At 44.9% G+C, this 144,179-nt stretch overlaps 3 protein-coding genes across 5 annotated transcripts; 2 read left to right on the top strand and 1 right to left on the bottom strand.

Annotated features, from left to right (window-relative positions):
- Positions 1–5,492: 5,492 nt before the first annotated feature.
- On the top strand, positions 5,493–11,961 carry CYP1B1 (cytochrome P450 family 1 subfamily B member 1). The gene is made up of 3 exons (XM_016218922.2): positions 5,493–5,763; positions 6,180–7,223; positions 10,276–11,961. Exons 2-3 carry the CDS (start codon positions 6,181–6,183, stop codon positions 10,862–10,864), a joined length of 1,632 nt encoding a protein of 543 aa, XP_016074408.2. The 5' UTR covers positions 5,493–5,763; position 6,180; the 3' UTR covers positions 10,865–11,961.
- Positions 11,962–40,070: 28,109 nt separating this feature from the next.
- RMDN2 (regulator of microtubule dynamics 2) lies at positions 40,071–75,459 on the bottom strand. Of its 3 annotated transcripts, XM_087823482.1 has the most exons (10): positions 73,856–74,388; positions 63,565–63,739; positions 61,831–61,933; positions 57,693–57,753; positions 53,852–53,927; positions 52,569–52,646; positions 49,892–49,990; positions 48,601–48,654; positions 48,171–48,251; positions 40,071–40,484 (listed from the first exon to the last, which is right to left on the bottom strand). In XM_087823482.1, the coding sequence occupies exons 1-10, from the start codon at positions 74,326–74,328 to the stop codon at positions 40,431–40,433; spliced, it is 1,254 nt and encodes a 417-aa protein (XP_087679608.1). In that variant the 5' UTR covers positions 74,329–74,388; the 3' UTR covers positions 40,071–40,430. The 3 variants fall into 3 exon arrangements, with proteins under 3 accessions (XP_087679608.1, XP_087679607.1, XP_087679606.1); XM_087823481.1 differs by lacking the exons at positions 40,071–40,484; positions 48,171–48,251 and adding an exon at positions 75,408–75,459 and having other exon boundaries at positions 48,562–48,654; positions 73,856–74,311; XM_087823480.1 differs by lacking the exons at positions 40,071–40,484; positions 48,171–48,251; positions 73,856–74,388 and adding an exon at positions 66,661–67,271 and having other exon boundaries at positions 48,562–48,654.
- Positions 75,460–100,709: 25,250 nt separating this feature from the next.
- On the top strand, positions 100,710–104,542 carry PFN4 (profilin family member 4). Its single transcript, XM_016218956.2, has 4 exons — positions 100,710–100,826; positions 101,219–101,356; positions 102,365–102,470; positions 104,514–104,542. The coding sequence occupies exons 1-4, from the start codon at positions 100,710–100,712 to the stop codon at positions 104,540–104,542; spliced, it is 390 nt and encodes a 129-aa protein (XP_016074442.2).
- Positions 104,543–144,179: the final 39,637 nt, after the last annotated feature.

The raw sequence follows: 144,179 nt of genomic DNA, 5'->3' as shown, positions 1-144,179 counted from the left end.
CCTTGGATATTTGGCTCATTTTTCTTCCCTTGGCTGTTCTAGCTCCCTGACCCCTTCTCTTACTTTCTTCACTCCCACTTCTCTTTTCGCCTGGGCCCCTACTCTTTGCTCTTGCGTAAGAGAGGAAGGTAAGCAGGGGACTGTGGGGAGAAAGGGAGAGACAGGCTAGAGGGGTGCTGGCAGCTGGAGAGAAGAATGGTGGTCGCCCAGGGTGGGGACCAGATGAGAATGGACCCAAGGAGAGGGGCGGTGAAGGGGGGGGGAGAAGGAAAGACGAAGGGAGAGCCAGGGAAGAGAAAAGGCAGAGAAGGGAGGAAACCAAAGGGAGCAGAGAGAAGCCATTAGAGGCCTGCTCTGTCTACTTAGGAAGCAGGGGAAACTAAGAGGATTATCTCCTTAAAAGAACCCACTGAAACAGAGGCTGTACTCTTCACATATTATATTCCTTCTATTTTCAAAAGGAATTGAAGGCAGCTTACAATAAAAGACATAGATACATTCAAGCCTTTCCCCAGACAGTGCTGGGGAAAACTACTGCAGTTGAGCACAAGCTTTTTCTTAGCCCTGAACTCAAATAGCAACGAAGCACATGGAAGACATTAAGCAATATATTAATCGGGTTCTTTTCATGGTCCTTTCTAATAAGAGACTTAATAAAAGCTGAGAGGACAATGTGAGATCAAAATGTTATGAAAGTGTTTCTCTATTATGTTCTCATATTTTATTTTATTTTTAGTAACGTTTCACTTTGATATGATTTCAAGCTTACAGACAAGTTGCAAGAACATCACGAAGAACTCATTTACCCAAGTTCTCCAGTTATGAACATTTTATCATGTTTGCTTTATCACTTTCCTCTCTCTCGTTTCCTCCCTCTCCCCCTCTCTTTTTTTTCCTTGAAACACTGGAGAGTAAGTTGCAGGCATTGATGCCTTTTTTACTTCTCAATATGTATGAAAGCATTTGATGGGAAATTAGAATAATGGAGTATTGCTCTGTGGCTTTCACAAATACCAGACTATATAGAAAGGGCCTGGTGGGCAATCAAGTTGGAAGGGGAGGAAGGTTAAGAAACTTGTCTTATGCTGCATTGGTTTAGCAAGCGACTGTCTTTTTCTTCGATTTATTTAGGTTGATAAAATTAGCGAAATCTTCCAAAGCAGCTTCTACCCACACTTTACACAGGATTGGAAAAACATCATATAATATTAATGGAAGAGGAGATGGCCTAGGAGGTAACATTCCTGACCCCAATTGCTCCGTCTATGAAACCTCAGGACCACCACTGCTTAATACAAAGGCAGAAGATCTTTGTTAGCATGCATAAGGCTTCATTCTAAACACACTTAAAAACATCTTAACACCTTTGAAATTAGAATACGTCTTACTATCCATGGCATAATTACAGTTGGCAGCCCCCTGCTTTTATATTAATCAGTACATAAAATAATGATGCGTCCTACAAATGATGGTTTCTTAGATTAGATGAAATAAGATCTACTTTGAGCTCTGTGGCTCTCAGCCCGTTTATTTCCAGTGGGAAGGAAGCAGCAGCACGTCAGGTGGGGCACAGGGTTTTGCTACCAGCTCTTAAGAATCCTCTCATTTCCCAGCATGTGATGTGCAGGATCTTACAGTTGCTCTCTGTCCATACTCTCGGTCACCTTGGACACTTGGTGTGTCTTCTTAGTCCTATTTTGCCTGCCTACCAGCAGGTGTCTGTTTACTGATTCTTGCACCTCACGCACCAAGGCCTTGCCAGGGATTATGCTTGCACTACACGGTCTCCTCAGTGCACGTGCGGATGTGTGTTTGGAGGAGGTTGGAAGAGCAGTGTTTACCCATAAAATCAACACAGAGATTATCCTAGACAGAAAGTCCAGGAAGAAAACCAACTTCTAGCCTGATGACATAAGGGCTGAGTTTTCTTGGCTATTGACGCCAGGCGCACTTATCTCACTTGCTGATTTAAACTAGTAAAACTAATAATAGGTTCGGGCAATCCTCCAACCCAAAAAAGAGCGATGAACAGAAGTGGGATACGTGCAGACTAATGGAGCTGTTGTCTTTGGCTTCCTAGCATGTTCCACCCATCCCATCCCTCTTTTTCTGATAACAGCCCTAGCCCCTTGGCCACAGGAGTGGCCTGATGCAGCCTGGCATGTCGGAGTTCTTCCAAAGGCCTGTATAACGACTTTGGAAGAAAGATTTTCCCTTGTTTTTGTGGTGGTTCATTTGAAACAGCGTTCCCACCATGTGGAGAGTCTGCAGAACGAAGCCCAAGCAGAGACCAACGCAGAGGTCAGGGAAAGCAGCCCAGGTCTCTCCATCCTGTGAGATACCACTGTTATCATTCCCTGCACATGAGCCAGTGCATTCCTGTCCTGCTTAAACAAGCTGAAGCTGGATGTCTGTTCTTTGTAATCAATACAATACACAGTATTCTAAACCTCTACTTTAAATTCTCCTTAGCTTAGCTGTTCTTTTGAAAGTTATTTGCAGCAAACAACTAAAGTTTCAGATTTGGGAGGGTGAAATCCCCAAAGGAGATCCCTGGGCCTTAAATACTGACTGGTTGAGAAGTTGTGATGATAATTAAAGAGCCCAGTGGAATTCTCACTAGAAGGAGGGGACCCACCTTGAGCTGGATCAGAAGTGCCCACAGGCCACTTTGGATTTACCCTATATCTTCATCAGGTACCAGATGGGCCCTGCAACAGAGGCCTACACCACAAAGCCTGGGAGAACCCAAAGCCTACGGTAGAATCCAAAGAAGGTGTTACCATAGCCAGTCATTTCAGTTTGTCATAATTGAGAAGGGCTTATATTTCTGATGGCATTTGCTCAACTGCCACATCCTAGAACAAGAGCTACACTCAATGCAATACCATAGCTTGGAGGACACGCTTGAACTGTTTTCTGTGGCAGGAAGGCATGCACTGCATTTATCTAAAAACTATATGACACTATTTAGGAATTAAACAGGAGGTCTTAGGAACAGCCTTGCTTTATACTTTTTAAGATAGGAATTTACTTGGTTTAAAGGAAATCTCCATCTACTCTGATTCTGGAGGAGATACTGTGGCTTTCAGGAATGTTGATAGCTCAGAATTGGCATTAGCCCACAGACAATTCCCATCCACCAAATTAAAGTCTAATAAGAGATTGCATGCAGAAGACTTGAATTATTAGGCAAGGATCTCACTAAAGCTGGACATTGTGAGGTTGTTAGGAAACTCATTTCAAAGGATATGTAGATGAACACAGCTCTGGGAAACCAATGCTTATTTAACCAGTTCTCAAAAACTAACTTCATCGTGGCTGCGAGGGCTCCATAGTGGTGTGTGAAATCATTTATAGAGAACCTCTCAAAACTACCAAATGGAGACTTTTACAAAAAGGCATTTTTTTATCAGGTCAGATATTTCATTGTTGCTTTCAGTCTCTCAAGAAGTGAGACTCTTTTTCAGACACCCCTTTATTTTTCTTTAAATTTAACCATATTCCAGCATCTAGTGGAGGCACAGTCCATAGACTCCCTTCATTCAAAACCACTTTAATTGCAAAAGGCGAGCATACTGTTTCTTCTGTGTGATCCTCAGAACCTTCAATTCTGCCAAACAAAAACAACTATAAAAAATTCTTCCAGGGTGATCATTTTCTATGGTATATAAATGTCTAATCCCTGTGTTGTACACCTGAAACTAATATTTCATGTCAGCTGTAATTGAAAAATAAAAAATTAAAAAATTCTTCCAGCTGATTTATTTTTAAGGCATAGAGGTGGGGAGAGCAGACAGGCAAGAAGGCATTTGTGCCTTTTATCTGAGGATTTCCTTCCGAATAAACTTGTATGACGGATCTGGAGGGAGATTTCGTGGGTTCAGATCCTGGTTCCACCTCTTGATTAATAGCTGTGTTGTCTTGAGTAAGTCACATAACCTCTCTGAATCCCAGTTTCCTCCTCTGTAAACGGGAAACAGATATTCAAAGCTCGAGTAACATTCAAAACACGGGGTTGTCACATGGGAAACGCACAACTTTTCTATTTACACTTGACCTCCCCGGAGGCCCAGAGGTTACAATTCCTACCTCGTTAACTAAGACACATCCCACCTTTCCCACGGGCTTGCCCTTTCCCAGCCCTGAAGACCTCTTCTCGCAAAAATACTGTGCACCAGCCGGTAGGAATGAGCGCAGCCAGCCAGAGGCCAACGCCGCCCCGGCACCCCCGCCTCCCCTCTGAAAGCAGCGCCCCACTTCCAGGGCGCGCGCCCAGCCTGGCCGGCGGGTGGTGCCCGGCCTCGCGGACCCGCGGGCGCGGCTGTGCGTGCGCCGCGGAGGGTGGTGGCCGCCGGCACCCCGCCCTCGGCCGCCGCCCCCGTCGCCGCCCCAGCGTGTCAGGTGCCGTGAGAATCGCCGAGGGATACGACTGGCTTTCCAGAAGCGACGCACGCAAGGCCCAGCTCCGCACGCAAGGGGGAGGCGACAGCGAAAGAACTTTTCAACCCGATCAGGTTCTCCGGAGCGCGGCAGTTTGCCCCCCCCCCTCCGGGAACTTTCAGAACGACCCCCTCCCTCCCTCCCCTCGGCCCCCCCGTGCGCCCGAGCTTGGCTCCCGGCCCAGCGCCGCGGGCCCGGGACTCGGCCTGCGCGGCCCCGCGCGCTCCAGGGGGCGGCGCCGGCTGGAGGAGTTTCCACGCGGGAAACCGCGTGGCCAGCTGCGCCCCGCCAGTGCTGGCCTTTGTGTGCCAAGGACAGTTGGGGCCCCGGGGCAAGGTAGCGGCGTCTCTCGGGGGTTCTTGATATCGCTGCACAAGGAGAACTTTGCGCGCAACAGGGCCTCATTTGGGGGCCTTTTGTTGACGAGAACGTTAGGATAAAATAACTAGGGAGGCTGTCGGGCAAACCGAACTTTCCTAGTTTCCAAACTGACAGGTTTCCTTCTCCGGCTAGGGCGCCAAAGGACCCTGAGCAGTGCTCTCTTGGGGACCTAAGTCGAAGTCACTGGGAGGGAAGGGAGTTTCGGGGCGCGCTCCCACGGACAGCTCCCGGGCGCGGGCAGCTCCCGTTCGCAGCGCGCCTCCGCGGCGGCCGTTTGCCCAGGATTGCGGGCGACGGCGATCAAGAGCGGTTTTCGGGCAGACGAAAAGTTCAGGCCGCCGCTGCTAATCAAGTCACCAGCTGCCTCGCCAAGGCCGTCGGGGCGCACGGGAGCCGCCTCGCGTGACCACCTGCGTGCGGAGCCGCAGGCTTGCGGACAGTCCAGGAGCGCCCCGCCCCCAGCGCGCCCCGCCCCGCCCCGCCAGGTCCGGCTGCCTCCTCCCTCCGCACAGACCTTAAAAACGGGATGGCGCGTTTTCACTCCGGAGTGGCTGCGTGCAAACCGGCCACGCCTCTGCGACTCCCGCCGTCAGAGCCCATCGGGGGTCGTGAGAGCGGGGGATTGCCTCCACGCACCCAACCCCAACCTAAATCCCCACGCCGTTAGGAAACCCCGACTTTGCCGAGGCGTCACGTGCAACGGGGCTCTGCAAAAAAGAGTCACCTTTCTCCGTCCCCATGCCATCCAAGCGCCCCTAGCTCTGGCAACGCCTCCAGACTGCAGAGTGAGCTCTAAGGCTCGCAGAGCTCGCGGCAGGTGTCCGGGGCGGGCGTCCAACTTTCTGGAGACGCTCGGGTTGACGTCTGGCCTTCCCTAAAGGCCCTGCCCCTTCTCGGAGCCCGCTGTCCCTCGCCGCTGGAAGCCGTGCCTCTTCGCAGGTCAGTCTGCCCGCGGCGCCGCCTTCCCGTGGCCTCTTCCGTTGGGTTCCCGTAGATCCGGGGTGAGGTAGGGCGCAGGGCTGGGGTGACAGTCCCTAGAGGGAACTGCGCGCCCATGCCTCGATGCCCGCCGTGTTGTCCCCGAATCTCAGGAACCGTTACGCGGCTGCGGGGGGGGGGGGGGGGGGGAGGCTGAATCACATAGGAGCCGAAACACTCACCCTCCCCTTTCCTTTGGGGATTGGGTTTGGGATGGGAAAGGACGTCCTCAGCTGCTTCTCGAGCGAGGCAGCCCTGCCCTAACTACCCACGACCCCCTCACCCAGCAGCGCGCGGCGGCCCGAGGCTGGGACGGGGCGTGGGGCGCCCGCTCCTTCCTGCTCGCACCCGAGCGTCCTTTGCCCTCCTCTCTGCAGCATGGCCACCGGGCTTGGCCTCGACGGTCCTCCGCTGCCGCTCGCGCTGTCCACGCAGCAGACCACGCTCCTGCTGCTCTTCTCGGTGCTGGCCGCCGTGCACGTGGGCCAGTGGCTGCTGAGGCAGCGGCGGCGGCAGCCGGGGTCTGCGCCCCCCGGGCCCTTCGCGTGGCCGCTGATCGGCAACGCCGCGGCCGTGGGCCCCGCGCCGCACCTCTCGTTCGCGCGCCTGGCGCGGCGCTACGGCGACGTCTTCCAGATCCGCCTGGGCAGCTGCCGCGTGGTGGTGCTGAACGGCGAGCGCGCCATTCGCCAGGCGCTGGTGCAGCAGGGCGCCGACTTCGCCGACCGGCCGCCCTTCGCGTCCTTCCGCGTGGTGTCCGAAGGCCGCAGCCTGGCCTTCAGCCAGTACTCGGAGCGCTGGAAGGCGCAGCGGCGCGCCGCGCACGGCACCATGCGGGCCTTCTCCACGCTGCAGCCGCCCCGCCGCCGCGCGCTCGAGGGCCACGTGCTCGGCGAGATGCGCGAGCTGGTGACGCTGCTGGCGCGCGGCAGCGCGGGCGGCGCCTTCCTGGACCCGCGGCCGCTCACCGTGGTGGCGGTGGCCAACGTCATGAGCGCCGTGTGCTTCGGCTGTCGCTACCACCACGAGGACGCCGAGTTCCGCGAGCTGCTCAGCCACAACGAGAGGTTCGGCAGCACGGTGGGCGCGGGCAGCCTGGTGGACGTGATGCCCTGGCTGCAGCGCTTCCCCAACCCCGTGCGCACCGCCTTCCGGGAGTTCCAGCAGATCAACCGCAACTTCAGCAGCTTCGTCCTCGACAAGTTCCTGCGGCACCGCGAGAGCTTCCGGCCCGGCGCCGCCCCCCGCGACATGATGGACGCCTGCATCCTGTCCGTGCGCAAGGAGGCGGCCGAGGGCTCGCGCGACGGCGGCGCGCGGCTGGACGAAGGCTACGTGCCGTCTACGGTCACCGACATCTTCGGCGCCAGCCAGGACACGCTCTCCACCGCGCTGCAGTGGCTGCTGATCCTCCTCACCAGGTAAAGCCTCCGGGAGGCGTGGGTCGGGCCCTCCTTCCCTCCGGTAAAAGGCGGAGTGAGAGTAGAGAACGCGGAGTTCGAGGCCAGCGCGTGGGGAGGGTTTGGGGTGTCGCTCCAGGACCCCACCTCCCAGGTCTGATTCGGCGTCCCCGAGCCGCAGCTGTGCACAGGCAGGACCCGGGCAGGGGGACACGTGCGCCCGCGCGCCCCACCCCCGGGACCTCTCCGCGTCTCCAGCTTGTCCCTCGCCGCCTCTCCGAGTAGGGACAGATTTGCGAGAACCCCCCTGGAAAAACAAGATTTTTAAAGTGCCCGCAGATCAGTGCAGATCTCTCCCTCCCTGGCACGGGAGGAGCATAATTGGAACGGCTCCGAGAGAAAGGGTAACGCGGTAAATACGTTAAATAAACACAGCAGCCTAGTGGGCGCCGCCAGCCGGCCGTCCGCGCGGAGCCGAGCCCCCGCCAGGCGCTCCCCGCCGGTCCCCCCAGCCGGCCGTCCGCGCGGAGCCGAGCCCCCGCCAGGCGCTCCCCGCCGGTCCCCCCAGCCGGCCGGCCGCGCGGAGCCGAGCCCCCGCCAGGCGCTCCCCGCCGGTCCCCCCAGCCGGCCGTCCGCGCGGGGCCGAGCCCCCCGCCAGGCGCTCCCCGCCGGTCCCCCCAGCCGGCCGTCCGCGCGGAGCCGAGCCCCCGCCAGGCGCTCCCCGCCGGTCCCGTCGGGGCGTTGCTCCGGGCGCAGGCAGCCCTCGGAGGGCGGCCTGGAGCCCTGCGGCTGGTTAACCCGCGCCGAAGTTTTGGGAAGGAGGCCGGGAACCAGAAAGTTGTGCTGGATTTTGTAAAGCCGCCGCGCTAGGAGTAAGAGAAGCGCCTTTCGGGTAAAGAGCCGGAGAAGGAGTCGCTTTCACCCGGCACAGAACAGCACCCCGAAAGGCAGCCTGGGTCCCCGGGAAGCCTCTGCGGCCCTCTCTGGCCCCGGGGCGGCTCGGTTGGTTAGCTGGCCCGCGGAGCCCACCTTGGGTAAAGTCGTGGACCATTATGAGGCTCTGTGAACGCACGAATCAGACAAGTTCCGGGTATCTCTTGTTGCCAGATTTAGAAAATAAAAAATAAATTTTACCTAGGACATACTTATTCTAAAAGATTAGCCATTGTTTATCTGAACTTCAGATTTAACTGGGTGGCCTGTATTTTGTCTGGCAACGCTACCCCTGGGGCAGATGCCTGGCTCAGGGCAGATCGGGACCGCCGGGAGCGACCAGAAGGCCCGGTTGTGACCCTCCTGGCGCCCAGGGGGACACCCGCGGGGAAGGCGGACTTCGCAGGCGCCCGACGCCGGAGGCAGAGGCCGCGTCCTGTTAAGCCCCTAGGTCCTGTGCGCTCCTTTCACAAACGGCCTATTTTGTGTATTTAAAATCGCTTCTCAGTATCATGGTCGTAGAAACACACAGTGGGGGAGGGTAGGTCAGAAAGAGGGCATCCCAAAATGGGATGGTAGGTCCTTAGCATCCCCAGATAAACGTCCTTTTTTTGAAACCGACTTTCGTCTTCATTAGAAACAGATTGGGCAGAGAGCGGTAATAAAACAATTTTGGGGTCACTTTCAATTCAATATGGCTGATGAGTAGGTTTTTCTTCTTTTTGGTAAAAAAGACAATATGATGGATTGGCACATACACTATCCATTTCTGTATGTAAGTTTTATCAAAATAGATAAAATATATTTATGTATTGTCTATGGCTGCCTTCACACTAGAGTGCAGGCAGAGTTGAGAAATTGGGATAGAGAGGGTTTGGTCTGCAAAGCCCAAGATATTTACTATCTGGCCCTTTATGAAAAAGCTTGCAGACCCCTGAAGTGGGCTGCTAACCAAGCAATTTTTCAAATCACCCCTGATTTCATCACATACATGGTTATATTTTTTTCAGGGTTGCAATAATTATTTACTTTTTTTTTTTTACTTCTGACATTTCCACTTATTGTAATGGACATTTCCCCATCCCTTTAAACTTTATTTTGGCAACTTAAAAAAATGTTGTCATTTTATCGATAGATTGCTAACGTGTCCACTTTAGTAATTTTTGATAGTATCGTAGTATTTTGCCATAATAATGTAATCATTATATATAACCATTGCTTGAGCTTTAATATTGTTGTTTACATTTTCAAATTTTCAGCCATTGCTGTGGTTATATATTTTCGTACCTGTTACTTCCTGAAAATACATTCCTAGGCGTGGATTACCAGGTTTACAGAGAGTGGGAAGAGGTTACCTTTTGGATCTTGCTTTTGTTTTCCAAAAGGATTGTGCTAGTTTATATCATCAGCGGTGAATACGTATTACAATTTGTACCATAACCTCATGAATATTGGAGTCTGCCTTCACGTTTAGCAGATACGTTGCTTTACCTATCAGCACACCAGTTATCTTTGGACAAATGAGAGCAGCACAGGGAGATGAGGGGCAAAGAGGATCTGCTTTCAGAGCTGCGTTTTAACTTTTGTGGGCCCTGGGTGCTTTTGCCTTTCTAGACGCCTTATTCCATAAAAAAGAAAATTATATTTTATGACCACATTGGTATAAAGATAAATATATTAAAATTATACATTAAGACATTTTCCTTGACCTAAAAGTTCATTTTTTCCTTCTGATTTGAAAGAAGAAAAAGACAAGAAAGCATTTTTTTGTGGGCTTCTGGAAAGTATTGTTGGTCCTAAGCATTGTGCGTGTTTCGTCCAATGGAGACATTGGCCGTGTGCATTATGATGTTTTTTTTCAGGCTGAGAAAACTTAGACATTTTTTGACTTTTGATAGGAAAGAGATCATTAGCCAGATGAGGCTTATTAGAGGAAATGTAACTATGAATGTGCCCGTCTTCTAATTTGGTGAGAGATTAGGAAGTTGCTTTAGATTTTCAGGGGTGGGCGGTTGGAAAAGCTGATCCAGTCACTGATTCAGATAAAGTGGAATTAAAATAAACTGTAATGTGCTTTGTACATGAAAGAAGGATGGCTTTCCCTCACGCCTTCTCTTCCTCTGCATTAACAACGAAACAGGTACCCTGACGTGCAGGCTCGGGTGCAGGCGGAGCTGGATCAGGTCGTGGGCAGAGACCGGCTGCCCGGCCTGGACGACCAGCGCCAGCTGCCCTACGTCATGGCCTTCCTTTACGAGGCCATGCGCTTCTCCAGCTTCGTGCCCGTCACCATCCCTCACGCCACCACTGCCAACACGTCTGTTCTGGGCTTCCACATCCCCAAGGACACGGTGGTGTTTGTTAACCAGTGGTCGGTGAATCATGACCCGCAGAAGTGGCCGGACCCGGAGACCTTCGAGCCCGCCCGCTTCTTGGGCCCGGACGGGCTCATCAACAAGGACCTGGCGAGCAGCGTGATGATCTTCTCGGTGGGCAAGCGGCGCTGCATCGGGGAGGAGCTCTCCAAGGCGCAGCTCTTCCTCTTCACCGCCATCCTGGCGCACCAGTGCCACTTCAGGGCCGATCCCGACGAGCCCTCGGAAATGGATTTCAGTTACGGCCTGACCATTAAGCCCAAGGCATTTAAAATCAACGTCACTCTCCGAGAGTCCATGGAGCTCCTGGACCGGGCTGTCCAAACGCTGCAAGCCGAGGAGGAGTGCCAGTGAGAAGCCAGAGCAGGCTGGAATTCCGGAAGGACTCGGTTTTGAGGGCTGGGGAGGAAAAATGTCCAGCTCCTCTGAGCTGCTTTCTCAGTTAGCGTCCCAAGTGGGCCCAGGTCAGGACTGGACTGTGCGGGAGCTCTGGGAAGATTTTTTTGTTTTTCAGTCAGAGTTAAAAGGCCCAAAGAATTTTTATACATACATCGAGTGCTGGTAATTTCTCGAGGGAGCATTCTTTGGAGATAAAACGCGCATGTGCACGCCCGGAGAACTACCTGATGAAGAGGTACTTCCAATACCAGGCTCTCGTGGGTGGGATCTGAGATTTGTGTTCTGCGTGCTGAGCGTCAGTTGGAAACTGTATTAAGCAAAGCTTCAGAATATATTGCTGAATATGCAAAGGCAAATAATTTCAGTGTAAGACGTGACTTGAGGGTGAGAGGGAAAAAATTCCAACCAGAAATTTCCTTCTCACCTTATCAATACGGTTGCTTAGTTGGGCTCTGGTACCTGTGGATGGATTTATCGTTTGGCCTACTGATGAGCTTTCTCTTACTTTTTTGGATAGGTCATAAAGTCATTTGCTGAAAAAGAAATTAATAGTAGTTGGTTTAGCGATTATAGTGGGTTTCAGTGATTTATCATGATTTTTAAAGTGAAAGTTGTTAAACTGTAAAATATTCTGCTCTGTGTTGGTTGCTGAAGTACAGAATTTCAGTTATGAGCAACATCCCCCAAGCCCCCCAAAAAGATTTACCTGCCCAGCTAAGCTTTAAATGATGTGATTGCAATGCACTGATTTCAATACTTCACATAGATTTTAAAAAATCACCAAATAGTATTCAATATGTATACATATATAATGATTCATAAGCAATATGTATTAGTTATTTTATTATTAAATAGTATTAATTATTTTGGTCAAGAAAAGGTTGAATAATGTATGTCTTTTATAATGCCATAGAAAATTGAAAAGTACAAGCCATTCAACTAATGTTGGCTCAAGTCATGAAATGAGTTAGATTAAATCAGCTACCTATTTTTGACATGGAAACCAAGTTGAAGCAAAATCTCGTCTTTCATCTGAAACTCTAATAGACAACTGAAAAATCTAAACATTGGGCCAGCAAAGATGTCTCCCTTATTACTTTACAGTAGATTTATTAAAATTATATTCATAATATAGAATCTCTTTTGAAAATTGATCAAGTTAATATGTTATAATTACAAACTCTTGGCATGCTTTGATTTTAATTTAATTTAAAAGACATTCTGATTATGGAGTTGCAGTTAAAGTTACTGGAAATCTGACCATTAGCAATTGGAAGGCAGAGAAATTTCACCTGTGCTTCCTGATGAGTAGTGAGCAATGCAACAAATTACCAGAATGCTCTCTTTATTAAGAGAGAAGAGGGACATTTTCCATTATAACAGACCTAGTTTTCCTTTTAAAAGATTTTTTTAAAAAAATAGCATTAACGTCAGTGTTTCGGAAAGTCAGAACCAGAAGGTAGTCTTGGAGGCTGTACTGAGGCTTGCATTGCGTGCCACTGACGCTGACTGGATCAGCTGTGCGGTTTAAGACGGGCAACCCAGTGAGCCGATGCTTTGGTAACTGAAAACATAAAGCTTGAACGAAATGTGTACATTCAGTTTATGCAAATAACCTGAAAACCTTAATGAAAGTGATGGAAGACTGCAAGAGTGCAAAGTGAAGTTTAACTTTCATTGCATGTCAGTGTCCAAAGGAAGTTGTACAGTATCCTACAAGCTTATAAGCTCTTGGACTCCTATCAAAATTACAAAGGAAGGTATATCATGGCTGTGTGTGGGGCGGAAAGAGAAAAGTGAAAAAGTGAAAGGAAGAAAGATGGTTAAGCATTTCCCCACTCATTCCAAATTAATTCATTTGAAATGTGAATATTTAGAAAAAAGGTATTTTTTGTGTGTCAGCATTAAATCCCAAGTAGACTTTTAAAAATCTACAATATATTAGATCTCTTTTGTAACTTGAAATTTTTTTAAATCCTCACCCAAGGATACGTTTTTATGGATTTTATTTTTAGAAAGAGAGAAGGGGGGGCAGAGAAAACATCAATCAGTTGCCTCCTGTACGTGCCCTGACTGGGACTGAACTCACAACCTTTTGGTGTAGAGGACAGTGCTCCAACCAACTGAGCCACCCAGCCAGGGCTGTAATTTGAAATTCTTTATTAGTAAAAATCTCACATAATTTTAATTATAAAATATCATAGCTGTACCTCTTGAATATGAAAAACTGTTTGTGCCAGTATTTTCAAAGGCACTAAAGTCAGCTATAGAAATGAAGTTTACCAACACATTTACATTTTTTTGGCACTGGCAATTCCAAAATATTATTACGCCTGCCCCCATCCCTCCAGCGGGGCTGAGACAGTGACTTTGGGCTGCCTTAGCCTGCTTACTCTGGGAAATGTGTAGCAGCAAAGTAATCATGTACTAATCTGGATGCCTCATTAAGTCAACTAGATCCAGATGTGCTATAATCTGTTTTTATGTAGTTTTTATGTATGTGGGCTCAGTTAATCTGGAGCTTTCAGCAATAGGAAAGCTGTGCTTATATAGAAGAAAGTAAGGTGGGAGCTTAGAGGTTAGCTGGTTTATTTAATATGTTCCTAACCTAATTAAAGGAAGAAAAGCAAAACCAAAAACAAAAATAACCAAATTTGGGGCCTACAGTAATTGTGTTACTGGCCAATCAGAAAACCTCATTTTATTTCTGCCAGAGCAAAAATGCATTTGCTGGTCACCATTATAGTCAGAACATCTACTCCAGGTTACTGCAATAAAGTATATTGTTTATTAAGTGCTTCACTTATATATTAAACTTTGACTTTGTAAGAAAATTGCTTTTTTCCCAAAACAAAAAGGTGTCTCAGGTTTGTTTTGTGGGTTATCTTAAAGCCTTCGTGTCTCAGAACTTAGCCTTTACCTGTGAAATATTATTACAGCCTTAATATTTTCATATTAGATCTACATTAGATCAAATAGTTGCATAGCATTATATATTCATTTGTGTGTTTTTAGCTATGACACAAATATGTGATAAAAAGGTACACTTTATTAGATGTTTATAACTCAAGGATTACTTCTTATTTAACCTTTTCTTATTTTTGTACTTTATCATGTATGCTTTTAATCTGTACATAGTGACTATAATGCATAGTTGTACCTGAAATAGATTTTGGGGACACAGCATTAATATGTTGTAGCTTTTACTGTGTGATATACCAAGTAAAAAATTCTGTATCTGCAATTACCCATAATAGGACACCATTACCAAAATAATAAAAATCACTTTCATAATCTTGTTATGAAGTTTTACTTTACGTTGTAGCAAATATAGTCTAATGCATCTACTCATTTTCAACTACTATTTTTAAGTGCTTGAATTAAAATGTTGCATTGTAAACATTTTATTTGGTCATTCTACATTTTAGGCTGCTTTCTTTTCTTTTTAAAATAGGCTTTCATCATTCAGTTTCCTGCCAAATTCCTGACCTCTGTATTTGAATTTGTGAGAACCAACACAGACATTAAATTTGAATGGCAAACAACAACCAAGGTCAAAATTAATTTTAATTTTGAAATATTGAGTAGATTGAGACTTTAAGACTCTGGCCTTATATTTCTGCTTTATCTAAAAAGTGCAGGATGCATTTTTTCCCCCTTCCACACATCAGTCTTTTCCTTGAGTATCTCATTCATTCATTCCTTTTTTTTTTTTTTTTTTAACACGGAAGCCTTCGTTTTTAATTTGGTTGATACAAATTCATTTATTCATTTTTTTAAAGGTGCAATTAATGTCCAATAAAACAGAGTGGATGAGAGTATTCTGTAATATACTATATGGAAATATTTTTCTGCTGACTTATTTACCTGGTGAAAGCCTTGGCCTCGCAGGGGCGTCCCCTCTGTGATCTCCAGGCCGTCAGTGCCCCACCCTCCCAGATGGCAGCGCTGTGCAGTGCCAAGGGCCCTGATTTCTTCCAGACTTTAGCTCCCGTTACTGTGAAAACAAGAAGAGAAACTGTGAAGTAAAATTGCACGCCATGCTTTTGATACACTGGCTCGAGAACATGACTTTAGCAGCCAAAGCTATGGCTATGAATTGGTTTAACAGAATACTCACTTGTTTTCCAGATGTACTAACCTAGGACCTTGGAAATGGTCATCGAGTTTCAGGACAACTGAAGTAAATCTTTTCAAAGGAAAAAATTTCTTTAACGAAATCATAAGTGGGGTCAAATGTTCGCAAAAACGTCAAGCAGAGTTGGGTTCTACCCAAAGAATGCACTAGAACAGCAGCCCGGAGCATGGGCTGGGGAATGAATGCAGCTTGGTTCAGAAGACAGGCGTGGTTGTTGCAAACTCACCAAGGTCATTTCCATAACCTCAAAGCCAGTCAATCTGTCTGCACAAGGGCTACCGAAGTTTTGGATGTTAACTCTCCCTTATTTTGGTTCAATGACTCACATATTCTCTGCTCTCCAGTTTTGACCTATAAGTTATAATTCTTAGAAAAGGGAAGAGAAAGAAAGGAAATTAATACACTCAAATACATTCAGAAGCAATTATTTTTGATGCAAAAGCTTGGAGGAAAATCCAATTTAAATAGGTATGGGCAAGCTAGAGGCTAACAGCAGCCTCCTTATTTACTCACAGGCTGTGTGGGCTTCGTGACCGCTTTTCAGTATGTGGCAGGTGTGAAAGAAGTGGAGCTAAACTGTTGAGCACTAACTATGTCTGAACCGCCACGCTGACCACCTGGATGCATATGACACAACAGTCCTGTGGGGGGGCAATAACGCAACATGCCCAAGCGTACATTTGGAAATGGCGTGTCTGACTTTTCCCGAGAGATGGACTGACTGCAACACTGCTGTTTTCTGCGATGTAGCTGTCGCTCCTCAGCCTGCCTGTGTTGGGTATACAGTCTAGTCGGTCCATATTTTAATCCCCGTGATCCTTGGAGATTCACAAGCAAAGTACCTCCTCTGTCCAGGGTGCATTCCACACCCATCAGGGAGTAGGAGACTTTGTGAAGTGCCAGCCAGAGTCCTAACACTCCTCTCTTCTGAGAATAGCATCATCAAGTTGTTCCTTATGCTGAAAGAAAAAGAAAAAAAGCTCATGCTTTATGTTACAGTCCCAAAGTCTTTGTCCTATAATCCATCTGGGCCAGGGATCCTTGCCGGAGCCAAAGGCCTTCCATAGGTCGGACGAGTTGCCTGTGAAGTGGCCTGGTTCGAGAACTCTCTCTGACAGGGCCACGCTGGGTACTGGCTCATGTGGCCAGTCAGAGCCTCTTCTGCTCTCAGAGACCTTGAGTAGGATAAACGCGGGGAGCACTGGCCAGACACAGAACCAAGGCACGAATGAAACAAGCGTGTTGACCGGAAGCCTGCCTCTGAAAACAGCACAACCGGAGCACCTGGACCTGGTGTTGGACCAATTGTGACCCACCTAGGTGACTGAGAGGCCAAATAAACTAAGTAAATATTATACTAAACAAACACAGATCACAAATTACGCAGTATCACAGCACAGACCTAACAGCCACTGAGATCCCGTCGGGTCAGGGCTAAGAGTCTCTCCACAACCCAGAAAAATCTTCCAGCCTCTTTTTACCATTTTTAATTCTGTTTTTTCTTTCTTCCTAAAAATTAAATTCTATTTTGTTCCTCTTTTTCTCTTAGTTTCTGTCCCTCTCAATAGTGCTTAATGTGCATTTATTGTTTATGTCCCAGAAGAATTCATATTATTGTCTTATATACATGTTTTTAATTTGTGCAAATCTGCAATAGCCCATCCTGTCGCTTCATCTCCCCTTCACACCATATTTGGGAGTTCCATATCTTTAAATCTCATGGCTTCTAACTGTGCCTCGTGCCCCATGGTGTTCAACTATCACATTTTCTCCATCCACTTTGTTGGGAATGGGCATCCAAATGGCCTCCAATTGTTTGCATCCCTAAATTAATGCTGCTAGGAGCATCCTTGTACATGTTATTTATAATCACCCCAAACTGGAAACAACCTAACTGTCCTTCGATAAGAGATTGGCTGAACAACTGTGGTACATCCATCCAAGGAAACAACACTCAGCAATAAAAAAATAAACAAGCTATTGATCAATGCAACCGCTTGGATGAGTCCCATGGGAATAGCGTTGAGTAAAAGAAGCCAGCCTTGAAAAGTTATATGGTACATGAATTCAGTTGTATGGTAATCTCTAAAAATCAAAACTAAAGTGATAGAGAGCAGATCACTGGTTGCTAAGGGTTAGGGGTGGAGGGAGGGTGTGACTACAAAGCATGATGGAGTTTTTTTGGATTTTCTGATTGTGGTAATGGTTACATGGACCTAGATGTGTGCTAAAATTCATAAAACCATACATTAAAATAGATTTAAAGATACTTTTTAAAGGAGAGTTGGTGCAAATGAGCTTAACTAAAGCCGAGTTGAGGTTGGCAGATAGCACAGCAACTGCTGGCAGATATAGAAACACTGAACAAAGGAGGTCAAGCCCAGATGTGTGAACCGGGGTCATGGCCTGTGTTGAGTCCTTGCAGACTAAGGGAAAGGGTGGTACCAGGTCCTCAGAGCAGAACAGAAAAGTAGAACACCAGCTTTTGGGATGAACAACAGCAGCTATAGCCATGGGCTGGAACCTGCCACTCAGGGCAATTATAATTCAGTGCCATAAGTGTTAATTGAGCACCTACTAGTGGCAGGCACTCCTCTGGACACTGGGAATATAACAATGGACAAGACAGCCAGGCCCTGAGCTCTTAGAGCTGATATTCTGGTGGGGTGGGTGGAGGGAGAAAAAAAATAAATAAGATTTTAGTTCATTGTAAGCGTGCTGTCTGAGAAGACAATAAAACAGAGGGGTGTGTGTGTGTGTGTGTGTGCGTGTTGGGGACACCAGGGCTCAGGTCACACACACACACACACACACACACACACACACACACACTAGAAGGAGTGGTCAGGCAAGGCTTTCTGAAGGAGGTGACATGAAGGGGTGGGATTAAGGACAAGCATTCTCTTCCTCCCTCCCTATATGAAGGAAATACCAGCACTGTTATCAGGCAATAAATTAATTACATGAAGAAAAACAAAGCTGGTTATAACTCATTACATTGATTTTATGGTCACTAATGAGCCACAGACCACAGTCTGAAATAAAATAACCTCAGCACACCCAATGACAGATGTCCTAGGCAGGCGCTTAATCAGACTTCTGGTTCTGCCAAATGGCACTGGCATGGTCCAGATCGTTTCCTGCCTTAGACTCTCAAGTTCATTCCAGATCATGTTCCCCTGGGAGCGCGGAAACCATTCCTGAAGAATTACGAGAAGGCGGCCTCTCTGTGTCCGAAAGAATGCTGGATACAAGTGAAAATAGCCCGCTGATTCTTAAATTTTATGTGCACTAAAGGATTTCAAATGGATTCTTTGAAACACATAACGGATCTTCCGTCATCTTTCATTCACTCTGCCTCTTGCCCTTCGGTGAAACTTCCATTATGTCTGATTGAGGAGGGTCCGCCCTAATCTCGGGGCTGCAGAGCAGCCGCGGGCCACCGGGCCACCGGGCCACCGGCCGCCGTTGCCAGGGTCCCCCTCCCAGGTGCTGTCCTGCCGCCCAGAAGCACTTCCCTGCTGTGCCTTGCTTTACCACATTTAAGGCAGCTGTGGCTGCTGTCCAGGCTTTGGGACAGCAGGGCTCACGTCACCCCCGGCTTTGGGAGAGCCACGCAGTTCCGTCCCACGCTTGGAGAAGCTGCCGTGTCGCCCGGGGCCTGGCGGGCTCCGCACTGGCCCTTCCCACGGCGTTGACGCCCTGCTCACACCTCACCGCTGCCCTGCTCCCGGCCAGAGGGCACCTTGGTTCTCTCCCTGCCCTGCCCTGCCCTTCCCAGCAACCACCGTTTTAATTCAAGACTCTGCAGTTTCCAGTTGGCACCCTGCTTTCCTGGCGCATGGCCCCGACCGTGAGGAAAGGAGCGGGGAGACACAAGCTGGACGAAGGGGTGGAAGAATAAAGCCGCTTCTTTACTGTTGTGTTTTCCGACGTGGTTTCCAGAACCTCACTGCAGTAAAAAGTAGAACGAGCCCGCCTGCCACTTAGTGTTAATTTCTAACTCCAAGAGATGGTTCTGGAAACACCTAGCGTGCCTTTGTTAACAAAATCAACCAAGCTGGCCTCCTTCCTCAGCGTCCCACCAGGCTCCTTTTCTTTGTGACGGCCTGGCGGTGAATTCGGTTAGTGATACAGGCCTGCCACTTGGCTCTGCAGAGCTGGCACCTTTCTCACTTTCTTTGCCCTCCCCGGCCTCCCTCCAGCCTGAGCTCAGATCCTGCCTATTAGTGCCGCCCAGCTTGACCACCCCGTTTCATGTTGGGTCTGCCCAGCACCCCACCCCCTCCAGGCACTCTCACCTCGCCTTCCCTTGCTCTACTTTTTCTGTTTTTCTTTTTTTTCCTTTTTCAGAGCAGTATCTTCTTTTAATCTCACATAAATTTAACTTTTTAATCTTGTTGATTGTCTGTCCATACCAGACCTAGCTCCCAGAATGTAAATGCCACAGGGGTGGGTATCTTTCTGTTACTTGAAAAGAGGACAATCCGATCATCTGCCGGATTTTCTACACAATATCCAACAACTGGTTTGCATTATATTTTCAAGTCACATGGTTTGAATCCACTCACAAAAGAAATTAATTATTGTCCTATAGACCTGTGCTATCCAACAAGGTAGTCATTTATTACACATGGCTATTTAAATTTAAAGTATTGAAGATTAAATAAAATTAAAAGCACAGTTCCTTAGCTACACTAGCCATATTCCAGTGGCTACTATTGTGGACAGCACAGATCTAATTCACTTTCACTAGAGCAGGAAATTCTGCTGGACTGGACAGTGTTGCTATAGATGAATCAGTTTGTCAGCTTATTGGATTTTTTGGTCAATTTATTGATTTTTTAATTCAATTGGTAACTATATATTTAGTATCTACTTTGAGTAATAAGAAATATGAGCTGCACAGGGAGGATTCAGGGACCTCGCCTCTTTCAACAAGTGGATCTGAAGATAAATATAATATGAAGACATGGATCAAGTGCTGGAGAAATTCAAAGGAAGGACAAATTTGTATTTTCCAGTTCAAGGTAGGAAATCAAGGAAGGCTTCTTGAAGGAAGTGGGTCTGAAATAGAAAGCTGCCATTACCTCAGTTCTGAAGCAGAGGACACTCAACACCTGATAACTAAAGGAGAGAACCTGTATAAACTAATAATCTGGTGGGAAAGTTAACCAGAAGATTCAAAGTTGTGGTTCCCAAGGCTTTGGAGTTCTGATTTTATTTCTCTGCCCCGGGTGCATTTACCCCTTTCCCTGAGCCCATAGGGGCTGACTCGTATGGTCTTCACCCAGAGTTGAAGAACCCAATACTCCCAGCGGAAAATAAATTCATGTCAAAGAAACAAGGCATGTGAGGAACACAATTATTCTCAAAGAAAAAAAATTAAATATCCAAGAACCAGTGTGGCTCTCTAATATCCCTAATACAAGTTAACTATTTCCTGAGTGTTTATTCTGATACTGTTCAGACAGACTCAATGAGCTCCATTGCCACCAACCATCTATCTCTGCAGATGAATTTTCTATGGTTTACGCCAGAGGTCCACGGGCCATGGGCCAAATCTGGGCCGCCTGTTTTTGTACAGCTTATGAGCTATGAATGATTTCTGCATTTTTTTAATGGTTGGCAAAATCAATAGAAGAATGGTATTTTGTGACACGTGGACATTTTATGAAATATAAGTTTCAGTATCCATAAATAAAGTTACGTCGGAACACAACCATACTTACTATTGTCCATGACTGCTTTCTTGCTACAGAGGCAGAGTTGAATAATTGTGACAGAGACCACATGGCCTGCAAGCCTGAAATGTTTGCTAACTAGTCCTTTACAGAACAAGTTTATCAATCTGGTCTATGCCATCAACTTCTCAAGGCACCAACTCATAATCCTCCTGCTTCTCAAGCCCTTTACGATTAAAAAAGCACTTCCACACACATCATTTCCACCTCTGCCTTGAATCATCCTGGGCTGTGCCAGGGCCCTGGCAGCTGATGCTGCTTCACAGAGAGACATGAGCCCCCAAAGCCAAGACCCCAACTGAGGTCACTAGGAATCAGGAGGTCAAAAGCATTTTCACGAAGGACATATTCCAGATTGTTTGAAAATGTAAGCATCTTATCACAGACTAGAGACCACAGCAGTTAAATTCTGACAAAATTCAGATCCATGCAGTATAATAACATCACTAAAATAAAACTGAAAAACAGATTATGGCTTCAGGACGTGAAGTCCTTGTTCAATTATTTTCTTCTTTCTGAACTATTTGGCCTCTGTAATTTTATATCATTTGAGAATGTGCCACAGTTTCACAATTAGTACACACAACCTAAGATAATGTAACGATCAAATAAACTAAGTTATTCCTCATAGAGTCACGGGGGACACTCTGAAATGTGTTTTTGAAGAATTCTCATATGTTCTTCTTACATGCAGAGCACAGTAAAATCAAGTATAATTTTATATACATTCAGATCAGTCAAGCCAGAATTGATTCAGCTTCTAGTTTATGTTTTTAAACATTAAGTTCTCTTAGATATTGTTTTAAAATAAACCTGTTATACCGACAAGCACATTTCCTGATTCAGAAGTGTTCGTGTCTATTCCAGGAGACACACTCATCAAACGCCCCTAGCACAGTGTGATGGATGGAGTAATAGAGATATGTCTGAAGTGCTATGGGAAGAAAGGTTAGAAATTCTCCTAGGGAATGTTGAGAGACGGGGTCAGGAAAGGCTCCACAAGGATATGCTATGTGAGTTGGACCAAGAAAGATTCTTCGGGGTTGATCAGAGAGATGCAAAACTGAGGAAGGGGGATGAAAAGATCCCAGACAAGTCCCTGAGGCATGGAAGGCCATGGTCATCTGTTGTGTTCCTGCTGAATCCCCAGGGCCTGGAACAGTGCTGGCGTCTCATATGTGCTCAGTAACTCTGTTGAATGAATGAGTATGTTGTGCTTGTAGGGTGGCAATAACCCACGTGGAGTAAGGGAGTGTGTGCATGTATGCTTGGTAACATACTACTTGGGAACCATGTTAGGGACTAGATGAGACTGACTTTTAATTTAATATTTCAAGTGTCTGTGGACAAATAAATGGTACTTCTTGGAGACTTTAGATAGAGCTTGTTCTGTCCTCAGCAGCATTTCTGAACCTCTCTCTTGCTCTGGTACATACGGTCAACAACATGTACATGTTTGACATTCCCATGAAATCCCCAAACCTTCCCAGGACATTTAAGGTAATAGTACTGAGATACTCAACTCTTGATACGTCAGTAATGGTCACTTGTCAGAGAATGTTCAGTCTTAGGTGAGACAGCCTGTGGCTCTTTGGCTACTGTATTTGGAAGGCACTAGTTTTTCACTCAGAAAAGCTTATCACAATTCAAGGGAAACATGTTATTATAGGAATAATCTTAAATCAACCACTATCACTCTTGTTTTTAAGGGACATTATTTGCACTAGTTGGTACTTTATTTTTAGTAACACAATACTATCAATCTCACAATGAATTACGATATATTAACTGGGATTAAGAATCACTGCTTTGAATGACAACAGTCTTGACATTTGTGGATTGGGCAGCCATGAAGTTAGTGGCTGAGGATCTATCCTGCACGGTGATGTTGCTGAGAGCTAAATCCCACAAACAGCAAGGCCAGAGTATGGGAGTGAATCCATTAGCCAGTGAGCGCAGCCCTGCCAGCCTCTTGTGTCAAAGTAGCATGAATGTTTTTCTACTTGACTGCGGAGTCCCTGTAATTCTTGGAAACTGATTTTTAAAAAGTTTGTAGAAAAACAGCCCCAGAAAAAAATAGCAACTGCTGGCGATGGCAGTAAAAAGAAAGAGGAGCAGTCCTTAGGAAGAGGGCTCCTTAGGCAGGTTCATAAATGTCTACGAAGAATCATTAGGAGTATGACGGTCACTCAACATTTTCATTTCCACTTCACTGTGCTGTACAAAGGGAATTAAAAGTCCCATCACCATTCACAAATGCCTCCAGATGTACTATCCCAATTGAATGTGAAGGGTCCACTGTATCTTAACATCCCCCTCAAAATTCTGTTTTCACTGTGTATTTGCATGACCCTGAAGAAAGGACTGGCAAATCAGAGATAAACATCAAACCAGACTCCATCTAATTGCATGCATTCCAGATTAATGAAGCCTGAGCTAACGAGGTTTCATGCCCTAGAGGAAATCTGAATCCTTGTCACTGGAGCTGGTGAGGTCTTCCCTGAAGAGGCTCTTTCCCCCAGGGCAAGGCCAGCCTCACAGGCCACGTTACAACTTGTTTTTTCCCTCTCGGCAGCTCTGATTCCAGTGCTTAGAAACAATGTGCCCTTTGTGATACTTTTCAGGTAATTTTTCCACATGGAAGGTTCACAGAAGCGAAGGATTACCCATGAGCCTTCTCTGTACGCCGATTCTTCTGTCTCATTTCCTTCTGATTCTTAGGCATCGACCATTAGGGAGAAGCAAAACTTGAGTTCTAAAGGTCAGTGAATCGCTTTTGTAGCCAGGAAGCTAGATTCAGAGTAAGAATTACTATTCAATTTCAAATCATGATGCTCCTGTTAGAGCACATTGGGAGGAAACCACAAATAAAAATGATAGGAATAATCACCTCAAGTTAAATAAGAACCCATTCCAACTTCTTAAATTCATGTCTTTCAAGTAGTGTCTTGTTTTACAGAGTGCTTACCTTTTTAAGATCTTTATATATTGGCCTAGCCGGGCTTGGCTCAGCAGTTGAGCATCGACCTAGGATCCAGGCGATCGGGGTTCGATTCCTGGTCAGGGCACATGCCCGGGTTGTGGGCTGCAGCCAATCAATGACTCTCTCATCATTGATGTTTCTATTTCTCTTTCTCCCTCTCCTTTCCTCTATCTGAAATAAATAAAGATATATTTAAAAAAAAAAAAATCTTTATATATTTATTGCCTAATTTCCTGTTTACATAGATCCTATAGGTCCTATAGATCCTATAGATAAGTCTATGTAAATTTAATAACACATGTTATTACGCAAATTCAATAGATGAGGAATGAAAGTAATTACTTGGAGCCATATAGTGAAATAGTCCTTTGTTCTTACTTTAAAAAATATTTGTGGAGTTCACACAAAATCATATTTTCTCTCGATACCAAGTTCTTAATGAGGTGACCAGGAATTCTATTAGAAATGGAGGCATCGTAGGATATCGAGGCCAGCTTTCCTGTCCAACTGAAAACGAGATTGCATCCAGTCAGGCAGGGCACAGGCCCTATGAACTTCTTAAGGCTCCACAAACACGCCTGAGATGTGAAGACAGTGTGATGGGCTGGTCACATGGCTTGCTTTTTCAGGAACAGGAGGGGAGAACCAGATATATCTGTGCTGTGTGTGGGGATATATGGAAGGAGATATATGGTCAAGAAAGGCATTTTTTACGGGAGGTGGTGCTTAGGCATGTGCGTATGCTGACCACAGTGGTCCGACAGGGAGAGAAAGCTGAGGCAGAACCAGGCTCAGACACAGAACAGACTGACAGGTGTCAGACGGGAGGGGGCTGGAGAGCTGGGTGAAACAGGTGAAGGGATTCAACAAACAGGAAAACCAGCAACTCACAGACAACAGTATGATGATTACCGAGGGAGGGGGGGTGGAGGCAAGTAGAAGAGGGTACAGGGGAGGGAAGGAGGCTTGACTTTGGGTGGTGAACACACAATACAATCTATGAGCCTGGTTCTGTGTGTTTGTTTTGTTCACTAGGTTCCAGATATAAGTGAAACCATATGGTGTTTTTCTTTCTCTAAGTGGCTTATTTCACTTAGCATAATACTCTCCGTGTCCATCAATGCTGTTGTGAAAGGTGAGATTTCCTTCTTTTTTTCACAGCAGCTAGTAGTCCATTGCGTAGAGGATTGTGTGGAGTATTGTGGTCACCAGTGTGGTCACATTGGTGGTCAATACATTCAATAAAAATATAAAAAAAGAAAATAAAATCATTGGGGGGCTTCAAATGAATCTCAGGACTGCCAACTCATAGCTTTATACTTCTCTCTGAATTTAAGTGACAGTGAGTTTGGTGCTCATAAAGCCTCCTTTTCCCATCAGCTATGTGGCTTGGCCAGGGCGTAGTCTAGATATTTCTACAACTTGCTTCTTCTTCAGATGAGCCCCAGAGGAAGCACCTTTCACTCAGAAGGATTTATAGCTACCTGGTACCTGGTAGTTCTATCATTTGTTAGAGATTCTTTTCTAGATGTCTTGACTGCAACTTTGAGTTATCAGCTTTCTTTTAGCAGAGGGAGCTCAGCTGTAGGCTTTTACAAATCAGCTGTGTCTTCTCAGTAGTTAATTCCTTTTCACTGCTAAATAGTACTCCATTATATGGATATACCGATTTTGTTTATCCCTTCACCAATTGATGGACATCTGGATTGTTTCCACGGTTGGGCTATTATAGATATTGCTGCTATGAAGATTCACATACAAGTTTTGTGTGGACATATTTATATAAACTGATTTTTACTTACAAACCGATATTTGCCTTTTCCAGTGCACTTTGTTTCTTCATGTGGATTTAAGTTTCCATCTGATGTCATTTTCTTTCTGCCACAAAGATTTATTTTAGTATTTCTTGCAAGAAAGCTCAGTTTGCAATGAATCCTTTTAGTCTTTGTTTATCTCGGAATATCTTTATGTGTGAAGGATAGTTTTGCTGAATATTGACTTCTTGGTTGACAATTTTTCCACCTCAGACTTTGATTATGTCATCCTATTTCCTTTTAGCCTGTAATTTTTTCATATGCAAAGTTAGCTATTAATCGTTCCTCTCTATATAATGAGACTTTTTTCTCTTGCTGCTTTCAAGATTTTTCTTTTTGTTTTTGGTTCTTAACACTTTGACCATGATGAACTTAGGTGTTACTAATTTCCTTGAGTTTACCTTGAGCTTCTAAGAGGTATATATCAATGTTTTTCATTAGATTTTTGGAAGTTTCTGGCCATTATTTCTCAAATGTTTTTTTCTGTTCCTTTCTCTATTGCTGATATTTCTGTTTAGTTTTTTGTTGTTGTTGTTTGTTTTTTTAACCACACTATTATTCTTATTCTTAAGACTAGTTCCCTTAGGGTTTTCCCTGTGACAGCTTAGCCTAGTGGTCAGCCAATGACAGGTTAGAGTTTATGCTCAAATACTTTGAGTCAGATAGTTTTATATCCTTTGCCAATGAACCTTTGTGTAGGTTGGAGAATGCACTCAAAGTTCAGACAGTTTACAAGTCTACCCCAGACTTTTACTTTTTTTAAGCTCTTCTGTGTTTCCATGTGCAAGGACTCATGTTCAGCCAAGGATGTGTGAATAATGGGGGCCCTCTCTGGTCTCTTCTCAGTGGGTATGTGGCCATGGGTATGTGTGCAACCTTTCAGACTACCAGAATATGTGAGAACTCACTACTTCTACCTCAATCCCTGCATTGTACTGTTAAATTTAAACTAGTCTCTCTGTTGCTTGCCTCAACCAGGATCACAACTTCAGGCTAGCTGTGATGTTGGCCTTCCCTATTTGTTTCTCACGGAGACTGCTACTGTTCATTGCAACACCCAGACTGCTACTGTTCATGGCATTGGGTTTTTCCATCCTTTGTTCCAATCAAGTCAGCAGCCCTGGCAGAGAAGCTACAAGATTTCATTGCTTGCCCCACCCTGGTATAACTACCATATAAACTGAGTTAGGGGTGGGGAGGAATAGGAGCAACTCCAGGCAAAAATGCTACTAGCTAAGGTTTAGTTTTCTTTTCTTCAATTAATGCTCTTAATTTGTTATATGCCTTTGATCAATTTCCAGAGTCCCAAAATAGTTATTTTTTAAACAATTTTGTCTAGTTTTACCATAATTTTGGAGGGAGAGAATTTCCAAGCTTCTTGCCCCACCATTGCAGAAGCCCTGCCTCTGCGGAATCTGCTGTCCTCCCCCCTTTTAAAAATCAGGGAAGATGAGAAGCAAAAGCATCCACCTGAAACATGCGTGTCTCGAATCTGTGAGTCTAGCAGGCATTGAATGTAATGCACATAACAGCAGCCAGCACTGTCTATTTGCCAGTCCTGTTGCTGAGTGTGCTACAGGTATCATTTATTCTCATCCTCACAGAAATACAGAACCTGGTTCAATTCTTGAAACCCCCTTGCTAACTTCCTTCCCAAGAGATACAAATAAAAGAAAAACAATGACCACAAATTTGATAACTTAAATGAAATGGACTAACTTCTCAAAAGATGCAAACTACCAAACATCACACAAGAAATCATCTAAGTAAGCCTATATCTACTAAAGAATTGGAATAAGCAGTGAATAACCTTCCAAAAAAGAAAGCACCAGGCTCAGGTGGTTTCTCTGGTGAATTCTATCACATGTTTATGGAAGAAATGATACTAATTTTCGATAATCTCTCTTAGAAACCAGAAAGGGCACTTCTTAACTCATTCTATAAGGCCAACCTTAATTACTCTAACATCAAAATCAGATAAAGAGAGTATAAGAAAGGAGAGCTACAGGTCAATACCGCTCATAAACATAGATGCAAAAATATGATTAACAAGTCAAATCATAAATGTATAAACAGAATTATACACCACGACCAAGTGGGATTTATTCCAGGTTTGCAAGGCTGGTCTCACATCTAAAAATCAATTAATGTAATCCGCCACATCAACATGTTAAAGAATAAAAATCATATGATCATATTAATTGATGCAGAAAAAGCATTTGACAAAATCCAACACTGACTCATGATTTAAAAAAACACTCATAAAAGTAGGAATAGAGGGAAATTTTCTTAACTTGATAAAGAATATTTACAAAAACCCTACAGTTAACATTCTAGTTAATGGTAAGAAACTGAACACTTTCTTCCAAAGAATAAAGCATGCATGTCTCCTTTCACTAGACCTATTCAACATTGTACTGGACGTCCTAGTTAATGCAGTAAGATTTTAAAAAGGAAATAAAGGCATACAGATTATAAAGATGTAAATAAAACTGTCTTTGTTTGCAAATGACATGATAGTCTATGTAGAAAATCCCAAAGAATTGACAAAAACTCCTTAAATTATTAAACAATTAGAGCAGGATTGCACCAGAGGGCAGAGGTCTTCCTCCTACCTGGGACATGATTCTGCAGTGAAGGGAGGGTAGGTAGCTCCGATGAGAACGACAACAGAGCCACCCAGGGGAGAGGAGGAGATGCTAAGGAGTGGGAGGAGCAGCAAGTAGGGATGTCAGTGTGTTTTCTCAGACACTGTGCTGGGCACCTGTATGTGCCTTGTGTCATTTAAGCCTCATGGTAAGGCCTGGTCCTTAGCATCCTGGGGCAGATGGTGAAACTGGAGACATTAGCGTGGTGGAGGACAAGGCCCTCAAGCATCTTACCCTGCTGTCCTGACCCCTCAGGGAACCCATGGTTCAGCCTCAGACACTGGATGGTTTTCTGGCAAAGGAAGGAGAGGGGTCTTCCCTCACTGTGCTCTGAGTGGAGGCAGGGCCTTTAAGTTAACACAGGAGTGAGCGGGGGGGGTGAATGTTCCCATCAAAACAGAAGTGGCATGTTAGAGAGACAGGGAATGTGGGTAGGAGGGACTGTGCCCCTCCAGTAAAGGAAGTCACAGCTTCCGAGGCAGAAGGGAGGAAAGGGAGCACCTGGGGTGTTCACAAAAAACTGATGCCACCCGTGGCCCACCTGTGGACATTGAAACCAGACAGGCCTGAGTTAGAATCACATTTCTGTGACTCGCTAGGTATGTGACCTTAGGCAATTACATAGCGGCTCTGGGCAATAGTTTTCTCATCTGTGAAATGAATGCAGAGAAGAGACCATTCCATGATGTGACTCAGCCCTGTGACCTGGACCTGAGCCAAAGGGGGAGAATACTTCCCCCAGACCCCCTAAAAAGGGTCTGATTGAAATGGATGGTTTCCTGTGACAAATCAGCACCCTTCCCCTGCCTCTCATTGTGTGCTGGTTGCCAGGACAGGCGGTGGCCGTGACCTGGTCAAGTGTGTAAAGTGATTTCCTGTACCTGGTATCATTCACGTAATAGTACCCATGGCATTCCCTGCTTTTGCCCTATTTAATTGTTCGGTGCCTGTTCTGTGGCACAGAGCCATTCACTTAGTCTTACCTCTTTAAGTTTCCCGTAATAAACTCTGTTAATTGCCGGGCTGGAGTGGGCAGCTGCTTTCTTGCATCTTCCCCTGGCCTCCTCTTAGGTTCAGCCTTGGGGCTCTCTCCTGGCCTGTGTGTCCTCACAATGAAAACAATCCCAAATGATAAAAATCCTAAAGGCCAATCCTAAAATGAAGATTGTCCTTTTTAGGACAAGCACATGGATTAAAATGAGTGTCAAATAGTACCTGCCTCTTTAATCCTTGCTCAAAACATCTCATTATTTTCATCGTCACTTACAAAACTCAAGTCAAAGCAGGGCCAAAGGAGCTCCAGGCTTGTTTGGCTTCTGGGGTGGGGGCGCTACCTCCACGAGAACCACATGGACTCCAGAGCCAGGTCTCTGCCTCCATCTGCCCACAGTACATCTGTCAGTACCAACCCTGTGGGCTTGTGAGGAGCACCCAGTGTAACCCACCCTCCTTCTGTTCTGATTCCAGAGGACTTCTACGGGGCGCCTGCTACATGGCAGGTTTTATTCCAGATGCTGGGGACACAAAGACTGAAGCTGTGTGGTTTCTGTTTGGCTGGACCCTGGCTCAGGAAGACGAAAGGAAGACACAGACCATGACCCCAAATGCTGAGGCTCTTTCACCAAAGGAAGGTGCAGATGGTTCCCGGGTGAGGGACGCAGACAGTGGTCACCAGCCCTGAGCCACCAGAAGACAAACTTCCCAGGAAACAGGTTACACAACCCCGGGGCTTATCATCGCTCTCCTTGGCTCTTAGCCTCAGGTACCGAGATAACTGACCCAGTAACACAGAAGGCAGCTCATCTGATTGTTGGGAAAAAGCGAAAGCCCCCAAAGGAAGGAAGGGTAAAGGAAAGACTCACAGCTAGTGGTCAGCCCCGCCTGGCCCGGCTTCTGCTCGCCCGGGGACGGGCCGCTGGACTCCGCGAGGGCTCCGGACACCAAGGCAGACGCCGGCCCGTGGGAAGTCCCGAGTCCTCCTGGGCTTGGAGATTTCTGCAGGCTGAGGAGGGGCCAGAACGTGCCTTTCTGTGGCCACATGGCCAAGGAAACGGACAAAGGAAAGAAGGGGACAAGGCAGCCAGAGGGGGAGAGGGAAGAGCACAGCAAGGGTCCCGGACATCAGGCTTGCAAGTCAGGTCCACAGCTACCAGGCTCTGGACGCTTCTACGGGCTTCCAAGGCACCTGACAGTGTGGCATTTTTATCTTTTCCTAAAATTCCCATCCTCTCGCCATCTCATTGTGAAAGGGCTGGTGCTACTCTCAGCTTGGGCGTCAGTGGCTCTGTCTCGCTGAGAGTTATTGATCCTCAGGGAGCGTGTGTTTCAGCTCCTGATGGGCACAGTGACCCTGGGGGCAGCATTAAAGGAGCCCATGTGTGCCAAGCGTGTGAAACAGTGAGGTCTACGAGCAGTTTGTGTGATTCCTTCTCTGGGTTTCTTTCGAGGTCTCAGGAGCCAATGGGAAATAGAAAACACCAACCGAAAAATGTGAATTCAGCAATGTCTTGCCAGGATTTTGAACTATGCTTTGGGAGCCAGTTAAGTCAAGAAAATCAGCACAACCCACCATCTAGTGTGTCTGGAGCACAGAGTCTTGCTCTGTGATGCATGAAACGCACAGCTTCTCTCCCACGATTTGCACCAAGTTCTGTTGCTGCAATCAGTCTGTCCAGTGAGCTCATTGCCGAGCCTGTTTCTGCAGAAATTTGTTAAACAGCCAGAATTAGGGGACTAGTCAAAAAGCACCAAAGTCTTATATGTGGACCCCTTTAGTGGCACTGCAGGGGGCTGGGGATTAAAAGCAATGTGGGACCATCTAGGGAAGACATAAACAGCCAGGAGAGAAGTCTCTGTCCCTCCAGGAGGGAAGCTGAGAAGTACTCTCCATTTCCATGTGCCAATTATTTTATGCACATTATTTAACCTTCCTACAAAATTCTGCACAGTAGGAATTTTTATTACTGTTTTACAGATCAGGAAACTAAAGCTGGGAGAGCATAAATCACTTGCCCAGGTTCATACATGCAGCAAGTGCCAGGTCTGGATTTGAACCCACTGAATCTAGTAGTTTTTTCTCTTTTATATTATGCCACCTCTCTCTAGAAGCCAACGTTTCTGGGAAATCAATGAACTCCAGTGATAAAGCAGCACATTTCCCCAGGGTCTTTGCCCTGGAGCCCTCCTTCTGTCTCCCTCTTTCTCTGGAGATGGGTAATAAGGCGCCGGGATGCCTGAGGCAGCCCTGGTCACCCTGGCACTGTAGTGCGCACAGTGGGTTTCTGGCCTAGTCGCTTTCCCATCAGGCTTTTGCAGAAAGAACACTATACCTGCCAGCTCAGGTCAGCACTTCTCTCGCTCTGCCCCCCCCTCCCCCCAGGAACCTGAGATGAATTCGGGACCGTCTCAGCATACAGATAACATCTGCATGTGCTATCAGATCGGCTAAGGAGTTCCAGATGTCAGCACGGAAGAGGAGAGCTTTGATGTGAGCTCGGCATCTAGGAAAGCCCTCGCTTGAGCCCTGGGTCTTTCATCAGGTTCCACAGGACGCCTCACTGCCTGCAGGATGAGGCGAGTGAAGCGGGAGGCCCGCAGGGCAACCGCTCCTTCCTGGGACCAGCATTTGGACAGGGCAGCAAGCCACGCTGACTATTCCACGGCTCTCACCCTTGACTTCCTTTGACGCTGACTATTCCACGGCTCTCACCCTTGACTTCCTTTGACGCTGACTATTCCACGGCTCTCACCCTTGACTTCCTCTGGGGGAGGGCGCCCGGATTCTTCTTGCTGGGTCTACACAGTCCGTGTAAACCATGGCTCCTTTGGAAATAAGAGGCAATCACAGTGAGGGCAGGGCATGTTACCAGCAAGGCTCGATTTAAGCGAACAATTACCGAAAATCATAGTTTTTGCAAAGTATACTCACGTTTGTCATGCCACGTCCTTTGTATGTGAACCCTATGAGCTGGACACAGCAGGAAGAAGTGTCCCCAACAATGGGTGCTTGGCTTGCTCAAGATCACACAGAGCCACGCCTCTGGGCTCCTGGCATGGATGGCACCCCGGTGATGGAGGTTTCCAGATGACGCGTCAGGCCGATGATGACATCTCCACGGTTCTCTGTCATAGGCGCCACTTGATCTCTAAGTTGGGCCCATCAGCAGGGGTCCCCTGAGTGTGTGCCCAGCTAGGCTATTCTCTCCCTGCCTTTTCCTCTTTTTCTTCTTGTCCTCTTTAATTCTGAGGCTTGATTTCCTTCCTGGTTGGCATGTGTCCCCTGCTGTGGTAGTCCAGGCTGAAGAGCGTGTGGCTCTGAGCTGCTCCAGACACAGTTGTGTGTGCTTGGAACGCAACGGTCCACGTAACACGGCTGGTGTCTTTAGGAGGATCTGCCACCAGCACGGGGCGGTGGAGGGCGGAGCTCAGGCTCTGCTGCCTCCTGCTGGTTAAACTAGACCTAAGCCTGTTGCTTAATTTTACAGCCTGTCCCATCTTCTTTCTCGATCCTTTGTTTCCACTTATTGAAGAAGGCTCATTTATTGAATGATCCATTTTACGTGTCCCTTTTATCCATTTTTTAAAATTTGCATGTGTATTTGGGTGTATTTATGGCCTTTCTGCTCGGTTTCTGTTCATCTCTTCATTCTGAATATTGCTCTAAATATTACAGGCTTATCATACATTTTTTCATATCTAGTAGGTATGGGCTCTCTTCATTACTCAACTTTTTCAGAATTTTTATAAGTGCTCTTATTGCTTGTTTTCTACTTGAATCTTAGAACACACAAAGAAATTTTGTTGGTGTTTTAATTGAAATTGCACTAAATTTATAGATTAAATGAGGAATTCTTTATAACTTTAGAATGCTGTCTACTTAGTTGAAATATAGTATGTCTTTCTCTTTGTTCAAACCTTTGGGTTGTTAGATTTCTGCTTACCTATCAGGCATGAATCTTAGGTTTATTTCTAGCTATTTGATTTTGTTATGTGGTTACGGTAAATGGGGTATTGCCTTTTATTACATCTAACTGGCTGTTACTTGGATTTGTAATTTTTAAAATTTCTACACATTAATTTTTTATTGCATTACCTCAGTAAATTCTCTTATCATTGACAATAGTTTTGAAGTTAATTCTCTCAGGTTTTTATGCATATAAGTTTATTTACCTATGTACATAATAATATTTATTATACTCCATTAATATGTTACTTTCAAATGTTATACTGTAATTTACTTGTCTTTTCTAGTTAGAACCAGTACTTCCAAAACAATATTAAATAATAATAGTGATAATGTCATCCTTGTCCCGTCCCTGACTTTAGTACAAATGCCTCTAAATTCTGTGTTAATAAACATGATAGGTTCAGATAAATATATTTTATTATGTTAAGAAAGTGTCCCATTGTTTCTACTTTGCTAAGAATTTCTTTTAATCAAGAAAGGAGATAATCTTACCATTTAAAATGTTCTCTGTGTGTATGCTTTATCAGGAACATTTTAATAGAATATTAATATGTATAATTTATAAATAAACATAAGTATTTGGGGGGGTGCCAATTTTAAAAAATGAATTCAAGTGTGCTATCAAAAAAATCAGAGGCCCATGGGTTTAGATTATAGTAAAATTACTTACATTAAAATATGAACATTGACACTTTAATCTTTCTTTTTTTAATGTGGAAGGCACCTGAGGATCTTGACTGCTTTAGGACCATCGTTGGGGATACTGGTTATCTTAGCAGTTGATGGAAGACTAGTTAATGAGGATCAGTCGTTGGAAGGCCTTAGTTCTCGTGTGAAAAAGTCCGATTTTGTGGCCCTCAGAATGTCTTCCTTTACATCAGACAGCTCCAGTGAAGCAGCCATGCCCTGGTCTCCCCCGGCCCCTCACCCCATCACGTAGGCACCTCACCGTGAGGGAGGTGGGGACACAGGGCAGCAGTGTGGCTGGGCCTGGCCTTCCGGATGACGGAGGTCCGGCCGAAAGAGGCACTTTCCGGCAGAGGAGGGTAGGAGTGGACACACCTATGGGCGGACCAGCCAGAGGGTGGGAAGGAGCCGGACTCATACAGACCCCTTGCCTCTGCACAGTGGAGCCGCCGCCAGAAGCCTTCCTGAGGAGAGGATCCTAAAAACTGAAGAAACACGGGTATTCTTCGTAGTCACAAAAAGGGGAAAGATAGCTGGAGGGGTAAACATCTCAACCAACAAATTCTTTTTATGGGATGTCTGGCTTTCTGCAAATTTTACTGAACCAAGACATGTGTCCTTTTAAAATTAATACATGCAGTGCAAAAACTCAAAACAGTATGTTGATGTACTCCATAAAGATAACTTCCAGGCTAGCTGTGGATTGTTTTGTATTTTCAACAAGAGTAGTGTGTGTGTCTGTGTGTGTGCACACGCTGGATGGGGGATAGATCTCAAAGTGTTGGAGACGAAAAGTTTGGGTTCACATCTAGAATAAAACTCAGCCTTTCTCTGTGTGTGTGTGTGTGTGTGTGTGTGTGTGTGAAATTGCAAATTTAATTCAGTTTTTAAAATATTCTTTGAGCATCACCAGAACACAAAAGCAAGATAAGATGCAGTGTCTTTTAATCTATTCAGGGAACGAATACGTGCGCCTATGGAGTAGGTAACAGTTCAAAGAAACATAGAATTGAGCAACAAAATTTGAAGCATGGACGGTGTTGTAAAAGGTGAGAGGAGTCAGGACTGGCTGTTGGGAGGCAGGGGTTCCCATCATTACCGGAGAGCAGGGGAGAAGAGGCACATACTATTGACCGCTCCCTTCTCCCAGCACCGTTCCAGCGCCGCAGGCTCGAGGTAACTGTTGGACTTTCCATACAGGGATTTCGGAAGGTCTGTTTGATGCTCTCACCCTGGGACAGGAGAGAAATCACAGCTTCTGTCAGCTTTTTATCTACTGCCGGTGTTAAGGCAAGAAAGAAAAAGTAGCGACTGACAAGGATGCTTCGGGCTGCAGGATTATTGGTGTTAGTGTCACTGAGCTAGTTCGAGCAATCAGTCACGGAAGGCGTATCGGCGAGCCCGTGAAAAGGTGCTCAGACGACGTGCCGGGGAAGTGCAAATTAAAACCTAAAATTAGACCGAGACCGGCCATGCCAAGTGTTGGGGAGACTGTGGACCTGGAAGTCTCATGCATTTCTGATGCGAATGCAAAATGCTACAACCCCCCGAAAGGCAGTAGGGCAGTTTCCTGTAAAGGTAAATACACTTCCCAAGTGACACAACTCCATGTCTACTATTTCCCCTCTCCATGTGCTCAGAAAGACCTGTACATGCATGTTCATCTCAGCTAAATTCATAACAGCCTCAAACAGTAAAGGACCCGAAACAGGTGAATTGATAAACAATTTATGGTAAGTTGTGCAACGTTACAGAGCAACAAAATGGGACAAAGGCTCGATATATCCAATAACACAGATCAATCTCAAAACTGTTCTCAGCGAGAGAATACCATTTATATGGTATTCTACATAAAATTAAACCACAGTGACAGAAAGCAGATCTGTGGTTGCCTGACACTGGGGTGCAGGTGGGAGACTGAGTGGGAAGGGACACAAGGGAACTTTCTGGAATGATGCACATATTTTATATCTTGATTGCAGTAGGGGTTACACTGCTGCATAAATCTGTCTAAACTCACCAAACTGTACACTTAAAACGATTGTATGTTGTTAAATGTAATTTATACGTCAATAAAGCTGATGCAAAAAGGAGGAGGCACACCTTCTAATAAACAGGCTTCAAGGCCAAGTAAACCAGTGAGAGAGCACTCACTTCTGGGAGAATCCCTTGCGGGTGATGGAACCGTGAGCAGCTCATCCCCAGACCTGCAGAACCGCTGTGCCAGGGCTGAGGCCGAGTCACAGGCTGGCAGCCGTGGTGGTTGGACGATCCTTTTGATCACTGGCTTCTCTCTTGAACAAGAAACTGAAGTTGGGGTCTAGCTAACTGTGTTCAGAAGAGCATTCCTGGGGAGACAGACTCGTGGATACGGGACGGACTGACAGCTGTCAGAGGGGAGGGGTGGGTGGCTGGGTGAGAAGGGTGAAGGGATTAAGCAAAGGAAAAACGACTCATGGGCCAGACAACAGTGTGGTGGTGGCCAGAGGAAAGGGAGGGCGGGGGAGGTGGAACAGGGGAAAGGGATAAATGGTGATGGAAGGGGACCTAACTTGGGGTGGTGAACACACAGTACAATGTACAGATGATGTGTTGTAGAATTGTACTCCTACAACCTATATAATTTTATTAAGCAATGCCACCCCAGTAAACTTAATAATAATTGAAAGGAAAAAAGAGAAGAGCGCGCCTCGCAGGCCCAGTGCATCGTGGGAGGAGGGCTCCTGCCCTGAGAGCACGTCCAGCCCGAGACCCAACGTGGGAGGCCGGGAGGGCGCGCAGCTCTGACTCCCACAGCCCCAGCAAGCCGGCCTCTTTGTAAAGAAACCGGCCGCTGGTAATACATAGCTGGGTTTGGGAAAATCCACATGAGCTTTTCCCTCACCCCCAAATTTCTGTGGCCAACTCAGTGAGCCAAATGGAACAGTCCTGATTGGGGGCATCTGAAACTGTGAGAGAGATGATAATCTCAACTAAGTATGTTATGAAACCTAAATTACAGTTATGGAACAGTGAAAATTCACATAATTACACCAAAATGACAAGGGAAACAAAGTATGACTCTGAGCAGCATCTTGAGGGGAAGTTCCCACAACCAGATGGGAGTAAATTGCTCCCTGAGTGGAACAGGGCACCTATCCAGGGAGCCCCATGAATTTATCTCATGTGGACACTAAGCCCCCGATCCAAAGCCCATCTTAAATTACTGTTTTCTCTCCAATGAACCATTTCCCCCACTGCGGGAGATACTGGTGTGCTCTTGGCTAAGTTCACAATTACACAAATTCCAACAAGTCCTCTTTGTTTTTAGAAGTCTATCTTTTTTTGCAGCCCTAAGCATTTTTTCTAGGTACATGGCAACAAAGGAAACAGAGTAGTCCCTAAGGACATGAAATCTTAAATGGTGTAAGAATGATTGCGCGGCTCTGTCACTTCTTTGCTCCCTGTACAGGCCCCGGTGGGGAGTCAGGACAGCTGGGCCTAGTTCCTGTTCTCTCATGAACTTGGTATGTGACCTCCAGCAGATCTAACCTCTGGTCCAGCTTCCTCCACGGGCAAATGATAATGACATCACTTTCTTAACCTACCTCAGCGTGTAAAAAGCTTTCATTGAAATATTAGATATAACACTTGAAAGCTTAATATAAATATAAAGCAGGGTTCATTTTCATTTAAGAAAACTTTTTACATGTTATACGCATAATATATGTGCCATCAGTGTGTGTGTGTGTGTGTGTGTGTGTTTCTGTGTGTGTGTGTGTGTTGGAGGACCCGGTCTCTAAAGCCATAAACATCCTCTGTCATCTTTTGCTTTTCCAATCTGTTAGCAAGGAGCACAGGGGCTAAGTAACCTCTAAGAACAGCACTCACTCTTCGGTTGTCAGGAAGCGTCCTTTGACTGCTCTAAACAGTTTTAGGTTCCACACTGGGGTATGCAGGCATTACTTTATCACTAAAACAATAAACTGGAAACCGAAGCCTAGAAATGGAGTAAAATTTCAGAGAGAAAGAAGGCAATTGGGTCATAGATGCCACAGTGACTAACCCTAGTATGTGGTCTGTATTCTGTTTAATGAAGGGTGCAGCAAAGAAATAAAAATAATAAAAAAGGAACGTACACAGGCCTGTATTGTTTCTAGGGGAGTAAGACAGTATCGTGAATTTTAAGTCTTAAGGGCTGGCCTTGGCATTCCTCAGACTTACTGTCTCTTGTCTGGTCCCTGATCTACGGGGCTTCTCCATTTCCTGGCCACCTTTTCCTCTGCTCTCTCCCTGTCACATCACATCTGAGGGTAGAAATGACTCTGTTTTCTCTTTTAGGACCCTTGGGAACAAGTGAGACTTTTTCTTTTTCTTGAGTGGCTCTGCTTAGTTGAACGCATGTTGGTTGAGCGTATACTGCTGGGCAGGAGATACAAAGACGACCAACAGATGGCCTTGTCCTCAACTTGCTGAAGACCTAAGGCTGGCTGGGCTAAAACGGACACCGAGAAGTGTCAGCTGTTTTGAGGAGGGCGAGAGCATGTCTAGTCTTGTGCCTCAGGAAGGTTTTGTGCCGAGTTCTGTCACTTGAGCCAGGCCTAGAGTGGGCAGGGAGATTTCCACGGGAGGTCCAGGGGAGGGCAGCCCTATAGCACGAGAGCGCCCAAGCCAGAGGGCAGAGCACCAGGCAGGCTGTGGGCAACCACCGCTCCGGCCTGTCAGGAAACGGGGTGTGTGTGTGTGTAAGGGGAAGGTGGCGGGAGCTACTGTGGAAAGACACCTGGGTAGGGGCACAGGAGCATGGGGCGTCCTGTATGCTGCAGCCAGCGGAAGATGGCGAGATGCCAGAAGAGGTCTACTCTTCCTCGGGGGACCTCACTTGCACGGGTTTGTCCCCTCCCCACACAAGAACACCTCTAGCCCCAGGAAGAAGGCTTGGGGAGCCGTCAGCTTGAGGGTCCCCTATGGTGGACTCAGCAGGTGGCTTCTAACCTCCTCACCCACCGGCCACTGACAGCTCGCTTCTGGGCCTGCATCGAGCTCCTGACCCTGACTTTGACCCCAAGGAGGATATGAACAAGCCATTGCTTGGCTCCCTGCTCAGGGCCCGCTGTGACCCAGGCTTCAAGGCTGGGCAGGTGCCGAGGCTGGGCAGACGGAACTTTACAGAAACTTGTTTAAAAAAGAAAGTCAGTATGTTTGAGTTTGCTGTCTGTATATGAAATGATTTATCAGACTGAAAAGTGCCAGAGTTACAACCCCCCAAAGTTACAATTTCTGTCTTTCAAAATCCAAAACATGGAAAAAATACATGAATCAATGGTTTTCAAGATACTGGACAGCAAGAAAGGAAGGACAGTGGTCCCTGAGAGACGGGTAACAAACAAGGTGAGCCCTCCAGTTGCCCCAGGTTACTGCCTTGAGCGAGTTTCCAGGCTGCTGTGCACAGAGGGGGACCTCAGAGGAGTCCCACAATCTCTTTGAGTTGAGGAAACAAATTGATCAACACAATATCAATCAAAATCCCAGCTGGGTGGGGTTTTTTTGGTAGAAATTTAAAAAAACCCCAACTGATTCTAAAATTCATATGGAAACTCAAAGAACAGCAATAGCCAAAACGAGTTTACGAAGAACAAAGCTGGAGTGACCCAGGCGGATACACGGAGCATCATACGTGCGAGAACAAGACAAAACAGTACGGACACGTGATCTGTGTCATTTCTGTAATTATTTTTAACGTCAAAATAATATTCTACTATAGTTATATTCTTATAGGGTTAATTGCTTTCTTATTATGGGACATAGTGTTTTGCTACAATAAATAATACTGTTATGAACATTTGTGTATAATTATACTTTTTCTCTTTAGGGTTATTTCTATGAAATGAAATTACAGGATTAAAGAGTTAATATACTTTTAAGGCTCTGGATACATTTTACCAAATGTTTGTGTCAAAATACCCCCCTACCAGCAGCACTTGAGAAAATTCCACCTCGTGGCCTCATTGCCAGCACTGTTTCTTGAAAGATAAAAAAAAAAAATCCTTGCTAACTTCATGGTAAAACAGTATTTTCTCCATTTCTTCACATTTCTGTGATTACCAGGTACATTATATTCCCCCTTTTGTATTTCCTCTTTTACCAGTGACTGGTTCACATCCTTTGCCCATTTTTCCATTTTCATCCATATTAATGAAATGATTTTTTATAAAGTTTCCATTGAATCGACAATAAATCACTCACTAGAGCTCCCTTTATTGGACTGACTTAAGTATTTTAGTTAAAGAAACATTTAAAGACATATTCTGAAGATCACAGTTTATTGATAGGAAAAACAGGAAGCATACACGTTAAAGATCACCCTGTACCGCCATCAGGGGACGCGGGCTTCTCCGAGTAACACGCTGAGTGCTGCAGGGCCGCCGAGCCCGCATTCTAGACCCGCGAGCCCGCGACTGAGCACGCACCCTCACCCCAAGACAAGGAGAGCGAGAAACAGCGCTTACACAAGTTTAATGTTTAGCAGGCACGTCTGGCTCGTGAAGAGTGAGTTCTGTTATTACCTCTTCAAGGTGGAGCTAAGTTTTTTCACCTCCTCATGTGCATCTTTATCCTACAAAGAAAACACAGACACACAGTGAAAGTCCACACTGGCTCCGGCTCCGGGAGGCCGCGCGGCAAGGCCGCTGCAGAGCAGGGACCTCCTGCGACCCGGTGGCGCGGGTCTGAGCGCCAGCGACGTGGAGGCCAGGCCGGGGAGGGCTGGCGGCGACCGGCCGGGGGGGTGTTGATGACACTTGTTTTCTTCTGCTGCTGTGAGGTGTGGAAGGAGTCCTGGCCTTAGCAGCAGGATTTGGAAAAATCTGAGATTCCGCTGTAAGGCCCAGACAGGCAAATCCACATTTCATTATTGACTTTACCAGGGACTTTATAGTTAAGATTAAAAATCATATATGTTTACGATATTTTAATCCTATCCTTTTAGCCATATCATGTTTTATAGCCTCCACATGTACTGTTATTTCTTAAAACAAGTGTGTAAGTTAGAAAGAGTGGCAATAGATTCAAGAGAAAGGGCACTCTTATGCATGTTTGCATTTAACATTTATTGAGCACCTATCAGGAAGAACTTAAGGACTGTAATAAATTTAGAGAGATGGGGAAAACTGGACAAAATAGATATTTGAAGGAGCTGCTATATTTTTTTAAAACGGAAAGTTCTTTAATATCTTTGTTCACATTAATATACTGACTCAATTATAGTGTCTGATCAACTAGAAGTTTACTTTCTATCAAATCAGTTTTGAAGGTTGTGAGAAAATATGAATGAATCTAGGGTATTAATGTATTATTTAAAAGAACTTATTTTTAAAAAACATAATTCATGTTTATCTTTGTTGTTTTAAGGCTAGCTCTGTGCCTGGCATCTAGAAGCCCTAAATAAATGTCTGCTAAATTAGTGGCTAGATGCTGGAACACAGGAACACTAGGGAACAAACAAAGGCTAACCCTCTCCCTACCACCCCTACCTCCACCCCTACTCCTACCCACAACAGCATTACCTGGGATATTTGGATCACTTAGAAAGCGTGTCTTATTTGTCCATGTTTCCATTCAGCCTTGCCATGTAGATATGTATTTCAAAAGTAATATAGTAATTAGAAAAAATTATGTGTTCTGCATTTCTTCAGTTACAGTAAATGCTGTTTTCTAATTGAACAAAGTCTTTTTAAATATGTTTACAGTTGCATAAAAATAGAATAGTGATATAATAAAGGAAAAATGAATAGTGATATAATAAAGGAAAAATGCCCTTATTACTCAGCATAATTTTTTTCATGGTATTAAAGACAAATACCAATGTATTAAGAGTTTTAATCAACAACTTTTATTAGTCTACCAAAGAGGTTATCCCATTGCTTATTACCTCTCACCAAATTCCGATTCAACATTTCCAAGAATGCATCACAGTTCTGTATCTTTACACTGTTTACAGTAATATGTCATTTGGCAAAAGTCTAAATCATATGTTGAACTGTGCACTAAAGGGTTCCTGATACAGTACTTTTTCCAGTATGAGTCTTCCTGCATAAATTACAGATGAGGACATTTTTATGTTGACTTGCGGCCTGTGGAACTCACAAGTGTGAGAGCTTGCAGGTTGACTATGGTGTGAGTGATCACTGAAGACTTTCCTTCATTCGTGACACTGAGAGAGTTCTATACGGTGAAAATCCTCATGTGTCCTGGAGAGCTGCTCTATGAGTAAAGGGATCCCCATGCTTATTTCATTGAATTGCTTCTCCAACATGCATCATCTGGTATTTCCCAAAAGGCTTCCTCCACCTGGTAAAGACTTGCTGCTTTCCTTCCTGGTTTACCCTAAGTTTTCTGTGCACATCAAGGCTTGAGCTTTGGTTGCAGGCTGCAGGGTTTCCTGTGTGTACAATTCGGTGCCTATAAAGGTTAGATGGGAGGCTGAGGTTCTTCTGCACATGTTACATGTACACGGTTTCTCTCCAGTGAGCTTTGTTTCATGGTGGCTAAGCCTAGAGCACCACTGAGGGCTTTACCACAGAGATGACCTTCATATGGTTTCCCTGCAGTGAATTCACTCATGTCATTTGAAGGATGAATTGTTACTGGAGCCATTTCCAAACTGATCACAAAGGGTTCCTCTCCTGCATGAGTTCCCTGGAATAAACAAAGAGGTAGTAGCTCTCTGGCTGAAGCGTTTCCCATGTTCATTACACTTGTAGGGTGGGTTTCTCTCCAGCGGGAGTTAACACAGGTTGAGTCAACGTTGAGCTGTGAGTAAATATTTCCCCGTTATCAATACAGTCAAAGAACTCCTCTCCAGGGTGAAATCTCTGCTACTGAGAGGCTGATAAGGTTTCCCCACATCTATGCACCTTTCTACGTGTGAATTCTACGATGATCATTCAGTGGTGCTCTCTAGTTAAAGTCTTCGCCACAGTGCTTGCACCCCAAGGTGTGTTACACTCACCATGCACAGACGTTTTCTCCTGTGCATCACACCAACTGTAGCGCTGAGTAACTCTGAGGCCTTCATTATGTTTCAACACTTCACATAGCAACCACATTTAGGCAAATGTCCTCTTGTAAGAACTCAGGGTATGGCTTTGAGCTCAGGTTATCCCTTTCTTCCCCAGATTCAAACTCCAGAAACCTTTCTGCTGAGACAGCACACCTTCTCTCTCCTCAAACTGAAATCAGGGGATTTTGCTACCTGCTTAACGCGTCCCATTCACTGCCAACCCCAACGTGGAGGATCAGGGTTCACCCTCATGGATCTTATTGTGACACTAGATGGCTCCCTCCTGCGCAGATTCTGCAGGGAAGTTAGGTCTTGGTTTTTGGACTTTCCTGCCTGGACTCCAGCCTTGGGGAAATCCTCTCCCTCCTCTCACAGCTCTCCCCCTTGCACCAGCTGGGAAGTCACATCTGATTTTCAGAGCTTATGCCCCTACGTAGACCAGTTGGCTGGTGTTTAATGGCACAACTCCATGCATCTTCCAGGTAGGGCCAGAAGGCCACTCTTACTCAGTGAAGTCCACAGCCACGTCCCCAAAGGTCATCACTTCCTATGGCCACCATGACAAGAACTCAACCACCAGCTGTCTTCCTCTGTTTTCTCACCCAGGGACAGTCTGAGCACTAAGCTGAGAGAGCAGACCCCGAGTTCATGAAAACTTGAGTGAGAGCTCCTTGATATTGAGGTTGGTGTCACCACATTCTGCAGAGCTTCTTTTTCTCTCTAGAAAAAGGCCAGGAATCTGTATTTTTAAACAAGCCCTCCAACCCCAAGCAAATCTTAATGATGTAAACCACTGGGCTAAAATTCTAATTTCCTTAGAATCTCAGGTTACCTGTCAACGCTTCAAGAAGGCCTTTCCCAGCCCCTGGTCCAGGCTGTAGTCCATTATATTCTCATAAATCTCTGTGCTTTCACTTCCATACACTCATCACGCTTTATTGCTATTACGTGTTCAGTGCCTGCCTTCCCCCAGAGGAAGTATTTTTCTCTCATTGTATCCCAAACCCCTAGCAGAGCACCCCCATGTTTGTAATAGAAAAAAGATAATCTTTTTCACTCATTTGAACACACATTAAAAACACAGATTTATTTGATCTAGAAGTGTTGGGAGATATATTTTTTGGAAAATACATCAGTGCTCTCTGCTAAAGACTGGACATTTATATTAAATTGCTCTACTAGCATTTGGGTAATGATTATCAGCTATCAGCTTTACTAGATGGGGTACTGATTAAGAATGACTGATCTGAAACTGATGCTATATCACCAGTTATTTTAAGAAAATTAATTAAAAGAAGGTCCACAAAACTTCTTTAAGGTGTTTTTAAGATCAACTTAAAGAATACAATCAAGGCCATTATATATTGAGAAAGCTTAGGAACTAATATATTTTGAATGTAAATGAAAAGAAGAGCCAAAAGAGTAGAAATGAGAGGCTTTAAACAAAGTTACCCTCCTTTCTCCCCAACTCATGAAAATGCCTGTTCAATGGGGAAAGTCTGTCTACCCTAGAATGGTCTTATTAATTTTTTTAAATGTACAAGGAAGGATAAATTTTCCAGGCATGGATAGCACAGATAAATTAGTCTATAAGAAATACGTTCAAACCAGAAAGAAATAGGCAACTAAGAACTTCTAACCAATGAGCCCCTGGACCACATTGCGGGGTTTCTATAAGTGACCCACTCGTGACTCTGAGCTTGGCATTCCTGCAACGGGAAAGCAGTGAGCATCTGTGGGCTAACTGGACTGCTAAACCTCTTTGAAAACCAATGTCTTAATTAAGACAATCAAACATGAGGTCTTGATTAAGATAGGACCTTTAAAACAGGATTAGGGTTTTAGTACTAGAGAGGTTCCTAATGACAAGGATGGTTCTCAATCTAAGTAGGAGGCAGGAGATGCAGCCCAGGACTTTACACAACAGGTACCTTCGAAGACAATGCCATTGCTTGCTAATGTGAACAAGTATTCTTTACTTTTAGTGCTCCCAGAGTCCGCTGCTTCTGGAACATTGATGTACTATCTGTCCTCTAAGGGCTGATCTTAGAAGAGCGATTAACGTCACTTCAAAATATTACAACTTTTAGTTTTTTCTTTACCTGTTAGCACATCCCTCACTGTAAGCATATGTGTATACGACATGCTCTTTATAGTTGAGCTTGCTTAGTACATTCCAAGTCAATAACCTGACTGCTTCCTCCAAGCAAGCAGTTTTCAGCTGCCAGTGTAGTCATTATTTCATTTAGCAATCACTCCACACTGCCTTACACACAGGAATCCTTTTCAATTTAAGAAAAGGAATGTTTCCCAGGACCTGAGATTACCTTCCGAGGGTCAGGAAAAGTCCACATGAGTAACAATGCTGAAGTTTCACGTATGAGAATGTGAAGCTGCTCACACACTCGAGTCTGGATGCTAGAGCCCAAGGGCTGACACTCCCAGCTCCCAGTGCAGGGCGGTGAGCTCCCTGACAGGGACAGGCGACATGCTCACAAATGACTACGGCGAGAGGAAGAGCTGCAAGCGCCACACGAGAGAAGCAAATACGTTCCGCATTTCACGTGAGGAGAGAGAATGAACGGCTGTTCCCTCATGTACTACCAGACACTCTGGAAAGGAACACACTGGTCGGCCAAGTCACTAAGGGTGTACATTTCAATCTGGAAACGCTTTATACAGACAGGGGTACTACAGATAACTCGCCTGATCCTATTTTTAATTGAGAAAGGAACTGAGATACTCCTGGCAGTACATTTACTACTTGGGGAAAAAAATTGCTAGGAGTACAAATGGAAACATCACTGGAAAAAAAATGAATGCGAGAAATATCTGCTAATGTTATGTTGCGTATTACACAAATATTCCCACAGTGCCCAGCTTTCTTAGTCACCTTTATTACCAGTCCTATTTATTCTTACTATTAGCACTATTATATCTGTTCGCATGGTATTAGTCTTTTGATTTTTTCTACCAATACTTACTGAGTCTTCATTACATCCCAGGCACCACACCTGGCGCTTGAAATAGAGTGGTGGGTGAAGCACACCTGCTGTTCCTTTCATGGAACAATCACAAGAATAACTAACTGTATAATCCCAACTGTGCTAAATGAAGGAAAAGCACAAGGTACTTTCTTGCCTGGGCGTGTCAAAGAAGTCTTTCCTGAAGAAATGACACTTCTGGCGAGGTTTGAGAGGTGAGTAGGAATAAAGCTTAAGAAGGAAGCAGAACACTCAGGCGGGAGAGTGTCGGGAGGAGGGAGCAGTGCGTCCTACGGGTGGAAGGCAGGGAAGGAGGGAAGAGAGGACAGACGAAGCCTGAGAGATTGGTCGGAGCCAGAGCAGAGCCTTGAAGGGCATGCTAGAAATTTTGAACTTCATCCTAAAAGCAAAAGATCTTAAAGCAGGAAGTGACATGTTGAGAGGTGAATGTTTATCCCATTGCCTTGGCTGTTATCGAAAACCAAGAACGGAGCAGGAGGCAAGAAGCTGCGAGGAGACCAACCGGGGGCTCGATGCGGTGCACTGCTCAGGAGAGATGCAGAAAGATATAAATTTGAGGACCCCTGGCAGGTACATGGCATCTGAAGCCTTGGAGGTATAGGGAGGAGGAAAGGGGAGAGAAAAGCCTCAGGTACCAAGGTCATCAATCTCGCCCCCTCCTGTGAGAACTCTAATTTCGTGCATAAACATTCGCACGTCAAACCAAGTATGTTACCTATTGTCATAGTGAATTCTAGTCTCGTGTTCTAATAGGAATGCAGGCACTCAGTTTCAAATCACTGCACATAGCCCATACTGACATCATTCAGAAGGGACGTAAAAGACAGCAGGGTCCCCGTCACCAGCACGGAACAAGCAACCAGCAGGACGGAAATCTGTGTTTTGCTGAAACAATTACACAACTTGCCTTCTGGAGGAGTGTTGCTGCTGAGATGCTGCTGTGCACTATTAATCAACAGAAGCAACTGAGGGATTCCAGTCAGCAGGACAGTCAGCCCTGCAGGAAATCCCAAATCTAAGCTGTCCAAGGCCTTGCCGAGGTGGCTGCTGAAGAGGCCACAAGCATCCCTGAACCCCAACGTCCTGGGCAGGCCTGGCTGCACCCCCCTTCCAGCCTTATTTCCAGCACCGCCCTCAGCACTCCTTAAACAAATCTTTGCCCTTCCACCCGGGCCTCTGTCTGTGCTCCGAGGACCTGCATTGCTTCCCTAACCCGCCACATGATCTCCATCTTCCAAGGTCCACCTCTAATGCTAACTGATCTCTTCCAGGTGAAACTGATTTCTCCCTTTTCCATGTTTCCATAACCACCTGTCTGTATCTCTCCAGGCACTTATGCCTTATCCCGTGAGCTGTTATTTGGATAAGTGTCTCATTTTCTCTGCTAGGCTATGCGCTCCTAGAGGGCGATGGGCATGTCTCACACGTTTATATTCCAGGTCCCAACAAAAGTCAGAACCTGCATCGCTCCAACAGAGAAGAGGGATGCTGCTTTCTGTGGCATTCCTTCTCAGTTGTGGCTTGGAGGACGGCAATGTCTGGAGGTCTGAGGAGGGAGCAGGCAAACACTGATGTATTTCCTTTTGTTCCCACTATACCAGTAAATGGCTCACAGAACATGGACTGAGCTGTTAACTCTGTGAAATTCTTAAAACTTAAGGCACATCCGGAGTCCTGAATTAGTGAAAAGGGTAAGAATCAAGGCAATCGTTTCTTTTTCACTAATGGTGGGTGTTCCAAGAAAATGTTAACACGAATTTTAATCTTCTTCATGCTGTGGGCAGCCACACCTGCTGCAGCTGGGGACTGATGCCGGAAGCACGGGTGCTCCTCTTGTTCTCGGGTGGGCGGCCGCCTGCCGTGGCCTAATCACCAGCTCCCCACCCACCTCGTGGGGCTCGTCTAGCACCTAATGAGCATCAGGGTGTTTTAACTGTTAGCCCAGGATCTGAGAGTCCCTTAGAGATACAACGGGTTGCGGGGGTAGAGGAGCATGGGCGGAGGTGAGAGGGCACAGAGGGGATAAATGGTGACGGAAAAAAATAAAACAAAAATTTAAAAAAAAGATATAAGGGTCTCCTGGTAAAGGGTTACCTACAGCAGTTATCACATGAAATCCAAGTCCAGATGTTTCCGTATACAAGAGAACTCCAGATGTATGTGAGCCACTGTTCACATCTGGAGCTGGAATCATACTGGTAAAATAACAGTGCTCTTTGGCACGGCCTCGACTTACCTCTCTGGTAACACAAGGAAGCTGCACTGCCAAATTATAGAACTTCAAGGCATTATCTTTTTGCTTAAGATCGGTGTAACACTAGAAATGGAAAAGAACCAATATTAAAGGTAATCTCTTTTTTTTTTAGTTTTTTTTTAAAATCCTCACCTAAGGATATTTTTTCCATTGCTTTGCAGAGGGAGTGGAAGGGAGAGAGAGAAACCTCAATGTGAGAGAAACACATCAATTGGTTGCCTCCTGTATGCACCCCGATCGGAGCCAAGGATCAAGCCTGCAACCAAGGCACATGCCCTTGACCGGAATCGAACCCGGGACCCTTCAGTCCGAGGGCCGACACTCTAACCATGGAGCTGAACTGACCAGGGCAAAGGTAATCACATTTTATGTAATGGATTTAAAGTGATCTTAAAACAGCTGTCTTCATTACCTTGGCAAGGAACATGTAATTGGACTTGGAAAAACCAGGGTATAGTTCTTCAACCTGATTTTAAGGGGAAACAGAAAAGAGAAAAACAGGGTGACATTAAAGCAACAATACCAACCAGTGACGAGGGCATATTTCAATAAATCAAGTGTTAACCAAACTGCCCTAAGAATTTAGGTTGGCTGTGTCTCATCTGAGTCCTTTTATCAGTTTCAAAGTATCCACTGGATGCAATTACAGCTTTTTAGCTTATCCATTAAAATGAAATTATTATTATGGTCATAAAGCTTACAAAGCAATGGAATACTGTTAAGGTTTTCGGATTCCCCTGTATAACCATCTCCTCACCTCCTCTCTGTCCTGTTTTTTTCCTTTAGAGAAGAGAAACAACTGGTGATACACTCCCAACCACCTGAGCCACCCGGCAGGGCTCAGAACACTTACTTTTGCACCAAGCATTCCAGGCAGCCACCTGCCACTGTTCAGAGGTGGAAAGTGCAATGAAACCCAGTCCTCATTTTAGACTATATGATCTCTAAATTCCCTCTCAGTTCTACAAAACTGATCCTTAAAATACAACCAAAAAAATCAGCATGTACAGTATGTTGGACAATACAGTTCAAAGCCTGCATTTGTCTATATTGTTACAAATCTGAAACCATATGTGGGGGAAAAAATACCTTATATCTATTAAAGTCTATAATGGGTTTCAGACATAGGTAAAGGGGTTAACACAACAGGAAGTTGGTTATATATGTGGGTATATTACACATGTACATGTGTGCACACACTCATATTACTGCTTAAGTTTTATTAGTATAGCAATTATACATTTTAAGACACAAATGAAAATAATGACTTGGTCTGATGCCTCAAGAATGTTTCATAGACCTGCCTGCAACTTATAGAGTGGCTTTTAAAATAACTCTTCCTTTTGGCATCTTTTAGTTAAGATTAAACTGTTTCTATATTGGGCTAATCAGGAGTATTTGGGACCATGTCAAATAATCAGGGCATGAATTCTTTAAAACATACTCACATGACCTGGAGAGCTGCTCTTGGATTTGGTAGTAAGGGCTGTTGTACCTGGGACCTAGAGCATAACTAGCTGCTCTAGGAAGTAGTTTGGATTAAAAATATAACTCATATTCTGAGAGGCTTAAAACAGAAGTAGGATTCAAACCGTTAAAAGATCTACACGTGGAGGAGAGAAACATTTCCTTGACAAATGTAGGAAAGACTGATCCAGATAGTAGCTAGTTTGACTCTAAAATAATGGAGAGACAAAATATACCTTAAGGAAATTTTGCAAAGCTTCTTGTACAGTTGAGGATGGTATTTTTCCAAACAGAGTAGCAGCCATCTTTTTCTCAATCCAGCTCAGTTTTGAGACCTGCAAATATAGAGCAACATCACTCTTAGAAAGTGTTTGCCTTTGGAATGAATGCTCTCTCCTCAGATGTGTGTATATATCTATATATGTATATGCATATAATACTATATAAATACATATCCATAAATAATATATATGATATCAGTTTTGTGGTATTAATATTTTACCTTCCTTTTTCATAATTCAAAAACCTATGATCTCTGAAAACATTGGCTACAAAACCAATTTGAAACACTTGTAAGAAGATTTTAAATTGGGGTGGGGGTGGGGAATAATGTTAATCTTGTCTGTTCATCTGATTCATGACTCTCAGATGACTGCCAAGCATTTCTTGGCACAGAGTGTACTAGCTCCAAGACCCCGCCTTTGCTTTCTTCCTGCCTACTCTGTGCTGCCAACCTGACCCAGAGGGCAGTGTCTCAGAAACTTAAACAGAATGAAGATTCTCAGCCTGAAGGGAATGTACAATGGGGGCCCAATATACATAGTTACAATCCAGGAGAAAATTTTTTAACCAATAATCATCAACATTAAATTCCATATTACCAGTTATTTTTTGTTTTATTTAAAAAGTTTTTCATTTCCCCCAAATATGAATATTAGATGCTTATCATAAAATATTAAAGGATTCAGAAGGGAATTCTTAAAAAGGGTAGTGATGTGCTTCCCAACCCTAGTAAGTGCCTTCCTTCCCAATTCCATCTTCTAGGTTTCTAGGTGGCCATTAACTACTGTGTTAAAAAAATTATTCCCTTGCTTTTATACATAGTTACTGATTGCTATGCCTAGTTTTGCTTTTTTAAAACACTTTACAAAAATGTTGTATTATTTCCTTTGATGAGTTTTTTAATACTAAATATTAAAAAAAATTTTATACTTCAATTACAGTTGACATACAATATTATACAAGTTTCAGTTGTACAAATTTTTCACTTAAATATTATCGTTTCAAGGTTTCAACCTGGTTGGGTGTAACTGAAGTTCAGTCATTTAAGTAACTGAAATATTCTATCATTTAAACATACATCCAAGACTTTTCATCCACTCTTTTGTGAATGGGCATTTGGGTCTTTCCCATATTTTGCTCTTAGGAACAAGGCTGCTACAGGCATTCTTGTGCATGCCTTTGAGAACATTTGCAAGAGTTTCTCTAGGGTATTCCATGTTTCCAAAATCTAAAGTCCTTTTAGAACTATTTCTGTTGATTGTCATGCCTGATGGCTTACTTCTTGTATATTGCATTATTTTTGACGGTGAGTTCAATATTGTTGGTTAACTCTGCAAGAATTTTATAAGGCCTGTGTGAAGGAACATTCCTCCAGGAAGGATTAGCATTAGCTTCAGCCATTTGTCTATAACATGAAGATCAGATTCCATTTTGCATTAAAATTTCCTTCTTGAGTTTTTGAAGCCCAAACAAGTAACATACATTTAAGTTCCAAACTCATGTGACATTGGGTCATTGATTTTCACACCTTAGGGGAGTCCCCTACCTTCATGAAGACTCAGATTCTTATTGATTTTTTTAATATATCTTTATTGATTTCAGAGAGAGGAAAGGAGAGGGAGAGAGAGAGATAAAAACATCAATGATGAGAGAGTCATTGATCGGCTGCTTCCTGCACGCCCCTGACTGGGGATCATGCCCGCAACTGGGCATGTGCCCTGACCGGGAATCGAACCCTGATCGCCTGGATCCTAGGTCGATGCTCAACCGCTGAGCCACGCCAGCCGGGAAGGACTCAGATTCTTAACACTTAAAACTAGCATCATAAAAACTGCTTATAAGAGATTTGAGAAAATTATAATTACTAGAGCTGTTGTAGTAGGAATATTTGAGATAAGAAATATAAAGCATAAAATGCATAGTTGGTGCGTAGCAGGTGTTCAGTGAAAGGAAGCTGCTTTCTTCATCCTAATCCTCTTCAAGCCTCATTTTAAAAGTTTTCTTTTTTCCTCCCTCTAATTTTCTCATTCAGACATAGCATTTCCCTTCATGGTAATTTTTCCATGCATCTCTTAAGATATATTTTCACATTCTGCTAGTTTTCCATAAATTAATGCCATTTAAGACACTCGGTCTTAGACTTACCAGCTGCCTTCATTTCTACATCTCATGTCCCATTCTAAATTAAGTGTTTTTGAACACAAGGACAGTATTTTATTTATCTTCTGGCCAGTGAGCACATAATTTATACTCAATCAACTCTGAATGAAAAAAGCCCTCCCACAAAACAGTCAGTAGTGCACCAGTACCGGCTACATATGTGTGTAGGTGGCTGACGACCCCGCGAGAGAACATAAAACGAGACAGTGTGCCTGCTACAAGGGGAAACAGAAAGGCAGTAACGGAAAAAAATACACATACTTATATAAAAGTCATATATTACATATAACATATATGTAAGTATATAAATTATAAAATATAAATAAACTCATAAAATTTGTACTGCTTTTACTTATTTCCCTATAGTAGACACTAGGTAAAATAATAAAAGAATGAATAAGTCATTGAAAATATATCATACTATCAGAAGTATATTCAAGTAAGACTTATAGATAAAAGTATTAAACTTACAGCATAACAGTATCTTCCATTGAGGTAATACAAAAAGGGTTCTTCAGGTAATAACGTGATTGCTTTATCTAGATGTTCCTGAAAGAAAATCCCAAAGAAATATCATCTCCCAAGGTTCCAAGGCAGTGTTCAGTGGAACTGTGCCTAGAAAATTCAAAGGAGCTTAACAGGGTTGTTTCGTCCCCATGCTTGACGCCTATCAGTAATACAGTTCATTACCACCAAGCATTCATTATCAAAAATCATTGCTCAGAACCAGAACCAGGGCGGTGACCATGATTTAATAAGCTGCAGATAATCTAAAGTCAAAATGTCACTATAAAAACAGAGCACACCCAGTCACATCATTGTCTGCCCTTGACTTGCCTACTCATACCTGATTCAGAGGCAAGTTTACAAAATATCAGATGACAAGGGTATTAGGAGGAAAAAACAGCAGAACTGGATGGTAGAGGAATCTACTCTGCTGACACTATCAAATGGTTACAGGGAGCTGGGGAACAAAGAACTCTCTGCCTGTTACTGCAATTATTGACCCTGAGGGGTTATTTATTGAGCTATGATAACTAGAGGCTCACTATAAACGATGTGTGTTGCATTACTTATTTTATTCATCTACCACAGTAATTTTAAGCCCGAGGCTGGATTCTACACCTCCTGCAAATCAATATGCAGAAAATGTTAACTAATTAGTTCAGTCATGTTTATGGTATTGGTGAGCTCATGACCGACAGGCTAATCCCCTAGCTTTGAAAAAAATATACTCGTCTACTATGTGACTTCTTTCGGGATCTAGAATAATAATAATCTCTGCCCTAGGCAGCTTGGCTCAGTGGCTAAAACGTCAGACAGCAGACTGAAGGGTCCCGGGCTCGATTCCAACAAAGGGCACAGACCTCGGTTGCAGGCTCGATCCTAGGCCCTGGTCAGGGCGCATGCGGGAGGCAACCAATCGATGTGTCTCTCTCACATCGATGTTTTTCTCTCTCTCTCTCTGTCTCTCCCTTCACTCTCTCTGAAAAGCAATGGAAAAGGTATCCTCAGGTGAGGATTAAAAAATACTACTACTACTACTAATGATCTCTAAGCACTCAAACCGTTTGATTCCTTTTGGCACAGTACTATTTGAAGAATGTCATGTCTTTGAAATACAGAAGACAAATTCCTAGAGATTAATTTGTTGAGTAATTTGATTTAGGCCTGTTAATGGAACATATGGCTACATTAAAACATTTTTTTTTTGCCTCACCCCAGCCCAAAACAGTTTTAATATCAAGAAATACCTTGAAGCAATGTCCACAGTTGATTTTGTTTTGTAAGCCCTCAAAGTCAGATACATAGCCACACAAAACTGCATACCTGAAAAGAGTAAAAACAGTGGATATTGTGTGAACTTTTATTCAAATACCACCAAATATAACAGTTAAAAAATGTCTCTGAAACAGTCATTAATATTTAACAAAAGTATTCACGTAGATGCAAGGGCCCCAATAGTAATGAATACTTGAAGTTAATGTGAGGCCAGTTTCCTCCTCTATAACTGGGAATACTAACACCATCTATCTCATATGCATGCTGTGAGGGTAAATATCTAAAACATGTAATTGCTTAGAATACTGCGTACCATACAGTGAGTCTCAAGAAATGTCAGCTGCCACTATCACCATCACCAATATTAAAGTCACAAAGAGACTCTCAGGAAAAAATCTAATCATGAAAGTATTAAATTGAAAAATATATTGGATCAACAAACCCCTGCTTCTTCTTTAACACAAATAAAAATTTCATGGCCTCCTTTAATGTCATTTGAAGATAAAAATATCATTACTCAAACTAAATAAAGGCAAAGGTAAATTTTAGAATATGCTTTTTCAAAAAATTCCCCATATCCTTCAATCCTTCCTTGGAAACACTGCATTACTAGAATAGCAGAGCCCATGGATTGTTTACTTTTTTCTCATTGGGAATGCAAAATTTACATAAGTAATTATTTGACTATAAATTGAGTATGATATTTGTTCAGCAATTTGCTTATTCTAAAAATTGGGGATATACTACTTTTCAGAGCGTTTCTGTCTTAGGCAAAATACTCATTGACCTTAGTCTTTCAAGAGGAGGTGTTAATTTTTACTCACAGCATCCTAACTGAAATGAAAAAGGGACTTTGGGCATTTACCTCTTTTGTTTCTATGGATAAGCATAACTTTCAAGTATAAACACGAAGTGCACAATTTTCTTATTTTGGAACAGTAAGACCCTTTCTGGACAAAAAACATCAGATAGTTCACATAACTTATGCACGACCAATAAAACGGCTACTTCTCAATGATGACTTTTTGCCCTCTCACGTGTTCAGTTTCTACCTAACCAGTGGAACCCATGACAGCAGAAGCAAGAGTGATGACTGAGTCCGGCTACTGAAAGCGACCTGAGAGCGGACCTGGGTGAGGAGACGCTGTCCAAGCTGTCCCCTCAGGCTGCATTTCACATGCACCTCTGCACCCACCAGAGGATTTAAGAAAACGTGGCAGGAAAAAGACTGGAGCTGCCTTATGAAAAGCACTCCTGCCAGCTCGGCCTCACCGCGCCCTTTGACACGCCCTCCCTCCTGGCCTACCGCCCCCCGAGCGTCCCACACGCCCACCGCCCAGCTCCCCGTTTCTGTTACGGGTGTTACAGCGGATTTGGACTTAAGACCTGAGGCTGCTTTTTAAAAACTAAATGTTTATTTTAAAATAGCGTGCAACTTACAGGAAAGTTGCAAAGACAGCGCCCAGTTCCCGTCTACCCACACCCGGTTTTCTGTCGTTCACATCTTCCATTACTGGAGTACATTCATCACAGCCGCACCAATACTGACGTACAATATTGTACATCACTTTCACGATCAATCAATATTAATAAATTATTAACTAAACTCCACTTCATTCAAACTTCCATTTTCCCCTGATGTCCTTAAATTCTGACACTTTCTCCCCATCCTGCCTTCCATATTTACTCCTATTAAGTAACACCTTGTGCAGTATCTGTTAACATGTGAAAATCTTTTGAATTATTACTGTTACCCATCACACATCCTGTTCCTCCTAATCCGTGTTACTCTGTAACTTTTACGGGCATACCTTCCATATCTTCACCCACTGACAAAATGACTAAGACACAGACCTGGAACTCTAGAATCACCTCCAGATTGACAGTGATATTGTCAATAGTCTTTCTGTGGAATAACCGAGGCCCAAACCCTCCTGTCAGCATGGACAGCCCAGAAGCTTGCTCACATTTCTACATCCTGTTCACAAGAACTTTAGCAGTGAACTTGCCTTAAAGCCTTCCTTAAATCCAGATATACTAGCTCCGTTTCCCTACTCTATCTACTAGCAAAGAAATAAAAAAAGACCATGTCACATTTTAAGAAAATCTATGCTGGGTCTACTTGGACGTCCTTAGGCAGATTCCCAGAACATCCCACGTAACGATCAGTGCTGGAATCAAAGGAAAAGATTCTACGTTCCCTGATCGACAGCGGTGGAATTGACCTTCTATTTCCTGAAAATGAGAACTATTTGTGCACGTGTCTAGGCTTTTATAGTGCTCTCAGCACATTCTCTCCAAGTTACTCTGTGTAAAGAAAAAAACTGTGATATCTGAATACCATTATATAAAATATGTACATTTTTCTTTATAAATAACCTGTCACTGGAGTCTTACATTATTCATAATCCTTTTTGAGGTCTGCTTCGTTATAGCCTAAAATATACTTATGTTCCTACACATCACAAATTCACAATACACCTGACCACTGTTTCCCAAAGGATCACTGCTTTTCTGGCATTCAATCCACCTATGTCTCTCTGGGTGTGTGCTGTTTTTTTTATATTGTTCATCTTTAAAAATGTAATTAAAAAGTTTATTTCCTAAACTCTCAACTTGATGGGAACGCCGAAGAAAGGTAAATCACAATATGGTCTACTACCTCCATCTAGAGGTCATTCTAACCACATGCATTTTGACAAAATTTCTGTATTTTATTGGCACTGATATTGACTATATCTTTAATAATTGACAAACATTTGTTTCAATGACTAAAACAACTGTTAGTTTCCCTGCAGCATTTCTGACTGAGCACAAATGCTACTTATACTGTGCAAAGCAGAGGAAGAAGAATGTGATAGAATACTGAGTATTTAAGAATGTAAGATCTGCCTTTGTTTTTCCACTTACTGTGTGAACCCTGGTTGCTAAGCTACTCATCAACACACACACACACACACACACACACACACACACACACACACACACACACCCCCACCTTGCTTACCCCATCTATAAAATGAAAACAAGTTGTTCTGTGAATCACACACTATGAAGCGTGCAGATATAATTTGTGAACAGTAGAGCACAATAAATATGTAAGATATTATTTATAATTAAGGTCAAGCCAATTTGGCTAACAAACTGCACATCCATTGTTGGTTTTAGTCTCTTGATTCCAGAACAGAAAGCTTGTGGTAGCCTTAAAGTTACAGAGCAATTTTATTCTGGAAAAGATGAAGATGAAAAACAAGCCTTTAAAATAATATGGTTTTTCAATTATTCCCTCAGTGTTAATCTTTTATGATAATTATTCGTAAGTAAGGATTGCATCTTTTATTTCAAAATGAAGGCTTATAACCCATCACATAGGCCTGTAAACCATGGGTCTGCAAACTTTGGCTGCAGGGCCAGCTAACAAATATATTAGACTCTAGGGGTCAGAAAGTCTCTTTTCAAATTATTCAGCTTCATCACTACATTGTGGTTAGAAACACAGCAGCATCATCTTAGCATTTGTTTTCAAATAAAATCTTACATTAAATGAGTTTCAACTAGAATTTATCAAATTCAAAGCCACTGGACTTGGTAGGCTCGCTTATGAAATCTTCAGTGAAAGTTTACCTTAAATATATTTAAAATATACATAATGAAAAATCCATGAGAACAAACAGAACAAGAACAGTTACTGTTATCTACTAAGTATGTTTTTCAGTGAACGTGACAGGTTAAATGGGTCATATTTTGAATTTCATTGTAATTCATAGAGGCAGGTAAGAATTTTAAAAGACTGCATAAATTCTATACACTTACCACAAATGGCAATGTCCATTCATGGGTGCTCTAGTAACAGCTTTTTCACCTAATGTCTTTCCTGAAAGATAAACGGACTTACACTTAGTACCTTTGTGTGAGTTGGTGGAGGGTAGATTATTGAATTAAATTAGCGGTTTCCAAAGTATGGTCCCAAGACCAAAAGAATCAATTGGAAACTTGTTAGGAAGCAAATTTTTGGCCACATGAGAGACTTACCTGATCACAAACTCTGGGACTCAGCAATGTGTTTTAACGAGCCACTGTGACTGTGATGTATGCTCAAGTTTGAGACTCACTGGACTAAGTGATTTAACCAAGGGCAAAATAAGTCAATCAATCATTATTTAAAAGCATTAACAGAAATTGTTTTGTAATTAATTAACATTTGTTGAGTGCCTTCTAAGTGCCATGTTATGTGAGCCTCTGGGAATAAAAAGTCAAATAAAACACAGTTCTTGAATTCCAAGGGCTTACAGTTCAGTAGATAGCAGGTATATAAACAAACAAATTACACGCAAAAAATTTAAAGCAAGCTAAAAAAGAGCCCAGCCGAGAACAGAGTGAGTAACGCCATGTAAAAGGATAGGGGAAGCTGCCCAGGGAAGTTCTGACCCAATTATTCACAATAAACGAACAGCCTCAGGACATAAATAATTCTCCCAAATCATTTTACTTAGTTTAGAATAACTTTTAATAATGCAATAATTACTTTGGATAAAGGTTTGTCTATTCGCTTGAAAAATCCAAATGCTTGCAACAAAACTGAACCACAGTCTGAAAATCTTTCTAAAAATGTGGCTGTTTTATTTTATACCCATCTCTTTTTACCCTGCTCCTTTTTTTTTTTTTTTTTTTTTTTTTTTTGCCTTGGAAAGAATATTTGACTTGCAAAATGCCCTTCTAAATAGTTGAGATGATCTTTGTAAATCTTTATAAAAGTTATTTTATAAAAGCTCTTCTCCTATTTGTTAATTTGTTAAGGTGGTACTTTATAGCTCTATCCATGAAGAAAGAGAACTACTTTTGTACAAACCTCCATAAACCGAAAAATATTAAAAAGTGAAGTATTTTAATAACTGATACTACATTGCGGACATATTTAAAAGAATCAGTAATTTGCAAATGAATGATTGAAAGGCATAAATACTCTTTTTTTAACCCTCACTGAGGATATGTTTTTATTAATTTTTAGAGAGAGAGGAAGGGAGAGAGAGAAACATCAATGTGAAAGAGAAACCTGCAATCTAAGTATGTTCCCTGACCAAGAATCAATCCAGAAAACTTTTTGGCCTACAGGACTGTGAAAAGCATAAATACTTTTGAATGTACAAACAATACAACCAAATCAGCATTGCAACTATGTTGCCAAATGAAGAAAAACAGCTTTTAGTACACTGCCACAAGCCTAAATGGAGGAGAATCCATCACTCCGAGGCTATAAAAGGAAGCTGGGTAAGTACACAGACTGGATTCACAGCCTCACTCACACAGCCCAAGCCTGAAAGGAAAGATATTTCCCTCACAGAACTGCATTTGATGACCTATTTGAGGCATTTGTGTCCATCACTGAATTTTGGAAATGATAATAATGCCCCTTTAGATACAAGATTCACATTTTATATGTAATACAAGTTATAATTAATCACAGTACTTCAAAAGACGTGCTGCACCATGTATCCCCCACCTGGAGTTTTATGAAAGAATTCTGCACTCTCCAGTAATCAAATCTTCCCTTGGATAGCAATTTCAATATACTATTATGAGAAATACCATTTGGCACTCTCCCTCCCTCGCGCTGAGTCCCAGTGTCCCTCGGTGGCTGCGCTCCACTGTAGTTGTCATCCCCAAGCACTTACTCTGCACACGGAATGATAGCTGGCTGTCTCCACACTTCCACACAGGAAGTTCCTGGGTGTCATCGTCTGTCACATTCATGTCCCTCCTCCTCTCCCTCCTTTCCTTCCCTTCACTCTTCAACTCAAGACTGTTCCTAGACACAGTGGTTTTGAAATATTTCTTAAATGGATGGAAAACGCAATTCTTTTGAATGTATTTCAACATCTAAATGAACACATATGAAGCTTCACTCCTTTGATGCAATTAATTTTTTTCTTGTTTTGAACATCCTATTCCAATCTATGCTCCATTCTTGTCCCCAAATTCCCTCCAGCCTTTCTTTTCCCATTTTCACCATCTCATACATTTACTCAATTAGACTCCTGCTCCATTTTAAAACGGAGACCCCAAGTCATTTTGCCAATGTGAGACCATTACTTCTATGGGAAGACTTCCCCACACCAACGCCCGCCCCCACCATCGCATCCTGCTACACACTCTCCACACCTGCCTTCCTCTTTGTTAACAACTTCTGTCTTTTTCTTTATATGGCGATGATTTGAATAATACTGCCTCTCCCACAAAGCCATAGGTCCCTCTGCAGTCAGAGAACATGTCTCTTTTGCTATCATCAAAACACACAAGACCTAATTCTACCTCAAAACACAGAAGACCTAATGCTCAGGGTAGGAAGGTGATTAAGTAAAAAAAAAAAGTATTTAAAATTGATGAATCTTGGAATAGTTTACATTGATATACTTTGATTTTCTCAGTAGATATGAAAACCAGTTTGTCCTCTTGGTTAAATTTTTGTTTACTTTCGAGTTAATAAATCTCTTCCCTAGAATACCCTTCGTCCATGGCCTGCGAGACGAAGTGCTGTGGAAAAAACCTGCCCCACAAAGCTGATGATGAATATGCAAAGAACAGGAGAGGGAGACCTGCCACCCTCCTCCCACTGAGACAGGATTACAACGCAGAGGTCACCTGGCAAGGAAATCTACTGGTGGGAGAAATGTCATGACAGCAAGTTGGGAAATATCCCCTTCCTGGAAATAAAAATGACAGAAAAAGAGACTGGAAGGAGATGTGAAGTGTCACTGTCTTCCTGCTGGTTCTTCCTCATGCTATCTTAGGCAAGGAGAGCTTGGAAAGGAGAGGATTTTGGAATGAAAGAGGAATTAAAGGAGTTTTTATGTCAAATCATTACCCCGAAGATCACAGAGATGGCAATTAAGGAGCTTTTTGCAAGAAAGGGTTTTGATATCCAGTGAGAGTCAAGGTGAGATACGTAGTATAGACAACTTGACATCCTGTTTTCTTTTTTTTATAGTTGAAAGTATTACAGATGCCCCTTTCCCCGCCTTGACGCCCTTCGCTCGGCATCCGCCCTCGCCCCCGCCCAGGCCTTCTCCTCACTACTGTGTGTGCCCACAGGTCGCGCACACATGCACCTAAGTTCTCCGGTTACTCTCCCCGCCCCACACCCGCCTTCCCTCTGAAACTGGTCCGATTGCTCCATGGTTCTGTATCTATGGACCTATTTTGTTCACCAGTTTATTTTGTTCATTAGATTCCACATATGAGTGAGATCATGTGGTACTTGTCTTTCTCTGACTGCCTTATTTCGCTCAGCATGATCCTCTCCAGGTCCTTCCATGCTGTCCCAAAGGGTACGAGAAAGCTATGGTACATTTACACCATGAAATACCATGCAGCTGGTTGGTTTTCTTTTGTGGTTATTATGGAAAAGTTTAAAAATATGCAAAAGAGAGCAAAGGACAGCACAGAGAACCACCGTATACTCACCACTCAGCTGAAACAATTATCGGCTCAAGGCTCACCTTGTTTTACCAAGAGAAATTTTGAAAAAATATTAAAGTCTGAGAAGCTATTTCTTTGTGGCACTTGGAATTCTATGTTATAAGAAGCAGGAAGGTTATTTCAATTGTGGCAAAAGACTATTGATGAAGACAAGTGTCTTCTGCCTATTACTGTTTCTCAAAAATTACCACTTCGTGTCTCATCTTTCTGTGGTTTTATAACATTAAAAGCTAAAATCTGAGTTTTTCAGTTGCCTATTCTAATATGCGCACATATTTTTAAAGAACATATGCTTTAGTCCTAAAAAAACGTTCTGTCCTTAGACTATGTGTATTTTTCAGCACTAGAATGTACTGAAATAGATTAAACATATTGGTTTTAGCTAAGATAATTTGGCTTTAATTAAAATTCATTAGTGTTTTATTATAGGCAATCATTGTCACTTGAGGACAATCAATCTTTGCAAAATACTTACCAATATTAGCATACTGTTTCTTCTCTTCTGTATCTGTAGATAGCTCATACATGTCTCCATAAGCACGAACAAACCGCCAAATAAACTCTATTTCATCTCTAAACTAAAAAGAAAAGATAGACCTGCATATTAGATTAACTCAGTAACTTCACTAGACTATAAATGTTTTCCACTGCAACATCCAAAAAATTAGGTAGGTAAGCTGGTATTTATACAGGGTGTCCCCCCAAAAAAGTATACACACTGAATAATTATTAATTTCAACGGGTTAAATCTGAAAAGAAAGAAACATCAATTGAGCTATCAGCTGTTAAGTGTGTATATATTTTTTGGAGGAGGGAGACACCCTATAGATGACTGACTCTATTTCTGTACATATAACATTTTAAAGATAAAATATTCATGGCTACAAAATGTGATTTAATATAGTGTTATATTTGAAACTTAAAACTAATTACTACTATAAGACACTCACTTCACACCTGCACAGAAGAGAGAACTGACAGGTGCCAGAATCCATACATTCTCCCTGGGTTGTTGTTCCCTCTTCTCATTGACTTTCTAAGTTACCTACTATCGATATAACGCTTCAGTGAGTATTTCAGATAATATCAGTAAGTTATTACAGATCACATATACTCAAAAGAGCAGACTTTTTTTTTAACCTAAATTACCTAAATATAATCCTGGAGATTTAAAAACTTTTAGACAATGTGTTTAGAGTTGCGAAATTCTCAAAGGTTAGATTTGTTCATGGGAAAGAAAGAGATTTTATTACTCCCTGAGAGACTGCAAACCCTTATTTTGTGGTGGTGGTGGTGGCGGTGATTGTGACAATGGCAGGGATGAGCTTTCCCAACTCAGCCCAACATTAAACAGTGAAAAATGACCACTGGTAGAAGTACATTAAAATGCTGATGGCTATTGTCCTGGCCGGGTGGCTCAGCCGGTCGGAGCATTGTCCTGTACACCAAAAAGGTTGTGGGTTCAATTTCCGTCAGGACACATATCTAGGCTGCGGGTTCCATCCCCGGTCGGGGCACTTACTGATAAATCGATGTTTCTTTCTATCTTCCTCTCTCTCTAAAATCAATAAACATATCATCAGTTGAGGATTAAAAAAAAAATACTGATGGCTGTTAGAACTCTGAGTCAGAAAACTTAAAATGTAGCTTTTCCTCCCCCCACCAAGAGTAGAGTGTGTCTTATTATTTATGTTACATTTATTAAATATAACAAATAAAAATCAAAGTAAATCTGTATATACATATCTCTGGTTCTCATTTTTATAACCTTAGAGCCTAATAAACGCTTATATATACTTTTTAAAATTTATTTATTTATTTATTTATTTAATCCTCCCCTGAGGATATGTTTATTGATTTTAGAGAGGGGAAGAGAAAGAGAGAGGGATCAATGTGGGAGAGAAACAATGATTGGTTGGCTCCTGCACGTGCCAACTGGGGACCGAACCTGCAACCTGGGTATGAGCCCTGACCAGGAATCAAACCTGTGACCTTTCAGTGCACAGACAATGCTCCAACCAATTAATCCACACCGGCCAGGGCTCTTATATATATTATTTAATAAGTTTAGTCATATTATAGAAATATTTTGCATCAGTCATTTAGCTTTTGTAAACTGTGACACAATTGTTATGGTCATAATATGAAAAGGACAGTAGATTAAATCAAAAATTAAAAATACACAAACGTGTTATCAAATATCTCTTACCTTTTCTTTGTAGTCACAAAGTAGTTCAAAACTCTCCACCTTGCCAGATGCGTTCATACGTAAGTTATCTGCCTTCCGAAGAAGGGCATCTAACTTCAATTCCTCAACATGCGTGTTAAGTGGTTTATGAACTGGAAAATTCTGTTCTTCTGTGTCAGTACTAGCTGTAATGTATCTAAAATTGCAGAAATAATCATCAACTCTCCTGACAGTTACACTATAATAGCCAGAGCGATCCCTTTCAATTGCAAGTCAAATTGTTCCACTCCTATGCTGAAACCCTGCAATGGTGCCCCCTTCACTCAGAGAAAAAGTTCAAGTCCTCACAACAGTCTACAAGGCACTATGAGATCTGTCTTCCAGCCTGCATCACTTCTCTGACTTTGGTTTCCTACTGCTCTTAGCACTCATTCAAGTCTACACTGGCCACCTAGCTGTTCCTTAAATATGCCAATCACACTCTGATCTCAGGACCTTCGCTTGCCCTTCCCTCGGAAGAGCATTAACTCATATCCTCCGGCCTTCACGTCTCAGCTCCCAATGTCATCTTCTCAACGTGGCCCATCCAGACCACTCTATTAATCCTGCAGCCTCCACACTCTAACCCACCCACACTCCCTCCACATCCAGTCTCCCTTATCATGCTTGGCATTTCTTTTCTGTAGTATCACCTTCTAATATACCATACAATTTACTATCTATTACTATTAGATTTGCTATTTTTTGTCAGTATCACCCCCAATAGATTGCATGCTCCTTGACAACAGGATTCTTTGTTTTATTAACCGATGTATCAAGTGCCTAGCACAGCATCTGACAGATAGGTGATATGCACTGAATATTGTTGAATGAATGACAGAGTTGTAGGCACTCAGCTGGCACTCAAATACACACACACTCACACTTATAGTTCAAGATGATGTTCTCTTAGCTTAGTTTTTTTAAAAATCCCGCTACCTTCACATTTCCTCTTTTTGGTGGCATACAATAAACAATTGGTTTCATTTATTCAAACCCTGTCCTGTTCTAAAAAGATTTTAAGAAAGTGTGTAAGGATATATAACATACAAGAAAACTAATTAGAAGTAGTAAAAAAAAGATAAAAACAAGGCCAAATGTGAGGTCAATAAAAAAAATACTTATACTTTAAACATCTACATCCTTGCTACAAGGAACACAGCTATCTGTATCTTCCAGCAGCTATGTAGTCACAGTCCCCAGCAACCGCTAACAAAGATACAAATGAATCAAGGTTTTGAGAGAAGTGCAACTATTTCCAATACAAAATAAATTTATTTCAAAATCCTTATAAAGAAGACACTATATGAAATTACACTCAACCTCTTCAACAACATTATTAATGGAAACTTCATTCTTCCTGTTGCCCAAATCAAAACACTTAGTATCATCCTTGATTCCCTTTTTCTCTCCTGAGTAATATCCAGTCTGTTAGAAATTCCTGTTGGTTCTATCTTCAAAATACATCCAGAATATAGCCACTGAAAACTACAACACATTGAAAAAAACTGAAACATCTGTGAAGACACAAATGGAAATCTCATGTCATGGGCGTGAAGACTTAATATTGTCAAAATGTCAATATTACCCAAAGTGATCTATAGATTCAGTGCAATCCTTCTCAAAGTCCCAACGATGTCTTTTGTAAAGACAGAAAAATCCATCCTAAAATTCATATGGAAGATCCTGAGTAGCCAAAACAATCTTGAAAAAGAAGAACAAAGTTGGTGGTCTCACAGTTCCTGATTTAAAAACTTATTATAAAGCTACAGTAATCAAAAGAGTATGTACTGGCATAAAGTCAGGCATATACATCAATGGAATAGAACAGAGAGCCCAGAAATAAAGCCTCACATGTATGTTCAAATGATTTTTGACAAGACTATTTAATGGAGGAAAAAACAGTCTCTTCAACAAATAGTGCTGGGGGTAAATTTTAAAATAAAAATGACATCTTAGCCCAATGACAAATATAGGGAACATTTTGTTATGACAAATAATCGAAAATAATGCAAATTCCTCTCCTTTAAAAAGATTAATTATATTAACTTAAGTATTTTTAATTGCCTATATACACTGTCCATTCATTAGTTACCCTGATAAATATATTTATACACTTTGCATAATATAATAGAAAATCTGAAAAATATTCACTCGTATTAATAAAAATTTTAGAGATACTTTTTAGAGTAAAAATTTTATTTGAACTTTTTAAAATAAAAATTTTGGAAAAATCTGAAAAACATTAACTTTAAAAAATAAAAATAATATACACATTTTTATCTCTGATTTCAGGTCTTTGAATTCCCAGACACATGCATACATAAATGTATATTAAAAGTATTTAGTTAAAATACCTGGTCTCAATATAGTCTACATATTTCTATGACCTGTTTTAACTTATGATTTGATCCTTGTATTAGTAAAAACATCATCTGTCAATAGGATGTGTGGCACGAGAAAGATAGCTAACAAGGCTTATATGAATGAAAATTTCTGAATTTATAAATATAGTAATAATGTACAGGGTGGGACAAACATAGGCTTACAGTTGTGAGTGTGCAAAACAGTTTACTCCTGTATTATTTATTAATTATTGTATTATTTGCCATACAAACAACTGAAAACCTACTTTTGCCCCATCCTGTAGATTATATAGGAATACTATCTCTATTGATGAGACTAGGAGAAAAGATGTTAAACTCTCAAAAAATGTAATATGTTTAGAAGACCTATATATCAAAGCTTGATGTTTTCATACCACAAATGTATTACAACAGTCACTCAGAAATTTAGGACTAGTCAATCTATTAAGTACTAAATCTGTTAAAAGCCTGAAATACATGAATAATCTTTGACTTCCATATTCCAATAACGTTAATGAACTATTTTTCAGAAAACACAGAAATTAATATTAATTATAGACTACAACATAGAAATCTTTTCCAGAAAATGCGGTGAAGCTTAGTAAGGGAGGAGACTTCTGCGAGAACTGAGCAGTGATTTCTACAGACTATAGAGTATGCCTGGTAGGAAAACTGATTTGAGCTGTCCAAGAGAGGGAAAATCTGAGGTGACCTTATGTTAGGAATTTCAGTAGGTGAAGATATGTCTTCATCTTGAGATGAGTTAGCAATATTTTCATCCTCAAAGGAATCTGAGATAACTTCATTTAGAATTGGGATAGTAAGTCTCCTACTGTGTTTACGAAACGAAGACAATCCAACATTACGAGGAAAAGTAGTTATACTTTGAGAGGGATGCTGTTGAGAACCATAATGAAGGGAATCTTTCCTTGGTTGGCTTCTTTCTTGAGAATCCGTGCCAAATTCATTTTGTTGATAAGTACAGGAAATGAAAGGTGCAAGAGAAAGGTAGGTTGCAGTGCTTTGTCGATGGCTGTCTCTAGCACCAGGGTTCTGAATGCCTGAGGAATTAACTTTTGTTTCAAAATTCATAAAATGTTTAATGTTATACTCAGGAGAACAAGAGATGATATATTTTTCAGCATCAGCAATGCTTGAGTTTTTAGAAACTATTTCAATTTCATTTGGATCAAATATGTTCTCACTACCTGACTGAAGATCAAAAAACATAGTACTTTCATAACAGGAAATTATACTTAGTTTAGGGGTAGATAAATGTTTCCGGGATCTAGAACCAAAGTGTTCTGAGGCAGATTTGAAATCGACAGGGCTGCTTTTTTCTTCAGAATCAAAGTTAGCTCTGCTTTGTTGACGCTGAAGGGAAGCAGCGCTTTTCGGAAATTTACCAAATAAAGAATATCTTTTTCCAGAGGGAGATAAGCAAGGAGGTGTATCCAATGCAGAAGATAACTTCTTATTTCCTTTAGATAAACTGACTCTCCGCACGGAAGGACAGCTTGTTTGAAGATCAGGATATACACCCGATTGTGTAACACAAGAGGTTCCATGGCGCCAGGGGTCTGAAGTAACTTGATGTTCAGGATAACTTGGTCGGAAGTTCCCGTCCTCTTTGCAGCAGCTAGAGTGAGAAAAGTGTTAGGTGAGGAAAGATAGGGGGCAGGGGTGGGAACCTCCCAGCCTCCAGAAGACTATCCGCCACCTTATCAATATGGAAACAACAGGGAATGAGACAATTATGGCAGCTAAAGTAGATGGTCACAGGGAAGTACCCAAAAGAATGCCTCCGTCTAAAAGACTGTCTCTAATGACCTGCACGGACCTGCCCAGGCTATGAAACCTTGGGGGGATAAGCTGAGAGACTCAGGGAAGCAGGCAGAAAGATCAGGGGAAACACATGAGAGAGCACCGGAATGAAAGGATCCCCTGAAAGAAAAGGTAGAACTTTCCATTTAAAAAATAATAAGCCATAATATCTGTTTGAGACTATTAAACTACCCTAATGAAAGGAGTTAAGTAGAATAAATGTATACCCTGTTGACCAATGCATTTTAAAACATTAACAATAGATGAAAGAGAACCTCTCTGAAGAGTACTTAGATAAATGTCCAGATATTCCAGACATTCAGTTATAGTGGGAAACTAAAGGAAGCAGTAAAGCTTGGTTTATATATATCTATCAATGAGCTTTAGCACATGAAACATATAGAGAGGAGTTTTTTTTTTTAAAAGCTTACCTTATGCATTTTCCCATACTAAATCTAATCAAAAATAAATCTTTCTCTTCCTTTCTAAGCCATCATCTTTAAGCCATAAAATGCCCTGTGAAGGTGGAACAGGTCAGGAGACTGAATGTTTAAGCTGTGTGTGGGATTAACATGGCAATAACACAGAATGTGATGACAGAAGACTCTAGAATCTAATGACATCAGTTGAGAATAAAACTGTCCTGTGGCTCACCTTTCTGAAAAGCTCCAATTCACGTGACTGTGGAATGTGTATTCTAACTTCGTTATGTTTAAGGAGTCATCCAACAAATCAAGGGATGAGAGAACAGCAAAATGAAGGCCCTGACATATATGATATCTGCATGACCATTTACCTGTGACTGTCTCTCGGTGGCTGCCCTTCAGACTCCTGGCCTACTAACTCATTCATCTTTCACTTGAACACGCTTTACCCCAGGTTTTACACCATCCAGTAATATGGAAAAGTGACTGTTATAAAATTTGATCTGAAGATATATTGAGAAGGTAAAAAAGCCTATGCAGCAAATGCTACCACCCCCTGAATGAAACAAGCTGCATCTACCTTGGCAATAAAGTGTTCCATCTGATTGCATGGGCCACATGCATAAGACTATGGAGACCTGCTGAGCCTGTTTAAAACCCCTTGAAACAACTTTGTACCCATTTAAAGGCAAGGTTAACAGAACTGTTAGAAAACAAATATTGTCTTCTGCTTTTCCAAGCCAACTTGAAGCACTGTCCACATAATAGCTTTATATGTATAGCCACTTATGACATACAACACTCTCTGAATTATGTTTCCTTTTACTTCTCAATATCCTAAATACTCTACTACTATCTCCTGTTGTTTTTTTAAATATATCTTTATTGATTTCAGAGACAGGAAGGGAGAGGGAGAGAGAGAGCTAGAAACATCAATGATGACAGAGTCATTGATCGGCTGCAGCCCACAACCCGGGCATGTGCCCTGACCGGGAATCGAACTCTGATCGCCTGGATCCTAGGTCGACGCTTAACCGCTGAGCCACGCCCGGCCGGGCTATCTCCTGTTTTTGTTTCATTCCTAACAACCTTCTTTGGGAAACCCTTGAACAAATTCCTTTCCAGGGGCCTAAAGCTCTCTAATTCTCACCATACAATTGTCAGTTTATAATTTGATTTTACCCTCTAAACAAGCTAATAAATTAATGTTACTGTTCCATGGATGCTGAAGACACACTATTCTTGGGTCAGAGACAGAGGACTTTATTACAGCATATCAAGCAGTGTGAGCACCAGCATGTTTGTGTTGGCTCTCCTTGACCCCAGGTCCCACAGGGCAATACAGAGGTCCCAGAAACTCTTACATTCGCAGTGAGTTGTGTTACAAAGAAAGGGACACCGAGCTTAGGGAATCTACCACTTTTACAGCAAGGAGTGAGTAAATCTGCTAAACTTGTTGTTGTTCCCAGAGAAAAACATTCCCTCATTCCTCAAGGTTTCTCACCACAACCCTGAGAAATGGCCATGATAAGGGATGGTCATGTAGGCCTTACACAAAAATTGACTCAAAATGGATCACAGGCCTAAATATAAAAAATACAAAACTATAAATCTCCTAGAAGATAACACTGGAGAAAACCTAGATAAATTTGGGTATGGCAATGACTTTTTCGATGCAACACCAAAGGCATGATTTATGAAAGAAATAATTGATAAGCTTCTGCTCTGCGAAAGACAATGTCAAGGGAATGAAAAGCCACAGATTGGGAGAAAATATTTTCAAAATACATATTTGAAAAGGGATTGTTATCCAAAACATACAAAAACTCTGAAAACTCAACAATGAGAAGATGAACAACCTGATTTAAAAATGGGCCAAGGACCTTAAGAGACACCTCACCAAGGAAGATATACAGATGGCGAATAAGCATATGAAAAGATGCTCCACATCATAAGTTATCAAAGAAATGCAAATTAAAACCATGAGATACACTACATGCCTATAAGAATGGTCAAAATCCAGAACCCTGACAACACCCAATGCTGGTGAGGATGTGGAGCAACAGGAATGCTCATTCATTGTTGGGAATGCAAAATGATTCACCTTAGAAGGAAGACAGCTACTCTGGAAGATAGTTTAGAGGTTTCTTACAAAACTAAACATACTCTTACCATACAATCCAGCAATCATGTCCTTGGTATTTACCCAAATGAGACGAAAACTTATGTCCACTTAAAAATCTGCAACTGTCTTCATAACTACCAACACTTGGAAGCAACCATGATGTCCTTCAGTAGGTGAATAAACTGTAGTATATCCAGACAATGGAATACTATTCAGCACTAAAAAGAAATGAACTGTTAAGCCATAAAAAGATATGGAAGAAACTTAAATGCATATTATGAAGTAAAGGAAGTCAATCTGAAAAGGCTACATATTGTATGATTCCAACTACATGACATTCTGAAAAAGGTGAAACGATGGAGACAGCCAAAGGATCAGTGGTTGCCAGGGTTTGAGGGGAAAGAGGGATGAACAGGCAGAACAGTGACAATACTCTGTATGATACCGTAATGATGGGCTCACGTCACTAAACATTTGTCCAAATCCATGGAATGTACACCACCAAAAGTAGACCAGAATGTGAACTATGGACTTTGAATGATTATGATGTGTCAATGCAGGTTCGTGGGAATGGACAATGGTAAGGTTATGCATGTGTGGGGTTAGAGAGTATATGGGAAACCTCTATGTTTCTCTCAACTTTTCTGTGAACCTAACACTGCTCCAAAAATGTGAAGTCTCAATTTTTTAAAAAATCAAGAGAAAAAAAAAAGAGTGCTCAAGGCCTTACATTCTTGGGATACCTAGCAAGATGTGTAAGAGAGTAAGAAGCCCAAGGAACCACGTCAATCTATTATTTCTCTGTGTTGTGAGATGGTTGTCTATTGTTCCTAAGTCACACTAAGATCCATCAGTGCCTTTTCTGAAAGGACATCTTCTGCATATTAAAACAACAGCTTATATAATGTATAGAAAGTTTCTATAAGAAATTTCTCTTTCCAAATTGGGCCAGCTTGTTGCTTAATAGTTCCACCTAAAGCCTCTAGAAGCAGCACTGGCCCACTGAGCTACCCCAAAGGAAACAATGAAGTTAGGACTAGATCTCAGGGCTGACAAATATTTCTGTCCAAAGGAGGTAATAAACAAGGTCAGATCACTCTACTCCCGCCCCACTGAAGTAAATCCATAATTATCAATTTTTTAGAAAAGTGTTTAGGTGTGTTTGGGGGATAGGGAAGAGATCCAGATCTGCCTAGACATTCGAAAGGAAAAGAATGTCACACGCTATATACTATGGGTATTATGAAGTTCTTCAATTAATTTCTCTGGATAGAGTACTTATCTAAAGCTCTAGTCCTAAAATTGCCCCTCATTGGTTATTTTTAAGAAAAAGATAATTAGATTTAGCCCCAAAGAAATTATTAACCCCTCATAATGGCATGCACCTAAAACTTCTCCTTCAGCCCATTCCCAATTCTTATATTCTATCAGTTGCATGATCCCAGGCACCTTCTGTGTTCATTATGTCCCATGGTCACCTAAACCTCCTTTTTTTACCTCAGTTACTCTATTCTCACTGAGACCAATACTCTAGCATGATATATCTCACTATGTCCCATGAACGTTGTTTACCTGTAATCGTAACTGCCACTAATTAAAACTATAATTTCATAATCATATCTTAGCAGAAGTTTAGAAAATCCTCTAGAACAAAGCTTCTCAAACTCTAGGGTATATCAGAGTCATCAGGAGAGCATGTTAAAATGCAGATTCCTGGGCACTGCTCCCAGAGGTTTGATTTACTAGGTCTGCGGTGAATCTGGGAACGTGCATCTCCCAGACTAGATGGGATGTTGATGCTTCTGGTCCATAGACCACACTTTAAGTAGCTCTGTTCTAGAACATCTGGGTAATGAATAATCCCTGAGTAAAAGTTAGAAGGGCCTTTCAACACCTCACAGAAGCCTCCTCTGTGATATCAGGACTGAATACCCCTTCTCTGGGTACCTAGATAATAAGTCCCTAAGGAACCTAGATTATACCTGGGGAGGAGGGGGAAGGCAGAACCCTGAATGCGACTGAGTCTTTAACGCAAAAAGACTAGCTCTAAACTAGAACTGACTGAGTTCATTTGGATTGACAAATTCAAGCTTTCCCACATTAACCAAAACAGAGCCAGTGAGCTGAATTCAGTTACGGAGTAATGTGCTTTTACACCTTTAGCTGATGTGAGTGTAGTGAATGTAAATCATTCAACCTATTACACTAATTACAGTTATTTGTACAAATGGCTTACTAGATATACCCAATTACACAAAGTAACAACAATGTTCATCACTAAATTAGCACCGAAGTTAACTTGTATTTTTTTTCATTATAACATTAAACTCTATCCACATACAGTTCACTGTTGGTAGTTTGCTGTTCAGATAGCATGGTTATCCTTATGTGACTTGAAAGGTAAAAAAGTACTTCTTGGGGATCACCAAACAATATAGGCTGTCTCTGGAATTTCCCTATCTACTATTATTAGTTCCTTTTGAAAGAAAGAAGGTTAATTAATTCACTGGATAATAGTTACCAAATGCAGTCTATAGTCAATATAAAGAAACAGTACATGGTCAAGGGTTTGAACTGATCCAATAACAAACTACAAGTGGTTTTAAAAACAACAGGAACAAAAAAGTTCATATTTTAGGTCACCCAGTACAGATGTGTTCCAGCAGCATTGGATATGAGGAGCACAGCAGTGAAAACACGGGGTCCCTGCCCTAAAGAATTTCAGGCTACGTCATATTCACTAGCACGTCCTTCCTTCCTTGGCTATTTTACTCCTCAAAAACACTACTCAGGCACAATTTCCATATTCATAAAGTAGCTGTTTTTCCCCGTAAGAGAATATTATTTATGTTCTTGGTTTTAGAATTCAGTGAATTACCCCATGTGAGGATGAAAGTGAATCACGTGTACATTCTCGAACCTTTTTAGGTCTACACTGCCCAATCCAGCACCCACTAGTCCCATGTGGCTATTTAAATTTAATTACAATTAAATAAAATTTAAAAATCAGCTCCTCGGTTATACTAGCTATACTTCGGGTGGCTGCTACCTTGCACAGCACACATTTAGAACATTTCCATCATCACAAAGGTTCTATCGGGCTGCCCTTACTGGACCATTTCATATAAGGGGTCACACAGTGGCCACACATAAAAACAGATGACAAATTTTGGCAAACAAGTGCTGTCTTTTTCAATACTCACATGATGCCACCTGGCCCTAGTAAAGTACTTATGTCCTTTTTGTCCATGTGGTCTATACTAGCTTAAATACTGAACTCTACGGAATATGGTTTTAATTGTAATATAAGCCAAAATAATCGCTTTTTTGTGTCTTGTTTGTAGCAGAACACAGGAGTGGGCAAGATAGGTTTATAGTTGTGAGTGCCTGAAGCACAGTTTATGCCTGTATTATTTATGCTTTTTAACCTGCTTCTGCCCACCCCTGTGTGCGTGGGAATGTATAAAAGTACCGAAGTAACAGCAACAATACAACAGCCGATTGAACACGGGAAGCATCTTGAAGAAACTTACCCGCCTTCGCTTTCCGCCTCCTCGGAGCTGCTGGTTCCCGAGCCCCGAGCTGGGCCCCGCCTCTGCCCCGCGCGCCGAGGACCCGCCCCGCGAGCGGCTGTCCGTCCCCCGAGTGCCCGCCGCACGCGCGCCTCCAGCTTCGGGACGGCCTCCCGAAGGGCTCTGATCTCCCCCCTCAGGTCTTCCACGCTCGTCAGCAGCGCGTTCAGCTTCTCCAGGATCTGAAGCTGCCTTCCCCGGGAGACCGCGGCCGGTCCGCGGTCCGCAGGCGCCTCGCCTCCCAGAGTCGCGGACGCGGACGCACGGCCCAGGGGGAGCGGCTGAGGGAGAGTCGGCGCGGCCCGCGGGCCACGGGCCCGGCGGCACCAGAGCAGCAGGCCGATCCCAGCAGTTCCCCCCAGGACGCCGAGCATCAGTTCTCTGTTTGCGCAACGAGGCATTTCTCGTTTTTTGTTTCTAAAATCGAAAAGCATGCATGTGAATGAAGGTTGCTTCTGTCTCTGCCCCAGCCCGTCGGGCTCAGACTGACGGCTGAGGGGCCCCGGACATTTCTTTTTCTAGAAACGACTTTTCTGCCGACACTATTACAAAGGCCCCCATTTACCCCCCCGGCCCCCTTCCCTCTGGCCGTCAGCACAGGGCTGTCTGGGCCTGCGTGACCCACGGGGTCCTCTGGCTAACCCCTCACCTTCTTTCAGGGCCCCCCGGCCCCCCGGCCCTCCAGCCCCCCTCCGCGGCTGCAGTCTGCTCCCCGCACCAGCGCCCCTGGCTGTCTTCTGTTCATTAGATCCCACAGATAAGACCACACGGTATTTGCCCCAAAAGGAATTTCTACATTAAAATTTCTTTGTAGAAAGTCATGAAAAATTAACTTCAGAAAACATCCTTTAACTTTTATGTTCCAGTTTAAATTAACCTTTAGGTAAAAATATGCTTTACTAAGTTGATTACAATGCTCTCAGAGACATCTACCGCATGCTTCCCCTAAGGCAGCAGGTTCTGAGGGGAAAGCACGTAAAATAGACCACTGACCACGTCAGGGGAGCGCGGCACGGCGGGGGCACGGCGGGGGCACGGCGGGGGCACGGCGGGGGCACGGCGGGGGCAGGCTGAGGGTCACCTCCCGGGGGCTGCTGGGGTCCGTGCCGGGCGCGGCGGCGACCGGGGCAGCCTGACGCCCGCGGGTGAACTCGGGTTTCAGGGGATGTCACGATTTTCACGATTCCCCACTTTCCCTTCCTTTGCAATTCAGGGCTCTCCGGTTCTGCCTCATTTGCATGTTCGTCGCGCTCAACACCCGGCCTCCGTTTTGTGTAAAACGAGAGAAAACCCGCGTCTGTTTCGGGCAAAGCGGAAACTTCTGTCGGGCGGCTGCGGGCGCCGCCGGGCCGGGCGCGTCGGCGGGAAGGCGCCCCCCACGCCCCGCGCCGCTCCCCGCGCCCTCCGCCCCCAGAACGGCCCGAGCTGCGGCCCCGGGCGCGACCCGGAAGCGCTTCCCCCGCTTCGCCCCCGCCGCGTCCGGTCCCGGCCGCCCGCCGCCCGCCGCCCGCACCTGTGCTCGCCGCGCGCTGTTCTGCCCTCGGCGCCTGGGCACCGGGCACGGGGCACCCGGCACCTGCGGGGGCGGCTGGGAGCCAGTGGCCGGCGGAGGGTTGTCCCGCAGCCCGGGGCCCTGAGGTCCCGCGCCCCGGCCGCCGCGCCCGGGCCGCAGAGCGGAGGCGCCGGGGGAGGAGCCCGCGGCCCCGCGCCCTCGGGCCCCGCCCCCCGCGCGGCCCGGAGCTCACCTGGGGCGGCGCGCGGCACCCGGCCCCGCGGGACACCGCGCCCCGCCCCGGGCCCCGCCGCGCCCCGCCCCCGGCCCCGCGGGAGACCGCGCCCCCGGCCCCGCGGGACACCGAGCCCCCGCCCCGGGCCCCGCCGCGCCCCGCCCCCGGCCCCGCGGGAGACCGCGCCCCCGCCCCCGGCCCCGCGGGAGACCGCGCCCCCGCCCCGGGCCCCGCCGCGCCCCGCCCCCGGCCCCGCGAGACACCGCGCCCCCGCCCCGGGCCCCGCGGGAGACCGCGCCCCCGGCCCCGCGGGACACCGAGCCCCCGCCCCCGGCCCCGCCCCGCCCCCTGCCCCGGGGTCACCCGCGCTTCCCCCTCTCTAGGCGCAGCCGCGCGGGGCGGTCGCAGGGGTGGCCCCTCGCAGGCCGGCCGAGCTCCCGCACGCCCCTGAAGCTGCGGCTCCCCCGGGAGGACGGGGCTCGCGTGGGCGTCGCGCTCCCGGCCGTGGGCGCCCCGCGTTCCTGCTCCGCGCCGGGCCCTGCGCCCCGCGGGCCCCCCGAGGCCAGCGAGCCTGCGCCCCGCGGCGCCTGCACACCCGCCGCAGGGAAGCGGTGAGAACAGCCCTGCGGAGCCGCGCGTGCCCTCCCCAGGAGCGTGGCCCTTGGCGCGACAGCGTTGTTTCATTCCTGGGAGTCTGCCCGAGTGGCTTTATTCCCAGGGGGCAATGGAGTGACCGAGTTGCTTTTAGCTCTGTAATAGTTGCCAAATGCTCTACAGCGAGCTGTTCTTACAGCCCCGTGTCGTGTAGTTATTTCCAAATCCTTTGATCACCTGTCAGCTTAGCCCGTTTAGCTAGGAGGCCATCGAGGGTCTTGCCCTTATTCCTCCAGAAGGTTTACCCTTCTTTCTGTGCTAGAAATTGGATCTGGGTTTTACTTTAAAGCTCAGGAATTGGTGATAATCAGATATTACAATTTATATTACGTTACATCTTCTAATTGACAACCTGAATTTCTTCATTTGTAAACAGGGCTGGCTCATAAATATAACACCCTGTCATCGCCAACTCCCACCTCAAAACAATAAAGTATACCTTCTTTTCCAGATGGGGTTAAGGGCGCTTTTTACAGCTAAATAACGGAAGAACTCATTTTAAAATTAAGAACACATTAAGAGAGAGTCGGAAAGCAAGGGGAGGGCCCAGTCCGCCTGTGCAAAGAGCAGGGTGGAGGGAGGAGCCAGCCAGGCAGGACTGAAGCTCCAAACTGTGTGAACCATGAGTGAGTCTGCTTCATTCTTTACATGAATAATTATAATTTATCTTCCCAATAATCCATTGAGGTAAAAAAAAAAAAAAAAAAAGTTACAGGCAAGGAAACCGAGGCTTAGAGAAGTGGAGAAGCTTGTCCCAGGCCACGCAGGTCTAGAAACCCTCTTGCACCCCCTGGGAGTCAGGCTTTACTTCCTGTCACAGGACTTTGGAGGGGACTCTTCATAGCACTTTTCATAAGCACATCATAGCCCTTCTCACGTGTATCGTCGTCTCCATCTCCCACTTCAGTTATTTCCCGTTCATCTGTCACTGCTCCTGTTACAGGAGGGACTGAATCCCCAGGCTGGAGCACTTACCCCATGGAGGGCTTTTCTGCAGGGTTTACGGTTATCTCTAAGCCACAGGTATACAATTATTGTGGGTCTATCACATTCAGGTTAGGCTTAGAATACAGTTTGGGGAAATGAGGAAAAATAATACTGTGTGTAATAGAAACATTTTTTAAAAATTTTCCCTAGAACACAAGAAAATGACCCAGAAATTTGAAAAATAACTATGACTAAATTGGACCTTCCAAGCCAAAAATGCTTTCTTTGAAAAATGCATGAGGATAAGTTTATTAAATGTTTCCATAACACTAAGCGATTAGTGGAAGAAATTATTAATCACTTAAACACAAGAAAATAGTTGACCCAAAATGCCTGCACTGAATCAATCAGAAACAGTATTTTAGAAAGATATGCATGAAAGAAAAGTTAGCAACAATATTTATATAATGCTACTTAGCAATCCAGTGTTGAATCAATTTATTAAAAAGACATAACTACCTCATCAAAATACAGAATTCTTATTAGAAACTTTTTGTTTTCCTGGAAAAAATTAGTTTTTGTACAGAAACAGTCATTTTCAGAAAGACATATATCTTGCTTAGTTGATACTAACCTTATACGATGATTATCAGCAGTCTTTTTGTGACACTTCAAGATAGGTGTAGCTTCTTCAGAACTGGCAGGAGATTTTATGTCACATTCTTACACTGATTTTCTGTAATCAGCTTGTTCAAACAGCAGCTTCGGATGGATACACTCTAAAATGGAAATCGAGATTCAGAGCAGAGGAATTCTGCCCCTCCTTTCTGCATTCTTGCTTCATCTTGACAGAGAACGTTCAAGGGCATCCTTGACCATATATATGTCACCTTCACAAGTCAAGGCCAGTTTCATTGTTTGCAATGGATTAAAAATAAAGTTGAATGTTCTGTCAGTTAGATAAAATGTTTTTACAACAGTGAAGTATTGTAAGAACTACCCATTTAGCCACAGGGCTCTTTGACTTTCTCACCTGAAGCAAAACAACTCTTCCAATGCTCCTTAAAGAAAAGAGAGAGAGAGAGACCATTCTGACAGCAGTGATATTTTCTCTCTCTCTTAATGGAAACCTCCCATTTTTTCAAACAGAAGGGTGTTAAGAGGAACTTTTCTTCTGGACATAATGACTGGCCAGTCACTCGTGGTACACAAGGCACAGCTGAAAGGGTGTCTGTATTTCATTAATGAAAGACTATTAACAAACTACTCAAATAATTCAGATATTTACATACAGAAAGGCAATAATATTTTACAGAGTGATGACAGCTTACATGATTTTCACTAAGTAATTGTGAGAATATAACTTTAGACGTAAAGCCAGTTTCATCATTTGCCTTTGCTAAATGTTTGCGATTATACAGCTATGACCATAATTAGGTATCATTATTTTTCCGTGTTTTTAAGATGTGGACTCTGTAAAGATCTTTCATTATGATAATATGTTGTGGCTTCAAAGGTATCAATTGTCTAAATAAAAATGCAAATTTCGGTTGGTCCAGACAATTTAAAATACTTTGATACCACCAATTACTCTTCTATAATCCTGCCTCCCCTCTACTACCTTATCTCACACTCTTCAGTACCAAAAACCTGAAAAGGAATTTGGCAAGCAGAGACCACTGTGACAATGGATTGATCTGGGTGATGACGACAAACCTGTTGGCCAACTACTAAAGAGCAGGTGCTGCTCACATGATGATCACCTCATTCCAGGCCACAAAGGCTTTCTAGAACACCTGGGCTCTGAGAGCTGCCAGACAGGACCCAGAGCAGAGTACCTCTGTGGAAAGAGGTTGAAGGAGCTGGGACCGTTTCCTCTAATGCTGAGAGAAAGTGAACTATTTTCTTACTGCTCTCTCTCTCTCTTTGGCAAGAGAAATTGCAAGGAGAATCCCTAATGAAGTATCCAGTTTCCAGAAACAGAATTTCATTGCTCTTTTTTCAACATGGCCTTTGAATTCCATTTTGCATAAAAGACCAAAGGTGAATAATGAACAGATTCAACAGTAGTTCTTCTGGACTAAAGCTGCCTGATCTCATTTTCATTTTAGAATTCAGCATATCGTCACCTACACTGCTACAGGCAATGTTTCTCAAAGGGTGGTCATGCAATAGCAATTAAGGATAATATTTTGAAATGGAAATTCCTGGGCCCCATCTCAGAACTAAGAACCTCACACTTTGGTGGTCAGAGAATCTTCATAATCAGCAAGCCACCCAGTTGATTTATATGCACATAAATATCCCAGTCTTTCAGTTTGCCATCTTAATTACAAATGCTACCTAAAAGATTTAGTGGGCCTTGCAAAGCAGAAACCAGTAACACTAAAACATTTTAAAGTACATATGTATTTTCAAAGATGTTCAAACACTGGATAGTGGAATTTTGAAAGGAACATAATCAAACAAGAGGGTTTATAGGGAGAGCTAGGGGTTATGGAAATTATCGCTTTCTATGTAATCACAAGAACCCTACCAGAAGAACTCTGTTTATAGTAAAGCTCTGTGGTTCTAAGTTCCTCTCCCTTTAACTTTCTTTTCCCTTCTATAAATAGCTCTCCCTCTTGGCATTCAGGCCAGTGTGTGCACGTGGCTTGCTGTGTCTGCATGCATGGGATTGCAATCCATTTTCCTGAATAAATCATTTTATTAATAAATCCTTTTTGCTGATAAAACAGAGCCGATATTTTTTTCAGTCAACAAGCCTAAACATCTGGGTTCACTCTTTGAATAGCAATTTAGTTTCAGCAAAACAGCATCAATTATCATTAAATTTGTATTATGACCTTCAATTATGTGGGTATTGTTTATATTTATGTTTCTTCCTATATAGTTATAAAGGTATAGCCAAATGCAGGTTAGGCTGCCTGCAGCAACGAAAGCCAAGCTGATGAGACAAGTGCTGGTGAGAAGGAAAGCAGTTTATTCAAGTGCTGGCCACCTGAGAAGATGGGGAACTCTCATTGCAAAGCCCATTTTAACATCTCAGGGCAGGCAGGGGTTTTTATCAGAAGGAAGAGGGAAAGCAGAACAAAGAAATCAAGGGGAGCCCGGCCAGGAGTGGCTCAGCGGTTGAGCAGTGATCTAGGATCCAGGAGATAGAGGGTCTATTCCCGATCAGGGCACATGCCCGGGTTGTGGGCTCAATCCCCAGTTGGGGGGGGGGGCACATGCAGGAAGCAGCCAATGAATGACGACTCATCATTGATGTTTCTATCTCTCTCTTGCCCTCTCCCTTCCTCTCTCTGAAATCAATAAAGATATATTTTTTAAAAAAGAAAAGAATCAAGGGGAGGGGAGTTGAAAGTTCTCTACATGCAAGTAAGCAGAGTCCATTCTGATGACTATCTTGAAACTGGTCAAGCTGAGGTCTGATTTTTGTGGTTGGAGTCAGCAAGTGTCCCAGAGACAGAATGTCTGATTGCTGGAGTTAGCCTCTTCCCCAAAGCAAGTTTCTGTAATATACTCAAAGGGTTGTTATCGATTTTTGGCAGGCATGACAAACCAGGCCTTTGTTTTTAAGCATAAATCTTGATCTCTGATTTGGGGAGAAGCATTGTTCATTATATGTTATTTAATCAAGAAGGTTATTTTGTTGGATAACATAAGATTTCATGTGTCCTCTGTAAGAAAGGGACATCAAACATAAGGACTTTATATACCTATTTTATGTTTGTACCTATTTAAGAAACATTATAATAGAAATAAGTCAACATAGGGATTCTACTTATTTTTTTTTAAAACAGGTTCATATATTACTAAAGTATGAGGAACTCTAATGAGAGCATTACATACTAAGAATATGAATCTGTTCTGTTATTTGATACTAAGAAAAAAACCTTGGTATTATCAAAGCTAAATTAACCTATTACACTTCTGAATTAGATTTGCTGTAAGGCATGCTGACAATGGCTTTAACTTTTTTGTGGGGGGAGTTAAATATTTTTAAAAGATCCACTACAATGATATCCTTTAATAAAAAAAAAATATTGTTAGTATAGCAGGTAAGACATTCAGTCATAACAGTCAAATATGCAGAAATGTAACATTTTTTGTTAATCTGTGACTGAATTTAGTGATCGAACCCTTAGTCCTGGCTAGCAATGCAATGGAAATTAAAATTGCCTATTTAAGGTAGCTCAGTTACTTCCAGATTTTAAATCTGGGACTCTGCCCCATACCATTCACCTTCTCTCCTTTGCCCTGAGGGTGAGCTAAGCTCTTGATGAGGCTCCTGTGTCAGCCTGGCATCCCACCAGTGTGGCCATGCTGTATTCCCATTCTCTTCTCCTGAGAGGGAGTTGGTTTGACTCCTACTCCCACCCCTACCCCTGCCTTTGGGTTCATGCTCTGGCTTCAGCTGCTGGTATCTATAGTCATTTCCACGGCCTTCAGTTTCAAGGATGAGCATTTTGTTTCTTTTGTGGGCCAACTATCAACTTTCTCTGGTGTCTGGTTCTCTGGGCATTTCTGCCCCCCCCCCCCCCCCCACTCCATCTCTTGCCTTCTTTCCTACCTGGGTGAGGTAGCTGAACTTTCTGAGACAAACTGGCCTTTTCATAAAAATAAAGCTGACACAATTAAACATAACTATCTAAAAGGAGACTTCCTGACTGTGAGCTATTGCAAAATCCCTAATTCCTTTTACATAATTGCATGAGAATTGAGATTACAATAGGGGAAAAATAAGAAATCAGCCTTGCCTGCAACAGTGCAAGTACTGCCCTGGGAACCCAGGAAGAATTTGACCCTTTCCTCTTAGATAAGGGAACAAGGTCGAGATAAGATAATGTTGCCTTGGGGGAAAATAATGTTTGCTTTCAATGGTTTTCCCTTCAGGGAGCTTGGCTGCTCTTCCACACTCAGGACTGAGCCAGTGTGGGTTTCTGTGCCATGGAGCTTTGCGTATGAAGCATTAAGCCCCTCAAATGAAGAACTGAAGAACACTAAGTACCCCTGGTCCACTCAGTGTCACCAGGCCCTGAGTGGTGTGGGAGCTATGCATAGAAACCAAAGTTTCTTGTTTTTATAAAACATGGCAAGAAAAAGCTCATTGTTATCATTTAGCCACAATTTCTAAATGTTCTTTCATGAAGGTTTCATGCAGGTTAAAGGAAGAATTTTGAATAATGACAATCTACATGCTTAAATACACACCATTTTGAAAGTTCAAATTTAAGTTAAAAATAAGTTTTACATGGATGTAAATCTATCAAGAATTTTTCTGGGGAAGGTGGTGGTGGTGGTGGTGGGTGTTGATTCAAGTCGTCTAGATAGAATAAAGCAGGGAGGGAGAACTGGGTTGCTGTTTTGGACTCTGAAATTGATTTACTTCATGACCTCCAGCAAGTCACCTCACAGGATCTTTGTCATAGGTGAGTCAAGGACCTAGCCTTGACGTTGTACTGAGGAGTAAGGCAGATAGACACGCTGTCTGAATGCCTGGAGCTTCTCAGAAGGGTGGTGCTGAGAATGAGTGTGGGTGAACCTGATGTTGGCCTCAGACCACCCAGTTCCTCTCCTTTAGCAGCTGAGGAACCCAGACAGGGGAAATGAACTTAAGAAGGTCCCAGAGCCAGTGAGTGCAGAGTGAGTACACAACTCAGGTCTTACAGCTACCATGAAGTTTCCATTTTCCCCAGTGCCCAGTTCTGAATAAAGAGTTTAGTTTATGATTAAATGTGTCAATGTAAGAGCATCCAAACCTGTAGAGAATTTTTATGAGTTTACTTGAGCCAAAACTGACAATTGCTGGGGAGCAAGTTCTCAAATCCTCCAGAGAAGGACAATGTGCAGTTTCTTTTATGCATTTGAGATTAAGGAGAGAATGTGAGAAAGATTACATGAAGGTGGGAGAAAGTGAGGCAGGATTGGGTGACCAGATAGTTAAGATTGGGCGCTCTCTTGAGAACAGTCAAGCTTTAGAAGGAGGGGTTAGAACGGGAGCATTTTGAAGGTGTGTTAACCTAAATGGACAAGGTTTACTTAAGGCAAAGATAAGCCTTTTACTAAAGAAGTTATGTGCCTGGGCAGTGACTACCCACCAAAACCTGCCCAGTTAGGAATTTGTAATCAGATCATTCTGTAGAACCCCTTTTTCATCCATAATATGGCCCTCACCAAAGAGACTAGACTTGGGAGGGCAGGAGGAAGAAAATGTTGAGTAGACAGGGCAGGCCGGAGGGTAGGAGCAGAGGTCTGCTAGGGGTGCTCAATGTGTGGACACAGGGCTTCCAAATAGAGCAGTTACCAAGCACATCACATTTGTGGATTGGTTGTTTTGTTTTGTTTTCCTGGGGTGCTCTGAAGGATTTCTTTGAAGGATTGAACTGTTACATTAGAAGCATTTAACTCTGTGACACCTAATTAGAAAAGTGTTCTTTGAACCTGGAGCCTCGATTCCCAGAGTCTGAGTGACAGTAGATAGATGTGGTAGAACAGCACCTCATTCTTGACAGGCTGAGTGTAAATGAGAGGAAGCCCAGGGAAGACGGGGAAAGTCAGAGGGAGAGTAAATGGCAAGATAGGGGGTTCGCTATCCTACTGAGCATAGCCCTTGGTGGACTCAAACGACAGGGAGGGCGGTGTGATCCCTGGGCTGGAGGGTGAGATTCCAGCTGCTGGGCCAGACATGGGGTGAAGGGAGTGTGGGTTCTACACACTTGGCATCTGCCCTTGGGGTCTGGTCTAGGCTCCGCCTCTGATTTTTCAGAGTGAATCTATTTATTCCAAGATCAATGTCAGGAATCAGAAACTCTGACCAACTGAGGAGGAAAAGAGAAAAAAGAAGAGTGGGGGCAAGGAAGCAAAAGAAGGGGTCTATGGGTCCATGAGCTCATTCATCCCTGCTAGGAAGAGCTCAGATAAGTTTCAGGCCAGTTAGCCAGGCTAGGGCACTGAGGACTTGAATTAGAAATACTAGACAAGCCAGTGGGTTCTAGGTGCCGTGTTTTGGCATCTCGGCCCGCTGTGCAAGTCCTCAGAGCTCCCACCCAAACCAAGAGATGGCTCGTCCGGGACAGAATGGGCCTGCTCCCTTGCTCCTTGCCCGCTTACCCTGCTCAGGTTGGGTGGGAAAACCGACCACAAGAGGGCAGTAGGGAGCCACTGATGTCCGCGCAAGGATGCCTGCTGGGGACATATCTAGGCAGAAAATTACCTGGGCAAATGACACCCGTTCCCCAGCCCGCCCTGGACGTTCTGGTTCTGTGGCCTGGGTGGGGCTGGCAGGCTGCAGTGTGAACACATGGCCACGTGAATCTGAGGCAGCAGCTCCCGTGCTGGCTTCGGGCACTGCTCCCCTAAAGTGTTCAGAGTCTTCTGCTCAGCTCCCTTAAACCAGAGCGACGAACAGGATTCCTAGGAGAATGAGACCTGTTAAAATGTCTAATTGAGAAAGTAGATTATGTAACAATGAGTATTGAAAACATGTTCATTTTAAAGAAGATAAAAATGTGCAAACCCCTCTGAGGCTAAAAAGAAGAATGTTGCCAGCATTTTAGAAGCCCCTGTGTGTCCCTCTCACCTCACATCCCTTCCTATCCCCAAGAGGTGAGCTCAGTCCTGAGAATCACCCCGTTCCTTCTCTTTAAAGCTGAACACCTCTGTTTTTATCCCTAAATAACATATTATTTAACTTGAGTTGATTTTGAATTTTTAGTAAAAGAAATTATTATTTTTTAGTTAACAGTATGTTTGTGGCACAAATCCATGTGGACTTGTGTGTCTGGAGTTCATTACCTTGTACGACCATTACCTTGGATGTGCGTATGTGGATTTATCTCCTCTCTTGGGAACATTTGGGGAGCGTCTAGGTTTGTTTGTTTCTTCCTACCAGGAACAATGCTTCTATGAATATTCTTGCACCTGGAGAATTTTGCGAGAGTTTTTCTAGGCACATATCTAGGAGTAGGATTATTGGGTTTCAGTGTATGCACAGTAAGCACTAACTATAAATAAAGGCCGGTAAATTGATCACATCAAAATTAGAAACTTTTTAAACAAAGTGAAAAGGCAGGCCACGCACTGGGATAAGATACTTGCAATACATATACTTGATAAAGGACTAATATCCAGACTGTATAAAGAACCATGAATCAATAAGAAAAAGGCAGACAACTGAGTAGAAAAAATGGGCAAAGTCACATACACTTCACAAGCAAGCAAATCCAGTAGACCACTAAAAATATTAAAAGAGACGCAACATCATGAGTTACTGGGAAAATACAGATTAAAGCCACAAGGAAATATCAGCACATACCTTAAAGTTTGGTCAAAATTTGAGAATTAGCCAATATCAAGTGTTGTTCAGGTTACGGGACAATAGTAACCTGCGCTCATGGACAAGTACATGGCATAATCCCTTTGAGAAACACTGACACTAACTAATCCTCTCAAGGCCCTGGTATCAGAGGGCAGGTTCAAGAATGCAGTGGATTCTGAGAAGCCAAGTGCCCAGAGCAGAAGGAGGCTGACGGGGCGTTTGGGGGGCCCCCGGGAGCCTTGCCCTAGCGTAGCTGTGCCTCTGTGGGCTCAGGGCCAAGCGCCTGACGAGGACACTGCGGAGCCCCTTCCCGTCACGAAGGCCCTCAGGGAGGAACGGCCCTGGTCACCCATCCCCGCACCCCAGATCTTGTCTGCTGCTTTTGGCCAGCTCCCACCAGGACACCCAGGAGGGGGAACTCTGGGAAATGTGGTTCCCACCTGTGTTAGTTTCCTGTTACTACTGCGACAAACCCCAGTCTCAGCGCCTTAAAACAACGCAGACGTACCAGCTTATGCTTCTGGAGGGCAGGGAGGCCGAAATGGGTTTCGCTTGGCTGAAATCAAAGTACGGGCACTGCTGGGCTCCCTCTGAGGACTGCGGGGGGGTTAGTGGGCGTGTTGGGGGGACTGTGAGTCAGCCCACCACCCCAACACGGGCCAGCCACCTGTCCCCCAGACCGGGGCCTCTCTCACCGGGTGTTTTACAGTTTGCTCACTGAGGTTCCCGGGGTGCAGGGTCCTCTCCTTTCAGGGGAGAGTTTTGCTGGTAATTTATTGGTCCTCTGGCTCACTAAGATCTTCCTGGGCTTTCCTTTCTCCCTCGTGCCCTGTGCTGTCTCATGTTTTGGCATACCTGGCGGATTCTGGGGATTCCTTTTCAACTAGTTTTGTTAAGGATGTTTTATGCTCTTAGTAGCTATGTCTGTTTTTTTGGTGTGTGTGTTTAATGATTTGGTGAGATTAAATAAAACTACACTGCCACCAAATTCTTACTCTCTGAATGATCTGCACTCTTGCCATGGTTTTGAAACAATGGATAGAGCAGCACTTTTTCATATTGAAGTTAGAAAATAGTTATGATGATAATGATGAACAGTTTTCAAAAGACCCTTTCTGGGAATGGATTTCCTAGCCAATCTCGTCCCAAACCATCCCCTATAAATAGGATTCAGCCCTGAACTTCAAAGCTGAGCAGTTCTTTATACCACTAGAAACAAAACTAAATCTTAGGGCACCGTGGCCAATATAACCCTTCATTATGGTCAGAAATGAAATTGCAAAGGTTTAGGGTCAAGATTTTTTCTCAGTTGAAATATCAATTATAAATACCTGTTTTAAAGATTCTCAAAGTGGTTTGATTTCTTAGTGTCTTATAAGTGGTTTAACTTCATCCCAAATGAGACTTTAGACCATGAACCACATTGAAGGAGAATCCCTTGGACCAATTACCTCAAAGCTTCTTTCGCAACCACACAACACACACACTCCCCCCTCCCCCCCCAGCATTTGAAGCATTTGGTCTAGCACGTGACTATCTTTCTGGTTATAATGTTCAAATATCTATTTTTGTACCTTTTATGGAGAATTCAAATCTCTAACAGAAAATACCCTTCAAACAAAACCTATTCCTTGCATTTGGGCAACCACAGGCCACCTGGAGGGCCTTCAAAATCCAGATTTTCAGAAACTGTAATTTAGAGCATAAAAAAGAATCACAGTGTCTTGAGTTGAGCAGGACCAAGAAGATATCTCCCCCAAAATTTAAAAACTAGGAAACCAAGTAATTTGTACTGGTTCAGAAATAACAAAATGTCTTAAAGTGATTAACTATGGACCCCAATTCCAGTTGAGACCTCCCTGCCCTTTGGGGATTTAGGAAAACCTCTAAAGGAACTAGGCTGAGTTCCTGCATTTACAAATGTTTCTGTGTTTTGCTTCCCCTCGACCTGGAAATTGAGGCCCTTGGAGGGCTCTGTAACTGGTCATTCTCATCAAGCATTTCTAGAAGTTAATAATGTCACAGAGCTGTTTAGGGGGCCATGCGATGCCACATTCTGCCATCTCCAGTACTCTCCCCTCTCCTCTCTTCCCTCCCCCACTTCCCACCCACCCCCCCCCCCCCCGCCCTCCATAAGGAGCAGAGGGAGCAGACATGGCATCTTTCCGCACTGTATGCCCTTCCCTCCCACAGCCTTGGCACCAGCCTCCCTTCCACCCCCACCAGGTGCAAACCTGCTCTGCGTGGGCCTACTGAGTATTTTCCCAACAGGGATGGAACAGGGAACTGAAATGATAAAAATGTCTTCAGCTCCCTACATATATGGCAGGCAAAAAATCATAAACTCTTGAAACATGAAAACTTATTTAGTCTCTTTCTCCACAGAGGAAAATCCACGCAGAAAACCCAGACAGGAGAGGACAATGAGATGTCTAAGGCTTCTCCTCAATACTCCTTCCCTCAGGGGTTCAGCAAACATGCCCTACCTGAGCTGCGTGCCTCTCCCGGTGCTAGTCAGAGCAGGCTGCCCTGCTTTCTTCTGCACTCTCCCCAGTGCTGGGAAATTCTCCTTCCCCATCAACTAAATCTGTCATCTTCCTCCTCCTTGCTCATGGGGACGCATCCAAAAAGAGAGCTTTCCACGGCTGGGTTTTGTGTTTATTTCTCCTGCTGTTGAAAAGGCAACGTTGCAATGAGCTGTACTCATCTGATATTAGAGAAATCAGTAAGTTCCTATGAGAAAAATAAGACAGATTCTTCTATTTCTCTGTAAGAGTTGCATGTGGGTGGGTGTTGTTTTACTGACAAGGCTGTAAGCTCCCAGGATATGTTTCTTCCCAACCTCCACCTGATCCAATATGCTCTCACCTGTGTGCTTCAGAAACGAACATACATCACTAAGCTTCACCGCGCTGCTTCCTACCAAGTCATACAAAACAGGGCACAGTCTCATTTAAAGGACTCTAAGTAGCAGCACAGTGTAACAGGAGACGTTAAAGTCTGAGGGCTGACCCCCAAAGGGGTGCGGGCAGGTTACAGAACCTCTCTGAGCTTCTTTGGTTTCCTTGTTTGTAAAATAAGTAAAAATAGTTACTGCCCAGCATGGCGTCATGATTGTTCATGATAAACTTCTGGGCAGAACTGTAAAATGTTTAATAATATTGAGATATCATGCCAGGATTTGGCCATCAATACATGCACCAAATAGCATATGAAAGGAAGGAAAAGTGAATCTAGTCAATTCTCTGAGTCTTTAGGGGCATTTCTGTGGATATGAGCCCCCAATCCCTTCCTCCAGCTCCATTTGTCATTCAAAACTTTCCTTTATTCTTCAACAATGGCCTTTGGCTTGTGACGCATTGGCCATGGCCTGAGTCAACTTAATAAATCCAAGCATCCGCTTAAACTCTGCCCTCATGAAGGAAGGTCCCACTGAGCTACAGATTGCCCAGGACTGATCTGTTTGCCTCTCCAGGCTGCAGGCTCTAAGGCTCTCCAGGCTCCAGGCCTCTCTTGGGCAACACTCTAATGCATATAGACTGAGATATAATTGGGACAACCAGGCTGAGCAATTCAGTCCTAAGCAAATCTTTATCTCCCTGATGCAATCAAATGCTTCAAGAAGGGTCTCCCCAATGTTTTCTTGTTTTGTTTTGTTTTTGTGGACTCAACGACGCCAGATTGCTAGATTTCGTAGGGGCCTGAGTAGGATGGGAACATTAGTGACTTCTCGAGGCCACAGGGTTGGATCTGGAAGATACCTGCTAGGTCAGGCATTAGCCTTTTAGTTTACAGGTCATGGGGAGATCCAGGGGGAATGGGGAGGGGCAGAAACACTGGGACAGTGAGGGTGGGGGGAGGAGGTTGGCCTGGTGTCCTTAGGGGAAGTGGGCCAGTAGCTGTTTACCAAAGTATTTCAATATATTAATACCTGCAGTGTTCTAATGGGGATACAAAAGCTGAATACCAGTCCAGGCAGGGAGATACCTGGCTTCACAGATGAGGAACCTGAATAACTGGGCCAAGGTTACTCTTTACCAGAAATGGACCCTGCTGCATTCTCTCTGGCAATTGTCCTCAATTACCTGGGCTTCAAACCATGAGGCCAGAAGAGCTGCCTGATTTCTATGGCAACCATAAAACAGATGTTATACTGGGGCAAACTTTTATTTCATCCATTGAAATCTTATTACTGGTTCCTTGAATTTGATTTTCTTACTCTTTCTTCTGTTCCTTTACCAGTAATTCACGTCAACAAAACTTCATTAAGCAGCTACTACATAGAAGGGGCTGGATTCCACAGGAGCTGCAGGGGACCAGAGAACCTCTGGCTTTAAGGAGGCCACAGGCAGAAGTGGACAAGGTTGTAGCCTGAGGGAGTCCAGAAATTCTTGAAGAACTGAGCTGAGAGAGGGGGGGAGTGTTCCTCCAAGATCATATACAGCAGGGAGCCCTGAGGCTGACATGACGGTGGACAGATGGAACCTGGTAAAGAAATGCTTACACCAGAAGAGACATGACTGTAGATTTACAGGTAAAATGAGATGAACCCAGAGAACTCAGCACCGAGAGCAGATACAAATGGTGGTGGTCAGGTAAAGCAGTAGCTTTCCAACTTTGCTGAGAAGCAAACCTGATGCGAAACCTGAACACATACAATGGATGAAAGCAGAACTGTGGGGTGGGGTGCAGGCCACCACGGCAGGGTGAGGCTCCAGTTCGGGAACCACTGGTGGAAAAGAAGGCCCTCGGTGGCTGGCACATCTTTGCCAGATACGTCCTGAGCCAGTCACCTCACCCTGGAACCCCCTCGGGGAAGGCCTCAGACTCCTCAGGCGCTGAGGGATTAACCCAGGCTGGAGACTCGCTTCAAGAGACTGAAATAAACACCAAAATGTCAACTTCTTGGTTCTCAATGAGAAAAATGAGCTGGGCTATTTATGTATTTTCCCTGCAGTTAAGTTACACGGCAAACTAAATCATAATCAGAAACCATTTTATTACTTTAGCATAAGAAACTGTGGCCACGGGTCTGGAAATATTCAAAGTCTGTATCATCAACATTCCCTTTCCATATAGCCATCTAGATGTGGGAGGACGTAACCAGAAGGAATCCGTATGAGGGGGAACTACAGAAATCAAATCTTTAATTGCACCAGGCTAAATCATCCTGATAGTTCTATCTTCCAATCCTGAATATTAAACACTAATCAAATTTCATTTAAAATAAAAGTAGAAGTCCTAGTATTTTCTTCCCTCATTACAGTAGAATGTTGAAATTACCTTTTAATGAAGGAGATAGATTCCACATGCATGGGTTTCCTATGTGCAAAACTTCTCTCAACAGACAAATTCAAAACATTCTACCAAACGCGCGTTTCGTGCACGTTTCTCTAGTGGGCTACCCAAGATCGTCACCTACCTCGTGATAACTTTTGCCATCGCGCCATGTGGAAGGGGTGCTTCCAAGCTCCCGACTTCGGTGTGTGTTTGCTCTTTGATCTTATCAATCGCTGAAGAGCATGCTGCCTTCCTTCCTCGTATGGAGCATTACAATAATTTAAAATATTGAAGACAGCAAACAAATCAGCAAGTCGGGCTGTCCAGCTCACAGCCACAAGAACTGAGACTGGACTCGATTCTTAACCTGCAGAAACACCGCGAGCTCACTGCAAAGCTCAGACGCCCTTGCCTTGGTGAACCGCCTCCCCTCCCTAACCGCCACCTCACGAGAAGCCGCTGCTGTTGCTGGGGGTCAGCGACCCCCCTCGTGAACGGTAGAGAGTGACTTGACTTGAACACGTTAGGCTTGATGGCATTCTGTTTCCACTCTATCACCAAGACCACTGTGGCAGTTCCGCCAACTTTTTAAAGATTTTTAATCAGATTTTCTCGATGAAAAAAGCAGCGAATTGGTTCACATTCACAGCGCAAGTTTCTTAATACCGACGGGAAAGTGAGGAAGCTTGTTGAACCTACTCAAGCAGTTTCTTCCTTTCTCTTTGCTGCACGTCCCTGGGCCTAAGAGAAAGACTTTCGCCTCTTTTTAATTCCTGTATGAACTTTTTGTCCCCCTATGTGGATTTTCATATGTCAAAGAAGGAAATAAAAGAATTTGGAGCAACTTTCTCACCCTGTGAATTAAGCCTGGTTTTGAAGCTTGGTGTTTTCGACAAAATCCTGTCTCAAAGAACTAAAACTATTATTCAAAATATTTCTTCCCCACTTGCACTCCTGCTGCAACAGTGTTAATCCTTGAGACAGACGATGCCTCAGGCTGCCCACCGAGAAGGGCATGTGCCCCTCTGTAAAGGGGAGAGCATGTCAACGCTTTCGGGCCTTCTCTTTACAGAGCGCCATCGGTCAGTTGCCTTCTGCGGACTGTGGTCTGCCTGCCCTCTGTTTAGCAGCTAAGCCGTGCAGTGGCTTAGCTGCGACCGTGGCTCTCCAGGGACCGTCTGGGCCTCCGTCATGACCAGTGCTTCCCCCAGAATGCTCCAGCTACAGCAGTTCCTCGCTCTGCTCTTTAATCTCGCTGCGCGAGGCCACCAGGGACGCTCTCACCCACCACGGGAAGCCTCCAATTCACGAACCGTCTGTGTTCAGAGTCTGTAAGCGCAGCAAGTGAAACCCACAACTAATTTTTCTGTAGAGAGAATGTTGTAAGTGTTTGTCGGGTCTCCAGGTCAACCCACAAAGGCCCATTCAACCCCTAGTACAGGTAATGAGTTTTCCCTTTGCTCTTTCCTGTATCACAGAATTACAGACTGTCAGAGCGGAAACTGGATGTAGGACATTGTGCTACACACTGGTGACAGCGCTGTTTTCCACTGGACCGCATTACCAATGCCCCATGTTCCACCTACACTCGATGTCACGCAGGATCCTGTGGTCCAGCCTGGAAACCTAGGCACCCTAACAACATGGTAAATCAAATAGTTGTAAGGCAGAGAACTTCACCTTGCCTACTTTTCTTTCTGTCCACTGAGGCACACTGCAAGGACCAGGTCTTTGTCAAGGATGTTCCTACATCTGTGTACATACATGTGGCCAATACTTATGCACCTTAAATCAATACAATCATGGGAACCACCATCAGGAAAACCAAAGGGCTGAGGTGTGGGAGCAGAGGTGGGAAGGAGCACCTCTTGGCATTTATTGGGCCAGGCAAACTTCCACCGTAGGGGGCCCTTATCTTTCTTGCCCTCTTTGGCTAAGGCTCTTTTGCCCACATATCCTCATGGCGCACTCTCTCACTTCATCAGCTCTTTGCCTGAGTATCACTAATCAGAGAGGCCCTCGGAGAATGTTCTGTAGAAACCAGCGCCTCCTGGCACTCTGATCTCCAGCCCCTGCTTTGCTTTTGTTCATAGCACTTTTTTTTCCAGTTTCCCAGCCTGCCATTCCATTATAAAATTATAAAAATTTGTAAAATTGTCTTTCTCTCATTCAGCCCTAATTTTCACTAACAAATTGTTACAACCCTTCACGATTTTATTTCATGACAGTAGATGGCGCTGGTGATTGTCAAATGAGACAAAGAAGCCACTCTACAACCTACCCGCCACCGCTTTCCTTAGCCATTACAAACAAAAACAAAAACAAAAAACTGGTAAAAAAAAAAAAAGTAAAGATTTTTATTCCAATGAAAGATCGAGATTGAGGATTTGGACCTGCCATGCAATTGAGCTGTATGTGTACAAGATCCATGTGTGTTTAATTTGGAACTCTAGGGGAAATCTCCTGGGCTGTTTGCAAATTTTTATTAAAAGAAAATATACTAAAATTTAATTACCCAGACAAACAATAAATTTAGAGTTCTTTTTTAGACAGCCTTATTCTCTGCACCTTAATTTTCAGAAGAGATGAATATTAAGACAACTGTGAATTCAGTTATATGTATATAATCGTCCAGAGTTCTGAAGATGGTACAGAGGACTGTGATGAACAACAAAACGAATTAATTATATGACCTTTGGCCACGTTACTGAAACATCTCAGGACACAGGTTTCCTCATCTGTGAAACTGAAATATTTCCTGCCCAATTCCTAGGACAATTGCATGGATCAAATACAGTAATGTAGTGTAAACGCCTCGGGAATTATAATGTCCTGTATCCAAATAAGCTTTTATTTACCTTTTCCATACATTCAGCCCACGGGTACAATCACGGTACAATGAAAACTGAAATTCAGAATAAAAGACTCAAGTGTTCAATTTCCTAGTTTGTCCGTGAACAATTTAATCATAACTTATAGTATACTAGGCTCATGTAAGAGAAGGGACTAAGGTATTTTCAACCATAAAAGGCATGTTTAGCTTATTGTTCAGAGAGTTACATAAAAGAACACTTGAATCCAAAGCACATAAGCCGCTGAAGCAGCGTATGCCTCCCTCCCCTAACTGCCCTTGCTCCGCAGCGGTGCGAGCGCCAGCGTGGAACCGTGGGGCACGCGCGTCGTGTCTGCGGGCCGCACACTGAGCAGGCCACCTGAGTGGACAAGCTGCAGAGACGGCCATGCCCCTAAAGGAGCCCACTTGGAATCTCTCCCCGGCTTTCACAAGAGGCATCGACATTCCTTCTACTTTTTTTTTTTTAACAGACTGTGGGGGCGAGAGGAGGGTTTCCAGTTGAGAGAGGCTGGGTCTGCGGGCCTGCAGCCCCCTTGTGCTCTAAGCCCTCCGCATCCTTTCTTCTAAACAGGCCCCCACGGTGCATCTGGGGTACCCCTTCCTCCTCTTCGCTGCTCCCTGTGGGCATGGGGCCCCCACGCAGCTTGATCCTAAATGAAAGTCTGTCCTAACAAGAAGCAAATGATGTTTCTCCCCTGATGGAGGTGTTGCCTTTTTAAAGAAGTTACAAAATGCTCTGATTTCAGAGAGGAAGGGGGTGGGCTCGTGTGTGGCCTCACTGCTGTCTGCCTTGTGAAGAACATTCTAGAATCTGGGCCTCTTCTCCCCTGGAGGAGGCACGGGGAGGCCTGAGAGGCTTCGGCCCAGCCTCTCTGAGCCTCAGTCCCTTTACCTGCTGGGTACTGCATCCTCTAGAAGGATGGGAACAGCTGGCTCGGTTGTCCCGCTGCAGCTCTGGGTGAGTTATGGGTTGAGCAGGTGCACTGTAGGAGCGCAGGGCCACTTGCCTCAGCCACAGCCTCCCTGTCCTGGAGCAGGGGCCAGGGCCATGGGGTTAATGCTTCAAGGGGACGCAGGTGTCCTGACCCGCTGGTTCCCTCTGTCCACTCTCCACTCCCCTTGCCTAGCCTCCCGCCTGCCTGCCTCTCCCTCCCCCACTGAAGAAGCACCTGGTGTGGTTTGCTATACCTCCACCCCGGCTGGCCCTTGACCTCTGGGCCCTGGAGGTCTGCTGGTCCCTGCAGCGCTGAGGAACAGGGACGGTCGGAGTGTCCTTTGGGGGCCTATCCCAGTCTTGATCTTTGTGAAATCTCTGGTCTCGCACTATGGGCTGCCATTGCTTCCCTTCACCATGTGGGGAATGCTACACTGTTAGGTAGACTCCAAGGGACTTTCCTTAGCAAATACAAGTTCTGTAATTCTGATCTTTTTGGCTTCCAAATAAGGTTAATCATTTTCAGACACACTGTTGTTCCGTATTGAAGGTTGTGTTCTTTAATTTGGTTTCTTTATGCAGGAAATAGACATTGTTTAATGGAACAGCCACTGTGAAAACATATTTTGCCCTTTCATTTTAAAAATAATATATTTACTGTTTGAAATAGCAAACATACTGAAGCCATTAAGAGCTAAATTACTCAAATGCTTTTCAAATAAACTGCTCAGGAGCTTTGATCGTGTCAGCTGACAACAACGTGAAGACAAGGACTCTCAGCTCCTGACCGCGGGGAGGCTGTGCCTGGGCGCCCCGGGCTCACGTCCCCAGGAGCCAGTCGGGGAGCAGCGGACAACCAGGAAGCCTGAAGGGAGTGCTCAGCCTACTTCACAGGCCTGCCGTCCGAGGGATGGAAAAAGTAGCCCTTCTACCCTTTTGGATGACTGCTTTACTTTAGTTTGCTGAGTTAGCCCAATTCTGTTCATTTTTGCCAAATCAATTCATTCAAAAACAGTCTTAGAAAAGCACTCTGAGTAACCTCAAAACCTCCATCAAACACATGGTGCTGAGAAAGCAAGTGCAACACACCCATTGCTGTCCCTCCATCCCCAACACATACAGTCCCTCTGCCCCGTGCCCCGCAGGGCCACCCTGCCCGCCCTGGCTGCCCAGTGCCCCTCCATACGCGCTGTGTCCGGAGACCCCCGCCTGGGCAGGGCCCCGATCCTTCAAGCCCTCTGCATCTTCCTGCCCCCATCCCTATCAAGGAATAGGGGGCTTGTTTCTGAGCCTCTTGAAGTCCGGGAATGTCTGGGACGACCTCACCAAATCAAGTGCAATCCCGAGATAATGACCAGTAACAAATTCATGTGTAGGAGAAACTCACCCTGACAATCACAGCCCTGTGGCAGGAGGGTGGGAAGACACCACACTTGAGGCTTTCCACAAAGTAACATGTAGGGAACCCCTCCCCACCTTTCACGTACCACAAACAGTCTCCAAGTCCATGATTAGCGATGAAAGCAGCCCATGTGGGACATCAGGCAGACACAGCCGTCTGCGGGCTGAGTCAATGCTGCTGTTTATCATTCGTCTGCAATGTCATGTCCTGAAATGCTTGGTGATATCCTGAGAGTCAGGACAACACCCTCATCCCATGGTGCACGTCCAATGGGCACCACAGAACACAGAGGACATTTGGTCTCATCCCCCCTCAAGCAAATGTGAAACTGGGGGAGGGGGGAGTGACAGTGGCTCTGAATTCAGTGTCTGCTGCTTTATGGCAACTCTCAGTAGCTCTCTAATGAATATTTCTGTATGCATGTTTCCCATTGATAATCAACTCAGAACAAGTCTTAAGTGCCCGCATTAACTTGACAGATGTCCCACTAATGTTAAATTAAAAGTACAAACATAGCATGCAGACCCGCCCTGCCCTGGATTTTAGTTCCAAGAACAAATTCATTTTTGCATTTTCAGTTTTTTTCCTATGTTTCCTAAAGACTAAATTTCTTGTCTGAAAGGTAAATATAAGCAAGTGGAAAGCAGCTCCCTGGGTGTGGCTGGTGGGAGGGAGGTGCTGATTCTCATGGAGTTCCCGAGAGTGCACAGGCCCAGCCGGACCTCAGTGCCCGCAGGAGACCAGGCTCGAGTTTTGTGCCTTTAAGTGAGTGTGTTAGGCGGGGTTGGCCTGTCCTTGCAGATGGCCCACCAACCCTCCCGGTTCAGATGGTAAAAGTGGAGATACTGTGACCAAATCCATGCCCCTGTGATGTAATCAAGCTGTGGCACCCAGCTTTAAAGTCACGTGGGCTTCACTTAACTCGTTCAACATTCCGACTAAAGGGAATGATTCTGTTCCAGTCATTGAGGGGAGGGGATGGGGATGGGTAATAGGCCTCCACAGGGAATTGCGCCATGAGTCCCCCAAATTCCTTGCCTTTTATGACATATGGGATGATCTGGTGCCAAATCACACTCATGGCCAGGACTAGAGAACTAACCCCTGAGCATCCATATGGTCCCTTCTCTGCCCTTATTCCCAGTGACCCTATGTGTGTTGTGGCTTGTTCTACAGGCCACCTCACATAGCTGGAGGCGGACAGGAATAAAAGAGAGAGAGAAGGAAGGAGGTCTCTGCCTTCTCCAGGAGCTCAGTGAATTTGCTGGGGGAGAGGCCAGGACTTTCTCCCAGGTTCCACTGTGTTTGCGACATCTAGAGAGTGTGGCACATTTAACCAGCTCACGAAAGCCTTCAACTCCTCTGAGGTTTGCTAGCCTCTGCTCCCCCTCTGTGAGACCCCTACTCTACGCATTCGGTCACTTTGCAAGTAAAACCATTACTGGGCTAGGGGGATAGGAAGTGCCAGACAAAATGACTTCAAATTAAAAGAAAAATATCCACCTTCACAGATGAGTCTAGGAAGTCAGCCCACCTCTGACTACACACAGGTCTCAGTTAAGAACATTTTTCTTTCTAACCCTCACCCGAGGATATTTTTTTCATTGCTTTTCAGAGGGAGTGGAAGGAGGGGGGAGAGAGAGAAAAGAGAGAACTTGGTTGCCTCCTGCACACACCTCAACCAGGGCAGGGATCGAGCCTGCAACTGAAGTACTTGACCTTGGCTGGAATCGAAACTGGGACCCTTCAGTCTGCAGGCCAACTTTAAGCACTGAGCCAAACCGGCCAGGGCTTACTGAGAATATTTTAATGCTGTTTCTTAATAGCAATGCCTGTGTCTTTATCACCCTTACCCCTGCCCACTGTCAAACGAGCAGAGAAATATGAACCGTCACCATATTGGGGCACCTCTCTGATGATTCCAGAGTGGGAGCTGGAACATGAGGAGTTGCAGGGACAGGCAGGAGGCAGTCCCCGCGCCCAGGACCGTGAGAGCGAGGGACTGAGTGCTTTTCACTAACAGACCCTCTGTCCTGCCCAACGCCATCCCAATGTCCTTTAAGCACAGTCGCTTAATTGATCCTTGCTGGCAGTTTAAGTGGACTGCAGCTTAATTTGTGACATGAGGTCAGCCGAACTTCACTCCGTAATCTCCACTCTGTGATTCAGGTCTATTCTTTGGCTGGTTCCAAGGCACCAAATTAGAATTCTTTCTTTTATAATAAGAAAAAAATTAGTTTATCCACAGAAGCAAAGATAAATTAATTCGAATTCTGTCTACTTTATAGAAGAGAGGACAAGGGGGAAGGTATTATTTATATATGAGAACAATTTTTGTTATGCAGGGTGCTGGTTTTGTCGTTATAATTTTAAAAGCTAGAAAATGAAGAGCCGAGTAAACTCAAAGTTAGCAGAATGAGGGAATTATAAAGAGCAGAATGAAACAGAAAACATAGAAAAAATACTATATTTCACAAGAGCCAGTTCTCAGTGCAACCACCCAAGTAGGAACTTCAAAATGCCACACTACCCTACCTCCGTAACAGTATGTGGCTGTGGCTCCAGCCAGTCCTTGAGCTCCCGAGCTTGGGAAATTTGTCAGATATTAGATCATCATTGTCTAAATTTTTCATTGTGGCCCCAAATAACAGAGCCCCTAGAAAAACTAAAAAGTTAGCTTACTTAGTAATGAGGATTCCCCAACCATCCCATTCTCTTCTGTTTAATTAGCAATACTGGTGACCACGAGGGGACGTGGAGCGGATTCTGAGCATCAGCCCTCCATCCAGACTTTCCCCAGCAAGGGGCCTACACCGCAGCTTCGGACAATGTCCTCAGAACCAGCCTCTTTTACTTATTTTTCATAATAGGTTTCCATGGACTTTTAGAGAGAGAGGAAGGGAGCGAGATAGAAGCATTGACGGGAGAGAAACATCCATGGGCTGCCTGCTGCAGACCCCTACTGGGGATCCAGCGGGCAACTCGGGCACGTCCCTGGCATGTGCCCCGACCAGCGGGCAACTCGGGCACGTCCCTGGCGTGTGCCCCGACGGCAATGGAACCGGCGACCTCTCGGTGCGCGGACGACGCTCAACCACTGGGCGCACCGGCGGGCTGAACCTGCCCCCTTTAAGGAGGGAGGGTGTCCCTGCCCTGACCGCGCCCCGGATTCCAGCAGGCCCCCCGCGTCCCCCGACAGCACAGCCCCCGGAGACGGCGGCGATCGCCGGCCCTGCTTCTAGGAGGCGCTGCAGCAGCTTCTGGCAGAAACGGGGGGTGGGGGGGGGGGTTCAGACAAAATGTGCTTTCCCCAGCGCCCGCCCCCCAGGGCCTATCGCAGGGAGAAGCTGTGATCAGGGCTTTGTCATGATAACCCTGCAGCACCGGGGCTGCCACCGCCCCTCCCAGCCCGTCAGCAGGGTGCGCGGGGCCCGGCCCGGCCCGGGGAGGGTGCGGGCGGCAGCGGGCCCCTGGCCCCTCCGAGCCCCGCGGGGCTGGCGGCGGGCGCCCCTGCGGGCAGCGGTCCGCCCGACGGCCCAGGGCCCCCAGCCCGTGGCCCCGAAGGGAAGCACGTGGAGCGTCCGGGGTCGCCGGGCAACAAGCCCGCGCGTCTCAGAAGCCGGTGGGTGCGGGACCTGGACCCCAAGGGCCGCGGGTCCGGCGACGCGGCCGCTGCCCCCAGCCCCGAGCCCCGAGCATCTCGGGTCAGCGGCCCCGACGGCGGTGGGAAACCTGGGAGCTGGGCGTGCGGACGCGAGTGGGCAGGTCCTGGTGCGCGAACCAGCGGGCGGGGCGCCTCTCGGGGCCGCAGCGGGCGCGGGGCCCCGCGCCCGCCTCCCCCGCGCCCGCCTCCCCCGCGGCCGCCTCCCCCGCGCCCGCCCACCAGCCCCGCGGGCAGGCGCGGGGCTCCCGCCCCAGAGCAGGGGCTCCCCAGGGCGCGCTCCCGAGGCCTGCGCCCCCGCGCCTCCCCCGCCACCAGCAGGGACCCTGACCCCCCCCGCCCTCAGCCCCCTGCGGGGAACCCTACCGCCCACCCCACCCGTGATCCCAACTCCGGAAACGTGGCCCTGAGCACCTGGGCTGTGGACCAGTGTCCCCAGCCGCCGGCGGGAAGGGCCGCGAGGGCTCGAGGCGGCGCCGCCGAGCGTTCCCCGGGCTCCGAGGCTCGCGCCCCGCAGGCGCTGGTTTTGTTTCCTAATCGCAGGTGATCCTCGTGCAAACCACCCACAGGGCTGGACGGCTGTGAGGGGCGATTCTCTAAACCCGCAGCACAACCTGCCCCTTCTGGACTGTGATTTTCTATGATTTCATTTTCCTCTTTGAGTGTGGGTGGATATTAGACGGCGCACAACCACTTTCACTCTTCATCTTTTCATTTAAAAAAAAAAAATTTTTTTGTTTATTGATTTTAGAGAGAGAGGAAGGAAATGAGAGAGACAGAGAGAGAGCAGTGGTTTGTCGCTCACTTGTGTATGCATTCATTGGTGGTTTTCTTGCATGTGCCCTGACCAGAGAGCAAGTCCGGAAACCTTCGCTATCCCGCGGACCGTCTAAGCCGCTGAGCTACCCCGCCAGGGCTCATTCGCCATCTTTTCAGAGAGCACATGCTGGTACTGAAACTGTCCAAAACATCTTAGGCAGGTTTGTGTTCACAGGCCTTTTAAACGCCGCCAGAGCGGAGCCTTTCGCTGCAGCCCTCCCCGAGCCGAGCAGCATGAGCCATTTGCAGAACTTGCTGTTGGATTCCCTCCTGGGCACGAAGCACGTGGACAGCGCAGCCCTCATCAAGCTCCAGGAGCGGAGCCTGTGTGTGGCGTCACCAGGGTTCGGCGTAAGAAAAATGAGTTTGGGAATAAAGCTTAAAAAACAACAACAAAAAGTTGGGGCATAAGAGTTTTAAACAAACCTTCTGTAAAGAGCCCTAGTGAACATTTTAGGTTTCCAGGCCTTTTGGTTTGTGTCTCAACTACACAGCTACTCTGCAGGTGTCATGGGAAGTAGCCATAGACAATGCGCGAAAGAATGGGTATGACTGTGATCCAATAAAACTTTATTTATGGACACTGACATTTTAATTTCATGTCATTTCTACATACAACAAAATATTATTCTTTTGACCCCCCCGCACCATTCTTAGCTTGCAGGAATTCAGAACCAGGTAGCGGGCCCGCGGTGGACAGCCGGCCATCGTTTGCTGACTCCCCGTCCACTTCACCTCTGCAGATAATGCCCAGTGACGTCCGCATACTGGTGAATGGGTTCGCCAAGAATCCTTTGCAGGCCAGAAGAGAAGGGCTGTATTTCATGGAAAAGGACTACAAGTGTGTCCGGGCAGATGATTATTCTCTCTACGCTAAGAATGTGAGTATTCAAGGTTTGAAAACAGCGGGGTAAAAACCATCAGGAAAGAAGCTGACTTCAGTTTTCTGTGTCTCTTCTGATCTCATCTGTAAAACAGACTAAGCCCACTGTTGCAAAGGCAATGCTTGAGACGGCAGCCCAGTGCCAGGGGAGCACATGCAAAAAAACGTACTAACAGGCAGCCTGGTTTTGAGGAGTATGTGTTCCTGAACCTATCAACTAACCCTTGCCCGAGCTGTCTCTCTCCACTATAGTCCATTCTTCATATTCTGCACCCTCCTTTAAAAAAAAAAAGTGATATTACCCCATGCTTAAAACCTCTCTTGCCTTTTTGTTGCTTATACGTAACTAAGGAGGTGAAATCATGTTAACTGGAAGCCCTATATTATGGATTAGGCGCACTTCATCCACATCATAAACTAAGTAGCTTCATTTTACAGATGAGGAAACTGAGGCTAAAAACAAGGTGAAATAACTCTTTCATAGTCGTGCAGCAGAAAACGGAGGTGCTGGGATTCAAGCCAGGGGTGTCCAATTCCAAAATGTATTGCCTTTCTCACTGGGATAGGGGTATATTGGGGAACTTTTACAAAACACCCTGCTGTATTACAACAGGTTTTTTGGTTGTTGTTGTTTTTAAATATATCTTTATTGATCTCAGAGAGAGGAAGGGAGAGGGAGAGAGAAATAGAAACATTGATGATGAGAGAGTCATTGATCGGCTGCCTCCTGCACGCCCCCGACTGAGGATCGAGCCCGAAACCCGGGCATGTGCCCTGACCGGGAATCGAACCCTGACCGCCTGGATCCTAGGTCGATGCTCAACAGCTGAGCTACGCCCGGCCGGGCTTACAACAGTCTTAAACTTTTTGAGTAAAGACAGCTAAGTTAGTGGGACACAGTGGAGAGTCCAAAAACAAATGTATGAATTTATGGAAGTCAGAAAATGGTGAAAAATACGGCTGGAGGGTAACTCCTGTGATTAGAACCAGTTTTATTCTTACGCAGGAAAACACCGGTGTGATTATTGTGAAGACCAACCTGTATCTTGTGGTGGCAACTTACACTGAGGGCATGTATCCTAGTGTCTGTGTGGAAGCCACGGAGAAGCTGGGTAAGTTTGCCTTTGTTCCCTGTGGCAGTGGAGTCTTCTGGCTGCGACTGAGACCAAATGAGCTAGGGCAGAAAGTAGGAACCGACTGGAAGGATACTGAGGATATTTATAGAACCACTGGGAGGATGGAGTCCAGCTGAGCCACAGGGCAAACAGGAGCACTGCTAGAACGTTTCTCTGTCTCTCCTGAGAGGGTCAGGTTTGTTCTGTCCCCTTGCAAACTCCCCCTTTTCCTGGCTGGTGTCATGGCCAAGCCTCACATGCCACCTCTGACCGATTTGACCAGCCTTGGATGGTGTGGAGGAGGGAGGCAACGGGTTAAAAAAACAAGAGAGGTAGCTGCTGGGGGTCCCACCCTATAAAGGAACCTTTTACAGAAAAAGAAATTACTGTGAGCCAGGCACGCAGCTTGTTGGTATCGGCTGCGGTCTCCTTCCATGTCTATACATTTTTGAATAAAGATCTAATATAGAACTGGGAGGTTATATCTTTTAGAGTTGAGCTTAATAAGTGATATAAATTGTATTTGTGTTTCGATTTTTAATCTAACTTGAAATTTCTAAAAGTTTTTGGAATTGCTTGACCACTTTTTTAAAATAGTAGAAGCCTCTGCTTCTACTCGGAAGGAAAGCAGCAATTCCTTCATCCTTTCAGCACACCCTCACGGGTGGTCTACGATGTGCGCTGCACTGTCCCAGTAAACTGGGAAACCAAGGATCGAGATGCGTTCTCTGCCTTCCGGCCTCTGCACACGATGCCCTATCTTCCTGAAATGCTCCCTTTTCTGTTCCTGCCCCTTCACATCCAGTTGGCAAATTCCTCAGAACCACTGAAGACCCAAGTCGATCTCAGGCATCTTCCCACTGTGCTATGTGTTCTGTGCATCCCTTTATTATTACTCCACTGTAGTCCTTTGTTTACCTAGACTGTGACCCCTAGAAGGTAAGACCTGTGTCCTGATCATTCCCCTTCCTCCAGTACCCAAGATGGGATCAATTGTCAAGTAGGCAGTTAATACGTATTTGATGAACAAATAAATGAATGGCCCCTGCCTAAAAGAATCTGGGGAGGCTCCAGAGAGCTGAATCTTAAAGGATTAATTAAGAAATTGGTAACATCACAGAAACTATATATTCTTTTTTTTTAGGTCCTCACTGCCCTAAGTATTTTTTAATACTCCCCCTGTCCTATTGTGTATGCCTATCACACAAAAAATGGCACAGAGAAATCATCACAAATAATACATGGAACAAATCTGATACCTCTCTGAGGCTTCAGAAGGAACAGTTCTAGGACATGCAATAGTGTTGCATCACTGACAAAGCATGTCATTGAAGTGAACACACTTCAAGGATATGACATTAAAACTACTGGAAGAATCAAAATGTAATGGTCTGACACAACTGAAACACTGACCACAATTCTAAAGAAGGCATATTTTGCAGGATGAAATTCTTCTTTAAAAATTTTATTAGAAATTACATATTCTTGCTTAGAGCCATAAAAAAACAAAAAACAAAATAAAAAAACTCTGAAGAATGTGTGTACTAGTTAGAAGGGGACGCTGACATCATGCCACTAAGACCCACTGCTCTGGGGAGGGACGGACTGTTTTGGAAGCAGCTGGATGCTCATGAGGGATGGATAAAGCTGATACCCACTCAAGAGCCGGTTACATGTCTCATTACTTCTATCTCCTTCACTTGGTTTTTAAATTATTTTTCTCCATCAAAAAATTATACATGATAATTATAGAAAATTTGGGAAGTAAAGAATTATGACTGTTTAAAATTTTTTATTATGAAAGATTCTAGGAACATAATTGATGTTTTTATATCTCTATCTCCCCAGCTAGACAACGGAACTCCTGGGAGGGCGGGGACTGGGCCTGACCAGTCCTCCTTGTGTCTCCAGTCCCTAGCGCAGTACCTAGCACCTGGTCGTCACTCGCCAGTGTTTATGGAATAAACAAATGAATGAATGGATCATATTGTGGTGATAATTTGCTGCTCAAGAATAATAACCATGTTCTGTTTCTTTCAGGAGAATATCTAAGAAGAAAAGGAAATTAAGTCATTGGAAGACTGTGAAAGACAGCTTTTAGAAGAAAACTGTAGATCCTAAAAGATGCCTTCTTTTGTTGTTGAAAAACAATAGTGCAGAAGATGCTGAAAAGAAAGAATGAGTTAATAAAGCAATGTTTATTTCAAAAGGTCTTCTGAAATTGGAATTATTTGATCAACTTATTTTTGTTTTTTTAAGTGCTGGTCATTGACATGAGTGTGAGAACTCATAGTTTCATAGGGAATATCTGTTGAAAGCAATTATACTATTGTCTCTCTCTCTATATATATAACAATTGTTTATTATAAATTGTGGTAAAATAGGTATAATATAAAATTTACCATCTTAACTACTTTAAGTGCCCAGCTCAGTGGCATTAATTTAAGTAACTCACATTGTTGTGCAAACATCGCCAACCATTCATCTCCAGAACTCTTTTCTTATGGCAAAACTGGAACCCTGTACCCATCAAACACTGACTCCCCAGGCCCCTCTCCCTCCAGCCCCTGGCAGCCCCTCTCCCACTTTCTGCCTCTGAATTTGACTGCCCTAGGCGCCTCACATAAACGGAATCATACAATATTTGTCCGTTTGTGTCTGCTTATCACTTCATATGTACTCATGTTTTATCCATGTTGTACTGTGTTCATGGTTTACCCATGTACTCATGGTTCATGTATACATGGTTTATCCGTGTTGTACTATGCATCAAAATATATTCATATACACGTGGAGTTGACTTCAAATAATTGTGCATGGATGCACATTTCTCTGTTTTCAGTATGTGCCTAGTTTTTGAAACAGGGCCCCTCACCCTGCTGTACCTGCACTGTGAGGTCCTCATACCAGGTTAGCAGCGGCTTCAGAGTTGAGGCTGAAAGTCCAGTCATCCAATAGAGGGCCTGGGAAGCACTGGGTAGGGGGCCTGTGCCCGCCCGCACCCTGCTGGCCCGCAGCCCCCCCAGCCTCCCAGTCAGGCTGAGCCGCTCTCTGGGAGGGAGCCCTGCAGCAGGAGGGGCCCTGCCTGCAGCTCATTCCTCCCACCCCACGGAGGCAGCCAACCGCCACGATGCGAGGGGCCTGAGAAGACTCCTGCAGGGAGCTCAGGGTCACCTTAAGAAAGATCACAAGGCACATGGAACTGTGACCGCTTGGTGGTGGGGAGAGGGTCAGATGAAAACATTTTCTCTTTTAATGACAAAGACAAAAACTAAGAATGAAAAGTAATTCTGGGCCGGGCGGCTTGCAGGAGAGGGACGGGTGGAGAAAGGAGAGAGAAAGGGGATGGGGGTTGGGGAGAGAGAAACGAGGAAGGGGATTCCGTGGGAGTGTCGGGGGAACGCTCACCATATTCCACTGGGTTCTAGAGAGCCGGGAAAAGACACTGAGAATTGGTTTAGCTGTATTAAAGGATTACTAATTACAGGCGTTTCTGGGAATCACTGCTCTGCATTTCTAGCTGATCACAGTGCAGGCTGCAAGCATGAGCCACGCCATGAATACCTGTCAGAGCATCTTTTGCTGTAAATGTTATTTGACTGGGACACGTGCTCGTCAAGAGTCCCTCTATCCCCATGCAGCCAAGGTGCCTCCTCGGGACTAAACCAAAGCAGCCCAGAAGGATGCTTTCTAAGAATAAAGGGTGGGTGGGATACATGCCTATAGATATAATCCACAAAATTCCTTTTTGTTATTTGGGGTGAAGGTTGGTAGGAGAGGGTCAACAAAGCACAAAGAATTGCTTTCTTTGCAGCCCCTAAGCCCCATTTCCTATCCTTACCACACACACACACACACACACACACACACACTCTTTTTGAACATGGGAGCCATGACAGTTTCAGAGACTGTGGCACCTAATCTTCAAACATATCCATTCTGGTGCTTTGCAGATAAACAGAAGCTATTTTTCCCATTTTACAAAAAAAAAGCCGGGGGGCAGGATACAAAGGCCCAAGTGCCTGTTACTCATGGTGCCAGTTCACTCAGGAAATCTGTCATACCAAGCATTGTGGGGTTTGCGTTCGAATAAAAGAAGGTTAGGTTAAACCCAAGCCAAACACCGTGGCTTTTAGCGTAGGAACGTGCGCAAGCCCGGTGACGGCGGCAGCAGTGTCCCCTGGAGCAGTGTCACGCAGCGCAGGCACCTTCCTGAGCAGCACCGCCTCATTCAGGAGTTCAGAGACAACGTGCAACTTGGGGTGGAGGGCTGGAGTTTCTCAGGCCATGGACCCCTTCAAGCACAAAAACCCCCAAAGGTTATGACCTTGGTTGCATCTAAAAGTAAAGACTTTCCTGTTTTAGATTATAAACTGGTTTAGATGAAAACCAGCTGATGTGTGGACAATCTGGTGGGTTCAATAGGCTTTTCAACCCTTGTAATCATCTCTCTACTAAAGTAAATGTTAGCCTAACCATTGACATCTGATAAGTTACTCTGTGCTACCCAAGAGAGATAAACTTGATTCATTTTTTGAATAGTTAATAGGCATTTCTTATCACAGGAGATTATTTTCTTTTGTTATGATGTCTAGAAATATGTTTATATACATATGTAGTTAAGTTCAAATAATTGTACATGTATGCACATTTTTCTGTGTTTCAGTGTGTGCATAGTTTTTAAAACACGGCACTCCTTAGAGAACAAATAGTGAATTTCCTTTGCACGCCTGAAGACCAGGCGGTGGTAATGGAGAGGCTGGGATGCAGACCTACTGGTGAAACAACCCAAATTAAAGAGGAAGTGGTTCTGTAGGGACCACTGGCCTCTTTGGCTGTGTTTTTGCTGAGACTGACTACATGTTTCCCTACTCCAGCGAAGTGCACAGTACCACTTCTCAGGTTAATGAAAACAATCTCAAAAGATAAGGAACTTGCTGTTTCTCAGTAAGAAGACAACCTACCTGTCAAATTATGCATAAATAAAACCATAACTAGAGAGCCTCAGTCATTGACAGCCATTAATTTCTTCCATCCTTTCTGAAACAGCCCAGAGAAAGAGGCAAGTGACAAGCAGTTCATACACAAAGATATAGGCGTACTAGGGACTCCTGCCAACTCTACAGGATCTAAAATAGTCCTCTGGCAACTAAGCAAGGAATGGATTCCAGGCCCAGAGGCAACTGTGCACATCAGAGGAATGGGCTCCCTCCCTCCAGCTGGGGCCCCAGCTAATCCTGTGGTCTTCCCAAGCAGCCAATTCTGCTTTTAGGGCAGCCAACGCTTGACAAAAGCCAGCTGCAAGAGCAGCCCAGCCCAAGCTCATGCCCACATGTTGCTACTGAAAATGTTTTAAAGATCCTATAACACATTCACTCTCCTTAGCAAGAGAGACTGTCAGTGTCTTCCCTCCTTTCAGAGTAAGCAATACCAACCTCCCTTTGGGGGTTCTTCAAAGACCAATTAATAAGATTCCCCATCCTGGCACTAACAACTTGTGTGTGACTTGACCAAGACTGGTTTATTTCACATTCAGCAAACATTTCCGGAGCACTTGCTATGTGCAAGGCTCTGTTCTGTGGCTTGGGGAACAGTTCAGAGAGGGCTAATAATAATTGTTTTTTAAAATGGCTCAGGGAGGAGTAATAAAAGTAAGATCAGCTCCAATGTATTGCATCCCTACTGTGTGTCAAGCCCCATGGTATACACTTTACATAATTGTTTCATTTGATCGTCAAAACTATCCTGCAAGGTAAGAATTTTCATTCCCATTTTACAGATTAAGAAACTGGGGCTCAGAGACATGAAGGGAGTTGATAAAGTTCAGAATATGAAGGTTGTGAAGGAAGTTGATTCAGTGGTGCCTGGGGAGCCCCTGAAAGTTGTTGAGCGCTGGCATGACTTGATTAGACCAAGGAAGTATATGGAATGAATCAAGAGGTAGGTGCATGAGCCAGGAGATCAGTTAGCATTTGATGGGAGATGTGAAGGCTGACATGCACATCTAAACAATATGCTTATATGCTTTAAGAACATAATCATCTGCAATAAAACTGCAAATGCAACTCAATTAGACCAGGAGGGGCTGGAGAGGTTGGAGGTGACCTCAGTGAGTGGAGCTGTAATAGAAAGTTCGAGTTGAAGAAGCAGAATGGAGGGGAAAGGCCTTCTAGGGATGAGCCAGGTGGAGGTGGCCATGGGGACCAATGAGCAGAGGCCCAGGTTTGCTGGGGGCACAGTGAGTTCCTCCGCCTGGCTGGTGCCTGGACAACGGGGGAAGAGATGGTTGGGCAGTGGGCTGGAGCATGAAGGACATCAGCTGCCAGACTGTGGACTAGGCTTTACGCGCACAGCGACGGGAGAGAGTCAGAGATTTCCGAGCAGAGACGGAGCACGCAGAAAGGGGTGTGTTAGGAAAACTCGAGCCCTGGACCTGGAGGCAGTGTGGAGGATCGGTCAGAGGCAGGGAGAAACTGGAGACAGATAACAGATGAGGAGACTGTTGCAACAATCCAGGCCTGACATGACGAGGACTTGAACTAGAACAGGGGCGGGAGGCCAAGAAACCAAAGGACAGGAAAGAAATTAGGAAGGATTATTGCATAGGATTAGGCTGCTGGAGAGGAGGGTTCCAGGAGACGGGTGAGATTCAAGCAAGGTTGATTTGTTGGAAGCACTTCCAAAATGTCACTCCATGACTGGTTCACAGATATTTATGGCTGCTCCAGTGTCATTACCTAACTCACTTACAACCTGAAAACTCACACCCACCTTATCAATCATGTGAGATTCAGTCCCTGTGTGTCTTCACAGACAGATTAGCCTGGCCTTTTAAAGAAGTCCTTATATCATGATAACATGTAATTAACTTTTTTTAAACCAAGGCTTTTGGAATCCCAGGACTCCCCAATTCAGACTTGCTCGAGAATTCCTAGAGAAGCTCAGAACTGGGAGCTAAGCGCTAACACAGTTTGTCCGACAGGAAGACAGATCGCTCTGCCCTACAGGTGACCTTGGGCCACGTGACGGCTCAAACCTTATCGAGGGGTCGCTCCAGTGCTGTCCAAGTTGTCCTTGCTTCACACAGGAGGGTCATGTCTGCCAAAAGGAAGGCCATCCTGTCACTGAAGAAATGGTTATTCTGTGCATAATTTGGTGGTAAATAGAGCTCTTTCTAGAATTCTCTTTTGAGGTTCAATCAAGGCATTTAGATGTGTGAATTAAATAGACCATGTTGTGTGTATAAATGTGAGGCTGTTATGGAAAATAGACAAAATAAGTGATAACGAAAAAGAATCATTGTTTGATTCTATCTGAGCAAAGGAACAAAAATTCTATTGCCTTTGATGAAAGACTTTCTTCTGTGCAATATGTAAGTAATAATGCTGTGGTCACGTGGGTACTGCTACTTTTGCCTAGAGAATAATTTTCCCTCTTGTAACTATGACTATACCCTCAAAAGCAGCATTTCTACTTGAAGAATATTAAGCAGCTTAAGACCTATGAGCAGCAGTGACTCTTCAGCCTGGGGAGTTTTCCATAAGCCTCCACATTTATCTCCCACCGTGGATGCTGGACACCAATTCCGTGAAACCCCTGCAGACTCCGCCAATTCACGGACCCGGTTCTCAACCAGCTGCCTCGGCCTGTCATTTTCTCCTCTCTCTGTCCTGCTTTTGAGTGTTCAGGCGGCCTGCTTCACCCTCCCATTCCTGTCTTCCTCCCACAGGGCTCAGTGCACAATGTTCCCTTCCAACTTTGACCTTGGTGCCTCCAGGTGACATTCTGATGCTCCACGCTGGCCATGCTTTCTAATTTCATGAGCACTTTTAGTTATTCAAGATTAAAATACTAGTAAGTTGCCCAAATCTTGACTTAAATGTACACTTCTGGTAAAGTCCTGATATCAGGGTCATTTGTTTGTTCATTTAACAAATGTTTAATGAGCACCTACTAATTATCAGGCACTGGACTAAACACTGAGATATCAAAGGGAAAGTCATGTACCTCAAGGACCTCTCAGGCTAGAAGAGGCAGAAAATTATAGTACATAAGCACTCCCTAGCCACAAGAATCCCTGGTGATTTGGTAGGAATTTGCTGCCCTCAGTCCAATCCCAAAATAAAGCACTTAAAATAAAGCCAATCCGAAGGACTAGGCAAGAGTAAAATCAGTAGCGTTCAGGGCACCCGGGGTGATTTATATTCTCATTTAAAACTTCCTTTAGGAATAAAACAATATTTGTCAATAAATACAAAAATTAATCTTGAACAATGTCCTCTGTGACTAGCACCTTTTCTGTCCACCTGCCATGTCTGCTGAAACCTCCTGACCGATGAGGTCCGATCGCCAAGCTGGAGCTGGTGAGGTCATCCGTCAGTCCTCTGTGGACACTCACCTGTCTGGACTCAACTGCAAGAGATCCCAGAAAGGGCTCAAAAATAATGCACTACAAAGGTTTTTCCTCCCACTCTCCCGCACCTCCCTCTGTCTCTCTTCTGCTCCCTCTCTGTCCTTGCACAGTCGCTGCTTGTCTGCCTTTGATGAGCCCAGCAGTGGGATGCGTATTGGGACAGATGCAAAGGAAATAAAGTCCTGCCTTCCAGGGCTGCCCCGAAGTGAGATTCCAGGCACAGAGAATGGGGAAGGTGGAAAAAGTGGGCAGAGGGCAGGGCTAGCAGGGATGCCCAGGCCACATGATGCCTGTGTGCAGGTCACAGCCAAAGTGAATGGGGGCGGCCGGGCCCACAGCCTCATCTCTCCCTCAGCTTAGGAGCCCTGGGAGGCATCTGGCGGGGTTAGCTGAGGTGCCTGTTATGTAACCAAGGCCACTGCCTCTCAGGGAGTTCACAGCAAGATACTCATGTGCTCTCAGGGTTTGCTCTGTGGCGACTTCCAAATTAGGAAGCCTGCAAACTGGGAATGCAGGAGGAGAAAGAGGCATGTCCCAAAGAGGGCCTGAGCTAATCCAGCCCCTCAGCCCGGAAAGGAAGGGTCACAGTTTCTCCCTCTGCCCGGCACTCTGATCACCCCCTTCTCCAGGGCAGAGGAGACTTGTTTCCTAAAACTCACTCGGTTGAACCTCTGACAGTGAGTGCACTTACCTTTATTAAAAGCATCAGGAAGGACAGTAGCCGCTTCGTGAACTCTAACTCTGTTCATAGTCTATGATAAAAGATGATTCTCTTTTAAGTCATCAGTGCCAATAGCAGGCTATAATGGGTTTGAATTTCACTTGGTGTCAGAGACCAGGCTCAGTTAATACAGCAGGTTACCCCTTATTCCTGAGGGTTACATTTCAAGACCCCCAGTGGATGCCTGAAACCTTGGGTAGTACCAAACCCTGTATCTATGGCTTTTTTCTATGCATACATACCCGTGATAAAGTTTAATTTATAAATTAAGGACTGTAAGATTAACAACAATAACCAATATTAAAATAGAACAATTATAACAATATACTATAATAAAAGTTATGCGAATGTGGTCTCTCTCTCTGCCAACTAGCAAGAATTTCTTTTTCCCTTTTCACAGTTTCACAGATAGAAGATTCATTCTTACTGTAGACTAGCAACTCAGCATATGATACTTCTCTTAATGAGAACTTTCACCTTTTCACTTAAAGGAAGCACTTTATGGCTTCTCTTTGGCATATCCAAATTGCCAGCATCACTACTCTTGCCCTTTGGGGCCATTATTAAGTAAAATAAGGTTATCTGAACACAGGCACTGTGACAGCCCACAGTTGGTTCTGATAGCCGAGATGGCTACTAAGTGACTAAGGGACCAGTAGCTTATACAGTGTGGTGACAATGGACAAAGGAATGATTTAAGTTCTGGGCTAGATGCACAGACAGTGTGAGATTTCATCATGCTACTAAGAACGGCATATAATTTAAAACTTACGAATTGTTTATTTCTGGAAATTTCCATGTAATGTTTTCAGACACCAGTTGACCATGAGTAACTGAAACCACGGAAAGAGAAACTGAATAAGGGAGGGCTACTGTACTGGCCAATGATCATCACTTGCGGTAGAATTTAAAATGGAATTTTGGTTCATGAAATCACTCGGTGGATCCACAAGGGTGGATCTTTCTACAACCTGTTGTCAGTGAGCTTTTCGACATCTCTTCCATATGGGAGGCTACAAAAGCCCATTTGTCCCAGTTACCACTTTCTACCCACTACCACGTCACCCCACGAGGACAACCAGGAGGCCTACACTTGAGTTCTGGCTCTACCTCTTCCAGTCTTGAGCAAGTTTTGTGCCTTCGTTTCACCTGCTGGAGATAAAACATATAAATAACCAAAGCCCCCAAAGAGCAAAACTAAAAAGCACATACTCCTACGGCAAGGTACTGGTTACTCAAGTGCCGTAATACGGGAGAACCTGTGTACACTTACTGCAACGCTCCGGGACAGCCAAGCTGTAGTTTAGGGTCCCAGCCAGGTCCCAGCCACGTCCCAGGAGCCTGGGAATATTAGTTTCTGGTGCTTCCCAGCCAGCAGCTGCTCTGTACCTTCGCACAGAGCCACCGACGTGCTTCGGTGATGACCAGCTCTCCTTTGACGGGGGTCCTGGCTCGGCTTCGCAGGGAAGCAGGCCCCAGATGGAGGGCGGTGTGCCAGCTGTTTCCCTGGGAGCGTGTTTTTGGAGCAAACACCTGGGGAAGGGAGAGGAAGGAGCAGGAGCGGCCAGAGGGGAAGGGGCTCCACAGTGCAGGCCCGCTCTGCCCCGGTCGGCACCGGGCTCTGGAGTGGGGGTGCCTCTCAGACTCCCCCCTGTTGTGCCAGCATGGCCCGGTCTTCACAGCCCTGAACAGATCGATTGCATTTTGTTTTTGTTATATTTTACTTCCAATTGGAAAAACAGAGGCACAAAGCAGTGGCAAGCTGCCCAATATTGGAAGAGGTAGGGCCAGGACTCAGGCCTAACCCTAAGGCCTCGTGTCTGTGATGTGAGGAGGAAGGTGGGACGAACGAATGAAGGGGGTCTGTGTCCACCACGAAGTGCCTCAGTCTCTCATTTTATCCGCTCATTCCCTCAGGGAAGAGGTCACATGCATACTTTTCTACAGGCACTGGTGGTCAAAGGCACCATCCCTGTCCCCCACGAGCTCACATTTCCCTCCGCCATTACTGCTACAGGCTTATTTTTCTACAAAGTTTACTCAGAGGATCTACGAAATCAACGAGAGCTTCCTATTCTTGACGCACGTGTGTGTGTTCCTCGCCCGGGATCTTGTTAACATGCGGACGCCGAGTCAGTAGGTCTGGGGTGGACCCGAGACTCCGGGTCAGGACTGGGATGCTCTTGGTCCTGGACCACTTCGAGGAGCAAAGGCCTGCTCTTCAGAAGCAGTTTTATTGTGGTCTCCTTAAGTCAACCCCAGCACCTACCCTCCTCCTGGCTGAAACTTCAGTCCAGCTGCAGCATGTCAGGGTCTGTCCGCTGGGAGTGTAGCATTGTGGCTGAGTCCGGTCTGGGGGGCAAGCCGACCTGGCCTTGAGTCCTCGTACGTGAAGTCTGGGCCATTTACTTAAGCTTGCTAAGTTTCAGCTTTCTCACCTGAGACGGGAATGATAATATTAGTACCTACATAATAGGTTGCTATGGACGTTAAATGTGCAAATGCATGTAAGTGTTTAACAGAGTTCCCCGCACCCAGTAAGCGCCCTGTAAATTATTAGAAATAACAATACCAATCTTTTTTGGCCACCTACACGATGTGGATCCTATACCAATGGGTCTACCCACAGCTGAAGAATGATTTGGATTCATGGCCACAGGGTATTGTAGTAGAGACAGGCTCCTTTATAATCTCAGTCCTGGCTCTTGCAAAGGGCTAGAATAGCTGCTGGTACCCTGGATGTGTCTAGTGGATGCTCCTGAAGGCACCAATCAAAGTGGCCTGAGATATATTCTTTTTTTAAAAACAAAGGAAAAAATGAAGAAAAACAGAATCTCGGAATAGATTCCTAGAGAATTACTACAATCAAAATTTGTGAGTCTCAAAACTTTAGAAATACATGCTTCCAGGGGCATCCTCTGGCTGAAAAACAAAGACCATTACCAAAAAAACAATCAAAATTCTTCAAAAGCAGGTGAATCGTTTAGAAGGCAGCTAAAGACTCAGGAGACCTTGCTAATGTAGATGAATGAGTTGAAAAGAATGCTAAGTCTTTGTTTCACGTATTTTATTTCTCTGACTAGATACTTCTCTGAGGGTAGAGGTAAGTGCCTTTATGGGATAATAAAAGTTTGTAAACATTTGAAATTAATGAGACATTCCTAAGGGAAATGTAACAGAAAAGTTTTTCTGTGGAAAATGGAAAGAGGGGCTGTAAAAATGATGAATGCCGGGGAACATGTTTTAAAACCTATAAGGAATGTAAAGGTACCAATAAAGAGAACAGTATTATACTGAGAGATGAAATGTGGCAATAAAAATTTCTATTTGGGAAAGGAGCTTTTCAAGGAGAGAGTCTGTAATTCTATCATTTGGCAAAGGTTGGAACCCTCTTTCGAGTTGCCAGGAAAAAAAAAAAAGCTTAAATCACAATTTTTATAGTTTCCTTCAATGGAACTTCAGGAAAATAGCCAAATATGCATGATTGCTTATGGGTCAAAAGCTGATGGGCTTACTTGCGCACTATATTAGGGACTTGGATCCTCAATTTGGCTCCGTCCTTACGTTCTTGGGCCATCTCTCTTGCAGGGAAGATTTATTGAGCCTGACTCCGTGCCAGGTAGTGTACAAGGTGTCAGCGGTCCTACTTCATTTCTCTAGGTCATTATTCTCTTGGCAATTATTTTACAGCTCTTTCCTGTTCTCAGCTTCCCAATACTTTACCCGTCCCCCTCTCTCACTGCTCATGCTCCTTCTGATCTCACTGAGGAAACAGGAGTTAGCAGAAGAGAACTTTCACAGTTTGCATCAACTAGCACTGCCTGCGCCACCACACTCAGCCTGCCCTCTGGTTACAAGGAATTAAGTGCCAGGACCCCTGCCTGGGGCCAAACCCTCCCGGGATGGACCCCTTCCCCGCCAGCCCCAGGGCCCAGCCCGAGCTATTCCCTGTCTCCTGTCCTCTCTGCCCTGGGCTTTCCAACATCACCCCAGCGCCTCCCTTCATTGTGTGTGCACCTCCAGTTTCAATGTCTCTGAGCTTCTTTGAATAATAATAAGAAGAAATCTTCTACAAAGAATAGTCTGTATTTATAATTGCTACTCCCTCTTCTCTACTCTTCCTTGAACCCTTCCAGTCAGGCTTTCATCCCCACAACTCTCCTAAAACAACCTCCGCGCAGCCTGGCCCGTCGGTCACACCTCTGTTCTCATTATTTGACACAGTTGGTCACGTCTTTGTTTTTGAAACCATGTCTTCTCCACTTCTCTTGGTTCTCTTTCCTATCGAAGTGAGTGCACCCCCCCAGTGTCCTTGCTTTATAAGGTTCTTCTCCTGGCCTCTAGGTGTCGGAATGCCCAGGACTCGGTCCTGGGAACTCTTCTAAGTCCAGTCCTTCCCAAGGTTATCTTGTACAGCCCCATGGCTATAAATGCCATCTCTCCATTGATAATTTCCAAATACATAAATCCTGCCTGACCTTTCTCTTCAACTCCAGACTGCATCCAGTTTCCCACTGGACATTTCCAGTTGACTATCTAATATGGATGTCAAACTTTACATTTCCCAATACCGGTTCTTCATTTCTACCCCAGCCCCCAGTCTACTTCTCTGTCTGTCCTCACCGCCCCATTCATCAGTGGCTCCTTTCTGTTAGTTGCTTAGGTCAAAAATCTCGAAGTCATCCTTAACTCCCTCCCACCTCTCTACCCATTGCTAATTTGTGGAAAATTCTACTGGTTTTACCTTCTAAATATATCCTAAATGTGATAACTTCTTGTCATCTCCTACACTACCAACCTAGTCAAAATTACCATCAGCCTTTGCCTGGACTTCTAACTGGTCCCCCCTGCACACATAAAATGTAGATCAAGTTGCTTTCCTTTTTTGCTCTCAATCCTCATGACTTTCAGCTCATTTGGGTAAAATATTAAGTCCTTGTCAAGGTCCTGCATATCCTCAGGTCATGCATGCAATGGGGACTTTATGTTTCTGATTTACCTCCTGCTACTCTTCCCTCCCCTCGCTGCACTGCAGCCAGGATGGCCTGAGCGTGTTCCTGTCTCTTCCTTCACCGCCGGTGTTTTCTCTGAGCGGATGCTCTTTCCTAGATGCCTTATCTCCTCTCTTCCTTCAGGTGCTAAATGTCACCCCATCCAGAGGCCTTCACAGGCTTTGCTATACAAGTGGCACCCACTCCTTGTCACTGTCACTGACCTTGCTGTATTGGAATGTCTTGAGGGTACAAAGTTTTCTCTGAATTTCAAGATAGTGTTTATTCTCAATTAATTGAATATTTGAAAACAATTTAGACTTTATTGATTTGGGACTCTGATCATTTAGATTTAGAATTAAAATTGAACATATATATTTGTAAAATATGTCATCATTGAATTTAATGTATTTTCCCTAAAAAGGTGAAAACAAGGTGTGAGGGGCTGTTGTATGTGGTGAGAAGGAAACTGAACTGAGATTTAGGTGGTCTGGATTCTAGTCTTAGGCCCGCCACCAAGGCTGTGCCTGCGGGCCTGTCAGCTGGCCTCCCTGGGGAGAGCTCCCTTCCCCTCTGTGTTTCTTTCTGTCATATGAGGATGCTTAGTGATGCTGGCACTGGGAAACCAGCCTGATGCTCTGAGCACCACTTAAAATTTGACTCTGTTTTATTCCATCCAATAAATATACGTCAAACATCTACCATGTCCAAGGCACTATGTTAATGACAATGAGAAACAAAAGGGACTGCTTGCTCTCGCATCATAGCTCATAGGGAAGAGAAGACCTTGCATATTAAAATTAAAATCAATATATATACTTTTAAAAAGATTATGTAGTAGGGTTTTGTACCCTACCCTCACCTTTAGACAAGGAGACTGAACTGATATCCAGGGAAGTGAAGTAGCTTATTCAAGAACACACAGTTAATAATAGTAGAGTTGGAGCTTCCAAACAGGTCAATACATTTGATAACTCCAATGACAGAATTCAGTTGATTTCCTCAATATCAGCCCCTTAAAAAAAAAAAAAAAGCAGAGTATAGATTCCAGAGCTGAATGCTTCTTTTCTATTTTGATAACCTTTTAGAAGTCTTATTGGGAGATGATCCTTATATTTTTGCAGCTTGATAGTCTATCTATATCAATATGCAAAAGCAGGTAGGATTTAAATGCCTAAAGATGAATAGCCCGTCCACCTGTGCACACAGTCCAGTGTTTGGACAGGATGAGCTGTGATTAATTTAAATCAATAACTGAAAAACAGAGCTCACCACCACTCCACCCATCCCATAAGAACGGATGATGAAATCCTCAAAGGACACCTGAAAACAGCCCGTAAGAAATAGTCATATTAATGCCCGGGTCAACATTATCCACCTTTGGTTTAATAACAAAGAGAGAGAGAAAGCCACAGGAGTTTCGACACACCCATCCTAACATGAACTAATTTCTCCCAGACAATCAGGGAATCCCTTTCTGAGGAATTCAGTTCTTTGAACCTGACCTTGCTAAGTGACTTTAGAGTGAAGAGGAAAATGACTGGTGGATTGAAAGAGAATGCTTTTATTTTGGGCCAGACTCTGATCAGCAGAGAAATAAGAAAATGACACCCCGTTGAGCTGAACACCCCCGAGGAGCTTTCTTTCCCTCAACCTGTAGCTGCAGAAACAAGGAGTAGCCGGGGATGCAGCGGGCCTGCTGGAGGCTTTGCAAGGCTGGTTTCCTGTACATAATGTCACCACATTGTAAAAGTCCAATATGTCTTAGCTAAAAGGGACCTGTGGCACCACATGTCAGCCCCTTCACTTCATAAACATGTCCTTGAGCTTAAAAAGTACTGGCCCAGCATTATCACTTTGATCTGTAAGGTAGGGAGGCATCAGTATTTCCATTTTAAATGAGCTCAGAAGTTGTTCAGTGACTCACCCAAGGTCACATAGAGATAGTCTTTCTGGGAGAAGAAGCCTGAACCACAGTTGTGTCCTCTGAGTTTGGTAACTACCTGGCCATTGCTAATCTTACAAAGCAGGACCCAAAGCTCATCAAGGTAAGATGACTTTCCACGGTCACCTAGGGAATGAGCACACGCCTCTGGTTATATGGCAATGTCAGGGGAGCAGGCACTGCTCATCGCATGGACACGTCTCCCAGGGCAGCATCCTGCTTCCTTCCCTCTTGTCCCCTAAACATCTCGGGGACTTGCCCACCTGCCCTTTTCTACCACTGTCACCTACCTTCCTCCTTGGATTCCACCGAAGAAAGAGCCACAGAATCTTGGCACACACACTGCCCCCTCCCCTGGCCCTGAGAACCAGGGAACCCTTTCAGTCTTGTGGACCTTTGTTTTCAAATTTAATAACTGTGGGGGGAAATAAGTTAATGATGTGCCAAAGCTTCTAGGTACTAAATTTTTTTTTAATAATAATAATAATTTACCTAGGATAATCACTCTAAGTGCTTACCACAGGGCCTGACCTACCAGGTGCTCAGTCAGCGGTGGATCGCCCCAGCAGTGTCAGAATTACTCTTGGCCATTCAGCTAATTAGAAGCACCCCCCCCCACCCCCGTCTTCAGAATCCTTGCATAGTGCTCTGCCTATTGAAGTGGCTTCATGGGGTTGTGCTGCTTAACTTAAATAGCACAGGTAACAGGCTGTGAACTTGGAGCAAATGGGTGTGAGGCTGAAAAGGTGAAGCTAATGACAGCTTATCAGTTCTCCAGGAGGGGTCAGCTGGGGAGGGTCCCCTCCTGGATGCCTGGGAATGCAGGGCTCAGGCGGAATGTATACATTGCTTGGCTCCTTGACAGGAATAGAAAACCTAAAGGATTTATTTGGCTGAAGAAGCAAAGAGTAATGAGAGAGAGGGGCAGGAACGGTTCCCTGCATTGCCTGCTCGGCCAGTAGGGTACCAACCTTTTTTGCCTTTGGGCTCTGAATGAAAGGAGCTGATGGACACAGAGGATTTGGGAAATGCAGAAGGGGTTGGAGGCCTGGAGGGAAAGGAGCCTTCCTTAGCCTGGGACTGCTTCTAGACTGATCGCATACTGGCCAAGAAATATCCCGACTCCCCCAACCACGCTCTCCTCCCTGCTATCCCTGTGCACTGCCCCCACACCCACATTTATTCCCATCTCTGTCCCAGGCTCGGCAGAGCACAGCGGTTCCAAGTCACCCTCAGCTCCTCCCCAACAAGCCTTTTCCAAAACTCCCCCCTAGAGGGGCGGACACCCGCCCTCCCCCAAGCTGGCCATGTGGAGTCTGTCTTTTTCCTCCCATCTCTTTACACTCGTGTATTTGGTCGTTGACGCAGGGGCTGACCCCACATGTTATATTACCGAGTGTGGAGCACATTCTGCAGGCCAGTGACTTACAGCACACGCTTCATCTCCTGATCTTTCTGTTAGAGGGCTTGATTTAGAAGATGAATGTTTATAAGGTGACTCAAAGAATTCAACTCTCCTCTGGAAAATGGTGGGGGCGAGAATCTTAATGGACAAAGAGTGCTGTCTTCTGGGCTCCAGCCAAATGTTTGGACTCGTTTTAAAACGCCTCTGTGCTCACCTGTTATTGTTTATTGTAAACTTGCTATTTTGCCATAGTCCCTAGCTGGTTCCAAAGGGAGTGGTGACAGATAAGGAAACATTTCATTTGGTTTCATGGAGAAACAAATTGCAATTGCTGGATGATGTGTTAATTTCACATTAAATGACTTCTGGACCAAGCACCTTGAAAGGCAGGGCAGCTTTCCTCTTCTGCATCCCGCTGGGGCTGGGGGTGGGGAGTGACTCTGAAAGACAAGGCAATGGAAAACAGCTCAGCCTTGTCCGCCTCCTGTGGGTCCTTGGGAGGTGTTTTGTTGGGACAGGATGGCATAAGATTTGTTGTCAGTGCTGGTCTAATCACTTGGGGAAGAGAGGTAACCACTCTGAGCCTCAGTTTCCTTATCTGCAAATGGAAATAATAATAATAGTAATGATAGCCTTGAGGCTATTGCAAGGAAAACTATAATTATAAAAACTCCCTGCTGTGTTTTCCTTTGACAGGTTTCTTGCCACCATTGTGACCCTCAGGAGAAGGGCATTATGCATAAGAGTCTCTATCAGATAGGAAGGGGAACTGAAACTCCAGAAAGGAGTCTAAGAAAATAACTATAAGGGAATCCTAGAGAAGAGAGGGCTCCCTGGGAAGGTTGAGAAAATGTTAAGTTCCTTTAAAGAATTCCTATGTTAAACATAACATCTTTTAAGTGATGATCGGAAAAGGCAAAATGCTAGTATAATTATCAGGGATGGGGCATAGATTTTCTCCCAAAATGAAGTTAACACATGTGAATTCAGGGGTTTGCTAGGCCCAGAGAAGACTGTACCCATCCCAAGGGAAGTGTCCCATGGGGAAAAAGAACCTCACTCAATGGCTGTGAGGTAGGCTCCGTGTAGGTGTGGGGGAGAGCGAGCCAGGCCTCTGCAGTGTCGGGAAGCTATGTAGTAACATCTAGCTAGTTGCTCAAAGACCAGTGAGCATGCTGCATGATAGAGCCAGGAGTTAAAGGCCACCAATACCCAAAACCGGACCATTCAAGGGGAACAGAGCTGGAGCCAGCAGCAAACGATGATTTTCATCAACCATGAAATTTAGCCACAGATATTAGGTGGGTGCCCAGGGTCTAGACCTAGCCAAGTACATTGGGTCAGACAGCGAGCTGGGGACCGTCTTCCCCATCACCATGAGGACACCAAGCTTCCCTCTTCAGCCAGATGCCATCCTGGCTGGGGGAGGTGGGATGGTTAACTAATCAACCATTTTCCTAAAGATATCTAATTTATTCTAAAGAATAAACTTTAAAAGACTGTTTAAATCCAAATACCCCTGTAAACGGAAAATTTTCTCTCCCCTGTTCACCCCTACCTGCTGGCCCAGTAGGATGGGGACTTGGGGGGGTTAGTTTTAACTAATGAGGATTAGAAATACAAAGGTCCAACTGACTTGTACACTATTGTATTTTAACTCTAAATTTAACAGCACCTCAGATATGAGACACACAATACATGTGAGTTCCCTTAAGTGTAACTGAAAACATCAAATTGGGTGGAATCCCTCAAAATGAAAAGATACATTTCTTAATGAAAGCAACTTTCACAGCAACTCCTCATTCCTGGTATATCAAATGCAACTAATATGGAGTAGGAAGAAGCGTGTACATTTTTATTGATCATGAGCTAATTTTATTTATTACAACACTGAAGGAAAAATGAAAATATTTCCTTATGTTTCAGTTAATTTTTTATACTGACCGTAATTCAGACTTTTTCCCCTGCTACCCTACACACGTTAAGGGGGGTGATGACATAGCATTGTTCCCCTTTTTAAAGTGTGATGACATTTTCACCATGCGGTGCTCCTCACCTCTCTCCCTAGTGCTCTAGAGTTTGGTCACCCGTCTTAGCCAAATGCCAATTAATTTTGGCTACTGTCCCTTCCTGACTTTGTTCCAGATTAGTCCTACCTAATTTGGCAGCCATCTTCATTGAATCAGCCCAAATGCCCTCCATGAAAAATATTATCTCCATCTTGCCGATAAAGAAACAGTGAAACAGCAGAATTAGGATATTTCTAGCTCATAAAAATGATGAGAAGTTTGGTGTGCGGGCCAAATCCTCGTTCAAATATAATTCTTAGAGGAGGCCTGCAAGCCGCAAACTGTAATCTGGGCGTTGAGGGGAGATGTCAGAGTGGCCTGCCCTGGCCTCTCCATCACGGGCCCCCAGGAATCTGGCTGAGGGTGGAGGCAGGAAACGTGTCCGCCCACTCTGCCTTTTCTCCTTCAGAAACTTCCCCAGGGAAGATCACCAGCCGGGGCCAGGAAAGGACCCATTTTCAGATGTCTGACTTTCATCTCCGAGTAAGAAAAACACTCCAGGTTCCTTTTCAGAAAACAGAGTAGCTACCCTTTTGCCAGCCATCAAAACAGAAGGAGGAGGCTGGGGCTCTCGAGGAGCTGCCCCAAACCTGAAGCAAGTCCCAGGCCCGCGACACTCCTCAGGAGGCGTGTCAGCCCTGGGGCTCCTTCGGGTCTGAGCCCGCCTCCAGCCGTGTCCGAAGGGGCGGCCCGAAGCCTGCCGGTGGCAGTGACCGCAGCCCTGTGGCTGCTCTTCCTTTCGACCAGGGCTGCCAGAGCTTGAAACGTTTTAGGGCCACATTTAGCAATTCAAACCCAAATTTTTACTTCTTCAAATCCACTCCACCTAGAAATTCATTAAGTAAGGGAACACGGAGCGATGCTCTTCCATATCACTCTGAAGTGACCAGGGGCAGCTTACCCGATGGATTTTAAACTCCCCCCTCCAAAGGAAATATTATGGGGAACTCCAATATGTGCAACAGCTCTGGGCGGACTAGAGGGCTGAGGGGAGCCCCACCCTGTGTTCTCGCTCTTTCTGCCCCTCCCTCCCACACATCCCTTCCGAACCCCACGGGCCCAGAGTGTAGTTTGAAAATCACTGTGTATGTGCAAAATGTAAGCAGGGAGCAAACCACACGTGAAGAATTATTACAAGGGCTCCCATAAGTGCCATGCTGGTACTTTGGGGAATTATGATTCATCAACCAAATAAGAACTTACTACCATTTCTTCAAGGGCATTTTACCCCCGGAACGCTGTGCACACAGAATAGGTTTATTGCATGGCCACAGTGGTCATTTTAAATTGTCGTAATTACTGTCCCCTTGCTTTGGGTCTACTTAAATATTCAAATTAGACACATTTTTATTGACCCAGACATGACACTAGATTTAACAGGAGTTATTAAAATGTTCAAAACACAGATGTATCTCAGGGAACCTCCAATACAGGCAGTTTGAAAAGACACAAATATTTATAAAGTGAAATAACAGTGAAAAGTGAGCAACAATGCAAGAGAAGTGGATAGTGCATGACCACATATGATTAAAGGTCAAAGTCATCGTCCAGAAATTAATTACTCTAAAGACTGAATACTAAGACTGCCTTGTTTCAAAGTGGCATACTAATTTCAGTATCCAGAATAACGAAGGTTGAGGTTTGAGCTATTTGGCCCCGTCATGTCTACCAGGAATGCTGACTTAGTTCTGAGTATCTCGTTTCTAGGGGGCGTGGTCCCGGGGTAATGGGTGGGCTCTGACGTCAAACCACCTTCTGTGAAGAAGCACTGGTGGAGGGGCTGCTGCTGGGCCTGGAGAAGGCAGGACATTAGTGCCATCCTCACTTCCCCAGGATGTTCATGAAAAAGGGTATGGCCGGTCTCTCTCCAACCCTTCTTCCGTCCTTCCTTGTCACCTCTCCTATAGGGCTGGCACCAGGGGGTGCCATTAACACAGATTACAAAGTAAACAATGAGGCATGAAATCCCATCTTTCTGAGATCTGTGCAATGCAGTGGCCCCAGTCACTGTCATCATGAAAAGGGATTCAGTGTTTAACGTGTGCCTCCAAAAGGTAGATAAAAATAGAAAGACCAGAAGACAAGGGGAAAGAAATGTTGGTTTAGGATAAGTACATTTTAACATTGGGAGAAGAGAGATGGAAGTATTTGGAAAGGGGTCAGATAGAGGGAGTCCATGCTTATAAGATTAATACTAATAAGTTAGTTGTGCCTTTATGGTGACTGGCCTTGTGGCATTTCCCCCCCCCCCCCCCCACAAGCATTCTTCTTAATCATTACCACAATTCTCTCAGGTAGGAACTACAATTTTCTGTATTTTATAGATGAAGAAACTGTAGCTTGGACATATTGCTTTATTTTCTTAAGGTCACACAGAGAACCATGAAAGAGCTGGCATTGAGCTCATGTCTCTGAATACAGAATGCAAACTCTTAAACAATTATGGTGCATTGACTCTCAAAAATGAGGCACGAAATCCCATCTTTCTTAGTGTGCCCATCTGCTCAGTTGTGGCTAAACTTGATCTACAAATAAAATTAGATCTTGACCTTGTACATCAAAGACTAAACTCATTTCTGTGGAACAGAAGTAGGTGAGCTGCGTTTGCCTGGCTCTCACCGCTCACCGGTATGTGGATCTGGGCCTCGGGTGAACCCGCACACCTGGGCTCCAGATGGGGAGAGCTGTCGTATACACAGCATATGCCGCCAGATCCAATTCCAACACTTCAGGCACCCAATACACAAAAGATGTCCAAAGGCTTATGCTGGATATTTTGATATTATCATTTCTCAAATGCCCTCTCCAAAAATAATACCTCAAGGAAGCAAGATGTGGCCTTGTAGGACATTTCAGAGCTGCTGGTGGGAGCTGATGGGAGATGAAGGGAGAGGAGCCAGCCCATCAGAGCACACGCGATGCCCACTGTCATTTTGGAAACAGTGAGATGAAAGGGAGACAAAACCCTTAGCTGTGTGTGCATCCGACAGCTGCAGCTCACCCATACCTAGTGCTGTGTCTGCCATGAAGACCACGGGGAGGCCCTCACCGAGGCTGTTAGTGCTAAAACAGATGTTCCTTCAGCACGCACATCTTAGGTGGCCACTTTCACGGGGTTAAAAAGGATAATCTAAACCTTCCTGTTCTTGCCAAAATAACCATGTGTAGGTCTTTGTTCTGCAAGCCTCTGGAACACACAGATAGATTTCCAAGCAGTGGGAACCTCCTGTCCCATTCGGTCTTTGGACAAACTCCTGTTCTACCCCTTTCACCCCAGTTTCCTGAAACTCTGGCTGTAGGGCTCCCATGGCTGGAGCCTATGAGAGTCTCTTTTGTAAGGTGAGTTCTCACAGCCAAAGCCATCAAGTAGGCACTGAGGGACACTGGGCTTCAAGCCAATGCAGCAGTGATAGGTATTGCCTTGGCTTCCCCGGCTAAGAGGTCACCCCCGTGAGGACCTGCTTGTCATGTCCAGCTCTTTTCCAGGGAGGAGGGTGGTAGAATCACTGCGTGGGGGCAGCAGCTGGTACTGGCTGGCTGGGGGAGGATGGTAGAGGACTGACCTGTTGCTGATTCAAATGCTTGGGGACACTTTTGCTCCTTAAGTTGATAGAGAAACAAGCTGTAGAGTAAGAAAACTAATCCTCCAAAGTAATCCAAACATGGAAGCCAAAAATTTATATTCAAACATTTTCTCTTCCCCCTCTCCCCCCTTTTCCATGGACTTGGAGCATTTGCAGCAGAGAGAGAAAATGGAATAAGATAGAATTAGGAAAGTGAGACGTTAGATAGTTTGTAGAGGAGCAGTGAGAATATAAAAGGAAGAATGGCCTTGGAGCAGGGACACTCAAATTTGGGCCTGGTCTCTGTGCCTGAGTGGCCCTAAGCAAGTTGCCTTTCAGCTCCAAGACCTGGGTCTCGAAGGTCCCTTTAAGATTAAGACCTAAGAGCTCTTGGATATGTTAGCAGAATTCTTTCAAGACCATAATTATTTCCATAATTAAGAGCTATTTATTAAGTAATCAGTGTGTGACTTTCCGAAGATAAGAGCAAGAGGCCATGGTCCTTATAGGCTAGATAGCTGTGATGTGGACCAACAACTAAGCAGGTAAGAGTCTAAAAATTCAACTAGTTCATAATATGAATTAATAATATAAATATTAAGAATTTAATTAGCCAAAAAAAGTTCATACCATGGGACCATGAGTGAAAGGGGGTCCATGGAGCTGCATTTTCCAACAGGGGAAACCCAACTCCTGACTTTAATACGGCACCTTCTATTTTGATTGCTCAAGAGGCTAAGACTCTCTAGCTTGGGGCACATCCCAAGTGTGTGCATGGCAGAGCTGTTCCATTGCTATTTGCAACAGACATGAAGGGGCTATGGATCAAACAGAAGGAGCTCTTCCAGGGTTAACTATCATAAATGCTGAAAAACAAGGCTGTTCTCATTAACTACGGTGGTATTTTGACCACCCTTTGCCTTATCCCTTAAATCTTGAATAGTTCATCTCTTAAGTAGTTCAGAACTTGGATGAGGGAAAGAGAGGTAATATCTACTGACTTCCTAAACAAATCCCACCAGATCCCTTTAAAATATTATTTTCCCCCAGCTGATTCTGCACCTAATGAAGGAAACAAGAATATACTACAAATTCCCTCCTCAGACTATCCCACCATTATAATATAACCCTCACTATCATACATAAGCTTTTTCTTAAAATAATAATAACCAAACCATTTGTGATCCACATGTTCCTACCCACAACTGGCAACCAGAATCTAGGATTAATTGCAAAAGCTATAAAGAGATTTTGGACATCTCCCCCAAGGGCCTCCATGAGTATCACCATGGTAAGTATAACCCCAGGCGTGGGTGCTCTTCGCTGCCGTGTCAGGAGTGATGCCTTCTTTTCTAACTGGAGGCCAAGAGAAAAGCTTTTTGGACCTTCCAGAGTATGTATGACATGAAAAGCTCATTCTAGCAAAGGGGACCATACCCCTGTCATCCGACACTAACGAGGTGCCCTTCCCTGGGCGTGAAGGGATCTGGAGGAAGAAGAGCAGATAATCTCCAGCCTAAATAAGTAACGTCGCTGCTCTGCAAGCTCTCACCAGTTTCAGTGTGGAATTCCACAGTGACCTACCCCTCTGGGACTCCATCCAAGGGAGTAAGCTAGCAGAGGGACCTCATCACACGGGCCCCAGGGACAGTGTTCATGGGCAGGCTCCAGGGCACCTGGTAAAGTTCCGGTGCTAGCCAGCGAATCACTAGCTGCCAGTTAGTACAGTTAGGCCCCAGTTACTAACCTGCTAGTTAATACAGTCAGGCCTAGTTACTTACTGAGCGACAACGCACTTTGTCATTTGCCTGTTCCTCGGTGAGCTTCTGGCTTGTTCACAGGGCCCGTCTAGGTGTCTGGCAAAATGTTCGAAATGCCTAATCCAGAGGATCTGTTGTTCTCTTTTACCAGCACCTCTGCTTCACGCCCTGCTCTTGGCTCGGTGAAGCTGCTGAAGCCGGAGAGCTCTGCTCATGGACTCAGGTCTCCCGTGGGGATCATGACAGTAAAAGAAGAGCCCAGGTGGCCCGGCTCAGGTGATAAAAGGCCTTGGGAATCTGCCTGGAGGCTCTCACTGGCTTTAGCTTGGCCCCTTCACCAGCGTAAGCGATTTGAGGAGGGCCCGCAAAGCACCCAGCTTCACCGGAAAGATGAGCGTGGGCAGGGATTTGGGCTCCAGAAGGAGGGCCTGAGCGCAAACTGTTTGTCTATGGTGTTTGATGAGAACAAACGAAGTACGAATTTTCCTTTTGTTCGTCTGGACTTTGGCATTGTTTACTTTCTTTTTATTATTCTGAACAGCACTTAGAGCCCTGGCAGTGTTTCTGTCCTAAAACCTTGTTCTCAGATGTTTATTTTTCAGCTGTTTCAAATCACATCTGATAGAGCAAGTGCTTTACCGGGGCTCATCACTTTACCTCCGAAGAAATAAAGTCCACCCTTTAAATGACAATATTGATTGTGTACAGCTTTAGGTTTTCTGCACTTAAGCTGCAGGCTTCGTTTCAAAATCTGTTTCCCCGCATGGCAAAGGAGCTGCAGGAGGGCCCTCCCGTCTGGCCTCTGGGTACCGACCTGACACCTGGTTTGCACTCTCCGTGCTGTGTCGGAGTGTCACCGCGTCCAGAGTGACTCTTCGTCAATGGTGGCTCCGTAAACTGTAGTTTTGAGGCAATGAGGTTTTACACCTGTGCTTGAATTTTTTAAAGTAGACAAACTTTTAAAATTTGCGAAGGTTAATTCAGTCGCCTTTAAAAAGGAACCCCGTTTGCTGTTATTACGGCCCCCCTCCTCTGTGTCAGGCCATGTGTGGGATAGTACAGGCCTTCCATTCCGCCCTTCCGAGTATGGACAGGACATCCGCACAGGGAAACGAGCTCTCCACCCCCTGGTGATTGGTGAGAAGCTCCGGTGAATTCAGCAGGCATTCCCTTGACCCCTGTGAAAGCTCGGCATGTGACTTATGAGGCCACGGCCTAGGGCTGGGCTGCCTGACTGGATCCCACTGCTCAGCTCCAGTGGCTCGAATAGTGACCCCAAAAGATATGTGCCCCTCCTGACCCCAGGAACCTGCGAATGGGACCTTATTTGGGAAAAGGTTTTTGCAGGTGTAAATACATGAAGGATCTCTGAGAGGGGATCATCCTGGATTACCAGTGGGCCCTTTATCCAGTGGCAAGTGTCCCTATAAGAGACAGAGGAGAAGGCGCAGGCACAGCAGAAGAGACGGTCATGTGAAGACAGAGGCAGAGCGGGGAGTGAGGCTGCCGCCGGCCCGGGGACAGCGGGAGCCCCCAGAAGCGGGAGGAAGCAGGAGGGATCCCGCCTTGGAGCCTTTGGAAAGTCCGGTCCTGCCGAGGCCTTGACTGTAGACTTCTGGACCCCAGAGCTGTGAGGTAATGAGTTTCTGCTGTCTTCAGCCACCCAGTTTGTGGTGATTTGTTACAGCAGCCCCAGGAAACCAATACATCACTTACCAGCTGAGTGACCTTGGACAAGTTATTTAACCTCCATCAATCAGTTCCCTCAAAGGAAAACCCTTGTCCCAGGGCTGCCATGGGGATAAAATGCCTTAACATAGGTGACTGGCTTAGAACAGCGCCTGTACGTGGTATGCTCTGTGCAAGTGGGTTTTTCTCTATCATGGCAGCAAGCAAATGCAACAGAGCTGAGATTTTCATCCACAAAGTACTGGTTGAGAGTCACAATCTGAGAAACACGAAAATCCTGGAAGAAGACGCTTTGGCTGATCTCAGTGCCTCAGCAGTATTTCCCAAACAGCTAAAGAAAGTGAGGCAGGAGATGGGTTTCCTGCAAGAGCCCTTATTTAAATGCCTCTAAACCTGACTGGTTTGGAAGAAGTGTGACTTCTGGAGGTTGATGAGCTGAGACTTTAAAAGCACACGTATTGCACACCGTGTGTGTTTCCTCAAACCTCCTGCTCTCCCTGAGCTCTGAGCAGCCTGCCCGGAGCTCTGAGGACCCCACTCCAGAGGTGAGGGACTGCTCCTCTTTGCCTGGAGATGGGAACCACATGGTCGGTATGGAGGGGATTTGTTAGCAAGCTGGGGGGTGGGGTGCCTAAGAGGCTGCACTTTCCGACCTCAAATGCTCCTTCCTACTCTCAGGATCACAGTTCTCTTTTGCTGTGAATCCAGGTACCTTAGTCCATTTGGGCGGCTCTAACAAAAAACACAACCTAGGTACCTTATAAACAACAGAAGTTTATTTCCCACCGTTTTTGAGGCTGGGAAGTCCAAGATCAAGGCACTGGCAGCTTTGGTGCCTGGTGAAGCCCGCTTCTTATAGCTGCAGCCTCACAAGGCAGAAGGGGTGAGAGAGCTCTCTGGAGTCTCTTTTATAAGGGTGCTAATCTCATTCCTGAGGCCTCTATCTTCATGACCCGCTTACCTTCTTCCAAAGGTCCCGTCCCCTAATACCATCACCTTGGAGGATAGGATTTCAACATATGAATTTGGGGAAAACACATTCAGACCATAATACCCAGGAAGGAACAATACTTCTTACAGTGTCCTCTAAGAAAAAATCAGAGATGTAAAACCCCATGTCACTGAAGACTCAAAAAATTTTAGACCTCGGAAAGGCTCCACAAAATCATTTCAACCAACATTCCGTTTTATAGATGAAGAATTGAGGCTTAGCCAGGCACACAGCTGACCCCAGTGTACACAGGACCTGGCAGGGGAGCCAGCTCTATCCTTGGTCTCTCACTCTAGGGCTGTTTTGTTCTAGTAAGTAGACCTGGATGGGAAAGACCTGGGGGACCCGACGAGCATTAGGAGTTGTACATTTATTACTGTTAGCCATAGGGCTTAGTCTGAGCCTCACCCCCATCCTAATTTGGTTCTGTTGTGGAATGAGCCAATTCTCAGCTCTTCCAGCATCTTCCTGACTTTCTAGGGCCTCCAGAACACAAATGGTATGCACAAGTGAGCACATGAAATTCAGCACCGGGCTTTGTATCCCTGAACATGTTTTCTAAAAGCAACAACAATAATAATAATCCCCCCTCAGGATAATTTGGAAGTTAGCACATTCATGCATATTACAGCATCTGACGTATAGTGGATGTGAGATATATGCATTGGCTATTGTTATTTTTATTACTGTTAGTCTGACCACTCACTATGACTTTGCTTTGGTCAAACTCTGCACTACAAAATGAACAATAATAATGGTTTACCAGAATAGAACTTATGAGCATGAACTCAGCAACCAAACTGCCAGGGTTCAAACCCCAGTTCCATCCTTACAAACAGTATCACCTTAGATACATTATTTGATTTTCCCATGCCTTGGTTTTTTCAATTCATAAAATCAGGATAACAATCATATGTGTCTTATAGAGTTTTAAGAATTCAGTGAATTAATGCACAGAAAGCTCTTAGAACAATAACTTAGCACATGGGATGTGCTCAATTAAGTGTTCATCACTATATTGCTTTTCCTTACCCACAGAACGGTGATGAGAATCCAATGGGATAATGTATTTAGCAGCATGCAGTGTATTCAGCTAGTAATCATCACCACCACCATCACCAGCATCACCACCATCACCAGCATCACCACCATCACCATCACCACCACCACCCTCACCACCACCACCCTCACCACCATCACCACCCTCACCACCACCACCACCACCACCACCACCACCACCACCACCGTCACCACCACCACCGTCACCACCACCACCACCGTCACCACCACCACCACCATCACCACCACCACCACCACCACCGTCACCACCACCGTCACCACCATCACCACCATCACCACCATCACCACCCTCACCATCACCACCACCACCACCATCACCACCGAATGGCTGGGTCTTTGCGCTGTTGTGTTCCGCCCCTATACCTGTGTAATGTTTAGGGCTTATTGAGCAGTATGTTATAAAAAATGTGTGCAAAGGGTGTATACTTAGAATAATACTGAGCTGGAAGCCAGATTTTTTAGAGTCTCTTTAGGGCAGCTTCTACCCTGCTGCTGGTAAGTCATTTAAGGTGAGACTCGGGCTCTGGAGTGACATGTTTACGGAGGACCCTAAGAAGAAAGGTTGTCTGGTGCCCAAGGTTTCCCCTTTCCCGGGATTGGTCCCAGTGCACAGAGTTTGTTCTCCAATGGCCATGTCTGTGTAATGTGGCACTGTCCCCCGGCCACAGCTGACCAGCTCTGTGTCAGGCCCCAACCCAGTCCCCAGGACTTTTTAAATTGGACCTGAGGAAATAAGATCGGCCCATCTCTGGGGACGTAGCTGTGCAGTGAGCCCGAGGTGGGGAGTCTCCGGCAGCCAAGTTTCCTGTGGCCTGCGGTTGGAGAGAAGGAAATGGATGTGTGGAAAAGCCAGAGGGAGCACCTGGGGAGGGCCCCGAGACTGCTGAGTCCACGGGTGTTCCCCCTGCACCCCCTCTTCCCAAGTAATGTGAGAGAGCTGCGTCCTTCCAGTGTACTCCTGGTTGGCATATATATTTGTTCCTTGGAACTGAAAGAATCTTCCCCTCTCCTCTGGAATCAGCCCAGGCATCTCCTGTTCCGCAGAACTTCCCTGACCTCCTCCCCACCGAGCTCAGCCTGTCCCACAGCATCTTGCGCACCCTTCCCCATGGTGCTTCCTAGGCCCCTGCAATGCTAAGCTTCTGGAGGACAGTGTCTGGGTCTCACTTGTCCCTAATTTCCATCACCCAACTTAGTGCCGGGGCCCAATCATAATTTGGCTTCATTCTTAAATGAGTATGTGAATGAGAGAATGCATACGAACAGCAGCTGAGTGACAGGTCAGATTACCTCTATGATCTTTTCCAAACTGGAGATTCTGTAACGCGATCCAGGGTTATTTGTAAAGAGAGACTCTAGAGGGGCTCACTAGATAGTTCTAGCACCGCTCATATCGTTCGGTCATGAATTACTAGTGTCGTTCGGTTCAGTAAATGGAATAAGAAGAGATGAAGGAGGGAGAGAGACCTCAAGAATGAGAGATGACATTATGAAGAGCTGAGAGGAAGCTCATGACACATACGCATGAGAGAGAAATCCCCAGAAGGAGAAGTGAACTTAATTATAAGAGTGAAACTCGGAGGGAGACGAGTTGGTGCCTTCAGGAACCTCGTCTGATCAGATGGCACAGTGAAACAGCTAAATTGATGGAAGCTCTAAGATGTTAGATTTCTCTGTCCCTGGAAGCCTAAAAAATTACTTCCATTTCCCAAAGTGCTTAGCTTGATCCCAGAGAATGTTCTGGCGGAAGAGAACCTGGCTGCAAAGGGGTGTGGGTGACTAAGTCTGCTTCCTCCATGGAGAGATATGGGGATTTGGGTGATTTCTTTGAAGTCCCTCTAGAGGCTTCTCAAGATTGTTTAGTGGCATCTGGTCTTTAATCCTAGACATCAAGCTCCTTGGTTTTTGCCCTGGACCATCTGTTTCTCAAGTTCCCCTGGAGCCCTTCCTTCGTGACAAGTAGGGAAGGAAATATTGCAGTTTTATTTCTTTCAGTTTTGCCTTCCCATCCCAGTCACGGCATTAGAAACGGAGAGTTTGCTTGTCTGATGAAGCCCTGAAAGATTAGCCACAAAGTGGAGACCTTGGTGTCTGCAGCACGTCTCCCATGGGTCAGATGCCTTTTGGCTTAACTACCCTTATGGACGGAATGGTGGCCCTGCCACTGAAAGAGGCTAGGAGGCGGATCTTTTCTTCTCCAAGCCCACTATTTATTGTAGGAGAATTCAGAATATGATGACGAAAAGCAGGTTTATAGAGACACCGTGAGTTTGTGTAAATAGAATGAAGTCATAGCTGGGAAAGGTAGACCAAAGAAAATTGGACTTTAAATGTCTAACTTTGCAGCCCGTCCTCAGCCAAAAGTCCCTGGAATTAAACCACAGGCTGCATAACTATGTACACAAAATGCCTTTAAAGTTCTCCCATAAACTTAGAGAGAAAGGAATAGTCTGCTTAGAGCTACTAAAGCAAAAATTCCTCACTGTGGATTTATAGGCACTGGTACAAGCGGTCCCCAAACACCCTTTTGTATTTTTTAAAAAATTATAAATAAGAAAGAACAGATTCTACTTTCACAGCTTCTACCCCAGAGCTTGCGGTCTCCAAGCACAAGGGACAGAGTTCTTGGAAAAAAGGAAGGCCAGATTCCAGGCCTCTGATAGCCAAGTTATATAGGCTGGCTGAACATTAACTACATTTTAAATCCACATATTTTTCCTTTGAAACTCACATATGATTTAACGTTTTGGATGCTTTGTTTTTTGTGGTTTTTCGTTTGCTTGTTTTTAATATGTTTTTATTGATTTTTAAAGACAGAGACAGGGTGAGAGCGATGGAAACTTAACGATGAGAATCATCCGTCGGCTGCCTCCTGCGTGCCCCCTGCTGGGGATCGAGCCCGCAAGCCGGCCACGTGCCCTGACCCTCCAGCCAGTGACCCCTCTGCGCATGGAAAGGTGCCCAGCCGAGGAGCCGCGCCACTCACAGCCTGGACGCTTTATGTTGAATTTGTTGACAAGTCCTCCCAGTATTTTCAACCTTTTATCAAAATGGTTTTTGTTTCTTAATTTTCTTTTTCAAATCAGTGAGAGAATCAAGCTAAATGAGCAATAATAGATGTCATCCAGTAAATGTGAAGCCCTGGCCGGTAGCTTTCTGTTGGTGTGCCCATCACTCTGTGTGTCGAGATCCACCACCTTCTCTCTAAGCGGACCCGTGCCGAGGCCGGCGTCTCAGTCTTTGCTGTGAAGGAGCTGACTAACTGTTGCTGCCACCGCATTTGAGCGGTGACTAGGGGACGTGGCTGGCAGAGGGGGAGGACATGGCTGTGGAGAGCTGCTTTTAAATAGTCTGAGCCCCACACAAACATATACAACCAACCAGGTCATCTCACCCCCAACGCCCACCATTACCTAGAGTGGTAACACGGAGCTGGCCGTGCAGGCTGCGTGGGTCCGTTTGCTCTTTATGAGTATTCTTCATTACAGCTGCTAATGCGACTAAATGCTGATTACGTGACATGGAAGTGTACAGGACGAAGGAGGACTTGGGGACTTACCCTCAATCCCACAGCATTATCATAGATGGACTTGCTACATATAAAATAGCCAGCAACTAAATTAAGACCATAGGACTTATTTAAACATGTGATATCATTGCATTTATAAAAAGTATTCACAATCATCACTTCGTAAATTTTCCCAGCAATCGTATGAAACGAGTAGAGATTATTTTTTTCATTTTACCAATGAAGAAAGTCTCAGTAGTTAATGTAGGAAAAGTGTTTGATCTTACTAGCGATAGAAGAAGCATACATTAAACAAGAAATCATATTTGGACTATCAAACTAACAAAGATAGGTAGGCCATCAAATTAACAATATTTTAAAAAATAGATAATGTCTTGTGTTGGCAAGGTTGCTTTGAGATGAAAATTCTCTTTCTACTGGTATAGGTACTCATTGGTTGAGCCTTTCTGAAGAGCAATGTGCAACATGTATCAGGACCTTAAAAGTATTCATAACTTTGGGCTACGGTAATTTCACTTCTGGGATTTCTTTTTAAAGTAATAGTAGAAAATGTGGACAAATTTTGTAGATTAAGATGTTTCTCACAATGTTCTTTATAAAGGTAAACACTTGCAAATAACCTAACTATTTCAATAGAAACCGTAGAAAATAGTTACGACACACCTACACAACAGAATGCTATGGAGCCCCTAGTAGGGATAGTTTTGAAAACCTATTAATGACATGAGATAATGTTCCGAATATAATGTTAATTGAAAAAGTAAGATAAAAGACTTCAAATAGCACGGTCATAGTTACAGAGAAACGTATATAAATCCACTTAAACCAAACTGGAAGACACACAACTGTAGTTATCAGAGGTTTCTGAGTTATGCTTAATTTTGGATTTTAAAAATACTTTTCTGTATGTTCCATATTTTTAGAAGGAGGATGTATTATTTTTATATTCATCCAAAAAACCACAGCAACGTTCCTAAAAATAAATTACAATGTAAAAGAAGTATGCTCAGGGAGATTAACTCGCCCAAGGTCACACAGCTGCCAAGCAGAGGAGCCAGCACCAAACCCCAGTTCTTTTAACTCTAATCCCAATGTCTCCTGCCCCATACCACAGTGTCTCTGAAAACAGTTAACTGGATCGACACATCATTGATGCTTGAGTGGTTAGAAAACAAACCATTTGTGAAATTATGCTGGAGTTCAGCACTACTTTGATTAGGCTCGGGAACACTAAGCTTTGCGGTATTGCTGAACTTTCTGAGTCCTACAAGTTGCTGACACCCCGTTTAGAGCCCTGAAGCATGCTACACTCACTGCAGGGTATCACCTGCGCCAGGCTGAAGCTCCCTTAACCCAGAGACTCACAGAGAGCCAATACAGAACACGACCTGGAAAGGTTACTTATTCCGGCCATTTCCAAATGGAACTGAACAGCAAAATTACCAGGATGATTTTCTAAAAATACAGATCCAGGTACCACCCAAGAGATCCTATTTTAGTACATCTATGGCGGAGCCCTGGCCTCTGTATTTTAAAACCACTCTGGGTAGGCCCATCTTTAAACTATTCCAACCAGTGGAAGAAATGTGTGTGATGCGATCCCTGTATGCACAGTGGGTCACAGGTGGTGATTCCACTACTTGAGGTTAGAAAAACTCCCCCTCAAAATCAGGACTCATTTAGAGCTTGAGTGAACTAGCCACTGAGTCCTGGAGCCACTTGGCTCATCCACTCAATCGTTAATGGTGGAATTTCCTTGCCTCCCATTGCTGCCTGTATTGGTTATCTATTCTGCTTAACAAAGGACCCCCCAAACGTAGTGTCTTCAAACAAACACTTATCATCCTATAGTTTCTATTGATCAGGAAGGTATACCCAGCTTCATTGATTGTCTCTGGGTCAAGGTCTCTCTGAAGTTGCAGGCCAGCTGCTGGCCAGGGCTGCACTCTCATCAGAATGCCAGAGTGGGGACCAAAGGGAGAGGGAGTCTGCTTCCATGGTCACCTGTACAGTTGTTGGCAGACTGTTCTCCTTCGCCAGGCTAACTCACAGCCCGGCAGCTGACTCTCACAGAAAAGTGACCAGAGAGAGAGGGGGAGGGGGAGAGAGATGGGGACAGAGAGAGAAGAAAAGAAGAGAGGAGAGTATGCATTCAAGCTGGAAGCCACAATCTTTTAATGATCTAATCTCTGAAGTGACATCCCATCATCTTTCTGTATTTGTTAGATACAAGTTAATAAGTTCAGCCACAACCTTGGGGAGGGAATTACCCAAGGGTGTAAATACCAGGATGCAGGGGTCTCTGGGTGATATCTTAGAGAACACTCGCTGCACTGCCCTAGGCAGAGAGCAGAATTAAAATTCTACACCAAACCACCTTCATCTCTGTCCTTCAATTTCTACATGGTAAATAGGTGGGGGGGGGGGGGGGGTGAACTTTGCCTATTGATGGTAATTAAATCAATAGGCCCAAAGCAGAAGGAAAAGAACCTTTGAGTTTAGTGTTAAGTCAGTGCCTGAATTTTCACACACACAGCATGAGCCATGGATGTCACCTTAGGTATCAATAGAGAGACTTGATTAGTCACTCACTGGTTTTGTCTTTTAAAGGAGTGTACTTTTCAAAGGACCTTGGGAACTATTATTTTCAGCTCTGGCCCTAATTTGTGAAATGATACTCAGTTCTCCTAGAAAACACTTGAACTTCATATCCTGACCTCAAATGCAACTTGCTTTAGGTCTAAGATAACTAAGTTTTCCATCCTCTTTGGGAGATAGATAACAAATATTGAGTAAAATACATAACATATTTGTATATATACACATGTGCATATATATATTTTATGTATGTGTATACATACCCCACACATACCTCATTGGGACTACCTGGAGCACCTCAGGTCACCCCAACTCAGTCTTGGTAGCAGAGCCTTCTAGTAACATGGACAAAACTAGGCATCCAGACACAACTAGTTTATCCACTAGAGCTGCAAGTAAAGTTAATTCCGACTTGCCATCTGGTTGCCGGCTGACCGCTGCTACAAGCGTTTTCCAGCATCGCAACTTGCTGTTGAGTCAGAGCCACAGATTAAAGCAGCAGATGCTACTGCACCATGGTTGCTCTTAGGATGGGGTGTTTTCTGTCTCTCCGGTGAAATCGCTGGTGAGGAGGGAGTCCCCATTGTCATTTCAGCTGCCAAGACATTTCATGCTAACAAACTGAAAGGGAAGGCGCTAATGATATGAAATTCCTCTTTTGGCTAGAGCTGGGCCAAGGCCACCAGAAGGACCATGTTTTTCCTATGCTGCCTGACCACTAGCAGAAGTTCTTAACAACCAAGGCTGATCCCTGAGTTCATGGGAGGTAGGAGAAAGACTGGCCAATCCTTAAGGAATGCCCAAGGACTCGGGGAACATTGGCATGATTCCATAATCCACGATCTCCTCCCTCTTCAATGCCTCAAAATTCTAGAAGGGAGCTTAAGGTAGCTAGATTCAGAGGAAAAAAGAAGGGGAATTACTTTTGGTAGATCACCTAGGAAAACAAAGTAATTCCCAAGGTACCTGTTTGATTTATGGAAAGTCCCATAAATATGACTGTCCCACTGGAGTCTGTCTCCACCCTTAATTCAAACCAGCTGATGGCCTGTGGACTTGCACAAAGGAATCGCCAGGGGAGGCACTTGTGGTACAATGGTCCTATTACATCTTGAACTCAGGTAATTATGCCTGCGCCCAGGGTTTACACCCATAACTAACTTAGAAATCTATGCTCCTATCGCCATAGAGCAGGGTAGAAATAAATTTCTCTATAAATGACCTTTGGGTAGCAAGTGATCCACTAGGCAAGAGAGCTAGTTCTGCTAAAGTCAGAGGTAAAAGAAAATATGTGTCTAGAATGTATGTGTAAGGAAGATGTTGGGAATATGTATTGGGAACACACATGTCAGGAAGAGCATATGGAAAGGAGTGCATATGTCATGGAAGGAAGGGTCTTGCCAGTTCCAAGCAAACTTGGGGGTTACTGGGGTTATTGGTCCCGGAATAGTCTTTCCTAGGACTTTAGTTACCTAGTTCAAGAGCTGCAAAGAACTAAGCTGGCCATGGAAACCCTCCCCAATGCAGAGAACTATGTGCCTAAGAACAGGGCTGGCCTTCGATGCCTGGGCCACGCAGCCTTGGGCAGGTTGCTGTTGTCCTATGGCTCAGCTTTTTCATCTATAAAATATGGAAATAACTAGTTCTTCCCCGAGGCTTATTGTGAGGATTAAATGGGATGATGCACTTAAGGAGTTGAACACTGTGCCTGTCATGTGGTGACAGGTCTTACTCTTCCTCAGATGGGCATGTTCTCCTCACTCAACACATCAGACAGAAGAGCCACTTCCAGTGCCTTTCAGGGTCACACAGAGGGTTGATATGAGTCCCCTCAGTGGGTTTCTTGAGTTTTCCTGGAGAAGGGAAGCACCCAGAAGCCAGGACTGCTCCAGTGAGGTATTTACATGTACATAAAGCTTGTTTGCTTGAATGTATAGACAGATATGAAGCATTAGTCTAACTTCTGGAAATCTTCTTTATAAGAATCCTCATATGGTACCCAGAGCAAGGTCTTTCTTTGCCCATATGAACAGAGATCACTCTATTAACACTGAGAATCCACAAGGCAACTTGCATATAAAGTCAGGATCTTCCTGTACTTGCTTCTGGGAGTGAACTATTCCTCGACTGCAGCCGTAACTCCCTGGGATATTAATATTAAACATCCATACACTCTGCCCACCCCCACACCCCACCTAAACCTGCTACACAACAGCTGAGATAATTCTCCAGAGAAAGGACCCAGATCTAAAGCTTTAGAACAGAAATCCCCCTTCGCATCCTGCCGATTACATTTTCAACACTCCCCTTATCCTGTCCCCAAAGGGCTATAAGATGTATCTATGCCTCTGTTTTTCAGTCACTTACCCAGTCACTCAGATCTCAGCCAGGGATGACAATTGCTGCCCTTGAGGACACCCTCAGGTCTCACTCACGTTGGTTCTGTTGGTCTTTCTGCACCATCTTCTCTGTGAAGGGGGATGGGGAACATCCCCTTTCCTAGCCTTGTGTGTCTGTGCCAGCTTGGTTGACACGCGGCTTCCTCTGGCAGCCCACGTGGAAATGAATTCAATCGCCTGGGAGTGGGTGAGCGTGCCTGCGTGTGCTCTATTTCCTTTCATTAACTGAGGGCCCATTTCTCACCTTGTTCTCTAGCTTTGCAGCCAAACCGAGGACAGGGCTCCTATTGATTTTTGTGGCCTGGAGTTGGGTCGCTGTCAATGAAAATGAAACGTACTCAGATCTGTCCCACGGAGCACGGAGCAAGCAGAGAAACGAGCCATAAATTCAGGTGTACCCAAGGAGCGGCTGCGGTTGGCTTTAGTTCTTCCTCTGAGTACAGGCCAAATGCCGCACTTGGGCTTAACCAGGGCAGATTTTTGGAGCTTTTACCATGGAACATAACTTCCATCATTCATCACACTCACATGCGTCCTGCTAGCAAAAGGAACTGCCACTGTAGACTGTACACAACTCAACTGACCTGGAGTACTAGTTCCTCGAGGCCAGGTACATTTGAGGTGGGGAAAAGTATGAAAAGAAAAAAAAAGAGCCCTAGCTGGTTTGCCTCAGTGGTTAGAGTGTTGGCCTGTGGACTGAAGGGTCCTGGGTTTGATTTCAGCCAAGGGCATGTGCCTCAGTTGCAGGCTTGATCCCCGGCCCCTGTGGGGTGCACACGGGATGCAACCAATCCATGTGTCTCTCTCACATCAATGTTTCTCTCTCTCTCCCTCCGTCCACTCTCTCTGAAAAGCAATGGAAAAGATATCCTAGGGAGTCCTGTTTAAAGTCAATGGAAATGAACACTTTTGAGAGGTGTTTGAATTCTATTTCTTCTGTTCCTATTGGGCGAACACAAGTGAATGGCTTCTTAACTGTGTTGCTGGAGTCCTGGACTTGGTACCCTTACTATAAAGCCCACTGTGTCATATCATTGTGTTTTGAAGGTGGGGTCTCACCTCCTGGGACACCCACACTGATGCAGAGTGAGGGTGTTTCTTACCTAGAACCAGCCATGTCAACCCCTGAGGCTTTGACCATTAGGATCTTCTGAATAATTTCTGAAGAGATTAAATCCCACAAAACTTTTAAACCTCAAAATTTCACATGCTGAAAAGAGCAGGGCCTGTAGAGGTCGCTCGTTTAAAATATTTTGCTTTTAATTATTTTCTCAAGGACATGAAAAGGCTGCTGGCTGAGTGTTGTTTTTTAATGAAACGTCTGCAGGGAGAGTCAAGGTAGAATTTCCTCTCTGTATTTTGTTTGCTTCCCTTCTTCCCGCCTCTCTTTGCTCATCCTGCCAAAACCAACGTTTCTCCAGGGCGTTGGTGTCCTTTACCCTCTAGCGGGACCTTTCATCTTTAAAGGTTTAAAGTTTGGAATAAGCCTTGGTGGCCTCGGGTTTGCAAAGAAACCGCTTCCTAATTCCCCTAATGTCTTGCTTTTTGGAAATTGCCATCGCCCAGTAATGTGGCTTCTCTTATGTAAGATCCAATTAATCAACTCAAAGAGGTGTTGGGCGGTTATCTGGTGAACTTGGGGAAACTTAGGAAAGGCTGAAGGAAGCTTTTGAGAGGTCCTAAGTCGCGCATGTATGACAGTCAGGACTCCGCTTAGCATTATTCATGTGGACCTGGCTCGGGAATCTGGATGAGGCCCTGAAACAGGGGCAGATCTCTTCCTAGTTCCTGTCGGTTTTGGTCTAAAGCTTCCTCAGGAGCCACTGTAATCCCAGGCAAAGAAAGTGTGAGTGAATTGCTCCAAATTCTCCAACCAATAAGCAGCAGAGAGGGGATGCAAACCCCAGGTGATCTGAATTCAAAGCTCACAGCCGCCTGTTTATGGAAAGGCAGGGTGGCAGAGGGCTTGTTTTGGCCCTTGAAGGATGAGTGAAAACTGGATGTAGAAAGGAGCCAAAGAGATGTTCAAACTAAGGTTGAGACAGAGGAACAGACATGGATGGAGAGTAGGGAAGACCTACCTGCTTGGGACTCGGGTTCATACTGGGCCCAAGCAAGAGCTGAGGATGGAAAGCCAGATGAGGTCAGAGGGTGAAGACCTTGAAATGCAGGCTGAGAACTTTCCACATGATTCATTACAGGAAAGGGAGTTCATTCTTAGGTGTTTCACTCCTACTTTGAGTGATGCAACCAGTTCCTCTCATTTAACAACCCTTTAGGCCGTGATTAAAGTGATTATTTTTGGCAAGAATGATGTTGGCAAGAAACAAAGAGGCAAGGGTGTGGAGGGAGAGAGGATCGGGAAGAGGTACTTGAGAGGGTATTACATTGGCTCAGTAGAGAATATTTGCCGGCTAAAGGAAAACATTTTGACAAACTTATTCACTCATGTAAACAGATTCACCTAAAATGACTCCCTTAGTTCAATGTCAGGCCCTCCAAATACAGGGAAACAAGAAAGGGGAGTGAGAATTAATTCTTCCACATCTGCAGAAACCTTTATCTTGGGAGGTACTGGGAATAGATGGTGCTGATATTGCCATCAAGCTGAGTGGTTTGTATCCTAACCTTGGACCTTCTTAGCTCCCATTGTAGCTGACTTCTGTTCACAAATCAGCTATCCCAGCTTCGGGGAGGTGAGCCCCTTGAGTGGACCAGCTAACTGTGAGCCCTGTTTCAGAAGAGCATTTGGTTAGGGGAGTGGAGACTGATGGCCTTCATTAAGGGCCCCTGTGCCAGACACTTTTGTATATGTTATGTCATTTGGTTCCCCCCATAACCCTGTATAACCCTGTGAAGTTATAATTCCTCCATTACAGCTGTGGAAACATGCTAAGAGATGGCACTGAGGTCACACAGCTAGAAAGCAGAGGAGGGAATCGAGGCTGGTTCTTTCTAACTCCAAACCCAACACTCCGTAAACAAGTTCAGCAGAGGGGGAGGAGAAGGGGGTGCCATGGTGAGTTTCTAAGGGAGTAAAAGACAATAATCTAAGAGGTTTGCTTTGTTGCTTGGATGCAGACTTTGTTGTTTGGACCTGCAGTTTAGGATCCCAATGGGACTAAGCCAACATTGAGCTGGGGGCTGCTGAGTGCGCTGCTCTCCTCCAGAATTTGAGTTTTCTAGAAGGAATCTCTCTCTCCGTCTCTTCACCAGAAAGTGAACCTGAAGGAGTGCCTATGATGATCTGAGCGTGCTGGATGGCTCTGAGCATCTTATCCTGGGAGATTTATGTCTGTGACCTCACTATGAAAACAGAACTATTTTTCTTGACCTGTCAGGAGGCAACAATTAGAAGAAGAATGTGAGGTTTACTTTTGATGAAGCATGTTGTTCTGAATAGATCCTCTCTTACCAATGGGTGATTTGAAGCTAAACTATAAAGGCCTTGGGCTAAAAAAAAAAAAAAAAAAAATACAAAAAACATAGGATTCCTATCTCTCCACTCCCGAACAGGAAGCAAAGGGTAAGCTTCAGAAACAAAATACGATACATTCCGTATATTTTTTCTACATCAGGATGCAGGTCATTCTGCACTTTAAGTTGGTTTTGTATCAGTTCACGTAGGGTGGACCTATTTTTTCCCGTTGTTATAAAAGCATCTCAAGACCTGCATGACACGGCTTTAGAGAATGCCGCCCACTCCTGAGCCACTGTGGATAATTGCACATTAATACAAATCGACAAGGACTGGTTTTGGTCCCAGTGTATGCCTGGCACGAGAAAGGAAGGCCCAGCCGCTGTGCCCGGGGGGTGTGGTGGCTTCAGGACGTGAGGCCCTACGCCGTGAAGTCACCGGGCTGGCAGCAGTAGCAAAGCTGTAGGCTGAACGGTTAGGCAGTCGGGAGGGGGCAGGCAAGGCCTGGGCAAAAGTTGCACTCAGGCAGCCTGAGGACGCGGGGGTTCAGAACAAGCCACCCCGAGATGTGCCTCTGTGCTATGCTGATGACTTTGAGCTAAAGGCGATTTTAGCTTCAGGCTGAAGAGAAACTTCCTTCTCTCTCTGTAACTACTATCGATAGGGCAGGCCAACTTCTGTTTAATAAATGCCAGTTCTTATCATCTATGCAAGGACCCTCTGAAGCCCCCAAGGTGCACTACCTCATCTCCAGCTCAGTATGTCTTCTAGACCCCAATCCCACTTTCTACCCCTGAGGCTCTCCTGCCTGTGGGGTCTCCGACTCACTTATGTATGCAGGGTTTCCATATGTGTTATGTATTAAATTTGGTTGTTTTCTCTTGCTAATCTGTCTCATGTCTAGTTGATGGTTAGACCAGCCAGAAGTACCTTGAGAGCAAAGGAAAGTTTGTTCCTCCCCCACAAGGACGTGTGACCAGAACTATCAGGAACACAGAGTGTGCTAGAACAGAGGAAAGCTCCAGGGGAACGAGGGGATTTTTCAAGACCTGGTACTATCTGGCCCTGAAGAGCAGGGGCCATATTTTATACAGCATTCCGTTTCACCCAAACCTGCCCCAGACCCCTGCCCTAG

This window comes from Miniopterus natalensis, chromosome 13 (assembly GCF_054644295.1).
Source record: "Miniopterus natalensis isolate mMinNat1 chromosome 13, mMinNat1.hap1, whole genome shotgun sequence".
Classification (NCBI taxonomy): Eukaryota; Metazoa; Chordata; class Mammalia; order Chiroptera; family Miniopteridae; genus Miniopterus; species Miniopterus natalensis.
This window is presented reverse-complemented; position numbering and strand designations above follow the sequence as displayed.

What these genes read in the sequence shown, in the direction of transcription:
- RMDN2 (XM_087823482.1), bottom strand. Translation starts at nt 74,328, where the DNA reads ATGCTTTTCGATTTTAGAAACAAAAAACGAGAAATGCCTCGTTGCGCA. An exon ending in CTTTGCAAAATTTCCTTAAG is followed by an intron (nt 48,655 to 49,891) that starts GTATATTTTGTC and finishes CCTTAAAATCAG; the next exon opens with GTTGAAGAACTATACCCTGG. An exon ending in TTCCTTGTGTTACCAGAGAG is followed by an intron (nt 40,485 to 48,170) that starts GTAAGTCGAGGC and finishes TTTTCTTTGTAG; the next exon opens with GATAAAGATGCACATGAGGA.
- PFN4 (XM_016218956.2), top strand. Translation starts at nt 100,710, where the DNA reads ATGAGCCATTTGCAGAACTTGCTGTTGGATTCCCTCCTGGGCACGAAG. An exon ending in TGGCGTCACCAGGGTTCGGC is followed by an intron (nt 100,827 to 101,218) that starts GTAAGAAAAATG and finishes TCACCTCTGCAG; the next exon opens with ATAATGCCCAGTGACGTCCG. An exon ending in ATTCTCTCTACGCTAAGAAT is followed by an intron (nt 101,357 to 102,364) that starts GTGAGTATTCAA and finishes ATTCTTACGCAG; the next exon opens with GAAAACACCGGTGTGATTAT.
- CYP1B1 (XM_016218922.2), top strand. Translation starts at nt 6,181, where the DNA reads ATGGCCACCGGGCTTGGCCTCGACGGTCCTCCGCTGCCGCTCGCGCTG. An exon ending in CTGCTGATCCTCCTCACCAG is followed by an intron (nt 7,224 to 10,275) that starts GTAAAGCCTCCG and finishes ACAACGAAACAG; the next exon opens with GTACCCTGACGTGCAGGCTC.